This window comes from Oncorhynchus tshawytscha, unplaced genomic scaffold (genome assembly GCF_018296145.1).
Source record: "Oncorhynchus tshawytscha isolate Ot180627B unplaced genomic scaffold, Otsh_v2.0 Un_scaffold_4246_pilon_pilon, whole genome shotgun sequence".
NCBI lineage: Eukaryota > Metazoa > Chordata > Actinopteri > Salmoniformes > Salmonidae > Oncorhynchus > Oncorhynchus tshawytscha.
In genome coordinates, this window is record NW_024609831.1 from 918,208 (window position 1) to 1,061,536 (window position 143,329).

The 143,329-nt window shown below is 42.7% G+C and overlaps 7 protein-coding genes across 17 annotated transcripts in view; 5 read left to right on the plus strand and 2 right to left on the minus strand.

Annotated features, from left to right (window-relative positions):
- Positions 1-2,296, plus strand: part of kpnb3 (karyopherin (importin) beta 3) — a 15,429-nt gene extending 13,133 nt beyond the window's left edge. For both annotated transcript variants that reach the window (XM_042319395.1, XM_042319394.1), the window contains exons 22-24: positions 155-383; positions 623-764; positions 975-2,296. In XM_042319395.1, coding sequence (XP_042175329.1) covers positions 155-383; positions 623-764; positions 975-1,061 — 458 coding nt within the window. In that variant the 3' untranslated portion in view covers positions 1,062-2,296. The remainder of the gene's footprint in view (positions 1-154; positions 384-622; positions 765-974) is intronic.
- Positions 2,297-7,414: 5,118 nt separating this feature from the next.
- LOC112244223 lies at positions 7,415-15,487 on the plus strand. Of its 3 annotated transcripts, XM_042319382.1 has the most exons (10): positions 7,415-7,560; positions 12,594-12,650; positions 13,307-13,326; positions 13,504-13,704; positions 13,887-14,173; positions 14,255-14,299; positions 14,516-14,555; positions 14,662-14,723; positions 15,061-15,155; positions 15,264-15,487. In XM_042319382.1, the coding sequence occupies exons 1-9, from the start codon at positions 7,520-7,522 to the stop codon at positions 15,136-15,138; spliced, it is 831 nt and encodes a 276-aa protein (XP_042175316.1). In that variant the 5' UTR covers positions 7,415-7,519; the 3' UTR covers positions 15,139-15,155; positions 15,264-15,487. The 3 variants fall into 3 exon arrangements, with proteins under 3 accessions (XP_042175316.1, XP_042175318.1, XP_042175317.1); XM_042319384.1 differs by lacking the exon at positions 7,415-7,560 and having other exon boundaries at positions 12,588-12,650; positions 13,307-13,387; XM_042319383.1 differs by lacking the exons at positions 7,415-7,560; positions 12,594-12,650; positions 13,307-13,326 and adding an exon at positions 12,783-12,840.
- A 9,474-nt stretch (positions 15,488-24,961) lies between these two features.
- Positions 24,962-28,590, plus strand: LOC121846164. 6 transcript variants are annotated; one of them, XM_042319388.1, is made up of 8 exons: positions 25,033-25,093; positions 25,218-25,282; positions 25,603-25,683; positions 25,812-26,012; positions 26,195-26,490; positions 26,576-26,620; positions 28,127-28,199; positions 28,314-28,590. In XM_042319388.1, coding segments are annotated over exons 3-8 (681 nt in total). In that variant the 5' UTR covers positions 25,033-25,093; positions 25,218-25,282; positions 25,603-25,682; the 3' UTR covers positions 28,379-28,590. The 6 variants fall into 6 exon arrangements, with proteins under 6 accessions (XP_042175320.1, XP_042175324.1, XP_042175323.1 ...); XM_042319385.1 differs by having other exon boundaries at positions 25,037-25,093; positions 25,603-25,622; XM_042319386.1 differs by lacking the exon at positions 25,603-25,683 and having other exon boundaries at positions 24,962-25,093.
- A 492-nt stretch (positions 28,591-29,082) lies between these two features.
- Positions 29,083-36,892, plus strand: LOC112221204 (ubiquitin-protein ligase E3A-like). Its single transcript, XM_042319380.1, has 12 exons — positions 29,083-29,409; positions 30,151-30,195; positions 30,719-30,957; positions 31,130-31,809; positions 31,930-32,496; positions 32,669-32,813; positions 33,006-33,211; positions 33,447-33,611; positions 33,789-33,944; positions 34,045-34,118; positions 34,310-34,453; positions 34,721-36,892. Exons 1-12 carry the CDS (start codon positions 29,336-29,338, stop codon positions 34,839-34,841), a joined length of 2,616 nt encoding a protein of 871 aa, XP_042175314.1. The 5' UTR covers positions 29,083-29,335; the 3' UTR covers positions 34,842-36,892.
- Positions 36,893-38,479: 1,587 nt separating this feature from the next.
- On the minus strand, positions 38,480-44,779 carry LOC112220574 (cyclic nucleotide-gated channel cone photoreceptor subunit alpha-like). Of its 2 annotated transcripts, none has more exons than XM_042319368.1 (9): positions 44,538-44,779; positions 42,907-43,042; positions 42,598-42,648; positions 42,216-42,383; positions 41,994-42,050; positions 40,880-40,966; positions 40,671-40,772; positions 40,467-40,573; positions 38,480-40,364 (listed from the first exon to the last, which is right to left on the minus strand). In XM_042319368.1, exons 2-9 carry the CDS (start codon positions 42,999-43,001, stop codon positions 39,007-39,009), a joined length of 2,025 nt encoding a protein of 674 aa, XP_042175302.1. In that variant the 5' UTR covers positions 43,002-43,042; positions 44,538-44,779; the 3' UTR covers positions 38,480-39,006. The 2 variants fall into 2 exon arrangements, with proteins under 2 accessions (XP_042175302.1, XP_042175301.1); XM_042319367.1 differs by having other exon boundaries at positions 42,907-43,045.
- Positions 44,780-49,442: 4,663 nt separating this feature from the next.
- LOC112221203 (transmembrane protein 131-like) lies at positions 49,443-81,510 on the plus strand. Its single transcript, XM_042319480.1, is given in 37 exon segments — positions 49,443-49,686; positions 50,905-50,966; positions 52,183-52,223; positions 59,441-59,509; positions 61,542-61,662; positions 62,536-62,652; positions 63,387-63,590; positions 63,762-63,912; positions 64,340-64,396; positions 64,538-64,708; positions 64,826-64,934; positions 65,096-65,249; positions 65,519-65,689; positions 66,167-66,277; positions 66,476-66,610; positions 67,094-67,198; positions 67,370-67,456; positions 67,569-67,797; positions 67,900-68,153; positions 68,830-68,939; positions 69,110-69,176; positions 69,272-69,380; positions 69,383-69,425; positions 70,191-70,333; positions 70,781-70,967; positions 71,118-71,303; positions 71,570-71,728; positions 71,883-72,292; positions 73,142-73,421; positions 73,898-74,040; positions 74,215-74,379; positions 74,574-74,636; positions 74,681-74,951; positions 75,202-75,326; positions 77,242-77,433; positions 79,538-79,698; positions 80,426-81,510. Coding segments are annotated over 37 exon segments (5,577 nt in total). The 5' UTR covers positions 49,443-49,562; the 3' UTR covers positions 80,717-81,510.
- A 29,044-nt stretch (positions 81,511-110,554) lies between these two features.
- Positions 110,555-122,102, minus strand: LOC112240226 (sodium/potassium-transporting ATPase subunit beta-233). Of its 2 annotated transcripts, XM_042319379.1 has the most exons (7): positions 121,870-122,102; positions 119,937-119,943; positions 115,312-115,440; positions 113,279-113,434; positions 112,600-112,784; positions 112,293-112,376; positions 110,555-112,008 (listed from the first exon to the last, which is right to left on the minus strand). In XM_042319379.1, exons 1-7 carry the CDS (start codon positions 121,951-121,953, stop codon positions 111,748-111,750), a joined length of 906 nt encoding a protein of 301 aa, XP_042175313.1. In that variant the 5' UTR covers positions 121,954-122,102; the 3' UTR covers positions 110,555-111,747. The 2 variants fall into 2 exon arrangements, with proteins under 2 accessions (XP_042175313.1, XP_042175312.1); XM_042319378.1 differs by lacking the exon at positions 119,937-119,943 and having other exon boundaries at positions 121,864-122,101.
- Positions 122,103-143,329: the final 21,227 nt, after the last annotated feature.

Here is a 143,329-nt window from a genome sequence, read left to right on the forward strand (position 1 = left end):
TGATTACATTGAACCTAGTCAGTGGGCAAATCATGATTTAGACTTGCTCACTTGGCTACAGCCCACTATGGATAGCCTGCTTGTTGCACTGTTGACATGCATCCCTGGACATGTCTCTGCCCTCTCCTGACTCTGGTTATCCTCTCTTCTCCAGAGGCACTGCCCACGCTGTTGGGTGTGATCCAGTCTCCAGACTCCAAGGTCAAGGAGAACGTCAACGCCACAGAGAACTGCATCTCAGCCGTGGGCAAGGTCATGAGATTCAGGCCTGAGTGTGCCAATGTCAACGAGATCCTTCCCCATTGGCTCTCCTGGCTGCCACTCAACGAAGACAAGGAGGAAGCTGTGCACACCTTTGACTTCCTTTGTGACCTTATTGAAAGGTGGGGGACTGACTTTAATATTACTGATTTGGTTTGTGTTCATTAGGCTCCAAATGGCTGGAAACTGACAAACGGGGAGTGGTCTAATGCAACTTGGCCAATAAGACATTTTATTTAGTGTTCTGTTGCTCAGCTTTTAGACGTTTTACATGGTCGCCTAATGAACATGACCCAAGTGTTGGAGCTCATATGTCTATGGTATAGATGTTCTCTTTGTTAATGTATTTTCCTTCCAACAGCAACAATCCTATTGTCCTCGGACCAGACAATGCAAATCTTCCCAAGATATTCCAGATCATCGCTGAAGGGGTCGCCAACGAGTCGGTCAAGAGTGAGGATGCATGCAGCAAGAGATTGGCAAATGTCATCCGCCAAGTACAGGTGAGGGAATGCTCTACTTGCCGGAGTTAGTTTGTTCAATCTAGGAACTCCTGCTTTTTGAGCCAAGCATTGAGAAATACTGAATATAGGCGGAAACCAAACCGAGGTTCATTTGAAACACCTTGTCAGTGTCCCACATTGACATGTCCTAGGTCTAGTAGTCAGTCAGCAGTTTCTTCATCTAAAAGCTTCTTGTGTTCCCCCCCCCAGGGTTCTGGAGGACTGTGGACCCAGTGTGTCACGATGCTGAATGAGACTCAACAGAAGGCCATCCAGGACCTCCTCAACACTGCTTGAGAAGCCTTATCCCCTTTGTTGGAAAACAACAAGACCATGTTTAAACATCTAGCTCCTGGATCTCCTCCTTCCTAGATCACCACCTCCCTCCCCACCTCCTTTTCCATCTCTGATCTGTAGCGTGTGTGGACTTCACTGCAGCCTCCTGCTGCCCCCCTCCCTATCCAGTCCGTCTCCCCTGCACTCGACTAACTGTAGGGACCAGGTTGATTTGTCTGAGTGGCTGTCAATAAGACCCTGCCCCCTCCAGAGGATGACCCCTCCCCTTTAAGTCAGTAATGTGTTAACGCCCACTGGAGTGGTCTATACCCTCTTCCTGAATCCTGACGGTTGGAGCATTGTTGGCCTCACCTCCACAAAGGGAAAACAAATGAACACAAGTATTAATTCAGTTTCTTCTCCATCCTGTTAAACTGTTCAGAGTCATCTGGTCTTTTGATGAAATTGACTTAACCCTTTCCACGACAAGTTTAACTGGTGTAGTTGTGCTCTGTGGAACCATGTGAAAATGTCATGTTTACCCAGCTGTAATAAACTCCTAGAAGTATCAGACTTGGTAGGACCCAGCTGCTGTATGAGGAGTGTTGACTAGAGGACTGGGGAATGGAAGAGGGGAGTGTACATGTCATGGGGTGACCACTTCCTGCCTCTGAATTTTTTTTTTTTTTTTGTTTAGGCTTTTTTTGTTTCTCTTTCTGACGGAGCCGCACGGTGGCACCTGGAGGAAATGGCCTCTGTATGCCGTTGGCTCACTGATCTGAATCTGTCTATTCTCAAGACTAACAGCATGTGTCAATGGCTAACTCAAGCTCTCCTTTAATAAATGAGTGAGAGGAAATCATGATTGTCTATGAGATTTAAAACAAACCCTTTATAGGTGTTATTTTCCTTTCCCTGAAACCCTGTATAAATGTAGGTTTGTTTTTCATGAAGGTTTACACCAATTGAATGAAGTTGGTTTAGGATTAAGTGTCTTAGCCACAATGTGCTGGGTTATAGACATGTAGACGCATGGAATAGACATAATGTGTGCATCCATCCTCAGCTAACATTTGGTTTAGAACCTTAGCACCCCTGCAGATATTTAGTGGATGGCAACAATACATTTCAGATTGGCAGAATTTGTCATAATGCATGGGTTGTCACTTTCACTACAATGTAGGTTTATTGTACATTATTGAAATAAGGAAAGTTGATTTTACCCTGAACAAAAAATAAACCACATGCAATAGTTACATTTTACGGAGTTCAGTTCCTATCAGTCAATTGAAATAAATTGGACCCTAATCTGGATTTCACACGACTAGGAATATAGATATGCGTCTAGTCAGATACCTCAATACCTTTAAAATGTATGTGCGTGGCTCAGAATACCAGTCTGTATCTGGTGTGACCACTTGTCTCATGCAGCACGACACCGCTCCTTCGCGTGGAATGTTGTCACACTTCAATGGCTGTGCAAAGTTTCTGGCTATTGCCACGGACTGGAACATGCTGTCGTACACATCGATTCAGAGCATCTGAAACATGTTCAATGGGTGATATGTCTGAGTATTCATGCCATGGCAGAACTGACACAGCTTCCAGGAATTGCTTCCAGAGACATGGGGCAGTGCGATATCATGCTGAAACATTAGGTGATGGCAATGGGCCTCATCACAGTATATTTTTGCTTTCAAATTAATCATTTTATATTTTGATCAAGTGGTACACTATAAAGTAAATGGTTAAACCAACAGTATTCATATCTGTCTGAAGTATGAACCAAATATCCATTGTGCCAGTTAACAAAAACAATACTTTTATCAATTACCTTTTTGACTTTTCTCTTGTCTAAGTAGCACACGAGTTGAAATACTACACAGTTGAGACTGGCAATACTTTGGATTCTCACATTCAGTTTATGAGACGACTCAACAACACCAGATGTTTTACGGAAGTCAAGTCTCCAGAGGAGAGTGATGTCATCATGGCTTTCTGTTCCATCGTCTCTCGCGCCGGGACTGATATTGAAGAAGCACTGCAACAGATTCCAAGTACAGTAACTCATCCCAAATATGACTTCCATATGTCATTTCCTTCTATACTGCTGCTTTTGATACCATCGATCACATTCTTTGGGAGAGATTGGAAAACCAAATTGGTCTACACGGACAAGTTCTGGCCTGGTTTAGATCTTATCTGTCGGAAAGATATCAGTTTGTCTCTGTGAATGGTTTGTCCTCTGACAAATCAACTGTAAATTTCGGTGTTCCTCAAGGTTCCGTTTTAGGACCACTGTTAACACTATATATTTTACCTCTTGGGGATGTCATTCGAAAACAATGTTAACTTTCACTGCTATGCGGATGACACACAGCTGTATATTTCAATGAAACATGGTGAAGCCCCAAAATTGCCCTCGCTAGAAGCCTGTGTTTCAGACATAAGGAAGTGGATGGCTGCAAACCTACTTTTAAACTCTGACAAAACAGATGCTTGTCCCAAGAAACAAAGAGATCTTCTGTTGAATCTGACAATTAATCTTGATGGTTGTACAGTCGTCTCAAATAAAACTGTGAAGGACCTCGGCGTTACTCTGGGCCCTGATCTCTCTTTTGATGAACATATCAAGACTGTTTCAAGGACAGCTTTTTTCCATCTATGTAACATTGCAAAAATCAGAAACTTTCTGTCCAAAAATGATGCAGAAAAATTAATCCATGCTTTTGTCACTTCTAGGTTAGACTACTGCAATGCTCTTACTTTCCCGGCTACCCGGATAAAGCACAAAATAAACTTCAGTTAGTGATAAATACGGCTGCTAGAATCCTGACTTGAACCAAAAAATTTGATCATATTACTCCAGTGCTAGCCTCTCTACACTGGCTTCCTGTTAAGGCAAGGGCTGATTTCAAGGTTTTACTGCTAACCTACAAAGCATTACATGGGCTTGCTCCTACCTATCTTTCTGATTTGGTCCTGCCGTACATACCTACACGTACGCTACGGTCACAAGACGCAGGCCTCCTAATCGTCCCTAGAATTTCTAAGCAAACAGCTGAAGGCAGGGCTTTCTCCTATAGAGCACCATTTTTATGGAATGGTCTGCCTACCCATGTGAGAGACGCAGACTCGGTCTTAACCTTTAAGTCTTTACTGAAGACTCATCTCTTCAGTGGGTCATATGATTGAGTGTAGTCTGGCCCAGGAGTGTGAAGATGAACGGAAAGGCTCTGGAGCAACTAACCGCCCTTGCTGTCTCTGCCTGGCCAGTTACCCTCTCTCCACTGGGATTCTCTGCCTCTAACTGTATTGCAGGAGCTGAGTCACTGGCTTACTGGTGCTCTTTCATGCCGTCCCTAGGAGGGGTGCGTCACTTGAGTGGGTTGAGTCACTGACGTGATCTTCCTGTCTGGGTTGGCTCCCCCCCTTGGGTTGTGCCGTGGCGGAGATCTTTGTGGGCTATACTCGGCCTTGTCTCAGGATGGTAAGTTGGTGGTTGAAGATATCCCTCTAGTGGTGTGGGGGCTATGCTTTGGCAAATTGGGTGGGGTTATATCCTTCCTGTTTGGCCCTGTCTGGGGGTATCATCGGATGGGGCCGCAGTGTCTCCTGACCCCTCCTGTCTCAGCCTCCAGTATTTATGCTGCAGTAGTGTATGTGTCAGGGGGCTGGGGTCAGTTTGTTATATCTGGAGTACTTCTCCTGTCTTATCCGGCGTCCTGTGTGAATTTAAGTATGCTCTCTTTAAATCTCTTTCTCTCAGAGGACCTGAGCCCTAGGACCATGCTTCAGGACTACCTGACATGATGACTCCTTGCTGTCCCCAGTCAAATCAAATCAATTTATATAACCCTTCGTACATCAGCTGATATCTCAAAGTGCTGTACAGAAACCCAGCCTAAAACCCCAAACAGCAAGCAATGCAGCTGTTGAAGCACGTTGGCTAGGAAAAACTCCCTAGACAGGCCAAAACCTAGGAAGAAACCTAGAGAGGAACCAGGCTATGAGGGGTGGTCAGTCCTCTTCTGGCTGTGCTGGGTGGAGATTATAACAGAACATGGCCAAGATGTTCAAATGTTCATAAATGACCAGCATTGTCAAACAATGATAACCACAGTATTTGTCGAGGGTGCAGCAAGTCAGCACCTCAGGAGTAAATGTCAGTTGGCTTTTCATAGCCGATCATTAAAAGTATATCTACCACTCCTGCTGTCTCTAGAGAGTTGAAAACAGCAGGTCTGGGACAGGTAGCACGTCCGGTGAACAGGTCAGGATTCCATAGCCGCAGGCAGAACAGTTGAAACTGGAGCAGCAGCAAGGCCAAAAATAGAAGTCAAACGTATGGATGGTGTCTGTCATAATGGAGCTGTTAAACAAGAGTCAGTACTGCTGTGGATCTCACACAAGTCATTTTTCTCTTTCCAGTGCAGAGTATTCAGTCTACAGCTACCTCTGTACACGGCTTTCATATGTGAAGGCGCGCTTCTGGGACAATAATTAGGTTCCAGTAGGTTGTAGGTTGTCATTCATGTGGTCATTGTAATTAGAATAACCATCACAGGTCAAATCAGGACCACTAACATGTTGTGATTCATATTTTCTAATCTTTTCAAGATCCACATCCCTCTTCAAGACCTCGTTCCAGAAGTGATGAAAGCAGTTCCACTTTTGTACCAACATTGAAGACATGCTAATAGTTTTTATGGATTCCATCTTAAATTCATGGTCTACTTAAGAAAATGTCTTTACTTTTGATGGTAAGACAATTTGCAGTTGTAATGTATAGAAATTGGGGCCGATATTAAACATTTTCATAAAAATGAATGAAAAAGAATAAAGAATAAAGAAACAGGATCAGTGGAAGGCCACACATCTTAACATCACTGCTAGTTTACACATGCATTCCACTTCTGACACCAGTGTAGCAAACTGTGGGGGGTAACCTGGGTTGCCTGACCCAAGGAAAACTTGCTAGCCACAAACTCAATACAGATATCTTTCTCTTTTGTAGGAGGTGGTAACAGGCATACAAAGGCCTCACTATTTGACTGAGTAAACTGAGCTCAAAAGTGAGGGAAAAGACATTTGAACAAAACAGTACATTCTGGTTTGTGTCCCCTGGTCAGGTTGTTGAAGTCAAGGTGGCTGTAAACACCAAATGGAGGCTACAGCATCAAATAGGCCTTAAATGAAATTCCTTATTCAATCAAATCCTTAAATGGCAACTCCACCACTTTTCAACCTAATTTTCATTATCTCCAGCACAATACAAAGCACAATACCAGTGTTAACATATGTTAAGTTCTACCCGATGACATCTAAGCACATTTTAAAAACACATTTTCAAACACTGAGATTTGCAGTGATGTGAAAATACCCTTCCTTGGGCTGGAAACTCACTGCCGGTTTTAAAAATCACAGTTTTTTACTCTACCCTGTGATGTCATAGACAAGCATTTTTTTTAGGATCTTATCTTTGTAACCACAGATCATAGAAACATGCTGGTTTGGTTACGATGAATATGTGGAGGAATTGTCCTTTAAATGAAGTTCCTTGTTCAATAAGACTGTTCAGCAGCAACATAATGTTTTGCTGAAATGTTATCCAGCCTGGGTAGGAAGTGTACATTCATACAGATGTCTGATACACAGGATCACCAACAACTAAGGGATCGTCTTGTATGAACTGTTATGTGTACTTAACTCCCAAAATAAAGGAAACACTTGAGTAAACAATGGATACAAGGTATATTGAAAACAGGTGCTTCCACACAGGTGTGGTTCCTGAGTTAATTAAGCAAATAACATCCCATCATGCTTAGGGTCATGCGTAGAAATGCCCAGTTGCCCATTATTTTGGCTACCGCTAGAAGAAGAGATCTCAGTGATTTTGATCAGAGAGGAAGCATCGAAGAGAAATGGTCCAATCCCATCAAAATCTGTCCATGTGGGAATACGACATTCTGTTTATTAAGCAGACCTTAATAAACCTTTGGGACATGGACTCTCATTGTTAGGGCGGAGACAAGAACATCTCTTCATTATATACTGTTTTGAAAGAGCGGTCTGAAAGGAGCATAGGGTGTTTAAAAGGTATGTGTGTCTGTCTCAGTCACCAGGCTCAACCCTATTGGACACTTATGTGAGATTCTGGAGCGGCGCCTGAGAAGGGTTTTCCACGACCATCAACAAAATGATGGCATTCCTCCAAAAGAGTTCCAGACTTCTACAATCTATGCCAACGTGTACGAAGCCACGCCCTATACAGACACTTTATGTTGGTGTTTCCTTTATTTTGGCAGTTACCTGCACCTGACCTTATATTAAAGGACCCACCAGAGGGGAATGCCACCCTTATTTCAATGTAATTCCTGCTTAAGAGCGGAAATGCTTGTTTAGGTTCCATCTCTGAATAATGATGCAGACTACATATAGACCTACATATTCATGAACTGCGGGTGGGAAGGAACGTCATGGTGACTTCCACGTGGAGTGGACAAACATCAACAAATAGGTAACTGACCGCTGTCAGTGTAGCTACCTAGCTAAGCTAATGTTAAAGTTATGTTGCTGTTTTTTTTAAACAACACCGTATTCAAAAGATTAGGCTATTCTGGAACTATAGTTGTCATAAACATTTAGGGAAACGCATTGCCACAGATGGAAACCAGTAACTTTAACTTCACATTCTATTGTTCTCTCTGAAGTTTGGGCATCTTCAATGAGAGATGTTTTTCTCCATTGTAAAGAACACAGTGCAACCTTTGGTAGGTAGTCATTGAACAAAGCCAAGTCAGAAATGGTCAATGTGCAAAACCAAGTCATATATATATATATATATATATTTCATTTAGTCAAGTCTTATGTAGTCATTGTGTCACACCCTGATCAGTTTCAGCTGTCTTGTGCTTGTCTCCACCCCCCACCAGGTGTCTCCTATTTTTTCCCCATTATCCCCTGTGTATTTATACCGGCCTTTTCTGTTTGTCTGTTGCCAGTTTGTCTTGTTTTGTGGGGTCTTACCAGTGTGTTTCCTGTTTTTTCTAGTGCTTGTTTTCTAGTCTTCCCGGTTCCAACCTTCCTGCCTGCTGTTCTGTCCCTTTTTGACTCTGCCTTGGACTATGAACCTCTGCCTGCCCCTTTGGATGCCCCTTGGTTATAATAAACATTCTGTGAACCGAACCATCTGCATCTGGGTCATATCCTGAGTGGTGATACATTGAGCAAAGCCAAGTTATTTTATATATATAGTCATTGAGCACAGCCAAGTCTTAAACTCTGCAAAAAATAAATGTCCTCTCACTGCGTTTTATTTAAGGCAAACTTAACGTGTAAATATTTGTATGAACTTGAGTCAACAACTGAGACAAACTGAACAAGTTCCACAGACATGTGACTAACAGAAATTGAATAATGTGTCCCTGAACAAAGGGGGGATCAGAATCAAAAGTAACAGTCAGTATCTGGTGTGGCCACCAGCTGCATTAAGTACCGCAGTGTATCTCCTCCTCATGGACTGCACCAGATTTGCCAGTTCTTGCTGTGAGATGTTACCCTACTCCTCCACCAACTTGCACCTGCAAGTTCCCGAACATTTCTGGGGGGGAATGCATTAGCTCTAACCCTCCGATCCAACAGCTCCCAGACGTGCTCATTGGGATTGAGATCCGGGCTCTTCGCTGGCCATGGAAGAACACTGACATTCCTGCCTTGCAGGAAATCATGCACAGAACGAGCAGTATGGCTGGTGGCATTGTCATGCCTGCAGGAAGGGTACCACATGAGGGAGGAGGATGTCTTCCCTGTAACACACAGCGTTGAGATTGCCTGCAAAGACAACAAGCTCAGTCCGATGATGCTGTGACACACCGCCCCAGACCATGACGGACCCTCTACCTCCAAATCGATCCCGCTCCAGAGTACAGGCCTCGGTGAAACGCTCATTCCTCCCACGATAAACACGAATCCGACCAGCACCCCTGGTGAGACAAAACCGCGACTCTTCAGTGAAGAGCACTTTTTGCCAGTCCTGTCTGGTCCAGCAACGGTGGGTTTGTGCCCATAGGCGACGTTGTTGCCGATGATGTCTGGTGAGGACCTGCCTTACAATAGACCTACAAGCCCTCAGTCCAGCCTCTCTCAGCCTATTGCGAACAGTCTGAGCACAGATGGAGGGATTGTGCGTTCCTGGTGTAACTCGGGCAGTTGTTGTTGCCATCCTGTACTTGTCCCGCAGGTGTGATGTTTGGATGTACCGATCCTGTGCAGGTGTTGTAACACGTGGCCTGCCACTGAGGACGATCAGCTGTTCGTCCTGTCTCCCTGTAGCGCTGTCCTAGGCGTTTCACAGTATGGACATTGCAATTTATTGCCCTGGCAACATCTGCAGTCCTTATGCCTCCTTGCAGCATGCCTAAGGAACACTCACACAGATGAGCAGGGACCCTGGGCATCTTTCTTTTGGTGTTTTTCAGAGTCAGTAGAAAGGCCTCTTTAGTGTCCTCAGTTTTCATAACTGGGGCCTTAATTGCCTACCGTCTGTAAGCTGTTAGTGTCTTAACGATCGTTCCACAGGTGCATGTTCATTTATTGTTTATGATTCATTGAACAAGCATGGGAAACAGTGTTTAAACCCTTTACAAAGACGATCTGTGAAGTTCTTTGGATTTTTACAAATGATCTTTTAAAGACAGGGTTCCTGAAAAAGGGATGTTTCTTTTTTTGCTGAGTTTAGGTATACAGTGTCCCATTATCAGCAACCATCACTCCTGTGTTCCAATGGCACGTTGTGTTAGCTAATCCAAGTTTATCATTTTAAAAGGCTAATTGATCATTAGAAAACCCCTTTTCAATTATGTTAGCACAGCTGAAAACTGTTGTTCTGATTAAAGAAGCAATAAAACTGGCCTTTAGACTAGTTGAATATCTGGAGAATCAGCATTTGTGGGTTCGATTACAGGCTCAAAATGGCCAGAAACAAAGTGCTTTCTTCTGAAACTCGTCAGACTATTCTTGTTCTGAGAAATGAAGGCTATTCCACGCAAGAAATTACCAAGAAACTGAAGATCTCGTACAACGCTGTGTACTAATCCCTTCACAGAACAGTGCAAACTGGCTCTAACCAGAATAGATAGAGGAGTGGGACGCCCTGGTGCACAACTGAGCAAGAGGACAAGTACATTAAAGTGGCTAGTTTGAGAAACAGACGCCTCACAAGTCCTCAAATGGCAGCTTCATTAAATGGTACCCGCAAAACACCAATCTCATTGTCAATAGTAAAGGGGCGACTCCGGGATGCTTGGAAGGCAAAACGCAGGAACTTCTTGACGCCTCTTATATCTCCTCTCCTGACAGCTCAGTGTTACCCGTGGTGAGAAGGGACAGAGAGGCTGCCAGAAGGGCAATATTATTCGCTGCTGCTACAGCCTGGACCTCTAGTGCAAAGGACTTCTCTACCAGCTGAGCTGTGAGCCGGTCCTTTGTTGTAGGTAGAGTGGGTTTTCTGGGTGACGGCCAGGAGCTCGTACCCGGTACGAGGTACGCAGCCATGGTGTCCTCGAGCCTGGGGATCCCCTGGGGTCGTCTGCCGTCCACTCTGGTGAATGGGGTGTAAAGATTTTTGCCGGCTCCCAGTGGCACCACCGCCCTTTTTGGTCTAGAGTAGGGGCCGCCCTCCATCATATCTACTTCCGAGTTGGAGAGAATGGAGGGCAGCGTGTCTCCAGCCATCTCGCTCAATGAGCCCCGGAAAATCAGAGCGCAGAGAGAGAGGCTGTTGCGTAGGAGAGGGCTGCTGAAATTTCAGAGCCCGTCTCTTCCTCGCCCAAGGATGAGAAAAACCTTGCACTCTCCATTGGGAGGGGGGGTTCGAGAGAAAAACCCAAACACTTCCCAATATCTTCGTCTTCTCTAGAGGCAACATGCTAGGGCATTCCGGGGGATCTGTGAGGCCGCCCCTAGCGTGCTGTGATCCTAGGCACACAAAACATAAGTTGTGTGAGTCTACAGTCGCCATAGTGGAGCAGCGACACTGAGCTCATAAAAGAGCTTTTGGGTTGGGTGGAAATGGTATGCTCATTTAGAAGGACGACGTCGAGGACTTGGAGATCGACAGCAGGTTCGTCCTGAGACTTATCTTCTCGGCTTCTTCAGTCCAGTCGCTGAAGATAATGGGAGGCTGATTGAGGGGAAGCATCCCCTTATATAGGGACACCTGTACTCCCATTGGCTGCAGTTGGGTGCATCGTTTTCTCTCAGGCTATTCGCTGCCTAGGCAGCAGGGGAAACCACCTCAGAGCAGAGCTCCCCTATGGGGTGGGGCTGCACATTATAGAACATGAATTATGATCTCTGGTTGAAAATATGCTGCGTTCAAAACAACTGGCAATTCGAAAAAATAAACCATGATGTCAGGGATCCTCAGGTCAGAAAGTCGGAGCTCTAGAAATGGGCCCGAGTTCCCGAATTGGAATAATTAAATGACCATTCAAACAATTTTCCCCCCCATTTATTTTCTGATTAACCGTTGTTTAGAATGCACTGAAGTCTGAGTCTTCCAAGCTCTGAGTTGTTTTAAACGTACATTTCAACATAATGATATTCTACCGCGGGTGCCAGGAGTGGAGACGGCCAGTGTCACTATCAAATCAAATGTTCTATCAAACAATTTTTTGGGGTCACATGTGCGGAACACAACAGGTGTAGTAGACCTTACCGTGAAATGCTTACTTATGAGCCCTTGACCAACAATGCAGTTCAAGAAATAGTTAAAATATTATTTACCAAATAAAAAAAAGTAAAAAATTCAATAAAAAGTAACACAATAAAATATCAATAACGAGGCTTTATACAGGGACTACTAGTACTGAGTCAATGCAGATTTTTAAGCAATTGAGCCGAGCAAACAAATTGAAATCGTGCTTGGTCTAACTACTGTTATGCACCTTATTAAAGCGGCAATCTGCTATTGGTACATACATTTTTGAACTTTTGAATTAATTATATATACATCCATTGATTCTTAAAGACTATAAATTCTAATTGCACTATGAGATTACTTCAACTGTCAACCCCATCAGAACCCAAAATATAAGCTTGTTTTATTCCATTGTTTTTAAATGTGTAATTGTAAACAAAGACTGCATAGCCTCCAACCATGTCTAAAACTATCATTTTTATATCATGGATGGTGGTGCATCCATAGCTCTGTCTATAAATGTGAGTGTGGTTACATTTTTCCAGCCCCATTCCTCAGCTGTTTACCAAATCAGTTGTGTCCACTTTGTTGTTTGAACTACAGATTGCCTAGATGGTTGCATTCACACAGGCAGCCCAATTCTTATATTTTTTTCACCAATTGATCTTCTGACCAATCAGATCAGCTCTGAAAAAGATCTGATGTGATTGGTCAAAAGACCAATTAGCGGAAGAAAAATCAGAACGCAGCTGCCTGTGTAAACTCAGCATTTGTGACTTTCTGAAAAAATTGCCACCTCCCCTTATTATCTCTTGCTATTTAGTTTCACTTTCTCTTTGCTATTAAAACAGATCACTTCAAACCACAACTGCAGTACAGTCAACAGAAAAGAATCCCAGAGCTGCAGGGTAAGTCTATTTTCCTCATTTCATTTGACAATTCATGTTCAATATGAACACCATAACTATCATTTACAGTTGGGTGGGTGTCGTGAAAGGTTTTGTGATAGAATATTAAATTATATCTACAGCAGGAATAAAACAGTACACTTGGTTAAGTGGAAACTGGTAGTGCAGAATTGAATGGAATGTTTTTTAGGTGAGTAATTCTATGAATGTAGAATAGAACAGGCAGTAAGTACATTTACAATAACACATTACTTTCACTGTCTAATTACAAGAAATCATGTGGTTCAGTGGAAGGACTAGGGTGGTAAAGTGCTCTAGAGCTGGATACTGTGAAAGATAAGAGAGTGAAAGTGAAAGTTTAGAATGTGAAATAGCTTCACGCTGATGTATGCAGCTCACACCATGGAGAAAGATCAAATCAAATTGTATTGGTTGCATACATATATTTAGCAGATGTTATTGCAGGTGTAGCGAAATGCTTGTGTTATCTAATCTAGTAATATCTAACAATTCACGACAATCAAAAAGTAAAATAATGGAATTAAGATATATATAAGACAGACGGTTTGCACACTGGTTGATGTACATGTTTTCCTATCCTGAATGTATCTATCTAGACTAATAAACCCCTTTGTCTGTTCTTTCACTTTCTATAGATCCATGTTGGAACACAGAGGTCATTTTCAACAGGACTCTTTTGTATAATGTCATATTTTGATGAAGGGGTGCACTATAAAGTAAATGGTTAAACCTACAATGCTCTTATAGCTGGCTGAACTATGAACCAACTATCCATTGTGCCAATTAACAAAAACATTAACATTTATCAATGACCTTTCTGACCTTAAATCAGTGGCACACAAGATGAAGTACTACACAGTTGAGACTGGCAATACTTTGGATTCTCACATTCAGTTTATGAGACGACTCAACAACACCACAAGATGTTTTACGGAAGTCAAGTCTCCAGAGGAGAGTGATGTCATCATGGCTTTCTGTCCCATCGTCTCTCGCGCCGGGACTGATATTGAAGCAGCACTGCAACAGATTCCAAGTACAGTAACTCATCCCAAATATGACTTCCTAAACAATGTTATTTCCCTCTATACCAGATATTCTCTTTCCACACCAGATTTACTCAAAATGTACCAAAGGCATGAATGACATGACTACATTGTTTATTTGAGAGGCTTATTGGTTTATTTTGAGGTATTCCCACATTCTCTTTCTTGACAGAGGGTAAAGATGTCATTCTGGTAGTGCTGCATCACACCTTCAACCCAGACGACACTGTACCTTACAGCAGCAGACTAGTGACCAGAAGTGATGTAATACTCACAGTGGACTGTCTGTTCCATGAGAGACTGGGAGGACTACTGGACTGTCCTCGCAATGATGCAGCAGTCAGAAATATTAGGCAGAAGTTTGACACAGTGGACTGTCTGTTCCATGAGAGCCAGGGACTACTGGACTGTTCTCGCAATGATGCAGTAGTCAAAAAGATTAAGCAGAAGCTTGACATGGTATGATGTCAATTAATCATCATTTTGAATACAGTATCTCTGTATTTGATGTACTCATTCTTCCTCTCCTTTATTTTACAGACCAGAAGTTGTGGCTTCCCAGCTTGGATTCTAAACGGTGTCATGGTATGTCAAATCATTGCAAATGATAAAAGTAACTATACATCATCAACTACTATAATGAACAAAAATATAAACACAACATGCAACAATTTCAAAGATTTGACTGAGTTATAGATCATATAAGGAAATCAGTCAAATTGAAATAAATGAATTAATGGAGCTGTTAAACAACAGTCAGAACTGTTTTGGATCTGACACAAGTCATTATTCTCTTTCCAGTGGGCAGTGTCTTCAGGCTACAACTACGTTTTCATTCACAGTAGGTTCTATTGTGTGGTCATTCATGTGGTCAATGTGATACAGTAATCATCACAGGTCAAATCAGCACTAACATCTTGTGTTTTTTGTTTCCTAATCTTTTCAAGATACACGTCCCTCTACAAGGCCTCGTTCTGGCAATCTATCTGTGATTTGGAGCAATATAATGGTTTGTCAAATCATTGCAAATGATAACACTACAGATGTAGGATCTTAATTTGATCACTCTTTTGTTGCTGAAATGCAAACGAGTAGTGTATTTGCGTTTTAAAAAGGCTTCTAAAGTTTGTAATTTCCACTATGAAGTTTCAGACTTGATTTGCCCTAACAAAGAATATCAACCCCTATAAAAATGTCCATGAACTATAATCCACATAACAATTCACATTTCCTGTTGCTGCAGAATTATAGAAGTGAAACGTATGGATGGTGTCTGTCATAATGGAGCTGTTAAACAAGAGTCAGTACTGCTGTGGATCTCACACAAGTCATTTTTCTCTTTCCAGTGCACAGTGTATTCAGTCTACAGCTACCTCTGTACACGGCTTTCATATGTGAAGGCGCGCTTCTGGGACAATAATTAGGTTCCAGTAGGTTCAAAGTAGGTTGTAGGTTGTCATTCATGTGGTCATTGTAATTAGAATAACCATCACAGGCCAAATCAGGACCACTAACATGTTGTGTTTTCATGTTTTCTAATCTTTTCAAGATCCACATCCCTCTTCAAGACCTCGTTCCAGAAGTGATGAAAGCAGTTCCACTTTTGTACCAACAATGAAGACATGCTAATAGTTTTTATGGATTCCATCTTTAATTCATGGTCTACTTAAGAAAATGTCTTTACTTTTGATGGTAAGAGCACTTGCAGGTGTAATGTATAGAAATTGGGGCCGATATTAAAAATGTTAATAAAAATGAATGGAAAATAATAAAGAAGAAACAGGATCTGTGGAAGGGGATGCATCTCAACATCACTGCTAGTTTGCACATACATCATACTTCTGACACCAGTGTAGCAAACAGTGGGGGTAACCTGGGTTGCTTGACGCAAGAAAAACTTGCTAGCCACAAACTCAATAGGGATAGCTTTCTCTTTTCGAGGAGTTTGGAACAGGCATACAAAGGCTTGACTTTTTCCAATAGTTCGATGACTAAGCTGAGCTAAGCTAAACATTTTTTGTTCATTTTTTTCACCTTTATTTAACAAGGTTGGCCAGTTGAGAACAAGTTCTCATTTACAACTGCGACCCGGCCAAGATAAAGCAAAGCAGTGCGACACAAACAACACAGAGTTACACACGGTGAGGGAAAAGGCATTTGAACAAAACATTGCATTCTGAGATGTGACCCCTGGTCGGATTGTTGAAGTCAAGGTGGCTGTAAACACACAATGGAGAAGAGAGCATGAAATAGGCCTTAAATTAAGTTCCTTATTCAATAAAATCCTTAAAGGGCAACTCCACCACTTATCAACCTCATTTTCAGCATAATACAAGCACAATACCTGTGTCAACATTCACTATATATACAAAAGTATGTGGACACCCTTTCAAGTGAGTGGATTCGGCTATTTCAGCCATTCCCTTTGCTGACAGGTGTATAAAATCAAGCACACAGCCATGCAATCTCCATGGGAGAACATTGGCTGTAGATTGGCCTTACTGAAGACCTCAGTGACTTTCAACATGGCACCATCATAGGATGCCACCTTTCCAACAAATCAATTTGTCAAATTTCTGCCCTGGTCAACTGTAAGTGCGGTTATTGTGAAGTGGAAACATCCAGGAGCAACAACGCCTCAGCCTTGAAGAGGTAGGCCACACAAGCTCACAGAATGGGACTGCCAAGGGCTGAAGCCTGTAGCGCGTAAAACCCCCTCTGTCCTCGGTTGCAACACTCACTACTGAATTTCAAACTGACTCTGGAAGCAACACAATAACTGTTTGTTGGGAGCTCCATGAAATGGGTTTCAATGACCGAACAGCCACACAGAAACCTAAGAGCACAATGCGCAATGCCAAGCGTCAGCTGGAGTGGTGTAAAGCTCGCTGCCATTTGGACTCTGGAGCAGTGGAAAGGCGTTCTCTGGTGTGATGAATCCTGCTTCACCATCTGGTAGTCCGATGGACGAATCTGGGTATGGCGGATGCCAGGAGAAAGCTACCTACCCCAATGCATAGTGCCAACTGTAAAGTTTGGTGGATGAGGAATAATGGTCTGGGGCTGTTTTTCATGGGTCGCGCTATGCCCCATAGTTCCAGTGAAGGGAAATCTTAATGCTACAGCATACAATTATATTCTAGATGATTCTGTACTTTGTGGCAACAGTTTGGGGAAGGCCCTTTCCTGTTTCAGCATGACAATGCCCCTGTGCACAAAGCGATTTGGTTTGGTGATGATGAATATGTGGAGGAATTGCCGTTGAAATGAAGTTCCTTGTTCAATAAGTGTTCAGCAGTAACATACCATTTTGCTGAAATGTTATACAGCCTGGGTAGGAAGTGTACATTCATACAGATGTCTGATACACAGGATCACCAACAACTGAGTGATAGTCTTGTATGAACTGTTATGTGCATGTAACTCTCAAAATAAAGGAAACACTTGAGTAAACGATGGATGCAAAGTATATTAAAAGCAGGTGCTTCCACACAGGTGTAGTTTCTTAGTTTATTAAGCAATTAACAATCCATCATGCTTAGGGTCATGTGTAGAAATGCCCAGTTGCCCATTGTTTTGGCTACCATGGATAGAAGAAGAGATCTCAGTGACTTTGAACAGAGAGGAAGAGGCGAAGTGAAAGGGTCCAATCACATGTGGGAATACTACATTCTGTTTATTAAGCAGACCGCCTGCCTTCTCACCTTTGGGACATCGACTCCCATTGTTAGGGTGGAGACAAGAACATCTCTTCATTATATACATATATATTCTGCTTTGAAAGAGAGGTCTCAAAGGATTATAGTGGGTTTAAGGGGTATTTGTGTCGGTCTCAGTCACCAGGCTCAACCCAATTGGACACTTATGGGAGATTCTGGAGTGGCGCTTGAGCAGTGTTCCATCAACAAAACACCAAATCATGGAATTCCTCCCCAAAAATGGTGTTGCATTCCTCCGAAAGAGTTCCAAACACTTGTACAGTCTATGCCAAGGCGCAATGAAATGGTTCTGCTGGTTTGTGGTGTCCCAGCGCCCTGTTAAGACACTTTATGTTGGTGTTTTCTTTATTTTGGCCTACCTGTACTTGACCTTATATTAAAGGACCCACCAGAGGACAATCTGCCTACTGCGGGAAATTCTTGTTTTGGATCCACCTCCGAAATATGACCAGACAATTTACAGGCTTACATATTCATGAATTGTGGGTGGGAAGAAATGTGGTGGCTGGTGATTTTTCCATGTGGAGTGGACAAACATCAACAAATAGGGAACTGACAGTTGTTAGTGTAGCTACAGTGCCTTGCGAAAGTATTCGGCCCCCTTGAACTTTGCGACCTTTTGCCACATTTCAGGCTTCAAACATAAAGATATAAAACTGTATTTTTTTGTGAAGAATCAACAACAAGTGGGACACAATCATGAAGTGGAACGACATTTATTGGATATTTCAAACTTTTTTAACAAATCAAAAACTGAAAAATTGGGCGTGCAAAATTATTCAGCCCCTTTACTTTCAGTGCAGCAAACTCTCTCCAGAAGTTCAGTGAGGATCTCTGAATGATCCAATGTTGACCTAAATGACTAATGATGATAAATACAATCCACCTGTGTGTAATCAAGTCTCCGTATAAATGCACCTGCACTGTGATAGTCTCAGAGGTCTGTTAAAAGCGCAGAGAGCATCATGAAGAACAAGGAACACACCAGGCAGGTCCGAGACACTGTTGTGAAGAAGTTTAAAGCCGGATTTGGATACAAAAAGATTTCCCAAGCTTTAAACATCCCAAGGAGCACTGTGCAAGCGATAATATTGAAATGGAAGGAGTATCAGACCACTGCAAATCTACCAAGACCTGGCCGTCCCTCTAAACTTTCAGCTCATACAAGGAGAAGACTGATCAGAGACGCAGCCAAGAGGCCCATGATCACTCTGGATGAACTGCAGAGATCTACAGCTGAGGTGGGGGACTCTGTCCATAGGACAACAATCAGTCGTATATTGCACAAATCAGGCCTTTATGGAAGAGTGGCAAGAAGAAAGCCATTTCTTAAAGATATCCATAAAAAGTGTTGTTTCAAGTTTGCCACAAGCCACCTGGGAGACACACCAAACATGTGGAAGAAGGTGCTCTGGTCATATGAAACCAAAATTGAACTTTTTGGCAACAATGCAAAACGTTATGTTTGGCGTAAAAGCAACACAGCTCATCACCCTGAACACACCATCCCCACTGTCAAACATGGTGGTGGCAGCATCATGGTTTGGGCCTGCTTTTCTTCAGCAGGGACAGGGAAGATGGTTAAAATTGATGGGAAGATGGATGGAGCCAAATACAGGACCATTCTGGAAGAAAACCTGATGGAGTCTGTAAAAGACCTGAGACTGGGATGGAGATTTGTCTTCCAACAAGACAATGAACCAAAACATAAAGCAAAATCTACAATGGAATGGTTCAAAAATAAACATATCCAGGTGTTAGAATGGCCAAGTCAAAGTCCAGACCTGAATCCAATCGAGAATCTGTGGAGGGAACTGAAAACTGCTGTTCACAAATGCTCTCCATCCAACCTCACTGAGCTCGAGCTGTTTTGCAAGGAGGAATGGGAAAAAATTTCAGTCTCTCGATGTGCAAAACTGATAGAGACATACCCCAAGCGACTTACAGCTGTAATCGCAGCAAAAGGTGGCGCTACAAAGTATTAACTTAAGGGGGCTGAATAATTTTGCACGCCCAATTTTTCAGTTTTTGATTTGTTAAAAAAGTTTGAAATATCCAATAAATGTCGTTCCACTTCATGATTGTGTCCCACTTGTTGTTGATTCTTCACAAAAAAATACAGTTTTATATCTTTATGTTTGAAGCCTGAAATGTGGCAAAAGGTCGCAAAGTTCAAGGGGGCCGAATACTTTCGCAAGGCACTGTACCTAGCTAGCACGCTAACCTTAGCTAGTTATCTTGCTAACCGTAGCTAGCTAATGTTATTTGTTGTTGCTGTTTTTTTACTACACCGTATTCAAAAGATTAGGCTATTCTGGAGCTGGACTTGTCATAATCATTTAGGGAAAAGCATGGCCACAGATGGACACCAGTATCTTTGTCTTCGTGTTCTATTGTTATCTCTGAAGATTGGGCATCTTCAATAATAGATGTTTTTATCCATTGTAATGGACACAGTGGAACCTTTGGTAGGTAGTCATTGAGCAAAGCCGAGTCATATATACAGTCATTGAGCAAAGCCAAATCATCTAGTCATTGAGGAAAGCCAAGTAATAAATAGACATTGAGTAAAAGTCATAGAGTCAAGTCATAGATACAGTAATTGTGTCACAACTGGATCTGTTTCACCTGCCTTGTCCTTGTCCCCACTCCCCACCAGGTGTCTATTTTTTCCCCCATTATCCCCTGTGTATTTATACCTGTGTTTTCTGTTTGTTGCCAGTTCATCTTGTTTTGTCAGGTCTTACCAGCATGTTTTCTAGTCTTCCTGTTAAAGACCTGCCTGCCTGCCACTGTGTCCCTTTTTGACTCTGCCTTGGACTACGAACCTATGCCTGCCTTTGACCTGCCCCTTTTGTTATGAAATATTCTGAGAACCGAACCATCCGCCTCGTGTCTGCGTCATATCTTGAGTGTGTGATACAAGTGATACATTGAGCAAAGTCATACATACAGTCTGAGCAAAGCCAGGTCAGCCCATGGACTGGAGTTTAAAAAGTTTTCCACCATTGTTTACACACGTTTTGTGCTGCCATCAATTTAGACAGTAACAGATTATTTTAATTACGGTGGTTAAAATGGCTTTTGATTGTGTTCCATGGTGTTTATCGCCCCCTAGTGGAACTTTCTGGTACTTAGACTACGGAAACAAGTAGAGTTGTCGTTCTGCACGCAGAGAAGCAGCTAAAGCTAGTGATGATAAACTTATTGATAGAATTGCTTACTTATCAATGTTAGTTGGTTGCATTTACTCACAAATTGCCTTTCATGTATGCCGTCAGCTGTATTAGGTTGCTCGTGTGTCATAAACAAATTGTTAAACATACAATACTGTAGTTTTGTTACTGTTTCTAGTGTAATATGCTTTATTGTACAGCGGTGTTTGCACATTAGTGTAATGAAAGGGGTTGGCTAGTTGCTGCTCATATGGTAATTGGCTATCTGGTTTGGTATACCAGATACATGGGACCATGGCACTTGCTTTGTATTTATGCAACTTACTGTATAATGTACAGCTACGGTATGTTGATGGGAATTGAATACTGAAGTATATTATTCTGCATTTTGCAGTTTCACAATATATTCATTCAAGAATAGTCAAGCCTTGGGAGTTTTATTGAAGACTTAGTTATCTGTCTAGTTTTGCATGGGAACCCAATTCGAGGGCAGAAAACGTTTGAATCTTTGGGCCATTTCCCCAAAACACAAAACTCCAAATCTCTAGCAAAAGCAAACACGGCATTCAAAACAGCTTAATTTCTTTCCAAAATAGTTTGTTGAGATCTGTCTACCAACCAACACACTGATGTGCTCAAAACAAAACACTAAGTATATCCTATCAGTAGGTTTATGCCTTTTGCATTTAAGGTGTTACACTGTAGCCGGTTGTGGAAGATTGTTACAGTATACTCAAATATACATAAACAAATGCAATACAGTAACAAAAACATTCATTTATTTCCAAAATGCAGTATTTTTGAACACTTGTGTTTTGTATGTAACACTTTCCATACCCAACAGGAGAAAACCAGGCAAAACATTCAGTAAGATATAGGATTTTCTGTACAAAAATGAAAGTGGCTCATTATTTCAAAAACACATGCAAAATGTAAGAAAAAAGACATTTGGCTGCGTCCTGCCTCCTATTTTGGTCTGGCCACAGCACATCATCCACATCACAAGTGATGTTCTCCCTGGCTAAACAACGGGGAAATAATCTTCTGGAGTGACGGATCCAGCCGCCGAAAGCCTCCACATCAACTTCACCACATGCATCCTCCATTGCCTGGAGAAAAGGCATGTGTGCGAGGGGATGATGATCACACACCTTCCATCGCCATGCTGGGAAAAAAAACATTCAATAGGGTTTAGTAATGGGGAATATGATGGGAGGTACAGAACAATACATTCTGGGTGGTTAATGAACCAGTTGTGGACCAGAGCAGCCTGGTGGATACTCACGGTGTCCCAGATGACAACATACCTGGGCTGCTCTGGTCCACCCCTCTGCTCAGCTGGAATGAGGAAGCCATGTAGTGTGTCCAGGAATGTGATGAGAAGGACGGTGTTGTAGGGACCAAGGTTGGCATGGTGATGGAGGATGCCTCGCTGGCTAACAGCTGCGCACATGGTGATATTCCCTCCACGCTGTCCAGGGACATTCACAATGGCACGGTGGCCAATAATGTTCCATCCCCTTCTTTTGGCTAGGTTGAAGCCAGCCTCAATGTACCTATAAACATTCTGAATTGCAGCGGCATCCAGCTACAAGACTCTCTGAAACAGACAAGACAATATGTGACATAGACCTAGAGCAGTCAATATGGTGAGGCATAATACACTGGATTACAGTACTGTGATGTGTCTATACAGTGCTGATATGGTAGTAAATTCACAGTATAGTACTTACTTGCACATTTTCATAGCACTGTTCTTGAACCATCTGAGTTTTGCTGAAATGGCACTCGGTACACCTGTTTCATCCAGATTCGGTTGTGCTGTAATACACGGTCCAATGTAGACAAGCCCACCTGCTGAATGTTATTGAATATTGTGTTGTCTGCAATTATGTGGTTCTGGATTTTTCGTAGTCTAATGGTACTGTTTGCTACCACCATGTTCTCAATAGAGATCTACTGTTCTGGTGTGAACAGCCGGTGTCTTCCACCATGGCCTGACCGTCTCAGTTCTGGTGTGAACAGCCGGTGTCTTCCACCATTGCCTGACCGTCTCTGTTCTGGTGTGAACAGCCGGTGTCTTCCACCATGGCCTGACCGTCTCTGTTCTGGTGTGAACAGCCGGTGTCTTCCACCATGGCCTGACCGTCTCTGTTCTGGTGTGAACAGCCGGTGTCTTCCACCATGGCCTGACCGTCTCTGTTCTGGTGTGAACAGCCGGTGTCTTCCACCATGGCCTGGCCGTCTCTGTTCTGGTGTGAACAGCCGGTGTCTTCCACCATGGCCTGACCGTCTCTGTTCTGGTGTGAACAGCCGGTGTCTTCCACCATGGCCTGACCGTTTCTGTTCTGGTGTGAACAGCCGGTGTCTTCCACCATGGCCTGACCGTCTCTGTTCTGGTGTGAACAGCCGGTGTCTTCCACCATGGCCTGACCGTCTCTGTTCTGGTGTGAACAGCCGGTGTCTTCCACCATGGCCTGACCGTCTCTGTTCTGGTGTGAACAGCCGGTGTCTTCCACCATGGCCTGACCGTCTCTGTTCTGGTGTGAACAGCCAGTGTCTTCCACCATGGCCTGACCGTCTCAGTTCTGCAGAAGATCCACAAATATGATAGGTTACAGTAAGCTAAAATAATCTATTTTCTTTCCATATGAAATTACATTACTGTAACATTGACCAACAATCACTGAGTAACAAAGGCCTACTGATATGTCAGACTGCAGTATACTACAATATACATACATAAAGAGCATAATGTAGATGGTAGGTAACTTACCGGTTGTCATTTCTGAATGAACGGATGATAGATGCAACCGTGTAGCGGCTCAGGTTGGACTGAACTCTGCCCAGCCTCCCTCATACTCAATCAATGGTTGAGCACATGGTCAACCAATGTGGCCCTGATCTCATCTGAGACAACTTTGCTTCCTCATCCTCCCCGTCCTCCTCATCCTCTTCCTCCCCGTCCTCCTCATCCTCTTCCTCCCCTCACTCTCACCTCTAGCTCTAGCTCTTGCTTCTCCATTGACTTCCATTTTCCTCCAAAACAGGAGAGCTCATCTGTGGCCTTTTATAGTGCTAAAGCTCTGATTTCTAAGTGAACAATTCAGCAACTAGTGTTTACACCTGTGAGGAGTGGGTGTTGCCAATTGGTGTATAGAGCTTGGCATTGTGATTGGCATTGCTTTCCAAAGGGACTAAAGAGATTTAAATGTTGAATGCTGTGCCTAATGTAGAGAACTGTGTGTAGTGTTTTGCAAAAAGTGTGATATAGAATTGAAAAGCAGGAATTGTGTTTGCGATTTTGCAGACTTGGTTTAGGGATTTGGTACATGAGTTTCAGGTTTCGGTGATTGCGTTTCAAGTTCCACTTTTAGTGTGTAAACAATTGGGAAAAACTGTAATCAAAAAGTATGAGTGACCTAAGCGACTTTGAGCGTGGTCTGAGTGTAGGTGCCAGGCACACCGGTTCCAGTATCTCAGAAACGGCTGGCCTCCTCGGCTTTTCATGCATAACACTGTCTAACACTTTTACATTTTAAAGTCGTTTTCTATTCTTTACTTTTACTCAAGTATGACAATTGGGTACCTTTTCCACCACTGCCGGTACCGAGTCAATGTACGGGGATACATAAGTCAATGTACGGGGATACATAAGTCAATGTACGGGGATACATAAGTCAATGGACTAAAGATGAGCTTCCACCATGTTGTTTCACCTGTCAAGTTTTTCCAATCAGTGCAGATGAAGGGGATGAGAGGACAGATTTTTAAGAAATTGAGATGAGCAAACAAATTGAAATCGTGCTTGGTCTAACTACTGTTATTTACCTTATATTAAAGTGGCAATCTGCTATTGGTACATACATTTTTGGACTTTTGAATTAATTATATATACACCCATTGATTCTTAAAGACTATAAATTCTAATTGCACTATGAGATTACTTCAACTGTCAACCCCATCAGAACCCAAAATATAAGCTTGTTTTATTCCATTGTTTTTAAATGTGTAATTGTAAACAAAGACTGCATAGCCTCCAACCATGTCTAAAACTATAATTTCTATATCATGGATGGTGGTGCATCCATAGCTCTGTCTATAAATGTGAGTGTGGTTACATTTTTCCAGCCCCATTCCTCAGCTGTTTACCAAATCAGTGGTGTCCACTTTGTTGTTTGAACTACAGATTGCCTAGATGGTTGCATTCACACAGGCAGCCCAATTCTGATCTTTTTTCCGATCAGCTCTGAAAAAGATCTGTTGTGAAAAGATCTGATGTGATTGGTCAAAAGACCAATTAGTGGAAGAAAATCTGAATGCATCTGCCTGTGTAAACTCAGCATTTGTGACTTTCTGAAAAAATGGCCACCTCCTCTTATTATCTCATGCTGTTTAGTTTCACTTTCTCTTTGCTATTAAAACAGATCACTTCAAACCACAACTGCAATACAGTCGATAGATAATAATCCTACAGCTGCAGAGTAAGTCTACTTTCCTCATTTAATTTCAAATTCATGTTCAATATGAACACCATAACTATCATTTACAGTTGGGTGGGTGTCATGAAAGGTTTTGTGATCATTTAATATTCTATGTTTACAACAGGAATAAAACAGTACACTTGGTTAAGTGGAAACTGGTAGTGCAGAATTGAATGGAATGTTTTTTAGGTGAGTAATTCTATGAATGTAGAATAGAACAGAGGCAGTAAGTACATTTACAATAACACATTACTTTCACTTCTAATTCCAAGAAATCATGTGGTCCAGTGGAAGGACTGAGGTGGTGAAGTGCTCTAGAGCCGGATACTGTGAAAGACTAGAGCAAAAAAAGTGCATGTTTAGAATGTGATATAGCCTCATGCTGCTGTACACAGTTTGCACTGTAGAGAAATATATTTTATCTTCATGGTTTGCACACTGGTTGTAGTTCTCCTATCCTGAATGTATCTATCTAAAAAAACATTTGTCTGTTTATTCACTTCCTTTAGATCCATGTTGGAACACAGAGGTCATTTTCAACAGGGCTCTTATGTATAATGTCATATTTTGATGAAGGGGTGCACTATAAAGTAAATGGTTAAACCTACAATGCTCTTATAGCTGGCTGAACTATGAACATTGTTCCATTTGACAAAAACATTCATACTTTTATCAATGACCTTTTTGACCTTCCTCTTTGTTGTCTGTTTAAAATCAGTGGCACACAAGATGAAATACTACACAGTTGAGACTGGCAATACTTTGGATTCTCACATTCAGTTTATGAGACGACTCAACAACACCACAAGGTGTTTTACGGAAGTCAAGTCTCCAGAGGAGAGTGATGTCATCATGGCTTTCTGTCCCATCGTCTCTCGCGCCGGGACTGATATTGATGCAGCACTGCAACAGATTCCAAGTACAGTAACTCATCCCAAATATGACTTCCTAAACAATGTTATTTCCCTCTATACCAGATATTCTCTTTCCACACCAGATTTACTCAAAATGTACCAAAGGCATGAATGACATGACTACATTGTTTATTTGAGAGGCTTATTGGTTTATTTTGATGTATTCCCACATTCTCTTTCTTGACAGAGGGTAAAGATGTCATTCTGGTAGTGCTGCATCACACCTTCAACCCAGACGACACTGTACCTTACAGCAGCAGACTAGTGACCAGAAGTGATGTAATACTCACAGTGGACTGTCTGTTCCATGAGAGACTGGGAGGACTACTGGACTGTCCTCGCAATGATGCAGCAGTCAGAAATATTAGGCAGAAGTTTGACACAGTGGACTGTCTGTTCCATGAGAGCCAGGGACTACTGGACTGTCCTCGCAATGATGCAGCAGTCAGAAATATTAGGCAGAAGTTTGACATAGATCCTATGGTATGGTATCAATTAATCATCATTTTGAATACAGTATTTCTCTATTTGATGTACGGTATTCATTTTTCCTCTCCTTTTTTTACAGGCCAGAAATTGTGACTGTCTAGCTTGGATTCTAAACGCTGCCATGGTATGATAAAAAGTAACCATACATCAGCAACTACTATACTGAACAAGAATATAAACGTAACGTGCAACAATTTCAAAGATTTTTACTGATTTCCAGTTCATATAAGGAAATAAGTCAATTGAAATAAATTCATTAAACAATCATCTATGGATGGTTGGTCACAGATACCATAAAAAAAAAGAGGTAGGGGCGTGGATCAGAAAACCAGTCCAAATCTGGTGTGGCCACCATTTGCCTCATGTTGCGTGACACATCTCCTTCACATAGAGTTGATTTAGGCTGTTGATTGTGGTCTGTGGAATGTTGTCCCTCTCCTCTGTGCGAAGTTGCTGGATATTTGTGGGAACTGGAACACGCTGTTGAACATGTTGATCCAGCCCCCCCAAACATGCTCAATGTGTGACATGTCTGTTGAGTATGCAGGCCATGGAAGAACTGGGCCATTTTCAGCTTCCAGGAATTGTGTCCAGATCCTTGCGAAATGGGGCAGTGCATTATGCTGAAACATGATGGCGGTGGATGAACGGCACAAAATGGGCCTCAGGATCTCCTCACGATATATTTGTGCATTAAAATTGCCATCGATAAAATGCAATTGTGTTCGTTGTCCATAGCTTATGCCTGCCCATACCATAACCCCAATGCCACCATGGGGCACTCTATTCACACTGTGAACAGAGTGGCCATTGAAGGTAAGCATTTGCCCACTGAAGTCGTTTACGACGCTGAACTGCAGTAAGGCCAAGACCCTGGTGAGGACGACGAGCACGCAGATGAGCTTCCCTGAGAAATTCTTTGGTTGTGCAAACCCCCAAACCCAAAAGTTTCCTCAGCTGCCTGGGTGGCTGGTTTCAGACGATCCTGCAGGTGAAGAAGCCGGATGTGGAGGTTCTGGGCTTGTGTGGTTACACGTAGTCTGCGGTTGTTAGGCCAGTTGGACGTACTGCCAAATTCTCTAAAACAACATTTGAGGCGGCTTTTGGTAGAGAAATGAACATTCAACTATTTGGCAACAGCTCTGGTGGACATTCCTGCAGTCAGCATGACAATTACACACTCCCTCAAAACTTGAGACATCTGGGGCATTGTGTTATGTGATAAAACTGCACATTTTAAAGTGGTGTTTTATTGTCCCCGGCACAAGGTCTGTGTAATGATCAAGCTTTTTAATCAGCTTCTTGACATGCCACACCTGTCAGGTGGATGGATTATCTTGGCAATGGAGAAATGCTCACTAACTGGGATGTCAACAAATGTGTGCACAAAATCTGAGAGAAATAAGCTTTTTGTGCATGTGGAACATTTCTGGGATCTTTTATTTCAGCTCATGAAACATTGGACCAACACTATATGTTGCGTTTATGTTTTTGTTCAGTGTTAATGAAATATCTTCTTGTCTAGTGTTGGGGAGATATCTGCCATAATGTAGCTATTTAAAGAAAAGTCAGAACTGCAGCGTATCTCTGAAGCAGACAGGTCACTTTTAAATCGTTATTTTCTTTCCAGGGGTTACTGTCTTTATGCCGCAACTGCCCTTGTATGGTGTTTTCTTACATGATGGGGCTCATCTCAGGCAAAAGTAGGTTCCAGTAGGTTTAAGCATTCATTAATATCGTCATTGTAATTACAGTAATCATCACAGGTCAAATCAACAACTAACATCTTGTGTTTTATGTTTCTTAATCTTTTCAAGATCCATGTCCCTTTGCAAGACCTCATTCCAGAAATGAAGACTATTTACATTTGGCCCAACTATGAACATGTGATAATATATAGTGTGACTCCTGTAAACGTGATGATCAATTCCCTTAGAGAACAAATGTTATGGATTACATCTTTAATTGCATGTCATTTAGGCCTACTTGAGAAAGTACAGATAATTTACAGTGGTAATGTATGGAATTAGGCCTGGCTGTATCAATGTAACAATAATATGGAAATAAAAAAGAAACTGGATTTGTGGAAGGGCACGAGTCTCAACATCACTGGTTATACCCTAGAGTAAAAACAATGTATATATTTCCTGAGTTTTCTTATATCTCTTAGATATAGGACAGACACTTCAAAACCTTATTACTTATGATTTTTTTGTGATTTTTTTGCCATTTATGCATGTGTTATTCATTGCGTTTCTATAGGCTATAGTAGTAAAGGCCAATTCAATATTTTATCAAATAATTAAACAAAAATATTATATAGCTAAAGGGGTCCCCCCCAGCTTAGACGTTTAAGAATTAAAACGATAGTACATGTATCCCACTTCTGACACCGGTGTAGTGAACAGTGGCAGAACCCCATTTGCCTGACTCAAGGAACACTTGATAGCCACAATTTTAATAGGGATAGCTATGTATTTTGGAGGCGTTTGTAACAGACATACAAAGGCTTCACTGTTTTTTGCAGTAGCTCAATGACTGAACTGAGCTCAAAAGTGAGGGAAAAGGCTTTTGAACTAAATATTCCTACCGCAACATTGCATTCTGGGACGTGTCCCCTGTTCGGGTTGTTGAAGTCAAGATGGCTGTAAACACCAAACAGAGACTAGAGCATGAAATAGGCCTTAAATGAAGTTCCTTATTCAATAAAATCGCCCATCACCGTCAAGAGCCTTGAGCAGTAACATAACGATTTGTTGAACATTTATCCAAACTGTGGAGAAAGTGTTAATTCATACAGTTACACAGGATCACGGGCAACTGCGGGAGAACGTCTCGTATGAATTCCGACGAGAGGGACTGTGAGTGTGCGCTACCACAGGCCGAGACATCCCCTGCAGGAGGATACGACAGGTCGGCATGGAGATAAATAGAGTGTCGTGGTTTGGGGAAGGGTGCATGTTTCTGTATCGTAGCAATAAAATGATTCCCAACTTATGGTTTCTGGCTAGCTAGCTATGTAACTGGCATGTAAAATGAAGTAAAAGTGCAACATTCCTGCAGATTTCCAGGTATGTAGGCAGCTAGTTAATGTTGCCCTCCAGCTAGGCTAGGCCTGAAAAGTGAATTTAGCAACCGCTAGTTGGCTAACTAGCAATGCTACTTAGCTAGTTATTAACATAACTTTTAGGTAGCTAGTTTGTTTACTGTTCTGATTTCACGTTAACGTACAGTTACGACGATGTATTGCTGAATTGTAACCATGTTACCTAAAACATTATCGCCTGAACGACTAGCTACTTAGCAAGCAAGCTGCACGGTCATCACTCTGTCTGCGTTAGCTAGCTGGCCAACGTTAGCTACTTGTATCGGTCTTTGCAGATTTATATTCGCTGTTCCTGTAGACATTTCATCATCAGTCAGAAATTTGTTTACATTAACATAAGATTAACTAGCGTTCACTTACTGTTAGTTGTTGTGGCTGTCTTAACTAGCTAGTTAGCTCACGCTACACTAGTAAAAATCGTTTCACTCGCTAGATAAGTTAGTTAATTGCTCTGCTGTAGCTAGCTGTAGTAGGTAGGCTAGATGGTTCTGTCAACAGATTTAGCTACATATTCCTGACCTAAGCTATTGATGTATTTGTTTGTTTAGAATACAAGAGGAGTCTGACATAGAAAACACGGAAGCAAGCCGAATGTAAGTTTATTTTAAGTTGTCAGTCATGTCATTCAGTGATTAACATACAGTAGCTAGCTACAGTACAGTACGTTAATTTAGTCACCTACCTCAGAACATGTTAATTGACTATCTATGGAATGCTAATATTTAATATCTCCCTCCTTACACTAACCAATGAATGTCCACAGTCATTTTGTCAAAGTGTCACCATCTATGCACCTTAATGTTAATAATTTTCCTCTTTGGCTTCCACACACCATCCCTCCTGCATGGTCTGCTGACTGCAGCAGGCACACAGTGGATGCTGAGTCCACATGTTCCCAATGAAAATTAATGTTTTCGTTCTTAAATGTTTAGTGGCTTATCTAATTTCCAATGAAGACCACATTGATATTTATAAATGACATTAAGTTCCCTTTGTTTTTAAAAAATGTTTACCACTTTGGATGTTGATAAGACTGATTTCAGTGCTGTTTTGATTGAGACTCGCAGCCAGTTTCATAACTCTCCATGCTTCCAATCTGAATGGCCTCCAATTCAGGAAGCGAGCAGCCGCCAAGCATCTAATAGAGCGCTACTACCACCAGTTAACTGAGGGCTGTGGGAATGACTCCTGCTCGAACGCGTGGTGCTCCTCGTCCAGGGGCTCCCACCGCTTGGACAACAACGCAGCCGCCGTCAAGGCCCTGGAGCTGTACAAGATCAATGCCAAACTGTGCGACCCACACCCCTCCAAGAAAGGCACCACAATGAATCATTGTGTAAGGGACGACTTCAAAGGTGTGTTGGCATAAGTGACTCATTCGTGCATCAATACTTTTCGGAGTGTTTCAATTGTAGTGCAGAATTTCAGATTCAGGCTGTTGATCTTAACTGAAACTGTTAACTTTTTAGCCATAACTGGATATTACATATGCTGCTTAATTAACTGTATTACATTGATGTTTTCCAGATGTGAATTACCTAACAGAGGAGAAAGTGTATGAGATCCTACACATCTGTGGAGAGAAGGAGGACTACTCCCCTCTGATCCGGGTCATAGGACGGGTGTTCTCCAGCGCAGAGGGCCTGGTGCAGAGCTTCCGCCGGTCCAAACCACCCACCAAGGAGGAGCTGAAGTCCCTCCAGAGCAAGGACGAGGACAAAGACGAGGACGAGGAGGAAGCGGCCGCCTGCTCCGCTGCTGCTATGGAGGAGGACTCACCCGGTTCCTCTTCCCGGTTAGACGGCGCTGCATCAGGGGACAATGATGTGGGGAAGCTGGGTCCTGATGAGGTTTCTGTGGACATCGACGCTGTCAGGAGGGTCTACCAGAGACTGCTGTCCAACGGTAATATCGAAACTGCCTTCCTCAACGCACTGGTCTACCTGTCGCCCAACGTGGAATGTGACCTGACGTACCACAACGTCTACTCCCGGGACCCCAACTACCTGAACTTGTTTGTGGTGGTGATGGAGAACAGTAACCTCCATAGCCCAGACTACCTGGAGATCGCCCTGCCCCAGTTCTGCAGGGCCATGAGCAAGCTTCCCCTACCCGCGCTGGCCAAGCTGGCCCGCCTGTGGTCTCACTACAGTGCTGAGCAGATCCACCGCATAATGGAGACCTTCCAGCAGCTCATCACCTACAAGGTAGCTAGATTCTCTTGGTATTTTGTCTTTTCTTTTTTTTCAGCCTACATAGAGCTATGAGATTCCTCTGTAATGAAAAGCACTATACATATTAAATGTATTGTTATTTTAATTACTAAGGTGGTCAGCAATGAGTTCAACAGCCGCAACCTGGTGAACGACGACGATGCAGTGGTGGCAGCCACCAAGTGCTTGAAGATTGTCTACTATGCAAATGTCATGGGAGGGGAGGTGGACACGGAGCACAACGAAGAGGAGGACGAGGAGCCCATCCCTGAGTCCAGCGAATTGACACTGCAGGAGCTGCTGGGGGAGGAGAGGAGAAACAAGAAGGGCCCCCGAGTGGACCCCCTGGAGACTGAGCTTACCATCCGGACTTCCGACAGCCGGCGGCCCCTCATCCCCTTTGAGGAGTTTGTCAACGAGCCCCTGAATGAAGTCCTAGAGATGGACAAGGACTACACGTTCTTTAAAGTGGAGACGGAGAACAAGTTCTCCTTCATGACGTGTCCGTTCATCCTCAACGCCGTGACCAAGAACCTGGGCCTGTACTACGACAACCGCATCCGCATGTACAGCGAGCGACGCATCACAGTACTCTACAGCCTGGTGCAGGGACAACAGCTCAACCCCTACCTGAGGCTTAAAGTACGCCGAGACCACATCATCGATGATGCCCTCGTCAGGGTAAGTCCAAGGCCCTGTTTAGTTTCTACCACCCCGAAGTGTGTACTTGTTTCATCTACTCCCCCTCAAGAATTTAAAAGCATTGGAGTGGTGTTTGTACTGACTGGAGAGAGTGTCCACTATTCGTCACACTAGTATTAGATCATTATTTAACTTCTATTTTTCCTGTTAGCTTGAGATGATCGCCATGGAGAATCCTGCAGACTTGAAGAAGCAGCTGTATGTGGAGTTTGAAGGAGAACAAGGTGTAGATGAAGGAGGGGTTTCCAAAGAGTTCTTTCAGCTCGTCGTGGAGGAGATCTTCAACCCAGATATTGGTGAGAAACCAAGTCGTCAGTCGGTCGATACGTTGCTGACCCGTCACTGTGAGACTGGGATTGGATGTGGTTGATTTGTGTTGCTGTTGTGTTTTATAAAGGTCCTCGTCGTTACTGCAGTGGATGTGGTTGGTTTGTGTTGTATATTGTAAAGGTTGTTCCTTGTCCTTAACACGGCTTCCTTCTCCTCAGGAATGTTTGCGTACGACGAGCGAACCAAGATGTTCTGGTTCAACCCGTCGTCGTTTGAAAACGAGGGTCAGTTCACGCTGATCGGCATCGTCCTTGGCCTGGCCATTTACAACAACTGCATCCTGGACGTTCACTTCCCCATGGTGGTCTACAGAAAGCTCATGGGCAAGAAGGGAACCTTCCGGGACCTCGCAGACTCCAATCCGGTTAGTATTTGAAGTCATGTTTATTAATACAATTAGCTTAATGATATTCATCTCCAGAGTGGGCTTTAAACCTTTGTGCTCCGACATGGCTGTAGACTCCTATGGTGTTACATTACATTTTACTTAGCAATTTCTTTCAGGGCAATCTAGACCTGAAACAGATAAATACCATTGAAATGGTGTTATTGATAAGGTGTTTCTGTCTGCTCTCCCCTGTGTCCTGTTCTCTGTGCAGGTTCTGTACCAGAGTCTGAAGGAGCTGTCAGAGTACGAGGGTAGTGTGGAGGAGGACATGATGATCACCTTCCAGATATCCCAGACGGACCTGTTCGGAAACCCCCTCATGTACGACTTAAGGGAAAATGGTGATCAAATTCCAGTCACCAACGAGAACAGAAAAGTGAGTTTCAAGAATTTTTGGAGAAAATTATTTCACTCAAAATCATGCTTTTAGACATTTTAATTATTAGGATGTTTCTATTTTAGATGTAGCTTATTTGACCAGTGGGGTTGAATAGAGTATGAGGTAGTGTTCTGTCCAGAGAATCATGCCGTTGTTTCATCTTGTGGTCGACAGGAGTTTGTAGCTCAGTATGCGGAGTACATGCTGAATAAGAGTGTTGAGAAGCAGTTCAAAGCCTTCAGAAGAGGTTTTCACATGGTCACCAACGAGTCCCCGCTGAAATATTTATTCCGGCCGGAGGAAATCGAGCTGCTCATCTGTGGAAGCAGGGTAAGCTGTAGAAAAGAGAATTTAGTAATTTGTATTTATTATTTTTTTGTGGTTTTTAAATGTGATTTTTAACTCTCCATAATGTGTATATCACACACAGAACCTAGACTTTCAAGCACTTGAAGAAACGACAGAATATGATGGCGGCTACAGCAGAGATTCACGCATCATTAAGTAAGGAATTGCTTTATTTGTGTGTGTGTGTGGAGGTGATGGACCATTACTTCAAAAGGGACTTGACTGCAGAAAGGAAGTCTAACCATTTTGAAATTCATCAGTTTGATCTGCTGCTGACATCAGGGACAGTGACCAAAAACCCAGAATAGGACACTAATATAAAGCCTTGTCTGTACTTGACCCACCAGGGAGTTCTGGGAGACGCTGCACTCGTTTGCTGAGGAGCAGAAGAGGCTGTTCCTGCAGTTCACCACGGGCACAGACAGAGCCCCTGTCGGAGGCCTGGGAAAGCTCAAGATGATCATCGCCAAGAACGGCCCCGACACAGACAGGTGAGGATGTCTTCCGTCTGCAGCCCACATTGCTCACTCACATCACGTTGGAAACATGCAACGAGCAAATGTGTTCAACTGTGTGTATATATAAATGAATAAAAATAACCATGTACTTTGCATGCGTTTTGTTTGAGGGGAAATTGATGAATTGGCTTCAGATTACAGTGGAACTTCAAGGTAATCCCATTCCAAATGAATGGCCTGTTGACCTTAACAATTGGAATGGCCTTTGACCCCTTCCCTCTCCTCTGCCCCTTTCTGCAGGTTACCCACATCTCACACCTGCTTCAACGTGCTGCTGCTCCCGGAGTACGACACCAAGGAGAAGCTGAGAGAGAGACTGCTCAAAGCCATCCTCTATGCCAAAGGGTTTGGGATGCTCTGAGGCCATGGCTGCCACACTGAAAGAGGACTCCTTTTCACAATCTCCCTCCTTCCCCCATATCAGAAAAAATAAACGAAAGATGACCAACCAACACAAAATCGTTCAAGATTCGAGATGAGAAAAGGCGAAAATCAACACAATGGTTAATCTAAAGGTAGCGCACTCTAGTAGTGGAGTTTGTCTGTGCCAGCGTCCCGATCTCTTGGAGCAGCTTCATTGAACTTCATGTGATCTAAAGTACGTTTCAATTCCCACGTGTGAATGTGTTCTGAACACATCCTTTATCTTATTTTATGTACAGGGGATTGTTTTCCCCCTTAATATTTATTTTAAGGTTGAAATCGGTTATTTTGATCCTTGACTGGAATAACACCTTTTTTTGTTGGGAAAGGGGAGGGCTGGGATTATTTAATAATCTGGATTGTGACAATGATGATGTAGAAACATTTTACCATTTGTGAGACAGAAAAGGCTGCATCCATTCATGTATTGCAGTCCTCTTTGCAGTCTGTTACTTTGCGATCTTTTGGTTGCATCGCTGCAGTCAGAAGCTGATGTGACGAGGGAAACCGTGTGTATGTGTATATGATGTCCTACCCCCCCCACCCACACACACCTTCCATATTATTTAGCCAATCGAACCAGACCCCATTTTCCATGGAAGTGTTTGGAACTTGGAAAGTAATTTCATTCAGACAGCATCTTCAGAAAATGTTTACCTTGAGCATCTGTCCTGAATGACACCCTATTCCCTATCTAGTGTTCTACTGTTGACTAGGGCCCATTAGGGTGCCATTTGGGACACATACATTATTTTCGCCATTGGAGCACTGAGAGTAGACTGAAACTTTGTCGGAGCTGTTGTAAGTGCACTTAGACATTTTCAGAATTATTATTATTTTTGGGCTACAAGTACATGATTGTTCTCAAAAAATTTTTTCTGAAGTCTTCCTGTGTTGCCCTTGTCTAACCGGTATTATATTGTAATCCTCAGTACATTTATATAATCAGAATAGCATTTATTCTGGTTGTCTACACTTCTAGAAGACCAACCCCAAATATGTCCCAGGTTTATCTTCCTTTTAAAATCAAGGCATTTTGTACTAAATTAAATGTCTACAGACATTTGCCAAGTGTTACTGACAAATCTTTGCTCTCCAGTGATCCTGGAGCGATCTAGAAGATTTGTCTCTGTGTCGAAAATAACTTACGACAGCCCTTTTTTTAAATGGTTAATTTTCGATTTGGAAAAGCTACTAGCTGTGAAAATTCCTTCAGCACTGGCACAGTAAACAGTTGATTTGTTTATTTGTCTTTTAGTTTCTGGACAATTCCATAGGGATGTAATCACTGCTTAGGAATGTCAATGGATCCTGAATCCTGATGCCGTCTTTCAGTCAGTTGGGGCGTAAGCAGTCAGCCAGCTCGCAGTAATGTCACTTTTCAACGGTGCTCAGGGCTGCTTGTGAAGAACCTGCCCCAACAAATACATTTCAGATATTGTGCCCTGAGCCTTCCCTTCCTCCATCGCTTCTTTGGGTTTCTGCTGTACCTCATTCATTTGTATCTCTGTTTTGTACTGCTGAAGTTGCTGCTCGCCTGTACATTTAAAAGGACTCCAGGGCCCAGAGAATGGACAACGTTCACCCTGATCTTGGAATTGAAGCAGTCAGTTTATAGGTTGGTTTGAGTTAACTGTTACCTTTAAAAAAAAAAAAAAATGTAATTGATAAAAAGGCTTAAAATCAAGTGTTGTGAAAACATGCTAAATAAAAGTGACTGCTTTTTTCCAACTTGTACTTGGTGAAGAGTTCATTTTAAACATATGCGAAAAAAAGGATTTGTAAGACTTTTGAGGATTGTATATGTCATTTATGATTCTGAATTACTCTTCCACTTTTTTACTGTCTCGTACCCCAGTGAAGTTAACCAAGACATGTTCATTTATTCTACACCATACATTCAGTCGATTGGCTTAAAAGAGCCGAGTTGTTCAACCTCTGAAAAGAGAACATATCACTGAAAGGTCAAATAAATATGTTTGCATTTCATTTGACCGTTTTTAAGCTTCTTAGTTTTAACAAGTACAGTACAATCTGAGTTTAAGTGGAAATGATAGTAAGCCAAAAACATCCAATTATTTTCAGATAATGTCCATTTCAACTGACCATTTCAAAAGGACACCAGCAGCAAAATTCAACTACCAGTATCTTTTGGATTCAAATACAGACCAATTTTGGATATATTTATTACAAAATAAAAACATTTTGGTATCACTTTAAGCCTATCAAACAAGCAGGACAAATAACTAAACTCAGCAAAAAAAGAAACGTCCCTTTTTCAGGACCCTGTCTTTCAAAGATAATTTGTAAAAATCCAAGTAACTTCACAGATCTTCATTGTAAAGGGTTTTAACACTGTTTCTCATTCTTGTTCAGTGAACCATAAACCATTAATGAACATGGAACGGTCGTTAAGACACTAACAGCTTACAGACGGTAGGCAATTAAGGTCACAGTTATGAAAACTTAGGATACTAAAGAGGCCTTTCTACTGACTCTGAAAAACACCAAAAGAAAGATGCCCAGGGTCCATGCTCATATGTGTGAAAGTGCCTTAGGCATGCTTCAAGGAGGCATGAGGACTGCTGATGTGGCCAGGGCAATAAATTGCAATTTCCATACTGTGAGATGCCTAAAGCAGCACTACAGGGAGACAGGATGGACAGCTGATCGTCCTCGCAGTGGCAGAACACTTGTAACAACACTTGCACAGGATCGGTACATCCGAACATCACACCTGTGGGACAGGTATAGGATGGTAACAACAACTGCCCGAGTTACACCAGGAATGCACAATCCCTGCATCAGTGCTCAGACTGTCTGCAATAGGCTGAGAGAGGCTGGACTGAGAGCTTGTAGGCCTGTTGTAAGGCAGGTCCTCACCAGACAACAACGTCGCCTATGGGCACAAACCCACCATCACTGGACCAAACAGGACTGGCAAAAAGTGCTCTTCACTGACGAGTCGCGGTTTTGTCTCACCAGGGGTGCTGGTCGGATTCGTGTTTATGGTCGAAGGAATGAGCGTTACACCGAGGCCTGTACTCTGGAACAGGATCGATTTGGAGGTTGAAGGTCTGTCATGGTCTGGGGCGGTGTGTCACAGCATCATCGGACTGAGCTTGTTATCATTGCAGGCAATCTCTACGCTGTGCGTTACAAGGAAGACACCCTCCTCCCTCATGTGGTACCCTTCCTGCAGGCTCATTCTGACATGGCTCTCCAACATGACAATGCCACCAGCCATACTGCTCGTTCTGTGCATGATTTCCTGCAAGACAGGAATGTCAGTGTTCTGTCATGGCCAGCGAAGAGCCCGGATCGCAATCCCATTGAGCACGTCTGGGACCTGTTGGATCGGAGGGTGAGGGCTAGGGCCATTCTCGCCAGAAATGTCCGGGAACTTGCAGGTGCCTTGGTGGAAGAGTGGGGTAACATCTCACAGCAAGAACTGGCAAACCTGGTGCAGTCCATGAGGAGGAGATGCACTGCGGTACATAATGCAGCTGGTGGCCACACCAGATACTGACTGTTACTTTTGATTCTGACTCCCCCCCCCTTTGTTCAGGGACACATTATTCCATTTCTGTTAATCACATGTATGTGAAACTTGTTCAGTTTATGTCTGTTGTTGAATCTTGTTATGTTCACAAATATTTACCCATGTTAAGTTTGCCTTAAATAAACGCAGTTGACAGTGAGAGGACTTTCTTTTTTGGCTGAGTTTATGTTTGAATCTAGGTATACTTTTGACCAGTGGAGGCTGGTGGGAGGAGCTATAGGAGGACTGGCTCATTGTAATGGCTAGAATGCAAAACATTTAATGGTATCAAACATATGGAAACCACATGTTTGACTGCGTTCCATTTATTCCATTGCAACCATTACAATGAGCCCATCCTCCTATAGCTCCTCCCACCAGCCTTCACTGCTTTTGACTAGTCAACAATACAGTTTATGGTTATAATCCACTTGGATGGAAAGCTATTTAGATCTAACCAGATCTAAATTGTGAGTATGGGTTATAGATTTACATTTAATGTCCGTTTCTGTCAAATATGTGGAGTAGATATTCTGCATGTGATTATTTGTCCTTCATCACCTCATCCATCCCCCTGCCTGAGGGGTTTGACCCTGGCCTCCATGTTGCTGATGCGCTGCTTGACCTTGGCCTGGTATGTTGCCCACTCTGCAATCATTCTGGTGAACTTGATCGTCATGACCTCCATGTTGGTCTCCATTGTAAGGACTTTGTTCTCCATTTCTTTGGGGTCGGCCTTGTTTCCCAATTCCTCATCAATGAGGTTGTCTTTCATCAAGATGGCCTTGCCTTTCTCTTCCAGAGCGTACTTGGCGTCAGGGTACTCAGTGAGAGCATCCATCAGGTCGTCTTTAGACAGGGCGAAGAGGTCAGAGTAACCCACGCTCCTGATGTTGGCTGTTCTTCTGTTGCCAGCCTTACTGCCCTTGATGCCCAGGATACTGAGATCTCCGAAGTACGCCCCATCGCTCAGCACACACCACTGTGTTACCCCGTCGTCCGCCACCACAGCCAGCTTCCCTTCTTTGATGATGTACATCTCTCGGCCAATGTCGCCCTTCTTACAGATGTAGTCTCCGGGGCTGAAGACCTGCGGCTGCAGCTTGAGCACAAGCTCGATCAGCAGGCCGGCTTCGCAATCCTGGAAGATACGCACTTTCCTCAGCGTCTCCATGTGGACGTTGATGGCAATCTCAGCCTTCAGCTTGTCCGGCAGGTTCTTCAGAACCTCCTTCTCGTCGCAGGTCTTCTTCTCCGTCCACAGGTAGTCAAACCACTTGACCACCCTGGCCTCCAGGACCTTGGAGACCTTACGAAACTCCATGTACTGCTTGATGGAGTCGATCTTGGCCTGGAACTCGGCGCGTGCCGCGTTCATGTTGGAGATCATGGCGCCAACGTTACCAACAATGGTGGCAAAAATCAGCACGCCCGTGAGGAAGTCGGCGACTACAAACAGGTACTCGATGTCTCTGACAGGGGGCGGGGTCTCTCCAATGGTGGTCAGGGTCAGGGTGGACCAGTAGAGGCAGTAGACGTACTTCCTGGACAGCTGGCCCATCTCGGGGTCAGTGATGTTTGGGTACACCCAGGTGTCTGAGCCGAAGCCCAGGAGTTTGGAGAGGGCGTAGAAGACGCAAGCGTTCCAGTGGATGATGATCAGGATGTAAAGCACAAGGTTGCCGATTCTGAAAATGTTGGGGTAGTTTGTCCTGGTTTCCGTTCGGTCGAAGAACTCAAAGAGGCGCGCCATCTTGCCGAGGCGGTTGAATCTGAACTCTGGATTGTTGTAACCGTATGGAATGAAGGCAAGATCGGTAGGTATCATCGATATGATGTCATATTTAAATTGCTTCTGGGCTCGGTAGTGTTCTTTTAGTTTCACTGGGTCCTTCACGAGCAATCCTTGTTCCAGGAAACCTGTTGATGACATTTCAAAGCTTTATCGCAAATACTGAATTGTTGAACAAGGCTATGTTATGTAGAAATGATTTCAACAACCCTAAACAAGAATGGTTTTACCTGTCCTAGATCTCACAAACGTGTCAATGTAATAGATGACATCTGAAGTGTAGTCAAGAACCATCCACAGCATTACATAGTTGGCCTGCAGGTCATTGAAACTAGCTCTGGGAGATAAGCAGAAACACAAGAGTATTGATCATTCACAATTACTCAACAATATCTTGGGAAACTCTAAAACTGGAATTCTAAAACAGCACACACCTTGGCACCAGAAGCATTAAGTTGTAGAATGCTGGGACAGCTACTATTGTCAGCCATTGGTAGTACATATCTGTGGCAGGGTCAATGATCCACACTTCTTTACTGAAATAAACATAAAATACAAAGCTTTTTCCTGTTAACTTATAATCCATTTTTTTTGTTTGTACATATTTGACTTCCATATAACCATAGAATCTGAATATACTTACGGGGGATCAGGCTTCTTCTCATCCGGTTTCTTATCAGGTGGCTTCGGGGGATCCGGTTTCTTCTCATCCTTCTTCTCGTCTTTTTTGCTGAACACATTATTTTTCCACATATCGTTTTATCAATCTCAATGAAGCAGATACTAACTACAGCACAGCACACTATTATACAAGGGGAAAATAAGAGGATTATCTACAGCAGGTGTACTCAACCAAGCCTCGTTTCACCATCCTGATCTGGCAAGCTAACTCTGTTTTTCTATATGAAGCAGCGGAGGCTGGTGGGAGGAGTGGACGTGCTCATTGTAATGGCTGGAATGGAATGGAGTTAAACATGTGGTTTCCATATGTTTGAAGTGTTTGATACCGTTCCATTTATTCCCTACCAGCCATTAAAATGAGCCCGTCCTCCTATAGCTCCTCCCACCAGCCTCCACTGATACGAAGTGAAAAGAAACAAAAGCTCAGCAGTCTGGATGGTGGATCAGGCTAATCAACTGAACTAACGTCACTCTTACAGATTTGTTTGGTGATATTGGATTGTAATGTTCATGGAGGGTGTTATTTGGTTTCAATTAGATTTTCCATTGCATGAAACTATGTGCAATGATTTATCAAGACCAGAGGGGGGCAGCATGCTACTGTCAGGTCAAAAGAGTAGTGACAGGTCTCTTGGCTTTCTCCTGATATTTCTTTGTAATTTGTCATTCTTTGTGCTCCAGTATGACATTTATAAAAACAAATATGTGTCTGATCACAATTATGTAACACAAAATACTTTGGAGAGTGACAGGGGGGAACAAAACCATATACAGCTATTTATTTACACCCGCAATAACATCTGCTAAATATGTGTGTGACCAATAACATTTGATTTGATTAGATTAGTTACTACCTACATAGTAAATGAAAGGTTCTGAATAATTATGTAAATGTTATATTTCAATTTCTTTTGTTATAAAAACCTGTTTTTGCCTTGTCATTATGGGGTATTGTGTGTAGATTGATGAGGGGAAAAAACGACATTAATTTTAGAATAAAAAGTTTTAACGTAACAAAATGTGGAAAAAGTCAAGGGGTCGGAATACTATCTGAATGCTATAGTTGGTCCACTTACTCATCCTTGTTGTTGCAGTTGTTCATATTGTATGCTGCAAGGGGCCATTGACCATTGCTTGAACAAATATAGAAATACACGTGTTAGCTTCAAATCTAAGCAGCTATTTCATTTCTAAGTCATAATAATTGCAACATGAGAGAAAGAGAAATTGAGCAAAACACACACACACACACACACACACACACACACACACACACACACACACACACAGGGACTCACTTCCTCCTGCGGACTTGGTCAGAGAGTCTGGTGTTGGACATGCTCTCTGCCCTCCAGGCCTCTCTGAACTCTGTGTGTGACTTCATGGTTGAGTCTAAAGGAAGGGCATCTGAGGGCTGACTACTGTGAGATGACCAGCCCTTCACCAACACCATGAAGCGAGACAGCCTGAGAGAAATTCATTGTAATGTTGTTCAAATGATATTCAAATATTGAGAAAACAACTATACATGCATTATAAAACAATGAGAAACAACTATACACACATCATAAATTATAAAGAATAAAAAACACATTAAAGTCTATTGACTTATTTTCATTGTAGTCCTTAAAATGAGCATAAATGTAAATAATGATATGGAAAAAAGACATCTGCACTGACCTGGACATGCCTCCTGTCCCCGTGAAGGAGGGGTCCAGTTGGTCCTCATGGCTGCAGCGTAGAGAGGACACCAGGAAGAGAGTGAGGCCTCCACCAGGCTAAAAATATACACTGAAATTGTACTAGCTTGGGATGTGTCAACGTTTGTGTTTCCTGTGTTTGGAGTGTCACTACACGGCAATAAATGATGATCGCACAGAACGCTTACTGGCATTCAAAAACAGAGTCTGTGTGTTGTTGGCTCTTCAAAGTAAAAGCTTTCAAATCCTAAACTAAACCCAAGCTGGTAAAATCCTGTACATTTCTTACCTGCTGCCACTCTCAATCTGGTCCAGGTTGTCGGGGGTGTTTACCGAACAGCGGCCGTGGCTGGGATAAGACTGCTCCGTGCTGATCTTAGGCATCTTGGTTCACTCTATGGTCCCCAATGCATCAGGCTGGTGGACTGCTGTGAACAGAACAGAATAGTGAGGATACTTTAGAGTAGGATACATATAGGGTTTGATTATTTACATTGTTCACAGTCTCACAAGTCAACAACTGTTTGTTAAATATTAAATATACCTACAACTATAACAGAGACATTTCAATGTTGAAGCCTAGAAATTGAGGCAACAATGTTCATATCAGTAGTTGTGTACACCCACATTTTATAGTAATGTATCACAAACGTATAAAGTGTATGACTATGATTCAACTATCTATTATAGGACAACTCTAGGTCTAGGATGACTCTGTGACTCTCCTAGAGGGGAGAAGTATGAATAGGGATTTTAAGGGATGGTGAACCACATGTCTCACTGTGGATTTAGAAGGGATTTTTACAGACTTAACTATGGTTTTAACAATCTCACTTCATATAGACTGATTCACGATTTTTATGAATCTACATTGTATCGATGAATGTGTGTTGGACGTGTACTGACAAAGACATTTGCTTAATAACAACAATAAAAAACTCAAATGTGATCTAAAAAAAATACGATTTTTCTTGTTGGTCCACAACCACACAACAAGTGCATAATAGACTTCCACTGAAGTAATGCTTTGCTTTCCAAAGCGTTACATGCACATGATTTGGTGTATTGACATGACCTGCCCATAGTATGCCGTGTGTGATGTCTTTGAATGGCCCTGTCTGAACCTCAAATTGAACAACTAAATGAGATAGAGTTAGAGTTAGAGAAAGAATACTGACACATTAGTAAGGCATGATTGTATTATTCTGCGCAACATGTTTTATTTGAAATCAAAGACAAAAAATATTGAAATGGAATATGTATTGGTGCTTATTTTTAAAATGTCAAATAACGGATTAACACGCATTCAATCTAACATTTTACAACCTGCATGCAAGGAATAATTAATTAATTAATTAATCCACACATTTTACAACACTTTCGGGTAGGCTACATCTCTACTGTTAAGAATTACGAAGGAGACCGAATTAAATCCAATTGATTGACTTTTTCCCTTTCAGAATGTTTGATGTTTCCAATGTTTCCAATATATCTATAATTTATGTTAACATGTCTTTATGGTTGATTATAAACTATTTCAGCAGCTGGTGATAATAATAAAAATCTGTCAAAAAAGTTAGAATAAAGCCTACATCCTAGTTGTAATTTTTTTAATTACTTTTTCAAACTTTGAGTTAATTCATTGTGATTTAATTTAGTTGTTTAGTTCATCCTATTTTTTAACACAGTAGTCTGCTTAAATGTGATCTAATCAGAACGTCCTCACAAATTGCCTTGCCAAGTAGCCATAGCTGCTTGTATCTATCCTTTATTGTTGGTCCTGATTAAATGTAGGCTATACGAAAACATTTTATCTAGCTATAACATTTGATGAATTCTATATTATTTGCAACAAAACGGAAAATTGGTTCTTTCTTTAGACTACCACACAATTTGTGCAAATTTCTAGTCTAAATGTACCTGAATATAGTTTAGGGAAGGATAGTCCTCAACCAAATGTCTTCGTCAAAGGAACTCTCGATGTGATATAATCCCATGTTTTCCTCCTTTGCTTCATAGGCTACACAAACGTTTTCCAATCATTAATTCCTCTTTAGACACGGCCTTACATTACTTTCAAATGTTATACTATTGGACACAACGACTTGGAATTATATTTCAGCACCCAGGCCAACGGACAGCTCCCCCTGTGTCCTTTATTACCCAAGCAGCCTTCTTTAAACCGTAACGCACTTCCGTCACCTTCATGAACAGTCATTAACTGCTTGGGGGGGGAAGAAAAGAGAGAAGGGAGGGGTCTGTGAGCGCCACCGATTGTTGCGAAGTGAAGTTTCTACAACTTTTAACGACTACCACATAAGGGCAGTATTCATTTAGTTTCGGAATTTTTGCCATTAGTCTACAGTTAGGTAAGATAGTACTTGTTCAGGTGGTGAAGTCCTATCATTTATCATTAGATGTTGCCTGAAATAAATAATGTCGTGCAACAGAGTCCTTGCAATGGGCCCTAATGTCAGTCACCCTTGGACCAGATGTCAGCTCTTCCACCAGGTTCGACTAAACAAGGTTCAGACCAGCCTGCCATAAGTACATGGTCATGAGAGCATATAAAGAAGGAAGACGGATTTACTCTTTGGCTCCAGTGAATAATATAGCAGGAGTCAGAAGGATGAGATGAACTGGGGCTTAAAGAGGCTAAAAAGATCATAGTCCATTAGAAATGTAGAGCGTAGCTCATACTCACCCCCTCTTCCTGCCTTCTTGAAAATGAATCCCTAGACTCCCACTTAGCAACATTGCTCCTCCATTGGGACTGAAAGAGGTGCTATGTGTTGCTCCTCACCTGCATAATAACAGATAACAAGAAACGTCCCCTTACGGATTGGATAAGTGGTCGAAATATGGCGTAAATTCCACCTAGCCTATCAGAGGGCAAGGTGAAAATATTGTAATATTCCAGACAACTATCCACTCCATTCATATCTACACAAGTATCTTGTAAGTAGTGGGTAGGTGTTGATTTAGGACTGGGTGATTGGTGTTGTGTCGTATCAGGCAGGTAGTTTACCTACAGTTTACAAATACAGGAAGAGCCAAGTGCCCTTTTCTGCCCTTAGCTTGGTAGGACACGGTTGGCGCTCTTCTTTCCTTCAGCACAGCCTGGGCCACGAGCTGCTGTGAGATGTCACCGATGTTCAGAATGTCTCACCCACTAGGCTACTCTACTGGATGGCCACAGAGGCCCCACCCACATGTGAAAAGTGGAGAAGACAGAGGGGAAATCCTCCGTCCTCCATCTATAGAACAGAAGCTCTAATCTTAGATTTAAGACTCCAGCATGTCCCTAGATCCACTAATGTGTTTCCCTGGTCCAAGTGTTAAGTCAGTTCTTGTCATGACGGACTTAAGGAACCGCAGAGGCACCCGAATGAATGTGAGAGTAAAGCAATTAATTAGTTGTTCAGACAGTGTTTCTCCACTACCACAGCTATAAATACTTATCAAGGGCTCAGAAATAAACATTGAATTAACAGTCATTAATAAAAGGCTAATTCTGTCCAACAACAATTCCAGAAACTGCATGACCTGTCCTGTTGTTTGTGAGATGTAGGTGTTTACTGGCCATACAACGTTAGATAAAGGGCCAGAAAAGTGATTGTGCGACTGGGGGACATGCATTCGTACCAGGCACCCTCTTCAAGTAGTAGACTAAATCTACACTGATGTAATATTAGAGGCATATTCAGAGTCCATAGACTGAAATTGTATTGAAGTCTTTTTGTTTGTGTTTTATTTGCCTTTACGTTTGAACCTTGTGTACTCCAAAAGCCTACGTGTGGACAGACTGCAGTCATTGGCACTGTGGGATTAGTACTTACAAATGAGATTGCCTCTAATCTTTTGATGGTATTTGGACATTCACAAGAGAGGCAATGACAACTGCAGTCAGCTGGGAAGAAGTTAACAAGAAGAGTCTTCAGGGTGTATTTCAGGGTCTCCCACAATACAGTTGATCAAGATATACAAATGTCTCCTAATATGGAGGAGTCACTTCCTTTTCTCTCACATGAAAAATCATTGATCTTGTGAGATTGTGTGTGTAACCATGATACCAATGATTCACTCCATCCTAGGCGTCATTGTCAATGTGCTGAGGGATCAATTAAAAATCTCTTTGTGCTGGAATAAACAGGCCAATTCAAATCATACACTGCTGTCCTGGAGCATTTCCTAGTATGACCTGGAGCATTTCCTAGTATGACCTGGAGCATTTCCTAGTATGACCTGGAGCATTTCCTAGTATTTCCATATATTTCAGTTTATTAGGTCCACCCATTTAGTACTGGGTTGGACCCCTCTGCCTCCAGAAATGCCTGAATTCTTTGGGGCATGGAAACGTTGCTCAATGGGACCTAACGTGTGCCAGGAAGACATTCCCCAAACCATTACACCACTGCCACCAGCCTGTAACGTTGACACCAGGCAGGATGGGTGATGAACTCTTGCTGCTTTTCGCCAAATCCTGATTCTGCAATCAGCATGACGCAACAGGAACTGGGATTTGTCGGACCAGGCAATGCTTTTCCACTCCTCAATTGTCCAGTGTTGTTGATAGCGTGCCCACTGGGTCTGCTTCTTCTTGTTTTTAGCTGATAGGAGTGGAACCAGGTGTGTGACAAGAACAGAGGAGTTGTGCGTTCCGAGATGCCTGTACTGCGCCTTTATTTGCCTGTTTGTGGCCCGCCTGTTAGCTTGCACGATTCTTGCCATCCTCCTTTGACCTTTCATCAACGAGTTATTTTCCCCCACAGGACTGCCGCTGACTGGATGTTTTTTGTTTCTCGCACCCTTCTCGGTAAATCCTAGACATTGTCGTGTTTTAAAAGCCCAGGAGGCCAGCCGTTTCTGACATACTGGAACTGGTGCGCCTGGGACTGATGATCATACCACGCTCAAAGTTGCTTAGGTCACTAGTTTGGCCCATTCTAACGTTTAATCGAACAGTAACTGAATGCCTCGATGCCTGTCTGCCTGCTTTTTATAGCAAGCCACAGCCACTTGACTCACTGTCTGTAGAAGCCAACCATTTTCGTGAATGGGGTGGTGTACCTAATAAACATCCCTATACATGGGCTACGCACTTAAGACCCCATATGTGTTAACCAAACCACACATTCAAAGACTCACGAAGGACACACATCAGGGAACTAAGACATTCATAGTAAAGTCTCTGTATAATACCCCAGATATAATAATTATAATAATAATAATACATTTGATTTCCAGACACCTTTCAGGACACTCATCTTACATTAAAATGCCTACATAAAATCTAGTGCATATCCTCAGCCAGATCTAGACAGGACTGTTAACATGAGAGGATGTAAATTGGGATGAGTGAAGAGGGCATGGCTTTTCCTTTGGGTTTCTTCATATTATCTCATAGGCTCAATCCACCTTTGCAGGTTTAGTAAAATGGAAAGACCCACAGGTAGGTCAGGGGTGGCCAACCATCCTCCTGGAGAGCTACAGTACTGGGTGTCTGTAAAACAACAACCATTTGTTAGATATTATGCTTCATTGTTGGCTAACCTATTAATTTATTTTAACATTTCATACAGATGCCTGGTCATAAAGTTTAACATTTGTGGCATAATATAAATTATTATGATGAACAAAACATTTGAGCTTTTTTCCACTGAGGATCAATCAAATTCATAATCTGTTATCTACATAATCTGTTATCTACTTGCCCTGTGCTGTAAAGCCTAACCCATCACCATCCTGTATGTCTCCAGCAGTGGAGGCTGCTGAGAGGACGACAGCTCAAAATAATAGCTGGAATGGAGCATAATGGCTGGAATGGAATGGTATCAAACCAGTCACTCAATTCCAACCATTGTTATGAGCCGTCCTCCCTTCAGCTACTTCCACTGGACTCCAGGCAGTTGTTTATTCTATTGTGTTGTGGGTAAACGCAACAATAATTGCTAAACCCATGTGCATTTCTAATTGCTTAACAATCTTTCGCTTCACTCCATTCACACCACTGGGTCCCTGATCTGCCCTACTAACTGTGCAGTTGTCAAGCTAGAGGAACACCTTTGTGTCCTGGGGGGCCTGTATTATCTCCCCTAGGACCCAGCACTAGGGCATATGGACCTTGCACAGAAAACAATTGGCCATATATCAGCAAAACAAATTGAATGTCTGCGTGCTGATTGTTGCTCCCTTCAAATAAACTCAGGGAAGGAGTCACAAATGATATGAGGTACATTTACTTTAGTGTATTAAAGTCTGTCATACATTATAACTTGGATTTGATGGTGTCATTGGGTTATGGTGTCATTTGGGTCATACAAATATATTGTGAGTGTGTTTTCCCCCATTCTCGCTCATTTTATTTTGGCATATTGAAATTTGATTGGGAAATGATGTAGCATTGCTGCCCTCTGGAGTTTAAATGTATTATTCCACTTGATCTTCACCCAACAATTTAATGAAAAGCAAAGCATAAGGATGATAATCAGATATTCATAATTGATTAGTAATGCCTGACCTGTGTCTATAAATTCCTGTCTGTCATGTGAACTGATAGAGATGGTGACTGTTAAGAGAATAAAGACACTTACATTGTGCCTGTCTAGTCTTAACTAAACGTTAAACATTTAACTGCTATAATAAATAAGAGAGAAATCTATGAAGGCTGGAACTGCTGATAAAAAATATGTATGAACATGGAACATAACTTTTATGACTGTTGCATTTGAAATAGAAAATAGAAATTAAGGATGCAAAAACACTAAAACGTGTGATAAGGTCGAAGGGCAAAGACCAAAGTACTTGCTCTTGTGCTGTTGCCAAGTGCCAACTGCACCGTTCACAGTGTCCACAAAGTTTCCTCGTGTCACTGCTTGCCAGTTCTTGCGCTCAATGTTTATAGCTAGGAGCACACGGTCATAGTGATGCAGTCAGAGCAGAAGAATGGCGCAAGCAGAAAGAACACCGAGTTTCCTCCACTTGCCAGTGAGGGGAAAAACGTCTTGTTTCGGATATCTTCGGGTTTTATTTTTTGCACTTTTTCATATAGCTCAGGCAAATAAACAAGGTTTGTATTTTTAGTTGTCATTTTTTCCGCTACATTTAGCCAGCAAGTGTACTATTGCTAGCTAGCAAGCTTAGCTACCGTTAACGACCTAACGTTAGCCTGTGTTCAAGACTAGAGCCAAGGTGTCCAGTGATTGAGGGGGTGTCGGCTTGTATTTGGACTGGCTTAGTAAAGGACATGGCTCAATAGCTAAATGTAATACTTGGTTGCACTATGACCAAACTAGCTAGCTAATATATTCACACATTCCTAACCAGTCCAGTCGCTTCTTTAACGTGTCGGTAACGTCGTTAGCCAAGCTAGCTAAAGTGGCCCTTGAGATTTCAAGCTGTACCGTTCGCTAACTAACGTAGCTAGCTCAATTGTTTTGCCAGTTCCAGTCGTGTTTCACTAAATCTCCTGAACTTAGCTAGCTAACGTAATCATTTTGGATATCTATCACTAGTCCTGAGTAACTTGTAATCAACCTTCACTAGCTAACTTTAGTGCTTGTCACACTGGTTTAGCTGTTCTTTTAAACCAGGAAATAAGTGGTATTTTTAGTTTGTCAAGACCGACAAGTTCAAGTTCATTTATTTGTCATTTACATATAAGCTACACATGATATACATCATGAACTGGAGTACAGTGCAACGAAATGCATACTCATCATAGGTGTGCTCATTTACCAGGTTTGCGTTTTTTCTTAGTGGTTTGCTTTGCTAACAAGCTAACGTTAGCTAACCTCAACGTTATGCTTCATACAGTCAAAATTAAGCCCATTCCTCACTGGGATTCAACAACACAGTAGCTAGCTAGATGGCTACAGTTGTTTAGGGAAGCATTCGTTTGCTAGTACACCTTCCCATATCCAATTAACTGTAACTTTGACAAATAAAAATGTAGCCTATAGCTAGGGTGAAAAGGAGAACTGTTTCCACCAGCAGTTTCAATGTATGAAGCAGTGGTGGGTTGAGTTTAAATGCCACAGTTGAAATGCTTCCTGTCTAAAGTATGGCTGTTTCCTGCATTGCTGAACATAATCATGACATGTTTAAGGAATGCACTGAAAATGGGGACCTATATGCACACTTAACACACCCTACCAATAGCAGAGACATGGATATTTTCATCTGTTTTCTGCTCTGTTTATGGTTGTCAAGTCAACTCTGCCACTTCCTGCAGAATGTAATTATGGAGGGGTCTTTTAATAACTGTTGACAAATTGTGTCTCCACAGCATTCATCCAATCAGACACAATCTTAGAGGTACTTCACTTTGGTGAGGGAGGCCTCTTGCAGGTAAGACATTGTTTCCTTACACTCCCCTCCTAGCGACCACAGAAAGGTACATGACCCTCCCTATACAACATGCACAGCTGAACACACTATCACGCTACTATGTAGTTACTCAGTAAACACGAGGTGAATAGCAGCCTGTGAAATCAAGTATAATTGCTGTAAAAAATTAACATGAGATCAGTATCTTCTCAAAGCTGTGACTTTCACTTTCTCTGCTATATGTATTTTTACCAAAGTAGTCTGTGTTTAGCCTTTATCAGGTTTCTTGGTCGTGTGCTGTTCACTGTTTTAGACGAGACAAACGACAGGACTTCTGTGAGATGTCCAAAAGGACATTTTTGACCGTGATACTACCCAGATATCATAGTTTACAAACATGTCACTGTTATAGAGGCAGCTAGCTCTGGTCGGGCCGGCTGGGTCAGCACACTGTCCATCCCACATGTCACTGCTCTGAAAGTCAGTCACCCCTCCTCTCTCCACCACTGTTCACCTGCGCACCTCGCCTGTCTGTGCTGATTGGCCTTAACAGAGCAGTTGAGGGCTCAACTCATTTAAACCCCCTGTGGAGTGTTTGCATAGTATATAAACATCCCCTCTTTATCTATGATCAAATAGGCCTAGAATTGCAGAGAAGTTGAGGGAACGGTAAGAAACAACAGGTAGACTGCCACCACTTCACAGGTTAAATGGTCCTTGATGAACAAGGGCAGTAGTTGTGTAAATAGAGATGCTGCATAAATATGGCCAAGGCCGGTTTGATTGAAGGAGGTCCATAGTCAGACGTTAAGCTTTTGCTGGTTTTGATGCTTGAATCACTGTAGTGCAAAATATGATTTTTCAATTAGCAGTGAGGTGAATATAGAGTTAATACAGCACATTCTGAATCCAATGCAAATTGGGCACCAGTGTTGGGTTCAATTGATGGGTGTTCCACCTTTGTGGTGGAAACACATCCGTTTGACTGCTGTTATAAAATAAAACGACATCATAATGTCAGAACTGCTCACATTTGCATGCACCAGCACGTCTTACTTATTTGCCTATGACTTTCTGCATCTAGACCTGGTTTGTTTGTTCTGATGATATCATTAGGGGTGGGATAACTTTCTTTTTGTTCCTACGTTTTGAGCCATATCATGTCAGACTAGAGCTATGAAGATCATCTGCTGCTCATCTGATGGTTACTTCACATGGATTTTTCTTTGTTTTACAGATAGAGCCTGACCTTCACCTGGGTTCATATCATCAAAAAAGGTATGATGCATATATGTTTTATTATCTTTGAATGCACCTATGACTCTCTGAGAGAACTGTATCTGTTGTTGCAGGCCACAATGACTGTAAACAATTAATTCATTAAACGTCCTTATGTAACACCAGTCGCACCTAGATAGATAGACTCAAAATAGGAGGGTAAACCCTGGCATTAGAATCACATCTCTACTCAGCTTATCTATGGCTGCTAGCCAATTCCATATGTAGCAGCTTTGCTTCGTAGGAGACTGATCCTCCGTTTGCCACACCTTGATCTCATTTCCATCAACATAGTCATGCTCTTGGAGGTGGGGCTGGTTAGCTGGCTGCTGGGAGGTGGAGCTGGTCGACTGGCTGCTGGGTTTCACTGGAGGTAGACAACGGGAGGGTGTGGGTCTGTGTGTGTCCTATTCACTATGGAGACAGTGGAGGGATGTTAAGAGTTTTCAGGAGGCTCAATCAGAGCCCCCCTGCATCAAGGCAGTGTTAGGATCACATCGGGAGGGGACTGGGTTTACATAGCATGTGGACAGACATCATCGTGAAAAGAGAGAAGTGGATTCCATAAAGTCTCACCCTGTGAATACGTTACCCCTTTTAGACCTCGGTTGTGAAGCTTTCAGCCAAACTAGGTGGCAGTTCGCTACACTTAACCTTGGTGGCATTTAGAAGAACCGGTCTGAAACATGTTAATCCTCTTGAATAATCAGTGTGTGTCCTGCCTTACATTCCTCAGGCCAGGTTAACCGTCACCCTCAGCCAATGAGGTTCCTCCAGATCAGAGGCCTGTCTCTTTCCTTAAGTAAACACACACACAGGTGAACTAAACAGGCTTTCCAGGGATTGTTTGGCAATCTGTGTGTTTCTGTGCTAGGGTCACAAAGTAACTCAATCTGCACAGTGCACTCCACACCGGCGGCACACGCCCATCAGGCGGCACACGCCCATCAGGCGGCACACGCCCATCAGGCAGAAGTACATGTGGCGTGACATAATAAGTCGGTCAGATCATCATGAGAACCACATCAGAAAACATGGATGGGGTGGAAGGCCACAGTGCAGCACGTCATCGAGGCGATTGTCAACATCAGCAGGGTTTCTTTCCCATTACGTTGTGTGTGTGTGCCCTAGGTCTGTTTTGGTGTAAAAAATCTATTTGTGTAAAAATAGCGAAAGCACAGGCCTTGGTTACGATATTTGTGTGCTTCTCTCCAGGGCTTTAGTGGCTCCTTCAAATTAATCTATTTGGTCTGAGTGTCTCACTCCACCCTTTTCACTCTCTTTCATCTGCTCTGAAACTAACAGACTGTTATGGTGGATGGGATCATGTGAGTTTTAGTAAGTTTCACAGAGGGATCTCCTCTCAGTATTTACTATTTTGTAGAATAATAGAGAATGTCAAAACTATGAAATAACATGTGAAATCATGTAGTAACCAAAAAAAGTGTGAAAATAATCTAAATATATTTCAGATTCTTCAAAGTAGCCACCCCTTGCCTTGATGACAGCTTTGCACACTCTTGGCATTCTCTCAACCTGCTTCACCTGTAATGTTTTTTTCAACAGTCTTGAAGGCTGCTTTTCTTTCACTCTGCAGTACTCATTTGGGTTGAGATCGGGTGATTGTGGAGGCCAGGTCATTTGATGCAGCACCATCGCTCTCCATGGTCAAATAGCCCTTATACAGCCTGGAGGTGTGTTTTAGGTCATTGTTCTGTTGAAAAACAAATGACAGTCCCACTAAGCGCAAACCAGATGGGATGTTGTATCGCTGCAGAATGCTGTGGTAGACATGCTGGTTAAGTGTGCCTTGAACTTTAAATAAATCAGTGTCACCAACAAAGCACCATCACACCACCACCTCCATGCTTCAAGGTGGGAACCACATATGCAGAGATTAGAGGTCGACCGATTATGATTTTTCAACGCCGATACTGATTATTGGAGGACCAAAAAAGCCGATACCAATTAATTGGCCGTTTATTTTTTGTAATAATGACAATTACAACAATACTGAATGAACACTTATTGTAACTTATATAATACATCAATAACAAACAATTTAGCCTCAAATAAATAATGAAACATTTTCAATTTGGTTGAAATATTGCAAAAACAAAGTGTCGGAGAAGAAAGTAAGAGTGCAATATGTGCCATGTAAGAAAGCTAACGTTTAAGTTCCTTGCTCAGAACATGAGAACATATGAAAGCTGGTGGTTCCTTTTATCATGAGTCTTCAATATTCCCAGGTAAGAAGTTTTAGGTTGTAGTTGTTATAGGACTATTTCTCTCTATACCATTTGTATTTCATTAACCTTTGACTATTGGATGTTCTTATAGGCACTTTAGTATTGCCAGTGTAACAGTATAGCTTCCGTCCCTCTCCTCGCTCCTACCTGGGCTCGAACCAGGAACACATCGAAAACAGCCACCCTAGAAGCAGCGTTACCAATCGCTCCACAAAAGCCGCGGCCCTTGCAGAGCAAGGGGAACATCCACTCCAAGTCTCAGAGCGAGTGACGTTTGAAACGCTATTAGCGCGCATCCCACTAATTAGCTAGCCATTTCACATCGGTTACACCAGCCTAATCTCGGGAGTTGATAGGCTTGAAGTCATAAACAGCAGAGCTGCTGGCAAAACGCACAAATGTGCTGTTTGAATGAATGCTTACGAGCCTGCTGCTGCCTACCATCGCTCAGTCAGACTGCTCTATCAAATCATAGACTTAGTTATAACATAATAACACACAGAAATACGAGCCTTAGGTCATTAATATGGTCGAATCTGGAAACTATCATCTTGAAAATAAGACGTTTATTCTTTCTGTGAAATACGGAACCGTTCCGTATTTTATCTAACCGGTGACATCCATAAGTCTAAATATTCCTGTTATATTGCACAACCTTCAATGTTATATCATAATTATGTAAAATTCTGGCAAATTAGGTGGCCCAAACTGTTGCATATACACTGACTCTGTGTGCAATGAACGCAAGAGAAGTGACACAATTTCACCTGGTTAATATTGCCTGCTAACCTGAATTTCTTTTAGCTAAATATGCAGGTTTAAAATATATACTTAGGCATTGATGTTTATGGTTAGGTACACATTGGAGCAACGATACGCACATCATCAATTATATGCAACGCAGGACACGCTAGAAAAACTAGTAATATTATTAACCATGTGTAGTTAACTAATGATTATGATTGATTGTTTTTTTTATAAGATAAGTTTAATGCTAGCTAGCAACTTACCGTGGCTTACTGCATTCGCGTAACAGGCAGTCTCCTCGTGGAGTGCAAAGTAATCAGGTGGTCAGAGCATTGGACTAGTTAACTGTAAGGTTGCAAGATTGAATCCCCCGAGCTGACAAGGTAAAAATCTGTCGTTCTGCCCCTCAACGAGGCAGTTAACCCACCGTCCCTAGGCCGTCATTGAAAATAAGAATGTGTTCTTAACTGACTTGCCTATTTCACCTTTATTTATTTAACCAGGTAGGCAAGTTGAGAACAAGTTCTCATTTACAATTGTCACCTGGCCTAGTTAAATAAAGATGAAATAAATGTTAAATAAAGGTGTTTTAAAATGTTAAAGTTTAAAAAAAATGTATCTACCAAATCGGTGTACAAAAATTCAGTTTTCCGATTTGTTATGAAAACTTGAAATCGACCCTAATTAATCGTCCATTCCGATTAATCGGTTGACCTCTAGCGGAGATCATCCGTTCACTTACTTTGCGTCTCACAGAGACATTGCGGTCTAATGTCCATTGCTTTTGTTATTGACCAAATACTTATTTAACACCATAATTTGCAAATAAATTCATTAAAAGTCCTACAATGTGATTTTCTGGATTTTTTCCTCATTTTTGAAGTGTACCTATGATGAAAATTACAGGCCTCATCTTTTTAAGTGGGAGAACTTGCACAATTGGTGGCTGACTAAATACTTTTTTGCCCCACTGTGTGTGTGTGTGTATATATCTCACACACACACACATGTTGCCAAAATGCAATCTGGATAACTAATTTTAATCCTATGTTGATAGTTGATGTACCAATTATATGACAATGGAACAATACACAACATTCATATTTTACTAACTTACAGTTCATTTAAGGAAATCGGTCAATTGAAATAAATTTATTTGGACCAAATATATGGATTTCACCAGACTGGGAATGCAGTTGTGAGGCTTGTTGGACGTACTGCCAAATTCTTCAAAACAATGTTGGAGGCCACTTATGGTAGAGAAATTAACATTAAATTCTCTGGCAACAGCTCTGGTGGACATTCCTGCAGTCAGCATGCCAATTGCATGCTCCCTCAACTTGAGACGTCTGGGGTGTTGTGTGACACACTACACGTTTTAGAGTGGCCTTTTTATTGTTCCCAGCACAAGGTGCACCTGTGTAATGATCATTCTCTTTAATGAGCTTCTTGATATACGTCAGGTGGATGGAATATTTTGGCAAAGGAGAAATGCTCACTAACAGGGATGTAAAACTAATATATGCACACAATTTGAAAGAAATAAGCTTTTTGTGCGTATGGAACATTTCTAGGATCTTTTATTTCAGCTCATGAAACATGGGACCAACATTTTATTTTTATGTATTCATTCTGATAGACCCTAATAGCAACAGCTCATATCGATGCCAATGGAGTCCCCTCACGCCTCCCTCTCTGTTCACCTTTGTCCTCTTAGTTGACTTGATTCCTCTCCATTGTTTGTGTAAACATCCATAAGGGCAATTACGTTTATAGCTCTCTTTATCTAGAAGTGTTGGGTTAAACCAGTGCTTAGATTGGAGGAAGTTGGTATAACCCAGCTGAAGGAAGTGATGTCCCAAAGGTATAGAAATTCATTTAATTATAAAATGAAATGGAATGGCACTAAATGGTCTGCTTGAAGAGCAAGGAATTCAATTGAGAGATCAATACAAATGGAAAGCAAGGTGGTGAATGGAGTTTGTAGCGGAAATGTACACTGTTAGTTATTGTGTGCATGTGCCTTTTTAAAGTCTGACTTGATAATGAAGGTCAATGTCCAGACTCCAGGGCAGCATGTGTGTATGAGGATGTAGGCGGTGCTAAGAGCCTTGTGTTGTGGTTATTGTCTGGTACGGCTGCAGTTGTCTATTACACCTGCAGCCGTATTACAATGGAGTGTCTGGTCTACTGTTTCTAACAGCTGAGATGCTGTGTTTGCTCTTCGTCATTAATCTCTGAAGATGATCTCACAAATGGTTTATCAAGACACAACTTTTCCAGCACTACAGATTTAGCAATTTAGTAAAGTTCTGCTTTGGCTATTCAGATCAGTTTCGATTAAGTTGAAAGAGCTCTCATGGTTAACTTTTTAACTAGACAAGTTAAATATGCAAGCCTGGCAATTTTCCTTTCACTTTGACTTGAGGTTTCTGTCCACAACACCAAGGACTGATTGACCACAAAAGCATGCAATAACACCGCGGCTTATGTATTTTCTCTTCAAATGACGAGTTGTGTTCAGCTTGTAAATAGTAGTTATTCATTGTCTAGTCAGCATTGTGTTGAGGCCAAGATTATATTTAGTAACACGTGGTTAATCTGTTTTCTGCTTAATTTTATATTAGCCTTTCTCTGTTTTATTTTTGTCTTTCCATTTCTTAGGTGTCACACCAGTTATTATATATATATATATATATAATGCAATAGGTGTCTATTTATCATGGTTCCACCTCTTCTGGCTAGCAGCCAGTATCATTAGGTTTCTTTTACATTTCTCTACAATATGCAGAGGATTCATTATCAGATTCACTTTATCCCCTGGCCAGCATTCAGCAGGTTTAAAGTTCTCTAGACAATCTCTATAATATGCAGAAGAGACTTTTGCGTTGCTTAGTTGGAACAGGAAATGGCTTGTGGCTTTTTAGTCACGATGCTGACTGACGATGCATCTGTTCCTTTTTTTATAGTCTAAACTTCGCACCTCTCCTCCACCCACGGCGAACTAACACCGCCAAGCCTCCCATCTATCTAGCTGCTGACATTGCTTAAAAAAACATTCAGTCAACATCAGAAGTTGGCCAATGCACGCCACGCAGAATAAGCGATGTATTTGCATTTTGAAACCTCAAGAATTTAGAGTGTTTGATTGGCTGTTACACGGTGGCCCTTTTCAGTCAGTCAGTGGCCCATTATGACCATTAAACAACGCATGATGTGGCTTTGTTTGTACTCTGAAGCTATAGGGGGGAAATTACAGGGAATCTATTTCTGTTTACATTATAAATAATATGATCTACAATTAATATAAGCTGAACACCGTCTGCATTGTTCGCCACCTGCAAATGTGTGTTCAAACACATTATAAACGCTGCAAAATGCAGGAGTGGAGGAGTCATTCTGAGAGAGGTCTGGTTGGTTGTAGAGCTCCTCTGTAAACGCACACATAGACAGAGGGGTGTGTGTGATTTATCCAGCTGAAGGTCAATCTCCCATAGCGACATTAAGAGCATGTGCAGTTCTTTTCCACCTCTCTCTTAGAACACACAATACCACAGTAGTAGCACAACTAAGTTCTAATGTACCACTATGACTTCATAGAATTCATTTGTATTCGAAGTGTAGGCCTTGGAATAATAAAACATATATTCGTTGTTGCACTCCAATTTAAGAAGCAAATGAGTTCCTGACGTTGCATAACATTGGTAATGGATCCACAGCAACACCTTTTTATGACTTGCCAGAGTGCTGTCGGCTTGTACGTGTTGTTCAGTGAAGTCATACTGTCTGTGGCGTGTGCAGGGAGCGGTTTCCCTTTTGGGTGCCTTGTTTCTCATGGAAAGATCTTGTTTGTCTGAGCTGAATACACATGCAATGACATCTGTTTAATGCATATCTCTGACTTCAATTACCTTTGCAAAAACAATTTTTTGGGGAAATTACAATATGTAGTCGTAGTCAGTCAAAATGATATAGGGGAAACAACCTTGCAGTAGATCACTTGTTTTTGCAAAGCAGGTTTGGCAGGTTTCCTGTCTTGTTTTGGCGGTTGCCCTGAGCTTTTACATGTTAACCTGATTTGCTTTACACACACAAACACTTTAAAAACATTTTTTTTTTTTTACATGTTAGGCAATAGGAAGTAGGACTGCAGCATGGATGAAAAGCTGTACTTGTTTCCCTTCTCTTCCTCACTATGGTTCCTCTTTTTTTCTCCCACAGCTCACCCTTACAGAGAGGGAACAGCAGGCCCATACGCTTTGAGCCGCCAATGCTGGACTTCCATGAACAGTGAGTTAACTTCCTCTACCTACAGATACACCTGCAAGTAGCCTAGCGCTTAGAGCGTTGGGCCAGTAACCATGAAGGTAGCTAGGTCGAATACCCAAGCCAACAAGGTGAACCATCTGTCTGTGCCCTTGAGCAAGGCACTTAACTCTAATTGCTCCTGGGTCGCCGTTGATAATGGCAGACCCTGGCCGTGACCTCACTCTCCGAGGGTGTCTCACCTCACTCTCCGAGGGTGTCTCACCTCACTCTCCGAGGGTGTCTCACCTCACTCTCCGAGGGTGTCTCACCTCACTCTCCGAGGGTGTCTCACCTCACTCTCCGAGGGTGTCTCACCTCACTCTCCGAGGGTGTCTCACCTCACTCTCCGAGGGTGTCTCACCTCACTCTCCGAGGGTGTCTCACCCCACCCTCTGAGGGTGTCTCACCCCACCCTCCGAGGGTGTCTCGGGGAGAGTTGGGATATGTAACAAAAACACATTTCCAATTCACACGTGTTTAACATAGGGCTGGGCGGTAGACTGTATTTTACTATATACAGGTATTTATGCACGGACCGGTTTGGGTTCTTACGTTACCTTCTATAACTATTTGAATGTTTGGTTTGTTAAATGTGATACGCTGTGTGTGTGTATAACGTCCATTTTTATAGTTTACTCCTCTACTTGAGTCATCCCTCTCCTCTCTCTCTCTCTCCATGCTGCTTTCCACACAGACCTAGTCCCACCCCCTGTCACTCAAGGAGCGCGTTTGTTGTCGCTTGAACACGACACTTTTGTTCAGTCTGCATGGTCAACCCAGCATATGCAACAATGTTGATGACGATGTTGCCACTTTGATTTTAATATAAATCCACAAGCGTTCTATAATTACATTATTTGTTTCTTACATCTGCAAACAACTAGTTTGTATTTTCTTAGCAACTTAAGCTAAATCGTGTTAGCCAGCTAATAAAAGTACTGAGTCAGAGCAAACGTAGCTAGCTAATACAGCCTGATACCAGTACTGGTGGAGGCTTAAATCAGCATGTTGTTTGTGCAACAGTATCTTCTAAATCAAAGAGGAATAGGCTAATAATGAATATGTTGGCTATATGAATAAAGATTTAACGTAGCCAAAGATTATAGGTTCCCCTAGGAAACACTGAACATCACTTTGGTTCCTACCCTGTCACAATAAGTTGTCCATGGCATTTTAATTTGGTGTCATGTCAAACAACACTGTGTTCAAAGTGCCCACTTATTTATATTCTAACTATAGAATTATAATAAACATTTCCATGATTCCAAAAGTTTACCCAAGTGTTTTGATCTAAATCACAATTGCAACATTTGGTTAAAAATAAGGCCTAGTATTTTCTCAAATGAGTCCAGGAAATGCAGAAATTTATGGAAATGCAGGAAATTCTTTTAGTTTGAAGTTGAATTGAACAGTATAAAACAATCAGAATGGAGAAAGACCCATTGAAATCATTTAGAATGTATGTGTTGCCACCGTAGGGTGTCACACTACTCATGAAGCAAATGTAGAACTTTTATTAATCAAAAACATTATATACTGTCAAAAATGTGAAAAATACCATATGATATTTTGGCCATATCGCTCTGCCCAGCATTTCGCTACACCCGCAATAACATCTGCTAAATATGTGTATGCGACCAATACAATTTAATAATATAGACTTGTACATGTGTGAAATGGGACAAATTCAACCATCAACTATTCTGTTTATTTTCTTCCTGTCACGTTGTTGAGATGTACATTCTGTGCATCACCCTCTCAGATCATCAACTTGGCATTGATACTTTTTAAACGTGCTCTTATCTGCTGGGTATTTCCACAGTTAAGAGAAGAGGCCTCCTGGAGCATGATCGTTTTATCAACATCTGTTAGGAGAGACAAGGAAATGGAAATCAAACAGATTTTCTTTCAGACTCCATTTGACCCCATTAGGCCTATATGTTTCTGACGGCTGTGTTTCTGACAGCTATATGTGCGACAGCTTTCACAACACTGTTTCTCTTCCTGTTCCCAGGCCTGTTGGAATGCCAAAAATGGAGAAAGTTTATTTGCACAATCCTAGTGCAGAGGAAATAAGCTTGATATCTATATCAGCAACAACTGCACATTTTCATGCATCATTCTTTCAAAACAGGGTGAGTAGCTAATAAGTATAACCCTATTGCTGTGTCCCATTCCACAAAGATGCAGCATTTCAAGGCAGGATGTCAAAATTGGCGTGTCACAATCCCAAGGCACCATAAAATGCTGCCTACCAATTTCATCTTAAATACCAGTTACCTACTGAGGAAAGTGCTACCTACATAGGTCCTTTTGGAGCAGGCAGGTAGGCAGCAACCTTCCTTTTGGTTTGGGACACAGCCGATGTCTCCTGTTCTACAGGCATACGCACGGCTTGTTCAAAAGCTGAAAGAATAAGCCCTGTGTTTGTCGGTGGACAGAGGCTCATTTATCCGGCCATTCCGATTCCCCTGCTGTCAGTCTGACCATGTGACCCGGCTGTTATGGGTATCATGTGCTGGTTTTGTACTTTTTGAAAAACAAGAGGCACGTGCTCAACTGTCAACATTCCGCCATCTTGGGCCTTTTAACTGAATTGTGAAACTCATGACAGCTCTGAATCCAGTGCACTCCTGAACAGAGGAGATGGTGAATGGTGTGACTGTGCTGCTCAGCATGTTTGAGTCCTGAGAGTAGAGCAGGAAAATCAAATAAGGAAGAATGTTGGCTGGAGCAAAAACGCCCTCTTTCCACCTGGTATTTAAATTTTTTTATTGTTAAAGCGATTTGTTTATGTCTGGCTGTCATCCAGTATCTTATAAAACGATATCGCATCATGACAAGAATCTTCATTTTTACTGCTTTATCACACCTAAGACTGACATTAATTGGTTGGTTACATTTACAGTTCCAAAAGTAGCTCGACCTTTTGATTCCAATCTTTTGATTGGATAATTGTCGTATTCTTTCTCTCCAGTTAATTCATTCCTTCTCTTCTCTCCCTGTAGATAATTCCACCAGCGGGGAATACGTCGTTTGATGTGGTCTTCCTCGCTCGAGTAGTAGGAAACGTAGAGAATACTTTATTTATTAATACCTCGCATCATGGAGTGTTTACATATCAGGTGTGTATGAATACATATGTTTACAGAATCATATGTCATATCTATACTAACAATTAATCATGGAGTGTTTACATATCAGGTGTGTATGAATACATATGTTTACGGAATCATATGTCATATCTATACTAACAATTAATCATGGAGTGTTTACATATCAGGTGTGTATGAATACATATGTTTACGGAATCATATGTCATATCTATACTAACAATTAATCATGGAGTGTTTACATATCAGGTGTGTATGAATACATATGTTTACGGAATCATATGTCATATCTATACTAACAATTAATCATGGAGTGTTTACATATCAGGTGTGTATGAATACATATGTTTACGGAATCATATGTCATATCTATACTAACAATTAATCATGGAGTGTTTACATATCAGGTGTGTATGAATACATATGTTTACGGAATCATATGTCATATCTATACTAACAATTAATCATGGAGTGTTTACATATCAGATGTTTATATAATGTGTCATTATGTATAATCATTCTGTAATATGTTTGTGTTCTGAACACTGTATATAAGGATCCTTTGTGGGTTGCATTTTCTGCTGGTTTTCTCCCTTGACTCCTCAGTCTTAGTCCCTGCTGTAGGTCCCTGTTGTAGATCAAGTAGGTCCCTGCTGTAGGTCCCTGTTGTAGATCAAGTAGGTCCCTGCTGTAGGTCCCTGCTGTAGATCATGAGTCTTATGTTGTTGGTGTCTTATCCCCTGCAGGTGTTTGGTGTGGGCATCCCCAACCCCTACAGGCTGCGGCCGTTCATCGGGGCCCGAGTCCCAGTCAACAGCAGCTTCTCTCCACTCATAAACATCCACAACCCACACAGTGAGCCACTGCAGGTAGTGGAGATGTACTCTAGTGGAGGAGACCTGCACCTGGAGCTCCCCACAGGGCAGCAGGGAGGAACGCACCATCTGTGGGTGTGTATAGATCAGGACAGTCGGGGGCTTTTAGATTATTATCCTGTTACTTCTACACCATTAGAATTGGAATTGAGACAAATACCTGACCAGAACAGATTTTTAATTGGGCCACTACTTGACCCCTGAATAGAATGTATTTTCTGTTCTTTCTTCCTGTGTCAATGTCAGGAGATTCCCCCATTTGAGACGAAGGGGGTGATGAGAGCCAGTTTCTCGTCGAGAGACGCAGACAACCACACGGCCTTCATCAGAATCAAAACAAACGCCTCCAACCAGGACGAGTTCATCATCCTGCCTGTAGAGGTGGAGGTCACCTCGGGTACATTTCCAATAGCAACGCCTAACACCATATGTTTCCAATAGCAACGCCTAACACCATATGTTTCCAATAGCAACGCCTAACACCATATGTTTCCAATAGCAACGCCTAACACCATATGTTTCCAATAGCAACGCCTAACACCATATGTTTCCAATAGCAACGCCTCACCATACGTTTCCAATAACAATGTTTCCAATAGCAACGCCTCACCATACGTTTCCAATAACAATGTTTCCAATAGCAACGCCTCACCATACGTTTCCAATAACAATGTTTCCAATAGCAACGCCTCACCATACGTTTCCAATAACAATGTTTCCAATAGCAACGCCTCACCATACGTTTCCAATAGTAATACTTCTATACTTGTATCTGTGACTGGCTGATTGAAACATATCCTGATCCTGTGTGTCTTTGTCCTCAGCACCAGGAATCTACTCCTCAATAGAAATGTTGGACTTTGGAACGCTACGCTCACAAGGTGTGCTGTGTTCACTTCACGTTTATACCCTCATTCTCCAATGGGTCAGGCTTTCGTGAAATATTTGAGTGATTTGGACGTTAAAATGGTTCTTGGGTGATTTGATTAGTTTATTGTATTTTCTGTTTAAATGTTTTACAGATCGACCAAAGCAGTTGAATTTGCATCTTCTCAATTCCGGAGCAAAAGATGTGCAAATAATGAGCGTTCGAGCGACGCCGTCAAACGATGCCATCACAATAGACTTCAAGGCCGTCACGCTAAAAGCTGGAGAACATAGATACACCAAAGTCGCTAGTATTAGTTTTGATGGTAAGTGAGCTATATTGCTCAGTACTCCCCATACCTTCTGGAATTTCTCCTGCATATTGCACCTCTGCCTTTTTGTTCCAACCTGTTTTGACACGGTTTTGTTTTTTTGATTTCCAGCATCGAAAGTTCAAAAAGCTTCCCAGTCCTCTGGTAAAATAACAGTAAAAGCGAAAGAGAAAAGCTACTCCAAACTTGAAATCCCATACCTAGCTGAAGTTCTAGACGGGTAGGTTTTTCTGTTTCCTTGACCAATAACAATGACAAGTATTTTATTTAACCAGTGAAAAGAAGTATTATTATTATTTTTTTACTTTAACAAATCACCATTACACAATTTCGGAACATTTGAAACGTCTCCACTAACTCTCCTCTCCATCTGTGTGACAGGTATTTGGGGTTTGACCATACGGTCACGTTGTTCCACATCAGAGACAGTGTGCTAGAGCCAGTGGTCAAACCCATCCACCTCACCAACACCTTCCACTTTGCCATCCGCATCCATGACGTGTCCCTTCCAGATGAAGCCAAGACCATGTTCTTAGTGAGTAACTGTATCGTGTTCCAGAGGCCTGTTGCTGTCGGCCAACTCAAAGCCTGCAGGCTTTTGTTCCAACCCAGCTTAAATACAACCAACTTCAATCAATTACTAATCACGGCCCTCAAGTCTTAAGATAAGAACTAGCTACTTCATTGATCCCTGGGGGGACTTTGGTTTGTTAAGTATTAAACGTGTTGAACTGCTCTGTTGTCCTCTGAGTGTGTCCTAAGGTGGCAGCGTATATATGAACGGTCCCGTGTTCTCCTCCTCAGGTGCAGAACTTCAGTGAGCCGGTGTTGATCCCCCCTCAGGAGTCTCGTTACATCTTCTCCCTCCACTTCCAGCCCGTCCGGCCTTCCAATCACATCGACAGCAACATCCTGCTGGTCACCAACGCCTCCAAGTTCCACCTCCCCGTCCGCGCCTACACTGGATTCCTGGAGGTACTGCAACACACACACACACTGGGGAAATAGTGTACACACACAAATTAAATCCTTCACACACTCAAGTACATTGTGGGGGAAACACCTGCAAATGCATATTGTTACGAAAGCCATAACTAGACCTTAACCTCTTGGTCGCCATTCCAGGCAGATTATCATTTGTTCAGATGGTGACTAAACATAAATATGTGCAAAAAGGAACATTCTGAACAGTTATACCTAAACAAAAAATTTGAAATCAAAACGAAAGGCCCCATGGCCACCAAACCAACCAGCAGCCTCACGTCTTGCAAGCTGGGACACTGACTGACGATCACCTGATGTGCTTATCAACCTGGCTGAACAAGGTTCCTGCTACCCCCTGTGTGAAAGTGTTCCCTGGATAGGGGTGTTGGTGCATGTCCTAATACTAACCTGGCCCCCATATCATAACAATATACTCTCATCTTTCTCTTCCTCCCATCCTCTCAACAGCCCTTTGTCCTGCCGCCCAGTCTGCAAGACAACTTCCTGGACTTTGGTGTCCTCAGCGCGACAGACACCAGCAGCATCCTGTTTGTGGTTGTCAACAGCAACCCCATCGAGGTGGGCTCACCCTCAACACCCCTCTGCTCTGTAGACATCCCATAATAAAGCAGTACAGCTGTTTTTGAATGCATGGGTAACTAATGCTTCACTAGAGGTGGCTACCTAGTATCTCTCCTTCACCTCAACTTGTTTGAAAACAGATTGGATTAGTGTGACGGAAAAGGAGACGAGTCATTTTCTCACTCACTCGTACAGCTGGTGATCCGGCCATGGCTGCTGACAGGAGAGAGTCTGAGTGTGGAGCTGTTGAAGATCGAGAGAGGCAACAGAACCACGGTGCTGACCAAGACCAGAGAGCTACACAGCGCCTCAGCTTCTCCTCACAAAACGGTAACAGCATCACAACTACTACTGTCCCTGGACTTGCTGAATCTAGCGGTACTTGGTTGGAGATAATGGAGGTCATTTAAGCCTGCTATTTAATATATGTTCTATCCATTTCTTTTCCTTGAAATATTAGTTTATTTTTTAAACATTTTAGTGTTATCCAGAGTGACTCAGGCATTCATCTTAACATAGCTTGGTGGGACAATCAACTTTTTTTTCACTTAGTCGGGGATTCAAACCAGCAACCTTTCTGTTACTGGCCCAACCTCTTAACCACTAGGCTACCTGCCGCCCCTACATATTTTGTATGTGAGCACTCTCATGGTCCTGTACAGATGGAGTAGAAAGGAGGTGTGTATAGATGACTACAGAATGCTGTGTACATCTGCTAGGAAACACCAACAAAGTGGCCTTGTGTCTGAGAGCAGTAGGTAAAGTAGATGGAAATCAGGAGGCTGACTGACGGCTCTGTTGTTCCACCTGCAGGTGATCCTAGCCTCGGGCTACTACGCTGCCTTCCGGGTCACCCTGGTGGCTAAAGACCTGGAGGGGGCCTATGACGGAGCTATCCACATCACAACAGACTACCAGGTATACCTGTCAACTGGCCCGTTGAAGTGCTACTATCACTAAGTGATACTATCACTAAGTGAAACACACACACACAAACGAAAATCAATACAAAAAATGCATTAATTTGTTCATTGCTCCTGTGTGATGTTTAAGAATTGTCAGTGATCTTCATTCCTCTTCTGTAAACAGATATTAACGATACCAGTGAAAGCAGTCGTTGCAGTGGGCACGTTGACCAGCTATCCCAAACACATTGTCCTCCCGCCATCTTTTCCGGTTAGACTAACTATATTTTACTTGTCGTGGATTGCTATATTGTTTTGAGTGTATCAAACATTTTTGTATTTTGCCTCTATGCTATTTTCTATGTGTTTTCTGTCCCTCCCAGGGTAAAGTAGTGCAGCAGAGTCTAAGCATGGTGAGCTCGTTCTCTCAGAAGGTGACCCTGCAGCAGATCCATTCTCTGACTGAGGACTCACGTTTCTACTACAGGAGACTGAAGAACAACCGGGACGAGCTGGAACCCAAACGCAAGTCGAAGGTCGCCAAGATTTATTTTGACGCCAGCTTGCAGTGTGGTGACCACTGTTATGTGGGAGTACCGTTTGTTCTGAAATGTGAGTATTTTTTGTTATTGGCGTTATTCTTTAATGGTTTCTGGTTGGTTTGCTGCTGTACCTAGCGAACTTGTTCTTCATTAAAACATCTTGAACTTTCAGCTGAGAGCAGACCGCCTGGGCTGTCAATGCAGGAGGATATGTGGGATGTGGACGTAGATTTGTATCAAATGCTCCGTCGGCGATGGAAAGCACTGAAGGAGAGTTCAGGACACATGGCGGAGGCGGTGTTTGAGGCCAACGCTGACCTCCAGAAGAACATTGAGACCAGAGTGTCAGCTCAGCTGAAGTGGCCTTCTATCATGAACTCTTCCCAGCAGGTCCTGTTCCCTCTCACCAGCCTCACCAGCTCATCGGTGAGGTGGATTCATTAACATCAATTCTATGGGAAGATCTCAATTGCATACTCCTCACGTCCTCTCAAAACCCATTGGATGAGAAAGCCAAACCTCCTCCAATGGGTTTTGGGGAGGGGACAGGACGCCGGGAGTATGCAATTGAGATCTTTCCTATGTCTAGCTTAGAATACTAATTGCGCGCTCCCTCAACTTGAGACATCCGTGGCATTGCGTTGTGTGACAAAACGGCACATTTTACTGTCCCCGGCACAAGGTGCACCTGCGTAATGTAATGATCATGCTGTTTAATGAGCTTCTTGATCTGGTACCTGTCAGGTGGATGGATTATCTTGGCTAAGGAGAAATGCTTACTAATAGAGATGTAAACAAATTTGTGCACAACATGTGAGAGAGAGAAGCTTTTTGTGCATATGGAACATTTCTGGGATCTTTTATTTCAGCTCATGAAACATTGTACCAGCACTTTACATGTTGCGTTTAGATTTTTGTTCAGGATAGATTGGCAGGCCCAGGGGAAGGTTCCCTGACCATGTGACCAGAGCAACTCTAAACTAAGGCTATAACTAGAGCTAAGAGTTTTCCTGGTCAAGTCACACGGTCAAGAACAACTCTGGGTCCTGTACATGCTACTGTATTGAGCCTTCTGTTCTAACCAGCAGTCTTCTGTTGCCAGGAGATAGAGGTTGTCTTGGAGAACCCAGCTGACGTTCCTGTCTATGTCCAAGTCCTGCCATTAGCCCTCTATCCCAACCTCCCGGCTGTCACCCACAAACTGGCACAAATGTGAGTAGCCTTCAATATGCACTTGTAGTTTGCTAATAGTCATTTTGTCTGTCACCCCTTTTGGCAAGATGTTTCATGTCACACTGATGGGGTTTCTCCACCATAGAGTTAGAATGAATGGAAAATAATTCTAGAAATAATTCTATGGTCTTATTATTCCTTCACGCCAGGTTTCCCCTGGAGAGGCTCCCACACTTCACCCCCGACACAATGGAGTTCCAGGTACACAGAAACCACGTGAGTTTACTTTGCTGTCTTTTAGTCCTGTGTCGTGCCAGTTGATCAAATACAATACCATGTTTGAGACTTGAATCTCTCCTTCCCCTTTGCAGTCGCCTGTGGTCAGAGGCAGCGCAGGCTTCGCCGAGGGCTCGACGACGCAACCCTACGTTTACAACCTAATGCTGCAGCCAGAGGAAGTGAGGTCGCTACGTTTGAAATTCTCCCCGTCAGCAACCACACGGTTTCCTCTCTGCTTATGCTAAGGCATGTTAACCCTATAGCCTGTAGGACTTAACCAGTTGTCCACTTACATAAGTCTCTGGTTTGTGTCCCAAATGGCATCCTGTTCCCTATATTGTGTACTACTTTTGACCAGGGTCTATGGGGTTGTGGTCAAATGTAGTGCACTATATAGGGGATAGTGTGCCATTTTAATGTACAGTGTTTGTTTATTTTTCCTTTTATTTAACGAGGCAAGTCAGTTAATAACATTCTTATTTACAATGACAGCCTAGGAACAGTGGGTTAACTGCCTTGTTCAGGGGCAGAACGACAGATTTTTACCTTGGCAGCTCAGGGATTCGATCTAGCAAACTTTCGGTTACTGGCCCAACACTAACCACTAGGCTACCTGCCGTTTATGCTATCTGCTTGAGGTCAGGATCACTCTGAAGTTCCGGCAAGCTCTGATGTTGCTTCTTAATCTGCACCTCTGAGGGCAGGGTGCTGATTTGAGACGTTGAGCTATGAATATCTCTGTTGGACTGAGGAGGACGGGCAGAAGAGGAATATAGTCTCCCAGGTGCTGTAGTAGCTACAGGGTTACAGAGAGAAGTCAGCAGTCAGACCATATCTTTTACAGCCTATGACTGTTAAATGTTTTTTTTACTTTCTCGATAAGTTCATTTGTCGACTTGGCCATATTGGTGGTTGTGTGGATGAATGAATTGCAATTTGAATCATATCGTTTGTGTGAATAAAATAAACTGCTGTTTATTGTACTATTGATAACTGTGTATGTCTCTACAGGAACAACCTGACAGTGATGGAGTTCCTGGTGGTGCAGGGTCAGGGCAGCTATGAAAGGCTGAAGGTAGGGGGCAAGGCCCCGGGACCAGGGGGATTCCTCAGGTTCAAGATGACTGAGTCTCTACTGAAGGACTGCACAGACAGTGAGTGGTCTAGAATCCAGTTTGTTATAGATCCCTGCATGCACAGACAGTGAGTGGTCTAGAATCCAGTTTGTTATAGATCCCTGCATGCACAGACAGTGAGTGGTCTAGAATCCAGTTTGTTATAGATCCCTGCATGCACAGACAGTGAGTGGTCTAGAATCCAGTTTGTTATAGATCCCTGCATCCACAGACAGTGAGTGGTCTAGAATCCAGTTTGTTATAGATCCCTGCATCCACAGACAGGAAACCATTACTTATCGGCGGGTTGAACTCCGAGAATAGTCTTGCAGAGCCCTTTTGATAGTTTGTTTATGCTTGTGTATTTGTGTAAATTATATATTTGATCTCTAGACACACAAGCCTCTGCAGCTAAAAATAGATATGAATGAAAGAGAAAATTGTCAAGAGGTAAGTGACAAATTAACTTTGTGAACCTTGTTTCAGAAATGAAGTCGAAGGAGCCGAACGTCACTCTGAGAAAATCCTTTAAGTTAGAGAACACTGGACAGCTGGAAATTAACATTCAATCCACTGAAATAAACGGACGTCTCTGTGAAGGATTCGGCTTTAAAGTCCTTAATTGCCAAGAGTTTTCACTAAAACCCAATGCTTCGAAAGAAATCGTCATATTGTAAGTAAACCTATAGCTAGCTGTTTAAAGTTAATAGATAAATATCCCATGAATCACTACAATTGTTTTGTGCTTGCTTTGTTTAATCACTAGTACCTCCAATGACCAACTGAAATGACCAATGTTGACGTGTCTCTTCATCTCTCTCAGGTTCACGCCAGACTTCACAGCCTCCAGGGTGATCCGGGAGTTAAAGTTCATCACCACCGGAGGCTCTTACTTTGTGTTCTCCCTCAACGCCTCTCTGCCCTACCACATGCTGGCTGCCTGTGCTGCTGTCCTCCCCAGACCCAACTGGGAGCTGGAGCTCTATGTCATCATCTCTGTCATCATGAGGTGAGAGGGGGAGCCTCACAAAAAGAACACATTTGAATTCTATGGGTGGATCCCCGCCTAGACCGTGTGTTCCCTAGATTAGTTCAGAGGCCCAGTATCCAGAACTAGGCTCATAGGTTGCACCCCATATATCATGAATTATCTTGGCATATCAGCCTTTCTACATGTTCAAAATACTTTTATTTAGCTACATTTCTTGGACAGATATTTCCCCTGTATCTAAGGCTGTAAGGATTACTAAAGTTGCCTCTATCTGTTGTGCCCAGCTCTATGTTTTTGCTGGTGATTGTAGCGGCCTATCTGGAGGCCCTGGGGATCTGGGAGCCGTTCAAGAGACGCATGTGTTTCGAAACATCCAGCACCTCCATGGAGACAGGGAGGCCCTTTGACCTCAGGGAAATAGTACGACTTCAAAGCGATGCACAGTGAGTTTGTTTTCTGAATGTACGTTTTTGTGTAAACTTTGTCTGACATATGTTGACGTTAGTATCTGAAATGGTTTGATGAGTAGATCGGAGATGTTTAGTGTGTAAATATTTTATTCTATAATTACTAACTTCTCAGTATTTTGTCTCCCAGTATGAATGGGTACGGTGGAGAAGCCAACCACAACTCCCTGCGAGGGATGCCAGGCTCTGCCTCCAGGGCTGCTAGCAGGAACACCAGAGGAGGCCACAACCGAGGCCCCACACAACCCCCGATCCCTCCCTCCCAGCCAGGCTCCAAAGTCTCAGACAGTACCCCCTCCTCTGGCCAACAGGCCAGCCGCAAGGCCCGGAGCCCCAAGCAGCCACAGCCAGCTCCAGAGAACCAGCAGCACCCTTCACAGACTGGTCCTTCAGCCCCAGGAAGAAATCCCCTAGATGGGCCACGCCGGCACAGCTCGGAGGACTCGGACTATGTGAGCCTGGTGGAGACCATGGATAAAGACCTGGACAGACCAGAGTCTGCTGAGGAGGGGGGGAATCAGGATGCAGTTTATGGCAAAGGTACCTACCTGGATATTAGTATTAACCCTGAGAAACATATGCTTTTGTGTTGAGAATTTGGATGGCCCTTAAAATGTGATTACCTGCTTATTTAACAACTGACTCATTCAGGGGTACACAGTACGAACACTCCTATTATTGACAGGATTTGGGCCTGTTCACCCCGCTGTCATCCAGAAGGCGAGGTTAGTACAGGTGCATCAAAGCTGGGACAGAGAGACTGAAAAACAGCTTCTATCTCAAGGATCATCAGACTGTTAAACAGCCACCACTAACATTGAGTGGCTGCTGCCAACACACTGTCAATGACACTGACTCAACCCCAGCCACTTTAATAATGGGAATTGATGGGAAATTATGTAAATATATCACTAGCCACTTTAAACAATGCTACCTTATATAATGTTACTTACCCTACATTATTCATCTCATATGCATACGTATATACTGTACTCTATATCATCGACTGCATCCTTATGTAATACATGTATCACTAGCCACTTTAACTATGCCACTTGGTTTACATACTCATCTCATATGTATATACTGTACTCGATATCATCTACTGTATCTTGCCTATGCTGCTCTGTACCATCACTCATTCATATATCCTTATGTACATATTCTTTATCCCCTTACACTGTGTATAAGACAGTAGTTTTTTGGAATTGTTAGTTAGATTACTTGTTCGTTATTACTGCATTGTCGGAACTAGAAGCACAAGCATTTCGCTACACTCGCATTAACATCTGCTAACCATGTGTATGTGACAAATAAAATTTGATTTGATTTGGATTTGATTCAGTTCACACAGTGTATTGAATCTGTCATCTTCTTCCCTCCTTCCAGCCAGTGCAGCCAAAGGGAAAGTGCAGCAGACCAAAGCCAAGGCCCCAAAGAAGAAGGAAGAGCGGGAGAAGAGGAACAAGGGAAGAGCTCAGGGAGGAGAGGAACTGAGGGAGGACAACGATGACAGCTCCTCCACCACCACAGAGAACTCCAACCCAGACATAATGGAGGACAACAAAGGGAAGAAGAAATATGATACTCCTGAAGCTCACTCAAAGTCCAAGAACAAGAAGCCAGCAGCCATTACAAAGGAGAAGAGCCAAATGGATGCAAAGTCTAGGTGGGGTTTAGTTTATTTTTATTTAACCTTTATTTAACCAGGTACGACCCATTTGAGGTTAAAAACCTATTTTGCGAGGGTGACCTGGCAAGAAGGAAAAACAGGGCAATAGCAACGTGTACATAATATTACCCCAAAAATACAAAATACACACAAGACGGTGTCAGAAGTTACAGATACAGCTGAAGATTAGAAAACAACTGCAGCTATCACAAACCGTGTCGTCAATCAGAGTCTTAAGTTGGGTTCCTCTTTGGTTATTCCGGCTTGTACACATTTTTCTCAATGACCCCGATACAAAATTCTGACATGCTCAGCTCTTCGTAAGTTCTGTACATCTTTGGGTTCGGTAGCCTAGGAGTAATCTGACATGTATGAAAAAGGGACAGCACTCACAAATAAAGCATTCCTTTTGTATTCAGACGTGATTGAGCTTCCAGACATTGACCACTTTATTCCATGTTGCTTTTCCACAGCTCACTGGAGCTTCCATACGTTACCCCACTGGAAAACAAGCGCAAGAGCTTCAATTCCAAGAACATGGTGGTGGTGCAGCAGGCCCTGGCCAGCAGCTCAACAACAACAACCATAACAAGACCCATACCTCCTAAACCAAGAGGTCAGTTACTACCTTTCCAGCTAACTGACCTTTTGACTTTTCTGTTTTCTCACATTGACATGGCAAATGTCTTGTTTGGTTTTTACCTGCCTTTTTTCCCACTGACTTGGGAGACACCTTTTCAGGACTGTGTAGGGTTATGTTTGAGTCTCGTTCCCTCCTCTCAAACCCCAGTGCCTCGTGTGAAGCTGGAAGACTTCCGCCCCTCTCTCCTGGCTAAGTTCCTGTTCAACGAACCGGTGGTGCAGGAGCTGGGGAACAGCAGCGGCTCAGAAGGGGAGAAGGACATCTCTCCTCCCCCGGAGTGGGACTGTGTTCCCCTCCACATAGCACACAATGGTGAGTTATGTAGTGCACTACCACAACCCCCTCATACCTGCTCCAAACCCGTTTCCCCACCTCTTCTAGCATATGAACTCTTTTTAACTTCCTGAATCAAGCATGTATCAATCCAGTCTTTCAAATAAAAACAAACCAATTGAGTATTGTGATAAAGGCAGCCATATGACATGCATCTCCCCGTTTCCTCTCAGCTGTGGACAGTCTCCAGCAGATCTCCCTGCAGACCATGAACGCTGATCCCTTCCTGAAGAGACCCATCAGAACCCCTCCTCCTCATCTGATCCTTTCCTAAAGAGAACCATCAGAACCCCTCCTCCTCCTTCGTCTGATCCCTTCCTAAAGAGAACCATCGGAACCCCTCCTCCTCCTTCGTCTGATCCCTTCCTAAAGAGAACCATCGGAACCCCTCCTCCTCCTTCGTCTGATCCCTTCCTAAAGAGAACCATCGGAACCCCTCCCCCTCCCTCGTCTGATCCCTTCCTGAAGAGAAACATCGGAACCCCTCCCCCTCCCTCGTCTGGCTTCTCTCTGTATGACTCCTATAGTGGCATGGTCAACACTGCTACCAGGTGAACAAACCTACAACAACAGAGACCTGCACAGCTCTTCATCTTAAACTGATCTAGAAGTCATACAACTATCTGTGTAGTTACCTGTGCCAGAGTGACATGAAACATACACAACCTAAGGTGTGATGAAAAGAAGAATGCCAAAAGAATAACTGCAAAATATATGTAGATCAAGATAAAAATGTAATCTACATCCAAGTGTGGTTATTTCTAAATACCAAAGTCTTCTTTGTTTCTGTGTGTTTTCCAGCGAAGTGGGTCTGATGTCTACTGCATCAGGCATAAAGAACAAGCTGACCAAGTTGGTCTCCGTACCTGGTCAGAATGGGAACCCTACCTTCGCTGCTGTGGCGGCTGGATTCGACAAAAGCCCAGGTCAGTCAGATGTCCTGTCTCCGACCACTTCTTCCCCCATGTCCCAAATGGACCCCTCGCCCCTTGACTCTAGCCCCTACACTCTCAGCATCTGTGTAAAATTTAGATGATTGGATGTGTCTAAGCAATATGGCCATCTAGCCAATCAAAATCTAATTTGAATTATCACATGCTTTGTCAACAACAGGTGTGGACTAACAGGGAAATGCTTACTTATGGGCCCTTCCAACAACGCAGAGAGAGAGAAATAATAGAAACATAAAAAGCGCAATAATAAATACACAATGAGTAACATTAAAGTGGCAGTATACACATGGTACCAGTAGTGAGTCGATGTGCAGGGGTACGAGGTAGATATGTACATATAACTAGGAATAAAGTAACCGATAATAAATGGTAGCAGCAGCGGATGTGATTAGTCAAAGTTAGTGCAAAAAGGTTAACTGCAGATCGTCCGGGTAACTATTTAGCAGTCTTGTGGCTTGGAGGTAGAATCTGTTCAGGGTCCTGTTGGTTCCAGACTTGGTGCATCGGTACTGCTTGCTGTGCGTTAGCAGGGAGAACAGTCTATGACTTGGGTGGGTGGAGTAAACTTTTCTCTGACACCGCCTGGTATAGAGGTTCAGGATGGCAGGGAGCTCGGTCTCAGTGATGTACTGGGCAGTTCTCAGAACCCTCTAGTTCCTTGTGGTCGGATGCAGAGCAGTTTCCATACCAAGCAGTGATGCAGCCAGTAAAAATGCTCTCAATGGTGCAACTGTAGAACCTTTTGAGGATCTCAGGGCCCATGCCAAATCTTTTCAGCCTTCTGAGGGGAAGAGGTGTAGGCGTGCCCTCTTCTCAACTGTGTTGGTGCGTGTGGACCATGGTAGATCCTTGGTGATGTGGAATTTGACATTTCAAATTCTGATATGCACTTTGAAGATTTTTGAATAAGCCAACAAGATGAGTACTGAACAGCAAAATCACTAGCAGCTGAACAGCAAAATCACTAGCCTATGTCAATGTACTATTCCCCCATAGTAGAAAAGTTGACATTCTATTGGTCAGCTTGTTGAGAAAGAAATGGCCTATTCCATACAGACTCTGACAGTTGTGGGACGATAGAGCCCAAATTCATACAAAACACTGTTGCCAAAAGGGCACCGCAATGTGAGAAGAAAATACACGTCAGAAATTTAGAAAGAGAGATCTTATGGATTACTCTGATGCAAGGTAAGACATGCCTCATATGTATTCAAACAATGAAGTATATGTTTTCAAAATGCATACGTCCTTCAGCTCATTGCAAAGTGGTGTGTGACGCGCTGATGAAGCCTGCCTTCCGTTGCCGTTTGAGATGCTGCAGCATCTGACAGATTTTCCTCTACGGCTCTGTATCTGTTTAATGTACGCGTGTGACAAATGAGATGCATAACAAATATACCGTAACACACGGCAATTGAATTCCACAAAATTATGCAAATTAACCTATAGACTGATAAGCATGACCAGTCAAATGTATTTAGGCGAAAAAGCTTTATTTCACAATGGAATTTTCTTTTTGACACCAGTTTTATCTATAGGCATTAAAAAATATATTGTCCAACAGTCGGCTATTACTGGCTAACGGAAACCCTGACATAGACATAAAAATGGTATCTGCGAGTTCATTTGACTCTGGGGAAGTAGAGAAAGGGCCTCCTTTCCAAAATCCCGAAGTGTCCCTTTAATATTAGAGATCGTGCACAGCAGCTGTTAACAAAGAGACACGCACCTCCAAGGTGGAGTTCTTATCATATCACATCTACCTATCCAGTCCTTTCAGGGGGAAGGGGTTTGGCTAGGGGGTTGATATGGGAGTGAATGAAGAAGCTCAATGTGTCCACTCCTGTAGCTGTTGTGCTAACCTGCTGTTCTCTCCTCCGACCACCAGGGTGCAGTGCAACAAAGGCGGCTGTGGGGAGCAGAGACAGAGATGTCCTCCAACACCTCTCCTCTGTAGAGAGTGATGGATCAGACAGCTCGGGGTTGTGGAGCCCTGTAGGGAACGGCAGGAGACCCAGCCTCAACTCTGTCAACTCCTTCTCAGCCTTCGGACCCAGCAACACCTTCAACCTGTCTGGAGGTAAGCAGTTAGAAAAGCAGACAGAATAGCTTTTGAAATGCATGAATATGTCTAACTGCGACACAATAACACCTGCACTCTGTACACTCTCTTTCGAGAGAAGATCGCATGGAACAATGTGTTGTGATCTGTTACATGGTGTAGGTCCCTGAGTCTTTCATGGACATGTGACCGTCCAGGAAAAACATGGCCCTAGACGAGGCTGTTAAATTAACTACACTGAGTGTACAAAACATTAGGAACTTTCCATGACAGACTGACCAGGTGAAAGCTATGATCCCTTATTGATGTCACCAGTTAAATCCACTTCAGTCAGTGTAGATGAATGGGAGGAGATCGGTTAAAGAAGGGATTTTTAAGCCTGGAGACATTAGGACATGGATTGTGTAAGTGTGCCATTGAGGGTGAACAGACAAGACAAAAGTTTCACAGTGTCTTCAGAAAGTATTCACTACTTGTATTTTTTCAAATTATGTTCTTACAGCCTGAGTTTAAAATTAATTTAATGGAGATTTTTTGGTCACTGGCCCACACACAATTGCCCATAGTCAGTGGAATTATTTTTCAATAAAAATATTTTAAGTCACAATAAGTTGCATGGACTCACTCTGTGTGCAATAACGGTGTTTAACATTTTTCAATGACTACCTCATCTCTGTACCCCACACAATTAACTGTAAGTTCCGTCAGTCGAGCAGTGAATTGAATATCCCTTTGCGCATGTTGAAGTTATTAATTACACTTTGGATGGTGTATCAATACACCCAGTCACTATAAAGATACAGGCGTCCTTCCTAACTCAGTTGCTGAAGAGGAAGGAACCCCCTCAAGGATTTCGTCATGATGCCAATGGTGACTTTAAAACAGTTAAGAGTTTAATGGCTGTGATAGGAGAAAACTGAGGATGGATCAACATTGTAGTTACTCCACAATATTAACCTAATTGGCAGAGTGAAAAGAAGGAAGCCTGTACAGAAGAAAAAATATTCCAAAACATTTGGCAAAGCAATTACATTTTTGTCCTGAATACAAAGTGTTATTTTTATGGGCAAATCCAATAAAACACATTACCGAGTACCACCATTTTCAAGCATTGTGGCGGCTGCAATGGTTTAATGGGTATGCTTGTAATTGTTAAGGACTCGGGAGTTTTTCAATATACATTTTTTTTTACATAATGGAGGTAAGCACAGGCGATATCCTGAAGGAAAACCAGACACAGGGAGATGAATTCACCTTTCAGCAGGACAATAACCTTAACCACAAGGACACATCTACACTGGAATTGCTTACCAAGAAGACAGTGAATGTTCCTGAGTGGCCGAGTTACAATTTTGACTTAAATCTGCTTGAAAATCTATCAGTATTGAAAATGGTTGTCTAGCAATGATTAACAACCACTTTGACAGAGCTTGAATAATTTAAAAAAGAATAATAGACAAATATTGTACAATTCAGGTGTGCAATGCTCTTAGAGACGTACCTAGACAGATTCACAGCTGTAATTGCTGCCTAACGTAATTCTAACTTGTATTGACTCAGGGGTTGTGAATATGTTTGCATTCATACCCCTGAATGTAAATGATGTAAATAAATGTTCAGCATATTTGCAAACATTTCTACAAACATTGTCATTATGGGGTAGTGTGTGTAGATGGGTAAGAAAGAAAATACATTTTATAAATTTAATTCAGGCTGTAACACAACAAAATGTGGAATAAGTCAAGGGGTATGAATACTTTCTGAAGGCCCTGTAAGTGCCTTTTCAACAGGGTGTGGTAGTGGTACCCGGACACAGGTTTGAGTGTGTCAAGAACTGCAACGCTGCTGGGTTTTTTCACACTCAACAGTTTCCAGTGTGTATCAAGAATGGTCCACCACCCAAAGGACATCCAGCTAAATTGACACAACTGTGGGAAGCATTGGATTCAACATGGGCCAGCACCCCTGTGGAACGCTTTCAACACCATGTAGTCCATGCCCCGACGAATGAAGGCTCTTCCAAAGGCAAAAGGGGATGCAACTCAATATTAGGAAGGTGTTGCTAATGTTTTGTACACTCAGTGTATATGGAAACCAGTTGACGTTTGACTGTGCTGTGTAGTGTTCAGTGGGATGACCTCGGGAAGGAGTGCTATGGAGCCCCAGCAGAGTTGGCCTGAGTTCAGACATACCACCCCGTCCGTCTGGCCAAACGAGTCCCTGCAGCCTCTACAGCCCTGGCCCATACAGCCCAGCTCCAGCTCCCCTGCTACCCCCACCACGGTAAGACCTCTTTCACTGCTCCATACTTATGTAAAATGGCCTGAGTCTCTCCTGACACCCAACAGTATTCCCCATGTAGTGCACTACCTTTGACCAGAGCCACATTGGAACGCGAAAGTATCTATAGCGTAGGATGGCTGTCAGGAGAGACACAGGCAATTTCCCAGGTGAAACAGGGTGTGATTTGGGACGTTTACATGGGCACCAGAAGTGTCTTCCGTGTTGGAGTCACACTCTTCATTTAGTTAAAGGCCTAGTGAAAACAGAAAATCCCAATTTTTTTGATTGATGTTTCCACACTGAGGTTGGAATAATACTGTGACGATTATGTTAATGTACTTGAAAAGAAGGCCTAAAATTTCAGCCTGTTTTGGTAGGAGGGAGTTTTTTCCTTTCATGATGACATCGCCATGTGGTAAATTAGTTAATAGACCAATAAAGAGTTCTAAACCTTTCTGCCAATAACAGCTCATTTTAAATTTCCCCTCCCCACTCCCAGCTAAATTCTTCCTTGAGAAATTGCTCTTTGCTAAGAAGATATTTAGTCTCTTTGACCATTTTAATTGAAAACAATCACTGTTTAATTGTTACCCAGAAATGATTTGATATTGAGATAAATCTGTCTGCATTGGACCTTTTTATAAGGTCTGTTCCACAAAGACATCAGACTGTACTAGTAGTCCTGGTCCCTAACGGTCAGCCTCTCTCTCTCTCTCCTCTCATCCAGTCCATCCTGGGCAGCAGTAGCATGTGGGGCTCCAGCCCTCCATTCAGCCCCTCCATCTGGTCCACCAGCCCCCCCTCTGACTCCCCCCTACACTCCTTCTCTTCTTCCTCTGCTTCCCCCCTGACCGATCTGATGGGTAGCACTGACAGTGGAACCCCACTCCCGGCCCCAACAAAGCCCTCCCCCACGCAGCTGAGCCCCTCCTACAACCCCTGGAGCATGTGGAGGCCCACCTTCAGTAGACGAAGCTCGGAGCCCTGGCCCAACCAATCGGACAGCAGCACCGGCTGAAGGGGATGCCACCGCGGTCTCCTCCCACTGATAGACTGAGAAGAAGATGAATGCATTTTCCCCTGTTTTGAATTTCACCAAATTCCTATTATAATGTACACATTGGATTTCTAAGCAAATTATGTCCTCAGAATTAGTCTGTTTCTATGACGACTTGGCAAACTTATCAACAAAACAATATTAGTAGAAGAATCCTTATCAGACTGACATAATATGGTTAAATGCAGCTGTTTTTTTTTTCCAAATACATCCTCGGTAATGTTTTTGATAGCAGTGACGGACCTAAGTGCAATCAGGAACAATCTGAGAAATAATATTCTGTTCATTATTTAGTACTGCTGTTTTGGCATTACATTAGAGTTACTTATTGGAATCCAGCACAGTGTTTAAGCCTTATCATCGCTCCATTAGAGATTATTATTTAAGGGTTACAATCAGTTAAGACTGGCAGTAAAGGGATTTTTTGGTGAAAAGTCATTTTCATGACTGCTGTGTCAAGTCGATGCCAGTGGCATCAGAAGACCATGACTTTACGTTTCTATGCCATTGCAAGCCTGAACACATTTTGTTTTATTTGTCGAACAACTCACAACATTCATGGCCAATATTGGCGAGAGATGCTTTTTAAGTTATTTTAATTACCATGCTAAGTTTTAAAGTCTGTTAAGAGAGGGTTTTCATTTCCTTTTTAAAGTTTGAAAAATGTTGGTGGATACAAAGCTTCCCCTCTTTCTGACATGTTGGTAATGTGGGACATTTGTCACAGCTTCCATATAAAACATATGAGACAGTTATCATGGTGTAAAATGTGCTTCATTTGGTATTATTTATGTATGCCTTTTAATCATTTTTAACTGTTATCTAATCAATGCTACTTGAGTCAATAGCTATCATGTAGCCTAGCGGTTAAGAGCATTCGGCCAGTAATCCGCAAGCCAACTACGTGAAATCTGTCTGCGCCCTTGAGCAAGGCACTTAAACCTAATTTGCTCCTGTAAATCAATTTAAGAGCATCTGTTAAATGACTGATATGTAAATGTCTAACCTCCATTCCTCTGCTCCTACCTCTCTTCCAAGCTCACCTTTTTGAGTTGTCTCAGGTCTGCTCCACTAGGTGGCAGCACAGCGCTAGAATAGAATAATAATAATATACTACAGAAGACAGGTTGCGTCAAAGGCAGCTGGTGGAGGTCGGTGCCTGATCAAGGTTGTAATCATTAGTTCAAACAGGTCTATACAAGGGCTTCTATTGGTCAAATTCGGGTATGTTTATCCCCGTTTTTGTTCCGTTTGCTTCCGTTTAAGAAACATTTTAACAATCGGTGGAATGAATACACAGTTCACTTTTCATAGCAACCACATACAAACAGCATAATCACTTTTCTTGTTGTATAATTCCTACTTGAATTTACACTCCTCCTCTCACCTTTAACCTTCGCTTGTGGACTTCAGTGCAGCTGTCTGACCAGGTGGATTTTTTTTTTTCTTCTCTCAAGCCCAATCTTTTTTCCACGCAACCACTACACAGCCTACATCGTTGTCAATTTCAACCTATTCGCAAACATAGTCAACATGGCTACTATAACTAATGCGTAAGTAAACCAGCAGTGTACAGCAAGCAGTTTAGCAGTTACACGGACGGGCCCTCTTAGCAATACATTTATAAAACTGAAAGCTTACCTTGACTTGGAAGAGTTCCAGTGTTGGATAGCCTTAGCCAGCTAGCTAACATTAGCATTCCTCTCTGTTTGAGTAGGCTAAATTAGCTCGCTGCATTAGCTAAGTGAAAAAAATACAATGACAATAGCTAGCTAGCTTTCTCTCTGCTGCCTATCCTTAATTTAGGAAACACATTATTCAAAACTATTGTCTTTCCCTCTGTCAACTACTTACATTTTATGCACTGCAGTGCTAACTAGCTGTAGTTTATGCTTTCAGTACTACATTAATTATCTGAACCTTTGATTGGTTGGACAACATGTCAGTTCATGCTGCAAGAGCTCTGAATAGGTTGGAGGACATCCTCTGGAAGTTGTCATATTACTGTGTAAGTCTATGGAAGGGGTGAGAACCATGAGCCTCCTAGGTATTGAAGTCAATGTACCCAGAGGAGGACAGAAGCTAGCTGTCCTCCGGCTACACCATGGTGCTACCCTACAGAGTGCTGTTGAGGCTACTGTAGACCTTCATTGCAAAACGATGTGTTTTATTCAATTATTTGGTGACGTGAATATATTTACTATAGTTTAATCTAAAAAGGTTTACTTTTTAAATCTTTAACTATTTATATTTTCTGAAATTCACAGAGTAGGATGGTCCTCCCCTTCCTCTGAGGAGCCTCCACTGCTTGTATCATATTACTCTTGACAAGGCACCTGATATGATGCTTACCCATGCAGAATCAGATCTACTGTGTAGTGTATAAAACAAGTTCCCCGCAATGGGTGTTGCCTAATTCTCTTAGTATCTCTTACGATTGAGGACTGTTTTATTAACAGTATGGCAAGATAAATCCAGAGTGATTCTCTATAGAACTGATGACAAGACGTCAGGGTTCTAGGTGGATTGAGGGCTATAGAGAATGTCTATTTACATGTCTGTTCTCTGTCTAGAGAATAATCCAGATATCAGTGACTAACATACCAGGTATTATAAACTGGATGGTTCGAGCACTGAATGCTGATAGGCTGACAGCTGTGGTATATCAGACCGTATACCATGGATATGACAAAACATTTATTTTTAGTTCTCTAATAACGTTGGTAACCAGTTTATGATAGCAGTAAGGCACATTGGGGGTTTGTGGTATATGGCCGCGTTGCGTCGTGCTTAAGAACAGTCCTTAGCCGTGGTATATTGGCCATATACCACACCCCTCGTGCCTTATTGCTTAAATATCTCCACTATTAAGTCATTTCTTTTAGTGTTCATCCATTCCATACACCGCCACACGTTCTTTCAGCTGCCATTTTATCCATAATGTACTGAACTCAGCAAAAAAATAAATGTCCCTTTTTCAGGAGCCTGTCTTTCAAAGATAATTCGTAAAAATCCAAATAACTTTACAGATCTTCATTGTAAAGCGTTTAAACATGGTTTCCCATGTTTGTTTTAATAAACAATAAACAATTAATGAACATGCACCTGTGGAACGGTCGTTAAGACACTAACAGCTTACAGACGGTAGGCAATTAAGGTCACAGTTATGAAAACTTAGGACACTACTAAAGGCTTGTAGGCCTGTTGTAAGGCAGGTCCTCAACCGGCCATCACCGGCAACAACGTCGCCTATGGGCACAAACCCACCGTCGCTGGACCAGACAGGATTGGCAAAAAGTGCTCTTCACTGACGAGTCGTGGATTTGTTTGACCAGGGGTGATAGTCGGATTTGCGTTTATCGTCAAAGGAATGAGCGTTACACCGAAGCCTGTACTCTGGAGCGGGATCGATTTGGAGATGGAGGGTCCGTCATGGTCTGGGGTGGTGTGTCACAGCATCATCGGACTGAGCTTGTTGTCATTGCAGGCAATCTCAATGCTGTGCGTTACAGGGAAGACATCCTCCTCCCTCATGTGGTACCCTTCCTGCAGGCTCATCCTGACATGACCCTCCAGCATGACAATGCCACCAGCCATACTGCTCGTTCTGTGCGTGATTTCCTGCAAGACAGGAATGTCAGTGTTTTGCCATGGCCAGCGAAGAGCCCGGATCTCAATCCCATTGAGCACGCCTGGGAGCTGTTGGATCGGACGGTGAGCACTAGGGCCATTCCCCCAGAAATGTCTGGGAACTTGCAGGTGCCTACCCTACTGAACACAACCTTGTTCCTGCTCCATCACAGGAGCGATGGCTGCTGACAATAGATACGCTTTGGGAGATGACCTCATCGTGGCTGTGTGTGGAGGACATGGCTATGATGCAGTGGGGGACAAACATGGCTATGATGCAGTGGAGGATTATTTTGCTGGTTCAGAAATGGTGCTCTGAATCATATCCAGCCTTATGAACTGGGTGGTTAGAGCCCTGAATGCTGATTGTCTGAAAGCTGTGGAATATCAGACAGTATACCACGGGTATGAGCATACCACCATGCATCCCACTGCTGGCTTGCTTCTGAAGCTAAGCAGCGTTTGTATTGGTCGGTCCTTGGATGGGAGACCGCATACTACTGGAAGTGGTCAGATCGAGGCACCCTTTCCTCTGGTCTAAAAAAATATCCCCATTCCCCAGGGCAGTGATTGGGGACATTGCCCTGTGTAGGGTGCTGTCTTTTGGATGGGATGTTAAACAGGTGTCCTGACTGTGGTCACTGAAGATCCCATGGCACTACTCATAAGAGTAGGGGTGTTAACCCTGGTGTCCTGGCTAAATTCCCAATCTGGCTCTCATACTGTCATGGTCACTTAATCATCCCCAGTTTACAATTGGCTAATTCATCTCCTCTCCCCTGTAACTATTCCCCAGGTCGTTGCTGTAAATGAGAATGTGTTCTCAGTCAACTTAGCGGGTAAAATATGGGTTAAATGAATAAAAAAACATTTATTTTGCTGCTCTAATTACGTTAGCAATAAGGCACCTCAGGAGTTTAATATATGGCCAATATACCAGGGTAAGGGCTGTGTTCAGGCACTCCGCGATGCGTCACACATAAGAACAGCCACTAGCCATGATATATTGGCCATCTACCACAGTAAGGGCTGTGTTCAGGCACTCTGCGATGCGTCACACATAAGAACAGCCACTAGCCATGATATATTGGCCATCTACCACACCCCCTCTGGCTTTATTGCTAAATTATACAACAGATACAATATACTATGGAGGATCTGATGCTGTTCTTCTGGAAGGCTGTGTCTGCATCCCAAATGGCACCCGATTCCCTATATTGTACACTATTGACCAGAGCCCTATATTGTACACTATTGGCCAGGGCCCTATATAGTACACTATTGACCAGAGCCCTATATAGTCCACTATTGACCAGAGACCTATATTGTACACTATTGACCAGAGCCCTATATTGTACACTATTGACCAGAGCCCTATATTGTACACTATTGACCAGAGCCCTATATTGTACACTATTGACCAGAGCCCTATATAGTCCATTATTGACCAGAGCCCTATATAGTACACTATTGACCAGAGCCCTATATAGTACACTATTGACCAGAGCCCTATATAGTACACTATTGACCAGAGCCCTAGGTAGGGAATAGGATATGTGCCGTTTGGGACGCACAGAATAAGTGATTATTGAACCCCAACAGAAGGTTACCTATGCTGTGCTATTAGGTAACACGCTCGTTAGCCTGATACGGGGATGGTAATTGTCTTGGCTTTATCAATCACCCGTCCTGTTAGCCGTGAAGGTCATGACTGTCAGGCAGTGAAGGCATCGTGGTGGCTGCTGCTGCATTGTGCTGCTGCTCCATGTCATTCAGTACGACTCATAATAATGTCTGGAACGGAGCGAATGGAGCCATCCGTTTGATGTGTTTGATACCATTCCACCTATTCCGCTCCAGCCGTTACCATAAGCCCGTCTTCCTAATTAAGGTGCTACCAACCTGTGATGTAATTACCCATTCTGCTCCTTTGTAGTGCTGCTGACTGTCAGGTTTGAGCTAGAATCTGTGAGAGTGTGCGTGTGAGGGTGGGTACTGAATATTCAGGGAGGTGCAGCTATAGTAAGTCGTGACTGCCTTGGAAGTCAGTGTACAGTGCTGTTCATTGTACTTTGAGAGAGGCTCTGAGAGACTGTATGTCTCTGAGAGAGGAGCTCTCTGAGAGAGGAGCTGTATGTCTCAGAGGAGCTCTCAGAGAGGAGCTGTATGTCTCAGAGAGGAGCTGTACAGTATGTCTCTGAGAGAGGAGCTGTATGTCTTCAGAGAGGAGCTGTATGTCTCTGAGAGAGGAGCTGTATGTCTCTGAGAGAGGAGCTGTATGTCTCTGAGAGAGGAGCTGTATGTCTCTGAGAGAGGAGCTGCTGTATGTCTCTGAGAGAGGAGCTGTACAGTATGTCTCAGAGAGGAGCTGTATGTCTCTGAGAGAGGAGCTGTATGTCTCTGAGAGGAGCTGTATGTCTCTGAGAGGAGCTGTACATTATGTCTCAGAGAGGAGCTGTATGTCTCTGAGAGAGGAGCTGTACAGTATGTCTCAGAGAGGAGCTGTATGTCTTTGAGAGAGGAGCTGTACATATGTCTCAGAGAGAGGAGCTGTACAGTATGTCTCTGAGAGAGGAGCTGTATGTCTCAGAGAGAGGAGCTGTACAGTATGTCTCTGAGAGAGGAGCTGTACAGTATGTCTCTGAGAGAGGAGCTGTACAGTATGTCTCTGAGAGAGGAGCTGTACAGTATGTCTCTGAGAGAGGAGCTGTATGTCTCTGAGAGAGGAGCTGTACAGTATGTCTCTGAGAGAGGAGCTGTATGTCTTTGAGAGGAGCTGTACAGTATGTCTCTGTCTCTGAGAGAGGAGGAGCTGTACAGTATGTCTCTGAGAGAGGAGCTGTACAGTATGTCTCTGAGAGAGGAGCTGTACAGTATGTCTCTGAGAGAGGAGCTGTATGTCTCTGAGAGAGGAGCTGTACAGTATGTCTCTGAGAGAGGAGCTGTATGTCAGTATGTCTGAGAGAGGAGCTACAGTATGTCTCTGAGAGAGGAGCTGTATGTCTCTGAGAGAGGAGCTGTACAGTATGTCTCTGAGAGAGGAGCTGTATGTCTTTGAGAGAGGAGCTGTACAGTATGTCTCTGAGAGAGGAGCTGTATGTCTCTGAGAGAGGAGCTGTACAGTATGTCTCTGAGAGAGGAGCTGTATGTCTCTGAGAGAGGAGCTGTACAGTATGTCTCTGAGAGAGGAGCTGTATGTCTCAGTATGTCTCTGAGAGAGGAGCTGTATGTCTCTGAGAGGAGGAGCTGTACAGTATGTCTCTGAGAGAGGAGCTGTATGTCTTTGAGAGGCGCTGTACAGTATGTCTCTGAGAGAGGAGCTGTACAGTATGTCTCTGAGAGAGGAGCTATGTCTCTACAGTATGTCTCTGAGAGAGGAGCTATACAGTATGTCTCTGAGAGAGGAGCTATACAGTACGTCTCTGAGAGAGGAGCTGTACAGTATGTCTCTGAGAGAGGAGCTGTATGTCTTTGAGAGAGGAGCTGTACAGTATGTCTCTGAGAGAGGAGCTGTATGTCTCTGAGAGAGGAGCTGTATGTCTCTGAGAGAGGAGCTGTATGTCTCTGAGAGAGGAGCTGTATGTCTCAGAGAGGAGCTGTATGTCTCTGAGAGAGGAGCTGTATGTCTCTGAGAGAGGAGCTGTACAGTATGTCTCTGAGAGAGGAGCTGTATGTCTCTGAGAGAGGAGCTGTACAGTATGTCTCAGAGAGGAGCTGTACAGTATGTCTCTGAGAGAGGAGCTGTATGTCTCAGAGAGGAGCTGTATGTCTCTGAGAGAGGAGCTGTATGTCTCTGAGAGAGGAGCTGTACAGTATGTCTCTGAGAGGAGGAGCTGTATGTCTCTGAGAGAGGAGCTGTACAGTATGTCTCTGAGAGAGGAGCTGTACAGTATGTCTCTGAGAGAGGAGCTGTATGTCTCTGAGAGAGGAGTATGTCTCTGAGAGAGGAGCTGTACAGTATGTCTCTGAGAGGAGCTGAGCTGTATGTCTCTGAGAGAGGAGCTGTATGTCTCTGAGAGAGGAGCTGTACAGTATGTCTCAGAGAGGAGGAGCTGTACAGTATGTCTCTGAGAGAGGAGCTGTACAGTATGTCTCTGAGAGAGGAGCTGTACAGTATGTCTCTGAGAGAGGAGAGGAGCAGTATGTCTCTGAGAGAGGAGCTGTATGTCTCTGAGAGAGGAGCTGTATGTCTCTGAGAGAGGAGTATGTCTCTGAGAGAGGAGCTGTACAGTATGTCTCTGAGAGAGGAGCTGTACAGTATGTCTCAGAGAGGAGCTGTACAGTATGTCTCTGAGAGAGGAGCTGTACAGTATGTCTCAGTATGAGAGGAGCTGTATGTCTCTGAGAGAGGAGCTGTATGCTGTATGTCTCTGAGAGAGGAGCTGTATGTCTCTGAGAGAGGAGCTGTACAGTATGTCTCTGAGAGAGGAGCTGTATGTCTCTGAGAGGAGCTGAGAGAGGAGCTGTACAGTATGTCTCTGAGAGAGGAGCTGTACAGTATGTCTCTGAGAGGAGCTGTCTCTGAGAGAGGACAGTATGTCTCTGAGAGAGGAGCTGTATGTCTCTGAGAGAGGAGCTGTACAGTATGTCTCTGAGAGAGGAGCTGTATGTCTCTGAGAGAGGAGCTGTATGTCTCAGTATGTCTCTGAGAGAGGAGCTGTATGTCTCTGAGAGAGATGTCTCTGGAGCTGTATGTCTCTGAGAGAGGAGCTGTATGTCTCTGAGAGAGGAGCTACAGTATGTCTCTGAGAGAGGAGCTGCTGTATGTCTCTGAGAGAGGAGCTGTACAGTATGTCTCTGAGAGAGGAGCTGCTGTATGTCTCTGAGAGAGAGCAGTATGTCTCTGATGAGAGGAGCTGTATGTCTCTGAGAGAGGAGCTGTATGTCTCTGAGAGAGGAGCTGTATGTCTCTGAGAGAGGAGCTGTATGTCTCAGAGAGGAGCTGTACAGTATGTCTCTGAGAGAGGAGCAGTATGTCTCTGAGAGAGGAGCTGTATGTCTCTGAGAGAGGAGCTGTATGTCTCTGAGAGAGGAGCTGTATGTCTCAGAGAGGAGCTGTATGTCTCTGAGAGAGGAGCTGTACAGTATGTCTCTGAGAGAGGAGCTGTACAGTATGTCTCTGAGAGAGGAGCTGTATGTCTCTGAGAGAGGAGCTGTACAGTATGTCTCTGAGAGAGGAGCTGTATGTCTCTGAGAGAGGAGCTGTACAGTATGTCTCTGAGAGAGGAGCTGTATGTCTCTGAGAGAGGAGCTGTATGTCTCTGAGAGAGGAGCTGTATGTCTCTGAGAGAGGAGCTGTACAGTATGTCTCTGAGAGAGGAGCTGTACAGTATGTCTCTGAGAGAGGAGCTGTATGTCTCTGAGAGAGGAGCTGTATGTCTCTGAGAGAGGAGCTGTACATGGCAACACTCCCGTGGCTGTGGAGTTAATCTCAGTTAATAGCTGGAAACAGATGGTGGCAGCACCAGCCCACTCAATGTACATTTCATAGACGTCAAGAGACTGCAGCCTTTGTGGAAAGGAAGGACTTGTGTTCAAAGAAACTCCTTGGTATATATATATAGATAGAGAGAGAGAGAGAAAACAGGGTATTTAATCATGTTGGAGACTAAAAAGCTTTTTAACTCTGCCTCCCTTGGGAGACTGTTGTGGTTTAAATTCTCCCATCTTGCATGTTCAGTAAATAGCCTGAATCCACCTGTCCTTAACTTGGAGATTGTTATCTTAAAGCAAGCAAACCGCTTTTTTTTAATGGTGGTTAGCAGTATAGAGTTTAAATGTTAATGATGAACGGCACAAGATTAGTAGAGTAATAGAATCCATGAACATACTGTAGTTCCTAGCATGACATGTTACTACGGACAGGCTACAATCATGTTGATAGATAACTGATCATCTGTGCTATTCATATAGTGGTGCATTCCTCTCATTGTCGTTCCACGGTTGACTAAATGTGCTGTGTTGTGAGGGATTTATCAGCACTATATCTACTTAGTCAAGCTTGACGTGAAAAGTGCTGATTGTAGTGGAAGTCCTTCCAGGTATCATGCAAGGTGGTGGCCATACAGTAGCAGTTAAATAGTTGGATGGGAAGTTAAACTGAATAATTATTACTCATATTTTATTGGATACAGCAGGTTGTGAATGACCCACTTTGAGTGATGCTTAAATATAGGAGTTCCTGATAGTCAAAGCGTTAAGGAAGGGTATCTGAGTTCCGTAGACGATGTAGATCTGAACATAATGAACCAGGGGGAGCGCTACCTCACGTACCGTCTTTCTCTAGACACGTCGGAGGTCATCGAGTCTTAAAGGAGCATCCATCCTCTTTGCTGTTTCATCAACACTGCTCATTACAAGTCAAGGTCAAAAAGCTCTCTCACTCTCACTCTCACTCACTCTCACATTACTGGTGAGGGTTCTGGATCCGACACCTATGGTAGTGTTAGGGGAATCATGCCTAGAACATATTTCCATGGAATCTGCTGAGGTGAGGTCGGCTTACAGCTGGGAAAGCAGGGAAGTGTGACCTTCGGGTGACCTCTACTTCCCTTAACTGTACTGAATGATCTATGAGAGGTGCAGAGTCGACCAGCACAAGGCACTGACGGACCAATCAGAGGTCATATTTGTAATTTACCTGTCTGAGTTTTCAGCACACTGTTCCTGAAAGAGGACTCGGGACAGGTCCCGGATCTGTGAGATCACATCAGAGCCATGTTCTCTCTTCTCTCTCCTTGTTGAAGGACTGACAGTTGCGTTCAGCCCGGAGGTTGTGTGTTTCAAGAATTCTGCGAGAGAGAGAGGAAGAGAGGTAGGCTACTGGCATCAGCATTTTCCTGCGACATTGCTGTGACTTTGCAGTACGGTAGGAAACTAGCCAGAGCAGGAAACTAGCCAGAGCAGGAAACTAGCCAGAGCAGGAAACTAGCCAGAGCAGGAAACTAGCCAGAGCAGGAAACTAGCCAGAGCAGGAAAGGCAAAGTGCTGCCCCAAAGCTTTTGCTGTGAAATCAGTGTGATTATGAGCCGTCAGAAAAAATACATCTAAAGGAAGTGCTGAGTAATCACATGTGTTTGAGACAATGCAGTCTTGTATGTGTGTCTGTACTGTTAACACGTGTGTGTGTGTGTGTGTGTGTGTGTGTGTGTGTTGGAAATATATTAGAGGAATTTGAACGTATCACAGGCTCCTTTTTCTGACTGTGTTCTTATAGTTCTCTGTTAGTTGGTCCTGTGTTCTTATAGTTCTCTGTTAGTTGGTCCTGTGTTCTTATAGCTCTGTTAGTTGGTCCTGTGTTCTTATAGTTCTCTGTTAGCTGGTCCTGTGTTCTTATAGCTCTCTGTTAGTTGGTCCTGTGTTCTTATAGCTCTCTGTTAGTTGGTCCTGTGTTCTTATAGCTCTCTGTTGGTCCTGTGTTCTTATAGTTCTCTGTTAGTTGGTCCTGTGTTCTTATAGCTCTCTGTTAGTTGGTCCTGTGTTCTTATAGCTCTCTGTTAGTTGGTCCTGTGTTCTTATAGTTCTCTGTTAGCTGGTCCTGTGTTCTTATAGCTCTCTGTTAGTTGGTCCTGTGTTCTTACAGCTCTCTGTTAGTTGGTCCTGTGTTCTTATAGTTCTCTGTTAGTTGGTCCTGTGTTCTTATAGCTCTCTGTTAGTTGGTCCTGTGTTCTTATAGCTCTCTGTTAGTTGGTCCTGTGTTCTTATAGCTCTCTGTTAGTTGGTCCTGTGTTCTTATAGTTCTCTGTTAGTTGGTCCTGTGTTCTTATAGTTCTCTGTTAGTTGGTCCTGTGTTCTTATAGTTCTCTGTTAGTTGGTCCTGTGTTCTTATAGCTCTCTGTTAGTTGGTCCTGTGTTCTTATAGTTCTCTGTTAGTTGGTCCTGTGTTCTTATAGCTCTCTGTTAGTTGGTCCTGTGTTCTTATAGTTCTCTGTTAGCTGGTCCTGTGTTCTTATAGTTCTCTGTTAGTTGGTCCTGTGTTCTTATAGCTCTCTGTTAGTTGGTCCTGTGTTCTCTCTGTTAGTTGGTCCTGTGTTCTTATAGTTCTCTGTTAGTTGGTCCTGTGTTCTTATAGCTCTCTGTTAGTTGGTCCTGTGTTCTTATAGTTCTCTGTTAGTTGGTCCTGTGTTCTTATAGTTCTCTGTTAGTTGGTCCTGTGTTCTTATAGTTCTCTGTTAGTTGGTCCTGTGTTCTTATAGTTCTCTGTTAGTTGGTCCTGTGTTCTTATAGTTCTCTGTTAGTTGGTCCTGTGTTCTTATAGTTCTCTGTTAGTTGGTCCTGTGTTCTTATAGTTCTCTGTTAGTTGGTCCTGTGTTCTTATAGTTCTCTGTTAGTTGGTCCTGTGTTCTTATAGCTCTCTGTTAGTTGGTCCTGTGTTCTTTTTGCTCTCTGTTAGTTGGTCCTGTGTTCTTATAGTTCTCTGTTAGTTGGTCCTGTGTTCTTATAGTTCTCTGTTAGTTGGTCCTGTGTTCTTATAGCTCTCTGTTAGTTGGTCCTGTGTTCTTATAGCTCTCTGTTAGTTGGTCCTGTGTTCTTATAGTTCTCTGTTAGTTGGTCCTGTGTTCTTATAGTTCTCTGTTAGTTGGTCCTGTGTTCTTATAGCTCTCTGTTAGTTGGTCCTGTGTTCTTATAGTTCTCTGTTAGTTGGTCCTGTGTTCTTATAGTTCTCTGTTAGTTGGTCCTGTGTTCTTATAGCTCTCTGTTGGTCCTGTGTTCTTATAGTTCTCTGTTAGTTGGTCCTGTGTTCTTATAGTTCTCTGTTAGTTGGTCCTGTGTTCTTATAGTTCTCTGTTAGTTGGTCCTGTGTTCTTATAGTTCTCTGTTAGTTGGTCCTGTGTTCTTATAGCTCTCTGTTAGTTGGTCCTGTGTTCTTATAGTTCTCTGTTAGTTGGTCCTGTGTTCTTATAGCTCTCTGTTAGTTGGTCCTGTGTTCTTATAGCTCTCTGTTAGTTGGTCCTGTGTTCTTATAGCTCTCTGTTAGTTGGTCCTGTGTTCTTATAGTTCTCTGTTAGTTGGTCCTGTGTTCTTATAGTTCTCTGTTAGTTGGTCCTGTTGTTCTTATAGTTCTCTGTTAGTTGGTCCTGTGTTCTTATAGCTCTCTGTTAGTTGGTCCTGTGTTCTTATAGCTCTCTGTTAGTTGGTCCTGTGTTCTTATAGTTCTCTGTTAGTTGGTCCTGTGTTCTTATAGTTCTCTGTTTGTTGGTCCTGTGTTCTTATCAGCGGTATAAAGTACTTAAGTAAAAATACTTTAAAGTACTACTTAAGTAGTTTTTTGGGGTATCTGTACTCTACTATTGATATGTTTGACAACTTTTACATTTACTTCATGAAATTCGTAAAGAAAATAATGTACTTTTTACTCCATACATTTTCCCTGACTCACAAAAGTACTTGTTACATTTTGAATGCTTAGCAGGACAGGAAAATTGTCCAATTCATGCACTTATCAAGAGAACATCCCTACTGCTTCTGATCTGGCGGACTCACTAAACACAAATGGTTTGTTTGTGAATTATGTCTGAGTGTTGAAGTGTACCCCTGGCTATCAATACATTTTAAAAACAAGAAAATTTAGATTTATACTTTTGCTTTTTGATACTTAAGTATATTTCAAACCAAATATTGTTAGACTTTTACTCAAGTAGTATTTTACTGGGTGACTTTCACTTTTACTTGAGTCATTTTCTACTTTACTTTTACTCAAGTATGACAATTGAGTACTTTTCTACCTCTCTATTTATTGGTCCTGTGTTCTTATAGCTCTCTGTTAATTGGTTGTGGGATCCCACTGTATATAATATGATGCGAGAGTGATTTTCATACTCTGATGCATACAAGACATTAGAGATGTTCTCATTATGTTCGCTCCCAATCAACAGCACAGCATACCGTAGTTAAGTCACTACTGGCCCAGAATATCCTATTGTTATTCTGTGTGTGTGTGTGTGTGTGCCGATGTGCGTCACTCACGTGCTAAAGCCACAGCGTTTTTTTGACCCACGTCCCCTTCGGATTGTTCCAAATCCCTGGGACCTGATCCCCCCGCCTCGGAGCATACCACGAGGCCAGCGACCTGTGAAATCCCAAATCCAGTGTATAGCTATGACCGCGAGACACTGAGGAGACAGGACAGTGTGTGTGTGTTTGTGGAGTGTGTAGTGTGTGTAGTGTGTGTGTGCTAAACACATGACCCCGTCCTGCCAGGCCGCCACCCATCTGTTCTCTTCTGATGAGATCTGTCTCCTATGAACTTTAAAGCTACAGCAGCTGGTGTCTGTCACAGTGCAGTGGAGGGCAAGGTACTCTCACTCACTCACTCACACACACACGGGTCACTGGGGTCCTATATGTGTATATTATGGGCTGTCATTGAGCTGTTTAGTAGAAACGTCTAGAGGCTGTGATAATGTTGGATTTTGTAATAATTCTGATCATTTTAATAATTGCTGCTGCATTACTTGAACTATAGATACATAGATTAGTGTCTGGGACACAATCATCGTCTGTTCAAAGCTATTGCTTATCAGCTAAAGAAATACCAAACTTGAAGTAGAAAATGTAAATTGAAGGCAGTGTCTGTCACAGTGCAGTGGAGGGCAAGGTACTCTCACTCACTCACTCACACACACACGGGTCACTGGGGTCCTATATGTGTATATTATGGGCTGTCATTGAGCTGTTTAGTAGAAACGTCTAGAGGCTGTGATAATGTTGGATTTTGTAATAATTCTGATCATTTTAATAATTGCTGCTGCATTACTTGAACTATAGATACATAGATTAGTGTCTGGGACACAATCATCGTCTGTTCAAAGCTATTGCTTATCAGCTAAAGAAATACCAAACTTGAAGTAGAAAATGTAAATTGAAGGCCGGTATGTTTTTGCGAGCTTCTAGATGCAAAGCTTTGGAGAGGTCTTAGAAAGATATCTTTACCTTGCTATTCTTGTTGTAGTAGGTCATCAGAAAGATGGAGCAGAACTCAGCACCTCAACTCAACAAAGTTTTGGTGAAAAGTTGAAGAGCTACACAGTGCTTCCACTTCTGCCCAGCGGGTGTATTTGACTCACACAGCTCCTCAGCAGAGTTTATTTATAGAAGGTCTCAGTGGCTGGGTACCATCTCTGTCTGGAGAGGATGAGGTAAGTGCTCTACTCTTCCCTGATATCCAGCTTGACCTGTGGGGGTGTGTGGCAGTACACTGAATGCTTCAGCATGTGTTTGGTGCTCCTCATATTCTGTGGGGTGGATGAGTAGTCTGTTTGTTTAAGGGCTGTTCACTTTTAATGGGCTCTCTGCTCTGTTGCCCCAGCCACTAGGACTCATCAGGCCACTAGATCTACAGAGTTCTCTTGACGTGCCTACATGCACACACACAACAGTACTTTTGTATTTTTTTGACTCCAACTAAGTCATATTTCGGAATACATTACCCAGCGAGCACATAACGTTCTGAGAACCATGTTTCTTAGAGGTTGGTGAGAGAGGTTGTGCTCTGATTATTTTGTAAACAACCTAACACCTTTCTGGGAATGTTGGAGGTCAGTTGCTTGGTTCTGCAACATTGTCAGCACATTTAAGGCATTTTACAAAAAAACATCTATTTTCTTGGTATTTCATTCCTTTAACAGAACGTTTCCTAAAAGTTCAAACATGGTTACATTTAATTAAACGTTTTATATTTTTTTGATTACCTCCCATTAAATTGAATGTCACTTCTACTTTTTAAAGTTATTTTCATTTGGAAATGACATTAAGTACTGAGCTTGAACAGACAGTTTCATGTCCTGTAAATTAAGTGTCATCATGGACTTGTTGTTCCACGTCGCTGCCCAGAGTCCCACGTCGCTGCCCAGAGTCCCACGTCGTTGCCCAGAGTCCCACGTCGCTGCCCGGAGTCGCACGTCGCTGCCCGGAGTCGCACGTCGCTGCCCGGAGTCGCACGTCGCTGCCCAGAGTCGCACGAGCTGCCCAGAGTCCCACGTCGCTGCCCAGAGTCGCACGTCGCTGCCCAGAGTCGCACGTCGCTGCCCAGAGTCGCACTGCCCGTCGCTGCCCAGAGTCGCACGTCGCTGTCCGTCGCTGCCCAGAGTCCGCACGTCGCTGCCCAGAGTCGCACGTCGCTGCCCAGAGTCGCACGTCGCTGCCCAGAGTCGCACGTCGCTGCCCAGAGTCGCACGTCGCTGCCCAGAGTCGCACGTCGCTGCCCAGAGTCGCACGTCGCTGCCCAGAGTCGCACGTCGCTGCCCAGAGTCGCACGTCGCTGCCCAGAGTCGCACGTCGCTGCCCAGAGTCCCACGTCGCTGCCCAGAGTCCCACTGCACTGTTCAGAGTCCCACGTCGCTGCCCAGAGTCCCACTGCACTGTCCAGGGTCCCACGTCGCTGTCCAGAGTCCCACGTCGCTGCCCAGAGTCGCACGTCGCTGCCCAGAGTCCCACGTCGCTGCCCAGAGTCCCACGTCGCTGCCCAGAGTCCCACGTCGCTGCCCAGAGTCCCACGTCGCTGCCCAGAGTCCCACTGCACTGTCCAGAGTCCCACGTCGCTGCCCAGAGTCCCACTGCACTGTCCAGGGTCCCACGTCGCTGTCCAGAGTCCCACGTCGCTGCCCAGAGTCCCACTGCACTGTCCAGAGGGTGGGTGAGCAGCCAAAGTCAAGGTGTTAAAGCAGTCCTGCCTCATCCATCAGAGGAAGAAACACAACGTTTATCTGTTGCTAGGCAGCCAGGGAAAGTGTCTCCTAGCAACCTGAGCTACCTGCAGCAGGAGGGGGGGTGGTGAGTGATGCAGTGGTGAGGCCCATGTGATGGCTGCTGCAGCTCTTGGAGAGCTCAGGACAAAATCTCTGGCTCGGCTGGAGCAGGGAATGATGACATCACCGCAGCAACGCTGAATGAGATGGGAGGAGGAAGAAGCAGAGGAGAGGAAGGACACATGAAGGTGGACTAGGATGCTGGCAGTGGCAGGGAGACATCTCTTTGTTGATTCAGTACTGTAAAGCTTAGCAGCAGCTGGGATGTCAGGGAATCATTTATTACAAAAATAGTTCTGGTGCTCCTGTCCTCATGCTGAGCATATTTAGATCATTGGATGTGCATTGGACACTGTATCCTGTGTTTGATTAAAGGGATATGATATGATGCCATATGAGTGGGGATGCAGAGAGAGGCTAAGGCCTACTTCCTCTGTCAATTTACTATTTGTTCGAATAGGTTACTATTACTATACTAGAGCAGGGGTTCCTAAACTTTTTAAACTTGTGACCCAAAATGACCTTCCCCCTGTGACCCTAATCGTTCTTCAATGACCTAAATGAAGAAGAGATATACAAATAGTGTGTGATTATAGACTATTCCTGTAACTCGCGACACACGTCAGATGCCCAGGGCCCACTTTGGGTCCACTCATGGTTTAAGAAACCATCCTCAAGAGGATGGGCACGATTCCTTTATCTCACTTGTACTTTCCTCTGTGTGAATTGAGGACAATGCAGCAACTCTAAGAATAGCAAAGTGAAATCAGTGGAGGTCAGCTTTAGCTCAGCGCATTAGAGGAGCCGCAGTGTCAATAGTGCTGACCTCTCTGCTCCGTTGGGATCTTGGATGAGTCAGTGTCAATAGAGCTGACCTCTCTGCTCCGTTGGAATCTTGGATGAGTCAGTGTCAATAGTGCTGAACTCTCTGCTCCGTTGGGATCTTGGATGAGTCAGTGTCAATAGTGCTGACCTCTCTGCTCCGTTGGGATCTTGGATGAGTCAGTGTCAATAGAGCTGATCTCTGCTCCGTTGGAATCTTGGATGAGTCAGTGTCAATAGTACTGAACTCTGCTCCGTTGGGATCTTGGATGAGTCAGTGTCAATAGTGCTGACCTCTCTGCTCCGTTGGGATCTTGGATGAGTCAGTGTCAATAGTGCTGACCTCTCTGCTCCGTTGGGATCTTGGATGAGTCAGTGTCAATAGAGCTGATGTCTGCTTCCAACTCACACTCCAAACACGTGATCTCTCTGCTCCGTTGGGATCTTGGATGAGTCTGTGTCAATAGTGCTGACCTCTCTGCTCCGTTGGGATCTTGGATGAGTCTGTGTCAATAGTGCTGACCTCTCTGCTCCGTTGGGATCTTGGGTGAGTCTGTGTCAATAGTGCTGACCTCTCTGCTCCGTTGGGATCTTGGATGAGTCTGTGTCAATAGTGCTGACGTCTCTGCTCCGTTGGGATCTTGGGTGAGTCTGTGTGCCGTCTCCTTCCCCTCAGTCTTTTGTTCCACTTGCTGCAGAGAAAAGAAGAGAACCAGCTCATGGATTTGAATATCCACTGTTGAAATGGGAAACCAAATCTGGTGATATGACACCACTTTTAAATCCCAATGACACCCTCTTCCCTACTGTTTGGTGTACTGCTTTTGACCAGAGCCCTACCTGGTCCTATATGGGCTATGTGTACCATAGGGGGAGCCCATCTTGTTGGGTTCAAGAGTTGTACGGTGTATATTACCTCCCTTCAAGTAGTCTCTTTTGAAATAAATCGAGTAGCTGGCTAGCATGGACGCAAAATGTAGTTCTGGGTGAAGAGATTACCCTTCAAGTTCCCAAATCTCTTTCTAACACATCTGAAACCTCTCACTTTCCCCATGCCTGTTGCTTAAGCCCTTTTCTAGACTAATCCACAACTAGTCTAATGTAATGCATCTGCCCTTGCCTGTTGTGCTGCAAGTGGATTTATGAGAGCTGGATTTGTAGCAGCCATGTGTAGCTACATAAGATTTGCCAGTTCTTGCTGTGAGATGTTATCCCACTCTTCCACCATGGCACCTGCAAGATCCCGGACATTTCTGGGGGGAATGGCCCTAGCCCTCACCCTCCGATCCAACAGGTCCCAGACGTGCTCAATGGGATAGAGATCCGGGCTCTTCGCTGGCCATGGCAGAACACTGACATTGCTGTCTTGTTTGGTCCAGTGATGGTGGGTTTGTGCCCATAGGCGACGTTGTTGCTCGGTGATGTCTGGTGAGGACCTGCCTTACAACAGGCCTACAAGCCCTCAGTCCAGCCTCTCTAAGCCTATTGCGGACCGTCTGAGCACTGATGGAGGGATTGTGCATTCCTGGTGTAACTCGGGCAGTTGTTGTTGCCATCCTGTACCTGTCCCACAGGTGTGATGTTCAGATGTACCGATCCTGTGCAGGTGTTGTTACACGTGGTCTGCCACTGCGAGGACAACCAGCTGTTCATCCTGTTTCCTTGCAGCGCTGACTTAGGCGTCTCACAGTACGGACATTGCAATTTATTGCCCTGGCCACATCTGCAGTCCTCATGCCTCCTTGCAGCATGCCTAAGGCATGTTCACACAGATGAGCATGGACCCTGGGCATCTTTCGTTTGGTGTTTTCAGAGTCAGTAGAAAGGCCTCTTTAGTGTCCTACAGTGGAAGTCAGAAGTTTACATACACCAAAGCCAAAGATATTTAAAATAATTGTTTCACAATTCCTGACATTCAATCCTAGTAAAAAGTCCCTGTCTGAGGTCAGTTAGGATCACCACATTATTTTAAGAATGTGAAATGTCAGAATAATAGCAGAGAGAATTATTTATTTCAGCTTTTATTTCTTGCTTCCCCTCATCTGCACACACTGTACATAGACCTTATCTATTGTATTATTGACTGCATGTTTGTTTATTCCATGTGTAACTCTGTGTTGTTATTTGTGTCACACTGCTTTGCTTTATCTTGGCCAGGTCGCAGTTATAAATGACAACTTGTTCTCAACTTGCCTACCTGCTTAAATAAAGGTGGAAAAAAACAGTAATTCCCAGTGGGTCAGAAGTTCACATACACTGAATTAGTATTTGGTGGCATTGTTTGTTGAACTTGGGTCAAGCGTTTCGGGTAGCCTTCCACAAGCTTCCCACAATAAGTTGGGTGAATGTTGGTCCATTCCTCCTGACAGAGCTGGTGTAACGGAGTCAGTTCTGCCCACAAATTTTCTATAGGATTGAGGTCAGGGCTTTGTGATGGCCACTCCAATACCTTGACTTTGTTGTCCTTAAGCCATTTTGCCACAACTTTGGAAGTATACTTGGGGTCAGTGTCCATTTAGAAGACCAAGCTTTAACTTCCTGGCTAATGTCTTGAGATGTTGCTTCAATATATCCACATAATGTTCCTCCCCCGTGATGCCATCTATTTTGTGAAGTGCACAAAATAGATGGCATCACAAAGTACCCCCACAACATGATGCTGCCACCCCTCCAAACATAACGATGGACATTATGGCCAAACAGTTCTATTTTTGTTTCATCAGACCAGAGGACATCTCCAAAAGGTATGATCTTGTCCCCATGTGCAGTTGCAAACCGTAGTCTGGCTTTTTTATGACGGTTTTGAAGCAGTGGCTTCTTCTTTGCTGACAGGCCTTTCAGGTTATGTCAATATAGGACTCGTTTTACTGTGGATAGAGATACTTTTGTACCTGTTTTCTCCAGCACCTTCACAAAGTCCTTTGCTGTTGTTCTGTGATTGATTTGCACTTTTTGCACCAAAGTGCATTCATCTCTAGGAGACAGAACGCATCTCCTTCCTGAGCGGTATGACGGCTGCGTGGTCCCATGGTGTTTATACTTGCATATTATTGTTTGTACAGATGAATGTTGTACCTTCAGGCGTTTGGAAATTGCTCCCAAGGATGAACCAGACTTGTGGAGGTCTACATTTTATTCTGAGCTCTTGGCTGATTTCTTTTGATTTTCCCATGATGTCAAGCAAAGAGGCATTGCGTATGAAGGTAGGCCTTGAAATACATCCACAGGTACACCTCCAATTGACTCAAATGATGTCAATTAACCTATCAGAAGCTTCTAAAGCCATGACATCATTTTCTGGAATTTTCCAAGCTGTTTAAAGGCACAGTCAACTTAGTGTATGTAAACTTCTGACCCACTGGATTTGTGATACAGTGAATTATAAGTGAAATAATCTGTCTGTAAACAATTGTTGGAAAAATTACTTGTGTCATGCACAAAGTAGATGTCCTAACCGACTTGACAAAACTTTAGTTTGTTAACAAGAAATTTGTGGAGTGGTTGAAAAACTAGTTTAATGACTCCAACCTAAGTGTATGTAAACTTCCGACTTCAACTGTTAGTTTTCATGACTGTGACCTTAATTGCCTACCGTCTGTAAGCTGTTAGTGTCTTAACGACCGTTCCACAGGTGCATGTTCATTAATTGTTTATGGTTCATTGAACAGTGAAATGCTGAATACAACAGGTGTAGATCTTACAGTGAAATGCATACTTACATGCCCTTAACCAACAATGCAGTTTTAAGAAAATGCCAATAAAAAAAGTAAGAGATAAAAATAACAGCAGTAAATAACAATAGCGGGGCTTTCTATACAGGGGGTACCGGTGTCGAGGTAATGGAGGTAATATGTACATGTTGGTAGAGTTATCAAAGTGACTATGCATAGATAAAAGAGTAGCAGCAGCATTCTAGAGGGGGTGGGGTGGGTTGGTCTGATTGGTCAAACTACGAATTAGTGACCAAAGATCAGAATTGGGCTGCCTGTGGAAACACAGCTTTAAGTGACCACTGTGGGTATCAAACCCACAACAACAGTAATGTTACAAACACCAATGACTGAAGCTTCATGCACCAGTTGGTTAATTTTTTAAACTATTTTACCTGGCAACAAAGCAGGTCAAATTTATATGGTGGTTTTAGTATGACAAACAACTCTGACTTTCTCTGCCGACTCAAATGTTTAGTTGCAGACCTGGGTGTGTGTGTCCTATTTTTCCCTCTCCCCTCTGATAATACCTTCTCATATATATAAAAAACGAACTGGTAAACAGTCCAGTCAAAAACAAAAGACACTTATGACCTGTCCTAGATGGTTACCACCCCTTCTCTAACCCCACAGAGCACACCCACGTGTAAGAATACATTTTCCATCCCTTTTTTCAAGTTAACCTGCTGGTCATTTCAACGGATCAGAGATCAGAGGAGTTATGCTACAAAGCAGGATAAATGACTTTGTCAGTCAACTTTTTAAACAACCAGAAATAACTATAGATGTTTTGGGTGAATTAAGAAAACTAAACTGAAGTATGTGTTTTGGTTGTTGAGGCAATTAGACTATGCCAATTTCAGGCTTATCTTTCAATATTGCCAAGTTATCTGGCTAAGTTATTGATCTTGCTTTGTAGTATACCCCTCCGATCAGCTCTGGGTAGTTCACTCCTTGTTGATCACAGGGTTTGTGTTGAGGTCCTAATCCCTGCTTTTGTTTGGAGGAGAATGGGACAGCTACGGGCCAGTGCAGATTGATCCGAGGGATTTTCCAACTCCTCCTTATAGGGCACAATAAAGGCTTCATCCCTGCAGACGCCAGACCAGAGCTGTGCCCCAACAACAACAACTAAATACCAAGCTATCGGGTGACAGACTGGAAGGGCTCAAAACAGCCATTCTGAAAACCATTTGAGTCTAAAAATCCCTCTGTTAAAATCAAATGAATGGTTTCGAAATGAGTGCTTGAGAAACGAGTTGTAATTAAAACTCCTCTGAATTGAATATACACGTTACATTTGAAGGACTTATAGGAAGGAAGTGGTGAGGGAAATAAACCAACTGGTGGTTTCAAGAACCACAAAACTGCAACAGCTTAATTGGACTCCTCCGAAACAAGCCAAAGCTTTGCATCAACACCGGTAACCACAGGTCCACTAGAGAGCTGTAGCTTAGATTTGACTCTAGAACACTAGGCCAGGAATGTTAGCTTACATTTTCATTGTATCTACTGTACATAGCCACCGTATAGATTTAGGTATGGGGTGATTCAACCCGGTTGAAGGGCGACATGTTGAGAAAGTCTTGATTGAAGAACACCATCAATGCACAAAAACAACCTCACACAAGAGGCTACAAATGTTAGATCTTAATTTGACCAGTTTCTAACAGCAGGGAAATAATCCTGCGGTAACAGGAAATGTGAATTATTGTGTGGATTATAATTAATGGACATTTTTGTATGGGTTGATACATTTTTAGTTAGGGCAAATCAGTCTGACATTTAAAGTGGAAATGACAGACTTTAGAATCCTTTTTAAACCTTGAATACACCACAAGTTGCATTTCCTGCTGTGTTGTACATTTCCTGCAACAACAGGGCGATCAAATTAAGATCTTACATCTGTACTTAGTTTACATGGACGTCCTCCAGGGCACTATCTGTAAAGTGAAACACTATGCCGTCCAACCAGGGGTCATGGAGATAGTTGCCAGGGCGACAATGATTGTTATCATCCTGATGGTGTTTCATTTCGGGGTGCTCTAAAATGACTTCTGTCACATAGCACTTAGCATTGGGTGCATGTTTGCGACACAATTGTTTTGCAGCTAGATAGGGGACACTCAACTGCTCTGCTGTAGAGGTAGTTCTTCACCCCCTTATTTGAAACTGACAGCTTGTTAACATTGTACGGGTTCTGCAGTAACAGACAGTACATCTCCCGCTCTGCCCTTCCCCCTTCCCTTCCAACCAACTGAAGATGGGCTATCATCATGTCTGTGGGTCACATGATAACCTCTAATCAGCAGGGATGACATTACTCTGGTTAGCTCTTCTGGTTAGCTGTATTTCATAGATTAGTTCTTCCTACTACACACAGAGGTCACACTGCTCCAATCCACCATTCTCCTCACAAAACAGCTCTCATGTGACTACCGCAAGTTCACTCTTCACGATACACATGATGTCATAAAACTACAAATACAATAAAACTATAAATACATAAGATAACAATACCTCCACTAGCTTTCTCCATTATGGCATGGATGTCATTTATGTCCTCTTTATGGGTTTGTCAAATAACACACTGGGATAATCTTGGTGTGGGAGTTCTCACTTTTAGTGTGGTTTACTGTTTGTATCTACACCCAGGAGGGATTTTTCTCACCACAAAGTAGTGCAGCAACGACTCACAGCTGCCCCCTGTCCATCCGCTGTCCTTCAACATGACGGATACGCCCCAGGTCTGACACTACTGGGAATCCAAGCCACAGCAGCATCTATAGGATACAAAGAGCAGCAGGATTTCCAGTTGGAAGCTGCCCATAGGCACAGGTCTGAAATCAGTTTAGTCTCCCCCAAACCTGACCTTAATCACTTGGGAGGGAGATGTGAAACTGTCCTTACATCAGCATATTGGGGCAACTTTGTCATACTCCTGGGCCAAGCTGACACGAGGGCGGTTTATGTTTCACCTTGAGATATCTTGCAGCTGGACGTTTTCTATCTATCAAATACATTTCATGTGTGCATGTATCTCTACCAGCCTTCACTCTCAAAGCTCTAAGCCCCCTTGAGTACCACTCTAAAACTGAGATTGCTTGTTGCCACGTAACGCTTCATCCTATTTAAACATTCTGTCCTCCACCCCCCTCCAACCGTCTCATGTCAGCCAACATTGCCTCTCTTCTATGCAGACTCTGAGGAGCATCCGTGTTGTTATCATGCTCCCTGGCTGGCTTTATTCTTAGCTCTGCTCAGATGTGATAAAAGCCAATTGGCCAATCAGGTGGAGCCTTCCCCTGCCGAGCCCAGTGATGTCATCAGACACCCCCCACCTCCTGTGACGGACAGGGACCACAGAGATCTCCCAGTCATGTTGCTACTACTAGCATATGTAGGAGGTCACATGACCAGTGATGCTGTAGGAGACCCATCCCCGAAGCTGGGAGGCCAGGATGAGGTCTAGGGGTTATGTGTGAGGGGGGATAGGTGGGGTGGGGTGGGGGGGGCATTGTAGCACATTCACGCTCATGTGGCATGTGTGCAGCCAGCCTGGCCTGTTGCCATGGTGCCTGTTTAGCTCCTGTCTGATAGGTCTGTGGGGAGGCGGGCTTCTCTTTTCCTCTCCTGGCTTCAGGCTTCGCTAAGGGATGGGACACACAGACCCATTCTCCTACCTTTCCCAAACTAGAGCTAGCTAGTAAATACAATAATGCTTCTCTCTCCATAAATGCTCCATGTGTGAACCTACAGTGTAAAACCCATCCTACCCCAGAAAATGAGTGTCTATTCTCCACTTATACGTTTGACACCATTCTGTACACATTTGACAAACCACTTCATGACATAGGCATGCTACCTTATTACGTGGGACTGTTCTGTTCCTCCTCTAATAGTTGTTACATACTAACCTGAGAAGGACGCTATTTGAAGCTCGGACAGAAAATCTGAAAACCCTTCAGCACCTGGTGAACACTGATGACACCTCAGTGTGAAGGTGGTCTTCCCAGAGAACCCACAACTCTCATCTTCTCGGCCAATCAGGTTGTGTGTACTCCTTTTGCAGCCCCTCCTCTCAACTCTCTCTGCAGGGATGCAGTTCTTATGTAACGCTAGTAGGGTATTGACTTGCAGGTACATGGGGCCTCCTCTGTTGATGTCAATGTCCTCTCTCTTCAAGGTGTCCTAGCTGTCAGTGTTGTGATGAAATGTAGGCCTATGTGCCATTACACTCTCTTGTAATAGACCTCCCTCTGACTTACTCTCTCATGCTCTCTCTATTTTCCATCTCTCTCTGCTTCATTTTATGCATAAGACCCCAACTCTTTATAAGACTCCTTCTCTCTCTCGTAACCTCTCCTTCTCTCTTTCTCTCCCTGAATAGCCTCGTTCCCATCTTGCACTAACATGTGAGTTTCGTGATCTGATCAATGTGATCCAATCACTATCTGATCAAGGTTTGTCGCGTATGATGTGTCTCTTATCTGTCCACTGTGTCCGCATTGTGGCCAGATTAGCTGGTGCCAGATGGGCCGGTGTAATGATGATTTAAATGGTTTGACCAGCTAGATCTGTTTACACTTGATTAATATCCTGACACAATGCGTGTCTGACTACCGTCTAAAAATGTGGGCACAATCAGAATGTGGGCAAGGTCAGGACAAAGGGTGCATGTTAGAACCAGGTATCAACTGGGCTTCTCTTTCTCTCTTTCTCTGGCACACAACACCTTCATTTGAAACACAAAGCGCAGTACTTAAAACCAACTTGTGGGAATGAGGCCGAGCCTTTCAATGCAGATAGTGCTCTCTGTCTCAATAGAACCTAGGATGGTTGTACAGTAATGATGATTGTCAGTTGTCTATCAGTGTGTAAAGGTTTGCACCATCCCATAGTCTGTGAAACAGGGAGTAGAGCCAGGTGAGAAAGTGAATCCAGTGGTGCTGCTGCGTATGTCTGCCGTGCTCAGTTCTCCCTGGGGATCAGGTCTCAGTGTAGCAGTCAATGAATAAGTCATGATGATAGACAGAAGCAATACGGTGGCAATAATCAGCCAGATATGGGCCTCTGGAGTCAGGTTCAACATCAGAAACACTGCACTGAGAGACGTGTGTGTGGATACTGAGAGGTGTTTGTGTGTACTGTGTGTGTGTGTGTGTGTGTGTGTGTGTGTGTGTGTGTGTGTGTGTGTGTGTGTGTGTGTGTGTGTGTGTGTGTGTGTGTGTGTGTGTGTGTGTGTGTGTGTGTGTGTGTGTGTGTGTGTGAGTGTGTGCGTGTGTGCGTGAGTGCGTGCGTGCGTGCGTGCGTGCGTGTATTTACGAGTGCTGTGGCCTACTGTATGTGCATCAGTGAATAGTATGTGTGTTGTGATAATGATGTTAAAGAGAGTGTGTGTTGTGAAGAGGTTAGAGAGATGGGTGTGTTGTGATGAGGTTAGAGAGAGTGTGTGTTGTGATGATGATGTTGAGGAGAGTGTGTGTTGTGATGAGGTTAGAGAGAGTGTGTGTTGTGATGAGGTTAGAGAGTGTGTGTGTGTTGTGATGAGGTTAGAGAGTGGGTGTGTTGTGATAATGATGTTAAAGAGAGTGTGTTGTGATGAGGTTAGAGAGAGTGTGTGTCGTGATGAGGTTAGAGAGAGGGTGTGTTGTGATGATGTTAGAGAGGGTGTGTTGTAATAAGGTTAGAGAGAGGGTGTGTTGTGATGAGGTTAGAGAGAGTGTGTGTTGTGATAAGGTTAGAGAGAGTGTGTGTTGTGATGAGGTTAGAGAGAGTGTGTGTTGTGATGAGGTTAGAGAGGGTGTGTTGTGTTGTGGTGGAATGAGAATCTAGATAGTTTCCCAAGCCAAGACCATGGGCCTCAGGTAAGCTAGACTCTAGTGTTGTCTGTCATGGCTCTGTCCTCTGTGCCCTCTGCTCTTCTCCCAGTGTCCTCTAAAGGCCCCTCCTCTCTGCAGTGCCCTGGCTCCTGGCCCACAACAGGTTCCCCGGCCACTCATCTCACACACTGTCTCATTAAGCTATCACCTGCCTGCCCGCCTGCCCGTCGCCTAGTTGGCTGACACTGTGCTGGGACCTCCGTCCGCCATGCCCCCGAGGCTAGCGCCTGCTCCCGCCACCGGTCACAAGATACGCCTCTGTCTCGTGATGTATCCCCATACAGGAGCCTGAAACAGAACCCCACTGTTGGGCCGCTGCCTCTCCTGTCCTGGTCACCCCGGCTACTTAATGTAATTACAGAAAGGGAAGCTAGCCAGGTCTCAACATGCAGTCAGGGACTATGTTAAAAATGATACCCTATACCCTATACAGTGCACTACTTTTGACCAGGGGTAGTGCACTATATAGGTAATAGGGTGCCTGCAAACAGGCAGTCAGTTCACCAGTCAGTCTACGCTGCCTGGACACCCTCACCCTGGCCCTGTCACAGCATTACTGAGACGGTTGGAAAATGCACCGTCACTCCACTCCTCATTTGAGGTCCCGGTGGCAAACACACAGGGCTCCCATTCATAAAAGCCTTTCTGATGGAAAACCCAAATAGAGTTGCTGGGATTAAGTTTCAGCTGCTGCGTGTGTTAGAGACAAACTCCAAGAGGAGGAACCTGCTGTGGTGGAGTAACTGACAAATGAGGCAGGTAGGCCTGAGGAAGGAAACACTACTCAATATGGCTGTCATCCCTCAGATTACTCTGTTGTACATGACTTGAAGATTGCTCACAACAACCTCAATGTTTATTTAAGACAAGCTATATCCCTTCTGATAAAACTAGAACCAGAGCCAAACTGTATCAGGGCCCAATTCAATCCCCAAAGTTCAGCTTTATAGCGTGATGGAAATTTAAAGGCAATGTTCCCGCTTTAGCAGAGACTGCATTCGGGGGAAACGCTGCACGTCGGCTCAATCGGAAGTTACCTTCACATTGATATAGCTGAATCAATAACGCTTCAGCTTTCCATATTGAATAGTTCAAAGCTAGCCTTTCTGTAGTCCAAGATGAACTCTTAATTAAGGAGCCTACCTTTACTCCTTCAGGTCCAAGGACCTTCTGTTATCTTCTGAGGTAGACTGGCTCAAAACAGCCAAATACTCCATTTAAATGTGAATGGATTATTAATGGCGATCAGGTTCTAGAAACATTAAGTCATTTACTTACTCATTTCACAAATACAAAATATAGAATTACTGTACATCACAGGAGGCTGCTGAGGGGAGGTCGGCTCATAATGATGGTTGGAACGGAGCGGATGGAATGGCATCAAACCCCTGGAAACCATGTGTTTGGTGTATTTGATACCATTCCACTTCAGCCATTACCACAAGCCCGTTCTCCCCAATTAAGGAGCCACCAACCTCCTGTGCTGTACACGGTTTTAACAGGCTTTATCACAGTTGCAGCCGGCAGTATTTCTCAGTTACAACACGCTTCTGGAGGACTTCTTCCAATACACACAGGTGTTCGGCGCATGCTAGATAGCTCATTAGCACAGGTGGTCCCTCTGTCTTCCATCATTTCTTTGGTAAACACGCGCTGTAACCTGGCGATATGGCCATGTGGGAACACTAATCCTAACCCTATAAAGGTGTTTATCAATTTATCTTTTTGTTTTTACAAAATAATTTCTTGCTGATATGAAAGATGAGGTCCTGATGAGTGTTAATGTTCAGACTGAGTGTTGGGGCTCTTAAAACTCCCCAATACAGAAGACACCTTCATCCAATGACTTATCTGTACAGAAATGGACCTGAGAGTCATGATCAAGGGCTAGTCCTTTCCACATTGGCTCTCGAGTGGCGCAGCGGTCTAAGGCACTGCATCTCAGTGCTAGAGGTGTCACTATGGACCCTGGTTCAATTCCAGGCTGTTTCACTGTGATTGGAAGCCAATTGGCCCATCGTCGTCTGGTTTGGCTGGGGTAGGTCATCATTGTTAATAAGAATATGTTTTTAATTGACTTGCCTAGTTAAATAAAACTTTTTTTTTAAAGATTGAGCAGCATTGTTTTAGTCAGTCACCCAGGTGATGTGTCATAAGCCTGGAGGCTAGCTGAGCTGTGGTAGTCATGGCAGTAGTCTCTCAGGAGAGGAGCTGCGATAACCATGGCAGTCTCTCAGGAGATGAGCTGTGGTAACCATGGCAACTGAGGCTAGTAGTGGGGAAAAAAACAGAATATCCTTTACTTAGCATTGACAGCTCTCTGTAACATCCTTTATTTCTAGGTAGCTTGTAGTCTTTTCCAAGCTGACAACGCAACAAAAATAATCATTTGACAAGCGGTTTCTCTATTGTCACGTCGTTGCAAAAAAAAAAAACACAAAAAAACCCCAGGTCAAATCAAATCTTCTGAAATGCACAGAGTTGACCTTGACAGTCATTAGCGATAGGAAAACAGAGGAAGGGCAGATGCACCAAGGGGAGCTGGTTTGGCAGCACTTATTCCTCCCTAATCTGTTAGCATCTGGTTAGAGTTGATAAGGAGTCCGTTTGGATGAAGATGGTCTCCTTTTAATTAAGGGCATTTCAAATCTAACAAGTGTTTTTGCAGGGTTCAAAATACATAAACAACCCTTTTCCTTTCCAATCCTCACTACTCTCTGAACACTAGCTACTACCAGACTGTTTCACTGAACAATCCCAGACTAGGGTAGGAATACAACGGTCTGATGTGGTTCCATTTCCATTGTCACTGATCTGAAAGGACAGGGAAGGTCACAGCACTAAAGCAGAGGTTATAGCTAGGGGTTTGTCCTTTTACCTGTGCTGTTCTTTCAGATCAGTGCACATTGAAAGGAAATGAGACAAGGAGAGGACTCCACTTTAGACTAGTGCGGTGTGTCCTTACAGCAGGGTATTGGTCTTGTTTCAGAGAGACTGGAATAAAGAAAGTTGTGTTTTCATCATTTTATTTCAGGTTTTTTTCTTACTGGGATTAAATAAATGACAAGAGCGGATGAGAACTCCTGATAACGTGACTGATGTTAGACATTGACGTTTAGCACTTAACATCGACAAGAAATCCTAAAAACACAGGGTACAGCACTGCTTCTGATAAGATTCTCAACTTGGACCAGTGACTTTGGTATTGTATTTATACATTACACTTTTCTGCAGAAAAAATTAAATTAAAAAAAGTACAACCACATAAATATAAAACTCCTTCCACCATGTAAAATGGCTAAAACATTCATCAGAAAGTGACACCACGTTGTGAGATGACGTGACGTAATTGAGCAAAACAATCATCTTTAAAAAGCAGAGTTAGCACCGTTGCCGTACAACAGGCAAAAGTAGCCTTAACAACCTGGAGACACAACTCGACATTAAGAGTAAATCAAACAGAACAAACGGAAGTAAAAGCCTGAAACAATAGCGGAATAAAACCCTTATCCCACATTTAAGTGATTCTAAAAGAAAAGCCATGTGAAAATTCTCACAATCAATCAGACAAAGGCAAAAATAAGGAAAGAGTAGGCCTAGTTCCCTGGAGTGCAGCCTTTTTCCTCACACGGGTCAGAAGAGATCAGAGAGTACCGTGTCAATATTTTTAAATGATTAAGTATTCATATATAGTATATACACATCTTGGACTGCTAAAGCTTGCTCACATAAGTAAACAGGTTACAACATGGCTTGGAAAGGACCAATGTATGCGACTACTGCACTGTACACTCCAAAAATATGTATAGAAACCACACAAGGCAGCAATACGGAGGGGGACACACTGCTCGCTACACATCAGTAGTGGAATTACAATTTACAGTCATAAATGAAACATGTCCCCATGGCTCAAGGAATATTATTCATTTACAGTAGAATAAATACTATGCTATTGCTACTCCTCCTGCGACTTACATTCTAACCCTAGACAGAAGCAGAGAAGCCAGTGTAAAGCAGACAGATGAAGTGTCGTCCCGTATGTTATGAGTTTTGTTCAAGACTAGTTGTGATTTTTTTATATTTTTTAACTTAACTTCGTATTTCCACCCCAACTCCCTTTCCTAAATTATTTTGTTACTTTTGAGAAATGGTTGGAGGGGAGAGGGGGCTGGAGAGAAAAAGTGCTATGAACCTAACTGTGGTCATAAGTTGGTGACAGTGAATTTAACGTCAAATTTTCCTTGGAACTTGTCCTTCTCGCTGTAGCCAATGTTCTCTCCGTAGGCTCTGCACTCGATGCGCAGCTCGGTGTTCATGGTGAGGTTGACGAACTGGAGGGCCACTAGGGGCTGCAGGTACTGGGGGTGAAGCAGCTTGCCGTAGTAAGGGTAATACTGGAGGGGGAAACCTTCCCCAATGCCGTAGTACTTCACCTCACCCATCTTACCGGCGTCCTCCTCTCTCTGCAAAGAGATTGGGTGAGACAGTCAAAAGGAGAAAGACGGTGCTATTTTGGTCATTCTGACATCTGACCTTCACCCAGAAACACATTTACAATGCCTGGTTTAGTGACGGAACGGGGACTATTCCTCAAAAGCAATTCTAGAATTGCTAGAATGAACATTCCCCATTCAAGTCAACATTCCCTTAGGCTTCAATGTTGCTTTACTGACTACTGTCAACTGACATTGGAATGATCAATTGTGATTCGATGTTGTTCCATCTAATTCTGTCTGGCGTACTGTACCTTGTTGGTGCAGAAGATGGGCATGACGTTGGGCTGGACCTTGGTCTGGGCTCCCTCAGGGATGCTTTCATTGGAGCTGGGGGGCTGAAAGAATGGAGGACGGGTACACAGTGAGGAAGGAGGCAAAACAATTTGCCAAAAACAGTAACACTTTTACCTAAGAAAGTTTGTCGATTTTGTATTCAATAATTTACTACTACTACTTTGGGGGAAATATGCATAAACTAACAACCAGGGGCCACTGGAAATATCAAAGTGACCAGTTTGTACAAGAGGTCAACTTTTCATATGTCCTTAGGATATTTACCCGTGGCCTGAAGTTGACGATCCTGTTGAGCTTGACGATCAGGCAGGGTTTTCCTTCCTTGAAGCCAAAGTCTCTGTCTTCCATGCCGGAGCAAGGACCAAGCCAGCTCCTCTGGAAGCGACAGGCCTTCCTGATCCCCACATCACTCTCCAGGTCACCACGGTTCTTATAGTCTTCCGGTTGCTCTGAAGGCATGAGGAGGACAAATCAAAAATAAACAACTTAGCACAGGAAGCCACAGCTGCTCGCTTCAACTAATTCATCAAAAACAAATTACAAAAAAACACCTTCTCTCTGAAGCCAATACACAATTCCATTCCATGTCCTGGACACTTAGTTCCTAACCCACCTGATGTTAGGCCGTCAGAAAGGACTCAATAAGCAAAATGCTAGAAGATGATGGTACCACCTCCATCTAAGTAGAGCTTCCACCACACTGAGCACCTCTTAGGTCTGTGTCATGGCAGGCGGTAGGACTAGGAGCTAGGGGGTGGGACTAGGAGCTAGGGCTAGGACTAAGCGCTAGGGGGTAGGACTAAGAGCTAGGGGGGGAGGACTAAGAGCTAGGTGGTAGGACTAAGAGCTAGGACTAAGAGCTAGGGGGTAGGACTAAGAGCTAGGGGGTAGGACTAAGAGCTAGGGGTAGGGTGTAGAGAGCGGAATGGAACACTTCCTGTACCTCCACAATCCTCGTATTTCATCTGGTCCCGCTGTTTGTCATCGTCATACATAACCAGGAACTCTCGCATGGCCTTGGTGTAAGTCAAGTAGGTCTCCACATCATTCAAGTTGAAGGCGATCTCGGATTTGTCGGAGCGTGGGGTGTGTGACAGGCCTGAGAACAGACAGTCACCATCAGTTTCAATGTTACAGAAGTAAAGTACTATTAGCAATACACACTTTTATAATAGGACAATAATGTTTCAGTGGACTTGTGGCCATTCTATTTACTCTAACTCACAACAGTACTGAGTATGAAACCAGTTAACAGTCAGTGTAATTTGCTTTCTAATGAAGTCTTTCAGTGAGGCAGTCATCCATCGAAGAGTCCACACTTTGGAAAACAGTCTTGAAGAGGAAGACAAGGTGAATCCCTGTCATTGTTCTTAGCAGGAAAGACAGATCAGTAAAAGGGAAAAGCCCATTTCAAATAAAAGACAAATGTCTCTACGCTACGACACAAGATCCAAAACACGTCCACCCCCATTCTCTTCTACTTCCTTATTTACAACCAGCCCAGCCCCCACACTAAGTTCCATCTTTCATGACCAGAAAACTAAAGAGAACTAACTGGACTGAGTGAGGTGAGGAGTCTGAAGAGAGTAATGCTTCTCTCCTCTGTCAGCTTGTGAGATAAAGACCTAGTCAGACTTCTCTTTCTGCTTGTTAGAGCCTTCAGGTGTCCTCTTCGTTGTGAAGACATGGCCCAGTTATCAGGCCTCCTGTGGAAAGTAACGCACTATCAACGCCTAACTACCTCTCCTAATGGAGGTTCCCCGAGCAGACCATGGCTATATATACCCAGACAGACATGACTGGGATACTGGCTTTAGGCCCAATTCAAATGCAGCTTACATGTCTTTGACAATGTCATGGTTGAAAACACCAACAGGAAAGGGTTAATGCTCTGTGGAAGGGCACTGGTGCTGTGGGATTGGGTTGTGTTGTGTAAGGGGAGAAAATAAAGTAGAGAATAGCATCTGCCGTTGACAGTTTACCACAGAGCTCTCCCTGGTAAAGGAAGCAAACAATGTCTACCAGAACGTCACGGTCTGTTTTAACTCTAGTCAAAGGCATCAGGAGAGAGCTCTGTTAGGGGACCACACTGTAAAGCTCACAATTAGCACTTCTCCCTCCATTTCACACCCACGTAATCAGGAGACTCCAGCGAAACTGACTAAGCCTCTCAGAAAGAGGAAACTGTGGAGAAAGACATGAAATATGCAACGTCCAATAAAGGGGAACGGGAACAGTTCTCGTTCTTTAAACACTACACTCCCTAACAAATTGGGAAGAGAGGCCTCTGCCCATGTGGGAGGCCTTTAGGGGAATGAATTGCGACACTTGACCGACCCACTACCTACACCAAAATGTCCAATACGACATGAGCATTTAAACAGTAGGAAAACAGGAACACGTCAAGGATTCAGTTCACTACTAGACCAGAGTTCATTTTGACAGAAGCACTTCTGTTCATCTTTGCCAAAAATCTAATTTCACCAGTTTGTTATTGGAAGTCAGCATACTACTGTACAAGCTAGCCTAAATGAGCCAGGGCCATAGACACTGAACCAGTATCAAAATAGTTCCACATGCTGCATGCATGGATGACACCCACCGTTTACTTGAAAGACAAGAGTCCTCTGTGTCGGACCTCAAAACGGTACTGTGCCGGCCTGCTCTCTGGCCCATACAGTGCTAATGTCAATTCAGCTGATATCTCACAGTGGGACTCCCTTAACGAGTTAAAGTGTGAAATTCAATAAGAGGATGTTTGACGGACATAACCCACCCCTCTGAGATATACAAACATGCATGTTAGACTCTGTCTGCAGCCCAAATTGCATCCTATTCCCTACATAGTGCACTACTTTTGACCAGTGGGTAGAGAATAGGGTGCCAATTCAAATGAAGCCACTGTGGTTGGACACCATCTCTCTTATCCCCAGGCAGCAGTAGTGGCTCAGTGTCTAGTGTACAGTGATACCTTACCTGGGGGAGCAACTCTGTCTTGCCAGGTGGGTTTGTAGTTACTGAGGGTGAGAAGCAAGGCCTGGATGGTGCCGATGAATACTCCAGCCAGAAAAGCATAGAAGATTAAGTAGAACCCTAGAATTTTAACTGTAAAAGGAGAGAGAGAGAAATGAGTCATCACCATGCAAAAGATGTGGAGGACAGATGATTGTGACATACAATGTTCCTTTAAAAAACTACAAACACCAGTGATGCCATGAAATTAAGATCTGGTTGTTATGTTGTTGACAAGGTCCATTTCCACTCATTCAATTGAGTCATACAAAAAGCCACATACAGAACTCCAGCATTCCGCAATTGTAGAATGTTAAATCTGCTCTGAAAAACAAGGAACATTCCCCATAATGAAGTCCTAAGTCCAACCTTAGTATTACTGCAGTAGTTAAGAATCTGCTCAAGTCAACACAACCCTGCCACCCTAACCAGCCCTGCAGAGCCAGTGTGTACAGTACGCTAAACACCGCAGACATGTCGACTGTGGATCCCCACTTTCATTTTTGACTGTAGTGTTTGTGGAGTTGGGGACTTAAAATGCATACCATTTTAATATAAATACATAAGCAATGTCTTGCACCACAAAGTGAGACAAGAAGGGTACAGCTTAAGAAAGACAAACAGCAAGTCTGCCTATTGTGTCGTCAGACGAGTGTTTCCTCAGTGCTCCAATTCAATCTCACGCGTGTCCATCCTATCATCAAACCTCAATAGACTGCCCAGTCATTGCCCATTGCACCACAACACTATCAAACTTATTAAAAATTAGATAAATAGATTGGCTGGCTCTACTACTAATCCAAGCCCACCTGATTTCTACTTTAAGCTTCCTGGTCCGTACACAGACTATCCATAACTGGAATGAGTCCCAAATGGCACCCTATTCCCCAAGTAGTGCCCTGGTCAAAAGAAGTGTACAATATAGGGGATGCCATTTGGGATGCACACCTGGGCTCAGTGATACCTATACAGGTAGAATGCATGCAGACAGAGAAGCCCGTGTCTCCTATGGAGGGAGCAGGAGGTGACCTAACCACAAAGCTCCTGTTCCAAATAGTAATCCACCTATAACAGTAGACATTGTCTTGACTCTTCACTGAGGGCAGGAAAACTAAGTGTAACCAGTAGATCATACAGTAGTAGCCAGGAGAACAACTTCAGGCTTCAGAGTAAATCAAATTGTCAAAATCGCTTTTGGTTGCTCTTAAACTCAGAAACAAATCTCAAGCTAGCTACTCAGCTTTAATTGTTAGGCCTGTCACAAGAGACTAGGTTGCTCTAAAAATAGTGCCCACATCGCAGATAATTTATTGGTCTTAATACATTCAGGTCCCAATAACAATGGGGGCAGTCTGCATGCTCAGCTTTTATACAAAACATAACGTCCTGAGAACCATACAGTATGTTTCTTAGAGCTTGGTGAGAGTGTAGTTGTGCTATGGTTATTGTGCATACAACCTTCCCACAACATTCTGGTAATGGTGCAGGATACCCAGCTAGTATATAACATTCTGAGAACCATATGTTTCTTAGGTGGGAATTTCAGTACCACAGTTTAACTTTTCCTCATGGTTCTATTTAAAGTAATGTTCTCAAATTGTTTAGAGAATGTTAAATTTAGGGGCACTGTTGCAGTAATCACGTCTCCTTTTCCTGGTTGCTAAAATAGTAACAAACAAGTATAGTGTAGAGAATCATTGTACCATCTAAACCTCTGTGAAATATATGTTCCATAAACAAAAATACTATATTTTCAGGTCGTGTACAAAACTGACAGTGAAAACAAAACTTAAGAACAGAAAGCATAGAAATAGCACACATGGAACAGATCTAACACATCTTAGACTTGCTTTCAATGAGAGACAGATCTGAATTTGGTCAGGTTGCCCAAAAAGTTACATATTGCAGCTTCAAGAAACAACGTTCTTCTGTGGAAATGTAAGTACTTATAAAAGTAAATAAAACGTATTCTACAGGTTTCCTCATAGTTCTATTTTAAGTCATGTTCCCAGAACATTAAGAAAACTTTAGTAAACGTTCAAAGAAAGTTATTTAAAAACATACATTCCATTCTCAGCATAAACAAACCTATCCTCTATCTTGTTAAGTGTGCTGGTCACACCCACTAATTGGCCACATCTGGTCTTAAATGAGTGCTCGCTTCCTTTAACTTCTTAGGGCTAGGGGGCAGTATACAGAAGTTTGGATGACTGAGGTGCCCAAAGTAAACTGCCTGTTACTCAGGCCCAGAAGCAAGGATATGCATGGTAGAATTGGATAGACAACACAAAAGTTTCCAAAACCGTTAAAATAATGTCTGTGAGTATAACAGAACTCATATGGCAAGCAAAAACCCGAGGACAATCCATTCAGAATTGATTTTTTCAGCCCAACAATGATTACTATGGCTGTCAATTGGAATATAAAAGGAATACCTCCCAGATTGCAGTTCCTAGGGCTTCCACTAGATGTCAGTCTTTAGAAAGAGTTTCAGGCTTTTTTTTTTTTTTAATTAGCTAGAATTTGTTGTTTTTGTAAATGGCTCCCGTTTTGGCTGTAGTGTTTGTAGCGCGTTCAGGTGAGAGCATGTACTTCGTTGTTTATCTCCGGTAATGACAGTACTATTCTGTCTTAAATTGTATTGTGCATTCACATATTAGGGTACCTGAGGTTTGATTAGAAACGTTGTTTGACTTGTTTTGAAAAAGTTTATTGGTAACTTACGGGATTCATTTGTATGCATTTTGAACGAGGGAAACCGGTGGATTACGGAGTCAAGCTTGCCAAATAAACAAACTTTTTGGGATATAAAGGACTTTATCGAACAAAATGACCATTTGTTATGTAGCTGGGACCCTTGTGATTGCAACCAGATGAAGATCTTCAAAGGTAAGTGATTTATTTTGAATCGCTATTTCTGACTTTTGTGACGCCTCTGCTTGGTTGGAAAGAATGTATGTAATGCTTTTGTATGCGGGGCACTGTCCTCAGATAATCACATGGTGTGCTTTCGCCGTAAAGCCTTTGAAATTTGACAAAGCGGCTGGATTAACAAGAAGTTAAGCTTTTAACTGATGTAGGACACTTGTATTTTCATGAATGTTTAATATTACGATGTGTCATTTGAATTTCGCGCTCTGCAATTTCACAGGATGTTGGCCAGATGGGACGCTAGCGTCCCAATGATCCGCAAGAAGTTAAAATGGAGGTTTGTTTAAATAGACTAAAGTGAACAGCTTTGTATGAGTAAAAAAAATGCATGCTAGCTGCACTAATTCCATGGCTAGAGAACAGAATATCATAGGGTCAAATCTCACTGACAACGTGCCACAATACATTTTTTTAATTTTTAAGTTTTGCATTTGAATGATTAATGCCTAATAAAATGAATTCACATGTGTCTGATCTGTGCTTGGAGTTCAACACAGTTAAGCTAGCAGTGTTACTCTTATTGAAACATGTTCTTAGAATGTTATTTAATTACCTTCAAATAACCTAGAATTTCCATTCTCAGAACATTAATAAAACCTTCCAGGAAAACCTCCAGGGAACCATAGAACCTCCCTACAACCTTAAAAAGAAAATATATACATTCCCAGAACATGTGGACTGTTCACTTACATTCTCAGAACATTTTTTATTATTACAGGTCAGGAAACATTATTTCGTAATCAGAACCAATGGGAAACCAAAAACTTAACGTTCCCACAACTTCCAAGGAACCAAAATGTGCTAGCTGGGATATGCATAAAACCAGTACAGGTATACAGGTCCAGAATGAGAAATCATAGGCCCGGGGTTTTGGTATATTGAAATCTGCAAAAGGAAAACCAACAGCCACAACCAACCATAGAATTATAATCCATAAATGGCAGTTCTCACTAAAGTCAGGACATTTTCCTGGCATGGATAGGTCCACCTGTAGAATCTATGCCATGGCGCATTGAATCCGTTCTGGCAGCTCGTGGTGACCCAACACCCTTTATGTTGGCGTTTCCTTTTTTTTGGTCTGTGCTCGTGCTAAAACTTAATCCACAGTTGTTTTTTTTAATAAACTATACATTTCCTGTGGCTAAATTATGCTCTCTGGTGGATTTCAAACATTGAGAGTGGGGCTCTTGTGGTTGGATAAAACATTTTTATTTTTTTATTATACAAATACATTTTTAAAAAGCATCTTGAACCATCTATGGGCTTGGGCCCTGCTCCCGACTCACAATTGACCAGTCACATTTATTTATTAATTATGCAGTTTATTTTTATTAATCAGTTACCTAATCAAGGCAGCAGCCCCCCACCCCCCACGTGGGCCTCATACCGAGTCTCCTCCCACCATCTGATGACTAGTAGAGCGGCAGCAGCAGCAGTCTACACTCATTGAAAGCGGGCAGAGTCCTGTGGTTGGCAGTAAAAAGATACACCACACACATCTTTTAATATTATTTTTTGTAAAACAACTTAATATTATTTTGCTTCCTCTTGGCCCCCCCACAGGCTTGGGCCCAGGGACTTCAGCCCCAGTAAGCCCCTGCCTTAAGCCAGCCCTGCAGGTACAGTGCATTTTAGTCATTTAGCAGAGGCGCTTATACAGAGCGACTTACGGGAGAAATTATGGTTAAGTGCCCTGCTCAAGGGCACATTGACAGATTTTTACGTAGTCGGCTCGGGATTTGAACCAGCAACCTTCGGTTACCATCCGAATGCTTTTAACCGCTAGGTTAACTGCCGCCCCGAGTCCAGCCATAGTACTAGTACAGTATTAGAATCTCCTCAAGTCACCCCCAACCCTGCTGCCCCCACCAGCCCCGCAGAAATACTACTGTATAGGCCTAGTGGTGCCCCAACCCACCAGACCTGCAGAGCTAGTACTGTTTTGGCCTAGTGGTGCATAAGACAATGTCAAAAGGTCACATCTTATAGGAGACAGCAGTTCCCTTTCAATCAATTACGCGGGGCTTAAGATGTCACCTGTTCCTTGGCAAAATTATAAGGACATCACAACCACCCAGTGTCTTATCCAGATCATGCGTTTTCCCTGATCACAATTGGCCGGTACAAGGGTGCGTACATTATCCATATTATAGACGAGGGTTCAATATCTCCTCTCTCTCCATGCATCACACCAGATAAAACATATGTTCTTGCATTGTAGACAGATTCAATTAATCATGCAAGTGGCCGAATGGAGACGAGTCATCATTAAAGTCCTGGATAGTGTCACACACATCGTACAAAATTATGCACCACTTAAATTGGATGGATGAGGAGCACCAGTGTTGGTTGGAGACATGTTGAATGGGTGGGTTTGGGGGAGTGGAGTTGGAGGCTCACTTCTTTATGTTTCCTTCTCCTTCTTTATTGAACTGAATATTAAATGATATGTTGTGTTATGTTATGTTGTGATATGATATGATATGTTGTGCTTGTAACCCCCCAAACAAGAAAAATGACAAAAATAAAAAAAATATGGTCACCACAAAAATGAAAAGATCCAAAACGAGTTTTGGCCTTGAGATAACACACAAAACACAGTTGAAGTAAATGACCAAACCAACCAACTTGAGGGCGTTAGTTAAATAAGCAAAATTGCAACATGAATTGTCGCTCAGCTGGTCATCCTCTGAATACCGAAAATGTAGGGTAGTTGTGTGACATTGAGATGAGGGAAGACATGGGTGCAGATAGAAACGACAAAAGTAAAATTAGTCTACTTAATACATTTCCATTGCTAATTAAAGTGACACAGTATCCACATCGAATAGTAACACAAGATGGAATGTCCTCTCCATAATTCCAAGTAGGCCCCATCACCTTGAATCACCTTGGACTATGATGCATTTTTAACCCTTTGATTGTGTCATTTTACATCGGAAATTAAACTAAGTCTCTACAGCGTGTACATATGGTGTAATTCCATCCTAATGCTTATAGATCATGTTACTAAGATGGAGAGTTCTAGTCTCCTTCCAGGCATAGCAGTGTCTCTGCAGTGTGATCAACTAGCCTACTGTCCTATTAGGATTCGAACCTTTAGAATAACATGTTCTAATAATGTATGATGCATATTCCCACCGCCGTCATTCAACGACCTATTTGGATTCTCATATTAATTTAAGATGTGCGAACCCATCTTTACTTGGAACAGTCGGTAGGCTGTTATTTTGAATAAGGCAGTAGGTTCCTAGCAAGGACATGTGACAGTGAAATATGAGCAAAAAACTGGTCGCATGTTCACCGTATGCTATTACTCACAAAACAGACATGGAGAGCCATGAACAACGAGTGGCGATGGGCAATGATATGGAGTCGGTGACACCGTACCATTGTAGCACACATTGCTGCAAAGTCAAATCAAACAGGTGCTATGCACCAAGATTAAATGAAGACTCGGTGCGCGTTCCATACTGCCCAATAGAAGTTCGATCGTGCCATATAAGATCCATCATAATTTCGATTAAAACCTCCGGCCACAATGGCCAATTAACGTGATCATAAATATCAGAATTGCATACTTACACCAACTCCCCCTGTGCGTCCACAAAATTCCCCCTTGTCCGAATCCCATACAAACTTCTTCCATCCACCATCGTCTTTATTCGAAGACATTTTCGACTGTGTGGTGCTCTTTCTTTATTCAGTTCCCTTCTGTCTGCCGGTCCCTCTCCGGAGTACCAAATTCCAAAAACCGACGGACTTGTACACGGCTTGCTCCTGCGTACTCACTGCACACAGATATATCCCAGTTGCAGTCGACTCCGCCCGAAAACTATTTTAACAAGTCACCCACTAGGAGGGAGGGCCAGCTCTCGCGAATCACAAACGCGCGTCCTCTCTGCGTAATGCTATCGTTTGTGGAGGTCGGCAGCAGGGTTTTTCTCCACCCTTGGACGTAGTATACGTCAGAATGTCCTTTACGATGCGACCCTGCGATTTCCACAGAAGATAACTCACATTAATAAAGATTCAGAGGCATAGTACATCTATTCACAGCGCCAGCTATACATTACAAATCGCCACCATTGTCTTCATTATCTGGAGACCTAATTCACTCAAACTGGGATTTACAATGTGGGTAAATTTAAAATGTTAAAAATTACAGAAGTATGATGGCCTACCATAATTACAATTCATACTTATATAATCATCTGAGGAAGCCAAGATGACGTGGCCATTCCTCATTAACTCAATTGTAATTGGAGAAAAACACATATGATCCATATCTAGCACATTTGGTTCCCTTGGAAGTCGTGGGAACTTATGTTTTTGGTGTAGCTGCAACCTGAGCTTGAAGAGGCGCTGTTGCGCCTTCTTCACCACACTATCTGTGTGGATGGACCATTTCAGGTTGTCAGTGATGTACACCCCAATGAACTTTAAGCTTTTCACCCTCTCCACTGTGGCCATGTCAATGTGGATGGGGGCGATGTGGATGGGGGCGTGCTCTCTGCTGTCTCCTGAAGTTCACGATCAGCTCCTTTGTTTTGTTGACGTTGAGGGGGAGGTTATTTTCCTGGCAACACTCCACCAGGGCCCTCACCTCCTCCCTGTAGGCTGTCTCGTTGTTGTTGGTAATCAGGCCTACGACTGTTGTGTTTTCTGCAAACTTGATGATTGAGTTGGAGACGTGCGTGGCTATGCAGTCATGGGTGAACAGGGAGTACAGGAGGGGGCTGAGCACGCACCCTGGTGGGCCCCCGTGTTGAGGATCAGCGTAGTGGAGGTGTTGTTGCCTACCTTCACCACCGGGGACCGCCCCGTCAAGATGTCCAGGACCTAGTTGCACAGGGCTGGATTCAGACATAGGTCACCAAGCTTAGTGATGAGCTTGGAGTGCAATATGGTGTTAAAGGCTGCAGCTGTATTAGATGAACAGCATTCTTACATAGGTATTCCTCTTGTCGAGATGGGATAGGGCAGTGTGCAGTGCGATTGCGTCATCCGTGGATCTATTGGGACGGTATGCAAATTGTAGTGGGTAAAGGGTGTTGGGTAAGGTGGAGGTGATATGATCCTTATCTAGCCTCTCAAAGCAGGTCATGATGACAGAAGTGACTGTCGTGGGGCGACATTAATTTAGTTCAGTTACCTTCACGTTCTTGGTTACGGGAACAATGGTGGACATCTTGAAGCAAGTCAGGACAACAGACTGGTATAGGGAGAGACTGAATAGGTCCTTAAACACTCCAGCCAGCTGGTTAGGGTTAGGTTAAAGGGCTAAGATTTAGGGAAGGGTTAGATAACATGCTAAGTAGTTGCAAAGTAGCTAAAAAGTAATAAGTAGTTGCTAAAATGTTAAACTTGTCCGTGATGAGATGCAAACACACAACCTTTGAGTTGCTAGATGTCTGCGTTAACCATGCTCCTTTCCTTTTTGCCTTAAGTAACCTACTGTCATACCAAACGTAACATATCATACTCATTTGAGTGTTCCGGATTTACTTAGGCCAATGTCGTGGTGCTACGGATTTTAGGCTGTTCCTTTTCCTGTTCTAGGAACATTCCATTTTAGTTTGCGGGAAGGTTTTTGAAAAAGTTCCCCTAAAACTTTTCCTGGGAGGTTTTTATTAATGTTGTTCTCTAAATGTTGTGAATGTTTTGAATAAAATTGTTATTTGGAGGTTTTTGAGTAACTTCCTTATAACTTTCACTGAATGTTTGACTAAGACTTTTAATAAAACGGCTATCTTAGGTTAACTGTTTTGAACTACAAGCACAGATAGGACACATGGAAATCATTTGCTTAGTCATTAATTTTTTATTGTGACAGAGTGTCAGTGAGTTTGAAACCTATGATCTTCTGTTCTCTATCCATGGAATTAGTCCAGTGTGCCACCACGATGGCACTTCCATGCTGTTTATTTATTTAACTCATACAAAGCTGTTCATTTTAGTTTATTCAAACAGACCCCATTCCAAAGGAAATAAGCACTCATTAAGATCAGGTGAGGACAATTACTGAGCGCAGCCGACACACCTTAACATACCTAACAAGAGAGGATAGAGAGAGTTTTGTTGTTGCTGAGAACAGAATGTATATGTTTAAAAAAAACATTCTTAGAACCTTATTAAAGTTTTCAGAAATTCCCACAGAAGAACATTGTTTCTTAATGTTCTATGAACATTCTAACAAAATTACGTTATATAGAACCATAAGGAAACCTGTAGGAAACATTATACTGAAATCCCCCCAGAAACCGTTGTTTCTTAATGTTCTTGGAACAATTTGAGAGGATGACTTTAAGTAGAACCATGAATAAACTTGTAGGAAGTTACACTGAAGTACTCAATTCCTACAGAAGACCATTGTTTCTTAACCTTCTCTGAACTATGAGAACATTCCCAATGTCAAACCAATTAGAAACCATTCCTAGAACATTCCCAATGTCAAACCAATTAGAAACCATTCCTAGAACATTCCCAATGTCAAACCAATTAGAAACGATTCCTAGAACATTCCCAATGTCAAACCAATTGGAAACCATTCCTAGAACATTACCAATGTCAAACCAATTGGAAACCATTCCTAGAACATTCCCAATGTCAAACCAATTGGAAACCATTCCTAGAACATTACCAATGTCAAACCAATTGGAAACCATTCCTAGAACATTACCAATGTCAAACCAATTGGAAACCATTCCTAGAACATTCCCAATGTCAAACCAATTAGAAACCATTCCTAGAACATTCCCAATGTCAAACCAATTGGAAACCATTCCTAGAACATTCCCAATGTCAAACCAATTGGAAACCATTCCTAGAACATTCCCAATGTCAAACCAATTGGAAACCATTCCTAGAACATTCCCAATGTCAAACCAATTGGGAACCATTCCTAGAACATTACCAATGTCAAACCAATTGGAAACCATTCCTAGAACATTACCAATGTCAAACCACTTGGAAACCATTCCTAGAACATTACCAATGTCAAACCACTTGGAACCATTCCTAGAACATTCCCAATGTCAAACCAATTGGAAACCATTCCTAGAACATTCACAATGTCAAACCAATTGGAAACCATTCCTAGAACATTACCAATGTCAAACCACTTGGAACCATTCCTAGAACATTACCAATGTCAAACCACTTGGAACCATTCCTAGAACATTACCAATGTCTAACCACTTGGAACCATTCCTAGAATATTCCCAAAATTGTAACCATGTTAGAACTTTTAGGAAACATTCTGTTAAAGTAATGATATGCCAAGAAAACAACTTTTTTCTGTCAACTTCCTTAAATGTGCTGAGGATGTTCCAAAGCCAAGCAACTATTCTGCACCATTCCCAGAAAGTTGTGGGAAGGTTGTATGCAAAATAACCATAGGACAACTACGCACTCACCATGCTCTAAGAAACATATGGTTCTCAGAACGTTATGTGCTAGCTGGGATGTGACCCACACAAAAAATGATTAAAAAGTAATAATAATTTAATGAAATTTTGCTGAAATGTTCAATGGGATTGTGCTGTTTACTAATAGGTCACTAGCTGTTGTGCAGTGTGAAGTCAGTGTAAAGCACTGCACACAAAGCTCTATGTTATTCAATGTTACACAGTATACGCTGCCAGTAGCCATAAATCCTCTATGTGTGAATGTAACTGTACTTGCAAGTGGGTGTCAAAAGGACAATTTAATGCTTTACCTAGACAAACACTATCCAGTATTCCCACTATAGGATGCATATGTTTATATCATGACTGCTGGGCAGCCACCCTATGGCTTCGAGAAACAGTAGGGTGACAATAAGAGAGAGCGAGGGGAAGGTTAAATCTAGAGGTTAGACAGAACAATGATAACACTTCCTATGGACCACCACTAGCCTATGGACCACCACTAGCCTATGGACCACCACTAGCCTATGGACCACCACTAGCCTATGGACCACCACTTGCCTATGGACCACCACTAGCCTATGGACCACCACTAGCCTATGGACCACCACTAGCCTATGGACCACCACTAGCCAATGGACCACCACTAGCCTATGGACCACCACTAGCCTATGGACCACCACTAGCCTATGGACCACCACTAGCGTATTGACCACCACTAGCCTATGGACCACCACTAGCGTATTGACCACCACTTGCCTATGGACCACCACTAGCCTATTGGACCACCACTAGCCTATGGACCACCACTAGCCTATGGACCACCACTAGCCTATGGACCACCACTAGCCTATGGACCACCACTAGCCAATGGACCACCACTAGCCTATGGACCACCACTAGCCTATGGACCACCACTAGCCTATGGACCACCACTAGCGTATTGACCACCTCTTGCCTATTGACCACCACTAGCCTATTGACCACCACTAGCCTATGGACCACCACTAGCCTATGGACCACCACTAGCCTATGGACCACCACTAGCCAATGGACCACCACTAGCCTATTGACCACCTCTAGCCAATGGACCACCACTAGCCTATTGACCACCACTAGCCTATGGACCACCACTAGCCTATTGACCACCACTAGCCTATTGACCACCTCTTGCCTATTGACCACCACTAGCCTATGGACCACCACTAGCCTATGGACCACCACTAGCCTATTGACCACCACTAGCCTATTGACCACCACTAGCCTATTGACCGCCACTAGCCTATTGACCGCCACTAGCCTATGGACCACCATTAGCCTATGGACCACCACTAGCGTATTGACCACCATTTGCCTATTGACCACCACTAGCCTATGGACTACCACTAGCCTATGGACCACCACTAGCCTATGGACCACCACTAGCCTATAGACCACCACTAGCCTATGGACCACCACTAGCCTATGGACCACCACTAGCCTATGGACCACCACTAGCCTATGGACCACCACTAGCCTATGGACCACCACTAGCCTATGGACCACCACTAGCCTATGGACCACCACTAGCCTATTGACCACCACTAGCCTATTGACCGCCACTAGCCTATGCTATTTAAATGACATATCCTCCATAACTTTATCACTGAATAAACCGTTCCATTTAAACGTCATCAAACTGGACACCAGTAAGCCTACTGTATTGAAGCACATCAGGTATAATCTGTCAGATATCCACTCTGGTTTTAGACATGGAGGATATCCTCCCTCCTGTGTTGTTGTGTACATGTACGTGCTGAGGACCACACCCTGGTAGCTTTGCTGTTCCTCTCCCAGGGATAATAAGCTCTGGTTACACACCGCTGCCAAGAGCACATACAACCGAGCTAGCTCTCCCTAGGCTGGATGCCAACACCCCTAACACCCTTCTGAAGGGGGCTCAAGGGTAAAACCTCCCTTCGGTGCCAGAGGCAACGTAATAAGGCAATGCCTCAATTTCATGTTTTGCAAATGGGGTTGGATTTATTTATATGCTTGTATACTGCTGGACCAGTGTGCGTGTGTGTGTGTGTGTGGGGGGAATACATGTGTGTGTGCACATAAACATGTTTGTGTGTGTGTGTGCATGTGTGTGCGTACGTGCATGTGTTTGCACATAAACATGTTTATGTGCGTGTGTACCCACATGAAAAAAATACTACAGTAAACTATGGTATAAATACTATAGTATTTACTAAAGTGTTTTTGCAGACATTACTGTAGTATTCACTAACGTATTTTAGTTTTATTATCTTTGACATAGAATTGGGGGCTTCGGGAAATCAACTGAAAGATACTAAAAGAGCTAATTCTCCATAACCTGTAGGTAGGTAGGTAGGACTGTTGTCTGAACAGATAGTTCAGAGCTTCTGCTTTTTTTAATAAACTGTAGGGAACACAATATTTGGTCTATACTTGGCATGTAGGTTTCTCACTTATGACCGGCACAAATTGGGATATGGGGGTGGGGAATGGGCAGGGTATATGCTAATTAAATACTGTAGTATTTATTATAGTTTTAAAAAATGTTGTGTTTTTGATGACATTACTGTAGTATTTACTAGTGTTTTTTTAGCATTTTTTGCAGATAATAATGTAGTGTTTACTATAGTATTCTACAGTATACTATAACAGTACTATAGATGATCAAGAGATACTACTGTATGTAGTACAGTATTCTACAGTATACTACATTTTACTATAGAATTCTATATTAAGTACTATAGTATTCTATAGTAAACTGTAGTATTTTTTCATGTGGGTATGTGTGTGTGGATGTGTTTGCACATGTGAGAGTGTTTGTTTGTGTGTTCCATTAATCACTGGCTCTCAGGCAGCCATGGACTCATGCTCCATTAACGATAATTCCCCTGCTCTGCCACAGTAAATGACCTCAGATCGTCATGACTGGAAAATAAAGGAGTGTATTGTGCCCCAAAAGCACAAAACAAGATTTATTTTGAGCTTTTTCAATAGCCATAGTGTGTGCATATTAGCTACAGACCAATAGTCAGCTGGCCATACTGTCTGATTAGGAGATTAGTTCGTAATATTATTTAATGTATTTCAGAATAGATCGTACACAGAGAAACCATGAAGGGATTGTTCTCAAATTAACTTCAATCCAGTTGTATAGCACCTTGGCAGTTGATTTGTGACTGTGTATTGCAACGACGCCTTTCAGGGTAGTTTATAAAATCTGTCATTTAGGGTACTAGCCCTTTAAAACCATATCTAAGCTGATTTGAAGTGGTTATATAACAGAACAAGGTGATTGAGTGAGAGACGCTTCTGATACATATCTTATCAGGATACAGAGAGAGCCCCTCTGTGGTGTGTGTGTGCAGTGTGTCAGTGTACCTGCCTCCTGTCGCTGAAGCAGTGGCCTCAGATTATAGTAATAGATGTCAGACAGTGGCAGCTGTCAGCTACACAACACCGTTTCGCTCTCCCTCTCTCCCCTGGACCATTCTCTCCCCTGCTCCATTCTGCTCCTCCACACTGCAGAGAGAGACAGAGACTCACACCCTGTCCTCAATAAAGTACCACGGTATGAGTCATAATACCCATAAAACCTAGCAGTCAAACAGGGAAATGGTTCCAATCGTTTTTCCACCATTAATTTAGAAACACTTAAAATAACGGCTATGTTTCGTGTTGGGTTACCCTGGGGTGACATTTTGATAACTGTGTAAATCGCTCTCGGACAAGTTGACTTTTATCAATATATTCGGCTGTATTTACCCCCAACCAATAAAATGCTAATTGTCTACTAATGTGGCTATTATAAAGAACTACAAATGCCATGATGACCTGAACTAGACTGCCGAATCAAGGCAAAGGTAAAAATCTCTGGATTAACTTTCTAATGTTATTTAAATGTAGTAATTCATAAATTGGCTACACTTCTTTAAATGTACCTGTTGGCAAAGGTGCCAGCTAGAGATGACGTGCAGTAGCTTGCAGGGATTTGTAGTCTTGCATGATGTCTACTTTGACACTAATTAGCATTTTTCGACTCTGAGAGTAAATAGAGACGAATATACTGATAAAAGTCACCTGTCCGAGAGAGATTTACATTGTTATCAGAATGTCACGCCAGGGTAAGCCTACACGAAACACAGCCCTTATTTTAAATGTTTCTGAAAAGGAATAGTGGAAAAACAATTGGAGCCATTTCCATGTCTGACCGCTAGGGTATTATGGGTATTATGACACCTCCACAGTGATCTATGGACTATTTACTAACTGTGGACCATTCAATAATGTAGCAATTTTAGGAGAAATCCTATCCACTCTCTAAAACCCTATTCGAACCAGATTAGTTTAACTGGGAAGTCGGGTAATGTAATTATGTGCACGAGCACAAAACACCACATTCGTAATTTTAGTCCCGTTCGAATCTGCCATGTCAATAATTTTCACATTGTGGAAGTAATAATTCCAGCCAGAATAATTTTGTTTTTGGCAAACTCTAAGGTCCTCTGATAATACTTATCCTGTGCAGTAATCGATAACTCGCCAGATATGTCCATTTAATGTCTGCATACAGTTCATGGTTCTTATGGAGACTTTCTCTGAACTGAAAGCCAATATTTCAGGCTATCCATAGACAAGTTGAACTATCTTCACAGCTAGAACAGTCGCCAGGCTCCTGTCATAACAGTTTGGTATTCATTTTTTATTGTGGAAAAATACATGATGGGGTAATAATTACATAACAAACGTTCTATAGTAATAGAAGTCGAGACAGTAGTTTAGGAAACTCTCCAATTACAGGAAGAGGGAGGTTAAAACAGTTTATTTAATGGAGGGGGTACTATCGTTGTGGAACCGGGCTTCCTCCAGACCATGAGCCAGGTGCCCCGATTTGGCTGACGGCCAAGTCGTAGGTAGGATAAGCACATGGAGTAATGAGTAGGATTCTGTGTTTTCACATGCAAAAGTGATTTCTTTTGATAAACACTTTATCTGCATTCAAATTAAAACTAGTTTGAAAATTCAAACATACAGTACCAGTCAAAAATATGGACACACCTACTCATTCCAGGGATTTTATTTATTTATTCTATTTTCTACATTGTAGAATAATAGTGAAGACATCAAAACTAAGAAATAACACATATGGAATCCTGTAGTAACCAAAAAAGTGTGAAACAAATCTAAATATATTATATATTTGAGATTCTTCAAATTAGCCACCCTTTGCCTTGATGACAGCTTTGCACACTCTTGGCATTCTCTCAACCAGCTTCATGAGGTAGTCACCTGGAATGCATGTCAATTAACAGGTGTGCCTTGTTAAAAGTTAATTTGTTGAATTTCTTTCCTTCTTAATGCATTTGAGCCAATCAGTTGTGTTGTGACAAGGTAGGGGTGGTATACAAAACATAGCCCTATTTTGTAAAAGACCAAATCCATATTATGGCAAGAACAGCTCAAATAAGCAAGACAAAAAGGTCAGTAAACATGGAACATTTCAAGAAATTTGAAAGTTTCTTCAAGTGCAGCCGCAAAAACCATCAAGCACTATGATGAAACTGACTCTCATGAGGACCACACAGGAAAGGAAGACTCAGAGTTACCTCTGTTGCAGAGGATACGTTCATTAGAGTTAACTGCACCTTAGATTTTTATTTATTTTATTTCACCTTTATTTAACTAGGTAGGCCAGTTGAGAACAAGTTCTCATTTACAACTGCAACCTGGCCAAGATAAAGCAAAGCAGTGTGACACAAACAACACAGAGTTACACATGGGATAAACAAACGTAGAGTCAATAACACAATAGAAAAAAATCTATATACAGTGTGTGCGGATGTAGTAAGATTAGGGAGGTAAGGCAATAAATAGGCCAGATTGCAGCACAAATGAATGCTTCACAGAGTTCAAGTAACAGACATATCTCAACATCAACTGTTCAGAGGAGACTGCGTAAAATCAGGCTTTCATGGTCAAATTGCTGCAAAGAAACTACTACTAAAGGACACCAATAAGGCGAAGAGACTTGCTTGGGCCAAGAAACATGAGCAATGGACATTAGACCGGTGGAAATCTGTTCTTTGGTCTGAGTCCAAATTTGAGATTTTTGGGTCCAACCGACGTGTCTTTGTGAGACACAGAGTAGATGAACGGTTGATCTCCACATGTGTGGTTCCCACCCTGAAGCATGGAGGAGGAGGTGTGATGGTGTGGGGATGCTTTATAGGTGACACTGTTGTGATTTATTTAGAATTCAAGGCACACTTAACCAGCATGACTACCACAGCATTCTGTAGCAATACGCCATCCCATCTGGTTTGTGCTTAGTGGGACTATCATTTGTTTCTCAACAGGACAATGACCCAACACACCTCCAGGCTGTGTAAGGGCTATTTGACCAAGAAGGAGAGTGATGGAGTGCTGCATCAGATGACCTGGCCTCTACAATCACCCGACCTCAACCCAATTGAGATGGTTTGGGATGAGTTGGACCGCAGAGTGAAGGAAAAGCAGCCAACAAGTGCTTAGCATATATGGGAACTCCTTCAAGACTGTTGGAAAAGCATTCCAGGTGAAGCTGGTTGAGAGAATGCCAAGAGTGTGCAAAGCTGTCATCAAGGCAAAGGGTGGCTACTTTGAAGAATCTCAAATATAAAATATATTTTGATTTGTTTCACACTTTTTTGGTTAAGGTCAAAAAGCAATCAATTCAGGCTAGGCGTTGGTAAAAGCATGCAAAGATCAGTGAAAATTCAGTTAAATAAGAAAGCTAAAGTCCACCCTATGACATGTATAGGTTGGAGGGTGTGTGTGCATGTGCAGAGTGTGTGTGTGTACACGAAAAGTGTGTGTGATTCCCCATGGCCGTAATCACCTGGATTTCTAAGTCGTGGAGTGTGTCTGGCAGCAGTGAATTGTAACAGGGTCAGGCGAAATGTCAAATCAGTTATGCTAACTTACCCAGCAGCACCGGCGGCATTGGCTTTTAAATACCACTTACCTCAAGGTCGGCAGTAATAAAGTCAAAGTAATTCCTATTCCCAAACCAGAATCATTGGGTTGGACCCAACCATGTCCACCCAAGGCTCAGACTATAGCAATACTGAGAGGACCAAACTGCATCGTTGGTAAAGCAGTCCCGCAATAATGTAATAGGTTAGATGTTATCCTAAAGGGAATCATTAAATCCACCTGTACTTTAGTGTCTTAACATACACACCACAGGAGACGATTCTACTGTGTCTGGGACAGATGGGGAGGCATAGATATGTATTATCACTTATTACTATGCAATAAGGCAATGATTATGTAGGCGATAGTCATTGCTGCATTTTACACAAACATGGCTTAACAAATAGGCCTCCACAAACAGGCTTCCACAAACAGGCTTCTACAAACAGGCCTGGACAAACAGGCCTGGACAAACAGGCCTCCACAAACAGGCCTCCACAAACAGGCCTCCATAAACAGGCCTCCATAAACAGGCCTCCATAAACAGGCCTCCATAAACAGGCCTCCATAAACAGGCCTCCATAAACAGGCCTTCATGAGTGTGAAGGATTAAGGATTCATTTGAAAGACTTTGATGCTAGATTTAGTAAGGTTAATTAATCCAGCGCACCAAATATTTTCAGGCCACTGGGTTTCATGAGTTCCTCTTTATAACGTTGTTATCAGTAGAGTACCATGCTGATTGGCGCCAGCAGCCACTACCTCCCTGGCAGGCAGCTCTGATCACCCAGAATCCAAGGGGGCATGGTAATCATGCAAACACTCAGCAGTGCAATTTGACAAGAAGAAACAAACAATACGGCACGCACGCGCACGCGCACGCGCACGCACACACACACACACACACACACGCACACGCACGCGCACGCGCACGCGCACACGCACACGCACACACACACGCACACGCACACGCACACACGCACACACACGCGCACGCGCACGCGCACACGCACACGCACACACACACGCACACGCGCACGCACACACGCACACACAATGGTTCAGCTTCAGGGACGGCTCTCGCCAGCGTCAACTGTGTCCTCTTGAGAGGAGAGGCTCCTCATTGGTGGATGTCCCTGAACCACACACCTAGCTTCTAGTGTTTGTTTTAGTGTGGTGTGTATTGTGAAATATTCATGAAGTCAATCATCGAAGCCAAGCAACCATTTTAAACCCAAGTAGACACTGGAGGATCCCATTGTCTAAGGATCATGGTGTTTACTGCTTTGTGACCTCTCATACAAGATGGAACTAGGCCTTGAGTGAATGGTGACGTTAACTTTTTTGGCTTCTAATAGCAATGTGTTGCTCCAGATCAATCAGCACCAAGGTTTTGAGCCACAAGTGATGACAGGGAAAAGACAAATTAACGATTTACCTATACACTAGATGACTTACAGGGGGCGCTGCTTTGAAGCCATCACACCTCCATCTTGGCACTCCCTCACCGGTGTAAAAAAAATATTTTGGAAGCTACATAAAATATAGAAGCTATAGAAGATATATAAACTATAGAAGCTACATAAACTATATAAACTATAGAAGCTGTATAAACTATATAAACTATAGAAGCTACATAAACTATATAAACTATAGAAGCTGTATAAACTATATAAACTATAGAAGCTATATAACTATATAAACTATAGAAGCTATATAAACTATAGAAGCTGTATAAACTATATAAACTATAGAAGCTATATAACTATATAAACTATATAAACTATAGAAGCTATATAAACTATATAAACTATAGAAGCTGTATAAACTATATAAACTATAGAAGCTATATAAACTATATAAACTATAGAAGCTATATAAACTATATAAAGTATATAAACTATATAACTATATAAACTATAGAAGCTATATAAACTATAGAAGCTATATAAACTATAGAAGCTATATAAACTATAGAAGCTATATAACTATATAAAATATAAGCTATATAAACTATATAACTATATAAACTATAGAAGCTATATAACTATATAAACTAACTATATAAACTACAGAAGCTATATAAACTATAGAAGCTATATAAACTATATAAACTATAGAAGCTATATAACTATATAAACTATAGAAGCTATAGAAACTATAGAAACTATATAAACTATAGAAGCTATATAACTATATAAACTATAGAAGCTATATAAACTATAGAAACTATAGAAGCTATATAAATGACAGAAACTATATAAACTACAGAAGCTATATAAACTACAGAAGCTATATAAACTATAGAAGCTATATAAACTATAGAAACTATATAAACTACAGAAGCTATATAAACTACAGAAGCTATATAAACTATAGAAGCTATATAAACTATAGAAGCTATATAAACTATAGAAGCTATATAAACTATAGAAGCTAGAAACTATAGAAACTATATAAACTATATAAACTATATAAACTATAGAAGCTATATAACTATATAAACTATAGAAGCTATATAAACTATATAAACTATAGAAGCTATATAACTATAGAAGCTATAGAAACTATAGAACTATATAAACTATAGAAGCTATATAACTATATAAACTATAGAAGCTATATAAACTATAGAAACTATAGAAGCTATATAAACTATAGAAGCTATATAACTATATAAACTATAGAAGCTATAGAAACTATAGAAACTATATAAACTATAGAAGCTATATAAACTATAGAAGCTATATAAACTATAGAAGCTATATAAACTATATAAACTACAGAAGCTATAGAAACTATAGAAACTGTAGAAGCTATATAAACTATAGAAACAATAGAAGCTATATAACTATATAAACTATAGAAGCTATATAAACTATAGAAGCTATATAAACTATAGAAGCTATATAAACTATAGAAGCTATATAAACTATAGAAACTATAGAAGCTATATAAATTACAGAAACTATAGAAGCTATATGAACTATATAAACTATATAAACTATAGAAACAATAGAAGCTATATAAACTATAGAAGCTATATAAACTATAGAAACAATAGAAGCTATATAAACTATATAAACTATAGAAGCTATATAAATTACAGAAACTATAGAAGCTATATAAACTATATAAACTATAGAAGCTATATAAATTACAGAAACTATAGAAGCTATATAAACTATATAAACTATATAAACTATAGAAGCTATATAAATTACAGAAACTATAGAAGCTATATAAATTACAGAAACTATAGAAACAATAGAAGCTATATAACTATATAAACTATAGAAGCTATATAAACTATAGAAACTATAGAAGCTATATAAACTATAGAAGCTATATAAAGAAGCTATATAAACTACAGAAGCTATATAAACTATAGAAGCTATATAAACTATAGAAACTATATAAACTACAGAAGCTATATAAACTACAGAAGCTATATAAACTATAGAAGCTATATAAACTATAGAAGCTATAGAAGCTATATAAACTATAGAAGCTATATAAATTACAGAAACTATAGAAGCTATATGAACTATATAAACTATAGAAACAATAGAAGCTATAGAAGCTATATAAACTATAGAAGCTATATAAACTATAGAAGCTATATAAACTATAGAAGCTATAGCAGCTATATAAACTATGGAAGTTATGGAAGCAATATAAACTATGGAAGCTGGAAACTATAGAAGCTATATAAACTATAGAAGCTATGGAAGCTATATAAACTATGGAAGCTATGGAAACTATAGAAGCTATATAAACTATAGAAACAATAGAAGCTATATAACTATAGAAGCTATATAACTATATAAACTATAGAAGCTATATAAACTATAGAAGCTATATAAACTATAGAAGCTATATAAACTATATAAACTATAGAAGCTATATAAATTACAGAAACTATAGAAGCTATATGAACTATATAAACTATATAAACTATAGAAGCTATATAAACTATAGAAGCTATGGAAGCTATATAAACTATGGAAGCTATGGAAACTATAGAAGCTATATAAACTATAGAAGCTATAGAAGTTATGGAAGCTATGGAAGCTATATAAGCTAAAGAAGCTACTGAAGCTATGGAAGCTATAGAAACTATAGAAGCTACAGAAGCTATGGAAGCTATAGAAATGCATTTATTAATATCTACATTTGTTTTTGCCTCGTTAATTCTAATACAAATCAAATAAAAGTTCATTTGTCACGTGTGCCGAATACAACACCTTACAGTAGACCCAACAGTGCAATTTTTAAGTAAAGAAATAGGTATTAGTTGAACATAAGATAAGTAAAGAAATAAAATACAACAGTAAAAAGACAGTGAAAAATAACAGTAGCGAGGCTATATACAGTAGCGAAGGCTATATATAGGCACCGGTTAGTCGGGCTAATTGAGGTAGTATGTACATGTAGGTATGGTTAAAGTGACTATGCATATATGATAAACAGAGAGTAGCAGTAGCGTAAAAGAGGGGTTGGCGGGTGGTGTGTGGCGGGACACAATGCAGATAGTCTGGGTAACCAATGTGCGGGGGCACCGGTTGGTCGGGCTAATTGAGGTAGTATGTACATGAATGTGTAGTTAAAGTGTCTATGCATATATGATAAACAGAGAGTAGCAGCAACATAAAAGAGGGGTGGGGGGGCAATGCAAATAGTCCAGGTAGCCATTTAATTACCTGTTCAGGAGTCTTATGGCTTGGGGGTAAAAGCTGTTGAGAAGCCTTTTGGTCCTAAACTTGGCGCTCCCGTACCGCTTGCCATGCGGTAGTAGAGAGAACAGTCTATTGCAGTGGTGGCTGGGGTCTTTTGACAATTTTTAGTGCCTTCCTCTGACACCGCCTGTTGTAGAGGTCCTGGATGGCAGGCAGCTTAGCCCCAGTGTAGTGCCTTGCGGTTGGAGGCCAAGCAGTTGTCGTACCAGGCAGTGATGCAACCAGTCAGAATGCTCTCGATGTTGCAGCTGTAGAACCTTTTGAGGATCTGAGGACCCATGCCAAATCTTTTCAGTTTCCTGAGGGGGAATAGGCTTTGTCGTGCCCTCTTCATGACTTTCTTGGTGTGTTTGAACCATTCTAGTTTGTTGGTGATGTGGACACCACGGAACTTGAATCTCTCAACTTGCCCCACTACTGCCCCGTCGATGAGAATGGGGGCGTGCTCGGTCCTCATTTTCCTGTAGTCCACAATCATCTTGTTTGTCTTGGTCACGTTGAGGGATAGGTTGTTGTCCTGGCACCACCCGGCCAGGTCTCTGACCTCCTCCCTATAGGCTGTCTTGTCATTGTCGGTGATCAGGCCTACCACTGTTGTGTAGTCTGCAAACTTAATGATGGTGTTGGAGTCGTGGGTGAACAGGGAGTAAAGAAGGGGATTGAGCACGCACTCAGGAGGGGCTCCAGTATTGAGGATCAGCGTGGCAGATGTGTTACTACCTACCCTCACCACTTGGGGGCGGCCCGTCAGGAAGTCCAGGATCCAGTTGCAGAGGGAGGTGTTTAGACCCAGGAGCCTTAGCTTAGTGATGAGCTTTGAGGGTACTATGGTTTGAACGTTGAGCTGTAGTCAATGAATAACATTCTCACGTAGGTGTTCCTTTTGTCCAGGTGGGAAAGGGCAGTGTGGAGTGCAATAGAGATTACCTCATCTGTGGATCTGTTTGGTCGGTATGCAAATTTGAGTGGGTCTAGGGTTTCTAGGATAATGGTGTTGATGTGAGCCATTACCAGCTTTCAAAGCAGACACATTAATTCATAATTTTAAATTATATGATGTGAGCTAAACATGAAAATAAGAAATCAAACAATATATATATATATTTTTTATCCTAAAAATTTTATTTTTGAAAGTTCTGTTACTGTCCCCACTACAACAAAAAAATACTTAAATACAGTAGTTTAATGAATATACTGCAGAATTCCATTCATTCCTATGGAGGACATCTTCTTCTGGGTAGGGCCACTATGGCTGAGTGGTGGCTTCAAAGCCTTTTGCTGGCCAATACATAGCATCATCAATCAAGAGTTTATATACATCATTGGTTGGTTAAGTCAAAGCACTGATGTTTTTGACTAGCATTAGCGCAATTGCTAACTAGTGTTGCTAGCTATCGCAATTGCTAACTAGTGTTGCTAGCTAGCGCAATTGCTAACTAGCGCAATTGCTAACTAGCGCAATTGCTAACTAGCGCAATTGCTAACTGGCGCAATTGCTAACTAGCGCAATTGCTAACTAGCGCAATTGCTAACTAGCGCAATTGCTAACTAGCGCAATTGCTAACTAGCGCAATTGCTAACTAGCGCAATTGCTAACTAGCGCAATGACTGGAAGTCTATGGGTAGCTTGAAGTATCCCTTTAAGGCATACAGTAGCCAGCAGATTATCTTGCTCACTGCCCTATCAACTCATTCCCCTTATCTAAAGGGAAATTAAGATTGTAGAGTAGCAGTTTATCAACGTTCATACAAACAGGCTCTCATGCAAATAAATAATAAATTAAACAGATGTTTACATCAACTACTTATTAAGAATAATGTAATCCGATCGGTCACGTGTACGGCCAGATGTGTCCTAACCTGTAAATGACCAGGAAAAACTACAGTGGAGAGAAGAAGGGCCCGGCCAAATTCATGTGTGCTCTCTTCGTGTCATTTACAGACGGCATTTTTCATCATTTGCAGTTTCCAACTGTGATCTCTGTCTCCCAGCTGAGCCTATTAGCCGATGAACAGATGGTGGCTACAGTCAATATTACATGAGGACATTTTCATATTCACATTAGGAGGCAGTGTGATCAGTCTGTCCTGAGATTCACAAGCTTGAGTGTTGATTAAAAAAGGAAAGTGTGATAGAGTGATGGAAGACAGAGAAGACTGAAAATGGTGCATAATTAAATCCCATTCTCTTGTGTGTATTCCATCATTGTCAGCTCTGGTCTCACGCACACACCCTCCAAGGGACCATTATGCAGTATGTACTTCATCCAACATCATCATTGTCATGCCATACATGTAGGCTTTAGCGGATAGATGGAACCTAATCTCGCATGCCAGACTCTACAGCTAAAGCTTATAGTAGGTGGTTGAAGTTGCACACATCTGGTTCTGCAAGATTAGATGTGGCCAGGCTACAGAACAGCCTTTTCCCCACTCCCAATAAACCTTAATGTCAATGAGTTGTCTTGGATATGCTATTATGGCCCTGTGTATCAAGCAAAAGGTTAAGGGGATCTATCCCTAAGAAAACTCCATGTCACTTTAAATGTCTTATTATAATCTCATCTTTCATGTATTAAATCAAAAGCATTAGCAAACTTCCTGGATACAGATGTAGGATCTGTATTGGAGCCAGTTTCCTGCAGCAACAGGAAATGTGAATTATTATGTGGATTCTAACTAATGGAATTTTGTTTAGGGGTTGATACCGTTTTTTATATGGGAAAATCAAGTTTGAAATTTCAAAATGGAAATGACAGACTTTAGAACCCTTTTTAAATCTCAAATACACTACACATTTATCCTGCAAAAGGGTGATCAAATTAAGATCCTATATTTGTAAGTTCCTCTGTTTTCACAAAGGAGCCATTGTGTTATTGTGTTACACTGCCTTACTGTCATTCACTGTCACTCTGCCGCGAGGTGTCTGAAACATGATATTAATATCCTCCAGGGGTGGAGTGTGTTTTTGCCACCACTGGGCTGTGGAAACTCTTACAGAGAAATACAGGTCAAAGGCCGATGCAGCTGCAGTGTAGGTGGTTTAAAAAAAATAAGTCTATGGTGGATTGGATTGGCTGACAGAAATTAAACAGTTACTTTGACAGGAAGTGTCTGCTGCTGTGTGTGGAGATCTGTTACTCAGAGAGTGTGTGTGAGTGTGAGTGTGTGTGTGTGTTTGACCGCATCATGAACTAAGCCGGTAGACAAAGTCTGTAGTCACAACGTTTATAGGTGAATCAGGAGTAGGAGTCTACTCTGGCATGCCTGCCACACACGGCAAGTAGGTATAGGCAGATAGGAATGTCACTACCAAAAGAATCAGCATAAGCTAAATTATTCCATTCCATATTTGCTTAAATTTGATCATTGTTAACCATATTATTTATAGCATTACTACATTTACAGCATTACTACCCCCCCCCATTCTAGTGTCTTGTAAATGTATCATAATGCTCATTATAGACCAGGGATTGGCACCTCCGCCGCCAGTTGACCATCCCTGGTCTATAATAGGATTATGATACACTTACATGACACTTCAACATTCTATGGCAGCCATGTTAGCTCCCCATTAACACTGCATGGGGAATATTTAAACCATGCTATGAATGTCTAGAATATTTAAGATTCTAAAAGTTGGCCTCTAAATATAAGACCCTGTTTGCAGTGGAGGCTGCTGAGGGGAGGACGGCTCATAAAAATGTCTGGAATGGAGCAAATGGAACAATGGTTTCCATGTGTTTGATGTTTTTAATACAATTCCACTGATTCTGTTCGAGCCATTACCATGAGCCCATCCTCCCCAATTAAGGTGCCACCAACTTCCTGTGCCTGGTTGGTCCTTGTCCATACCCTGCTGCCTCTGCCCTTTGCAGGGAGCACTCTATAGGGAGGGAGGAATGTCAATGCCCCCATTACTTGATGTCCCACCTTTGACATTCTTCTTTCTTAATCCTCATGTTGCAAGTTCCTTGTCCTTGCTAACCAAAGGCCAAACCATATCACAAAGTTCAATGATTCACAGAAGCTCATTATGGAAAGTTTAAATGTCTTAAATTGATTGCACTGGTTAATGTGTAGAATGTTTGAAGAAATGATTATAGTAACATCCACATGCCTCAGAGCCTGTTTGAAAGCTCCTCCACTGGTCACGGGAAAGGACCTATAACAATTCCTGTACAGATTCATGTTATGTAATTGATATCCAAAAGGGACCAGGTTGTTTAATTTGTCTGGGACCAAGACGGGGCTGGTTTTCTTTTTGTAATCCATGATTGTCTGTAGACCTTGCCACATACGTCTTGTGTTTGAGCTGTTGAATTGCAACTCTACTTTGTCTCTATACTGATGCTTTGTTGTTTGATTGCCTTGCGAAGGGAAAACTACACCGTTTGTATTCGGTCATGTTTCCAGTCGCCTTACCATGATTAAGTGCGGTGGTTCGCACTTTCAGTTTTGCGTGAATGCTGCCATCAGTCCACAGTTTCTGGTTAGGGAAGATTTTAATAGTCACAATGGGTACAACATCTCCAATCCACTTCCTAATAAACTCACTCACAGAATCAGCGTATACGTCAATGTTATTGTCTGAGGCTACATGGAACATATCCCAGTCCATGTGATTGAAGCAATCTTGAAGCATGGAATCCGATTGGTCAGACCAGCGTTGGATAGACCTAAGCACGGGCGCTTCCTGTTTTAGTTTCTACCTATAGGAGAGGAGCAAAAACATGGAGTCACGGTCATATTTGCCAAAGGCAGGGCATTGTATGCATCGCGGAAGTTAGAGTAGCAGTGGTCCAGTGTTTTGCTCGAGTGGGTACTACAATCAATGTGCTGTTAGAATTTAGGTAGCATTGTTCTCAAATTAGCTTTGTTAAAATCCCCAGCTACAATAAATGCAGCGTCAGGATATATGGTTTCCAGTTTACATAGAGTCCAGTGAAGTTCTTTCAGGGCCGTCGAGGTATCTGCTTGGGGGGATATACACAGCTGTGACTATAATCGAAGAGAATTCTCTTGGGAGATAAAGCTGTCAGCATTTGATTGTAAGGAATTCTAGGTCAGGTGAACAAAAGAACTTGAGTTCCTGTATGTTGTTATGATTACACCATGAGTTGTTAATCATGCGGCATACACCCCGCCTTTCTTCTTACCAGAGAGATGTTTGTTTCTGTCGGCGCGACACAGGAAGAAACCCGGTGGCTGTACTGACTCTGACAACATATCCCGAGTGAGCCATGTTTCCGTGAAACAGAGAATGTTACAATCTGTGATGTCTCTCTGGAAGGCAACTCGTGCCCTAATTTCGTCCACCTTGTTATCTAGAGTCTGGACATTAGCGATTAATATGCTCGGAAGTGGTGGATGGTGTGCTCGCCTTCTAAGTCTGACCAGGAGGCCGCTCTGTCTGCCTCTCCTGCGGCGATGACGTTGTTTTGAATCGGCCTCTGGGATAAGATCCAATGTCCAGGGTGGAGATCCGAACAAAGGATCCGCTTCGGGAAAATCGTATTCCTGGTCATAATGTTGGTAAATTGACGTCACTCATATCCAATAGTTCTTCCCAGCTGTATGTAATAACACTTAAGATTTTCTGGGCTAACACTGTAAGAAATAATACATTAAAAAATATTTACTGCATAGTATCCTAAGGACTTGAAGAGAGGCGACCATCTCTGTCGGCACCATCTTGCTACACAAGCTGGGTGCGAAATTACGCAGGTACTTTCCCGAAACAGACGACACAAACAACTGGATTCGTTATCTCTTTCATAGCCTGCCTCCAGTCCACTTACCGATATCTGAACAAGAGAGCCTCATCGAAATTGCAACAAGCGGTTCAGTGAAAATTGTATTTAATCAGAAGCCACTGCCAGATTTTTGGATAGGGCTGAGCTCAGAGTTTCTTGCCTTGGCAATTCGCAC

What these genes read in the sequence shown, in the direction of transcription:
- LOC121846164 (XM_042319385.1), top strand. An exon ending in GGATTCTAAACGCTGCCATG is followed by an intron (nt 26,621 to 28,126) that starts GTATGATAAAAA and finishes TTTTCTTTCCAG; the next exon opens with GGGTTACTGTCTTTATGCCG. An exon ending in GGGGCTCATCTCAGGCAAAA is followed by an intron (nt 28,200 to 28,313) that starts GTAGGTTCCAGT and finishes AATCTTTTCAAG; the next exon opens with ATCCATGTCCCTTTGCAAGA.
- LOC112244223 (XM_042319382.1), top strand. Translation starts at nt 7,520, where the DNA reads ATGGTGACTTCCACGTGGAGTGGACAAACATCAACAAATAG. An exon ending in GGACAAACATCAACAAATAG is followed by an intron (nt 7,561 to 12,593) that starts GTAACTGACCGC and finishes CTATTAAAACAG; the next exon opens with ATCACTTCAAACCACAACTG. An exon ending in TTAAGCAGAAGCTTGACATG is followed by an intron (nt 14,174 to 14,254) that starts GTATGATGTCAA and finishes TTTATTTTACAG; the next exon opens with ACCAGAAGTTGTGGCTTCCC.
- LOC112240226 (XM_042319379.1), bottom strand. Translation starts at nt 121,953, where the DNA reads ATGTCTTCGAATAAAGACGATGGTGGATGGAAGAAGTTTGTATGGGAT. An exon ending in GAAATACGAGGATTGTGGAG is followed by an intron (nt 112,785 to 113,278) that starts GTACAGGAAGTG and finishes TCATGCCTTCAG; the next exon opens with AGCAACCGGAAGACTATAAG. An exon ending in CCATCTTCTGCACCAACAAG is followed by an intron (nt 112,009 to 112,292) that starts GTACAGTACGCC and finishes ATCTCTTTGCAG; the next exon opens with AGAGAGGAGGACGCCGGTAA.
- LOC112221204 (XM_042319380.1), top strand. Translation starts at nt 29,336, where the DNA reads ATGAATTCCGACGAGAGGGACTGTGAGTGTGCGCTACCACAGGCCGAG. An exon ending in AGCAGCTCATCACCTACAAG is followed by an intron (nt 31,810 to 31,929) that starts GTAGCTAGATTC and finishes TTAATTACTAAG; the next exon opens with GTGGTCAGCAATGAGTTCAA. An exon ending in TCGATGATGCCCTCGTCAGG is followed by an intron (nt 32,497 to 32,668) that starts GTAAGTCCAAGG and finishes TTTTCCTGTTAG; the next exon opens with CTTGAGATGATCGCCATGGA.
- LOC112220574 (XM_042319368.1), bottom strand. Translation starts at nt 43,001, where the DNA reads ATGCCTAAGATCAGCACGGAGCAGTCTTATCCCAGCCACGGCCGCTGT. An exon ending in AACTGCAACAACAAGGATGA is followed by an intron (nt 40,967 to 41,993) that starts GTAAGTGGACCA and finishes TAATGTGTTCAG; the next exon opens with CAAAAAAGACGAGAAGAAGG. An exon ending in TTAATGCTTCTGGTGCCAAG is followed by an intron (nt 40,574 to 40,670) that starts GTGTGTGCTGTT and finishes CTTATCTCCCAG; the next exon opens with AGCTAGTTTCAATGACCTGC.